General features: G+C 38.3%; 4 protein-coding genes and 1 long non-coding RNA gene across 6 annotated transcripts in view; all 5 read left to right on the top strand.

Annotated features, from left to right (window-relative positions):
* Window positions 1-5354, top strand: part of LOC124150139 — a 10279-nt gene extending 4925 nt beyond the window's left edge. The window contains exons 4-7 of the mRNA XM_048386977.1: window positions 318-623; window positions 1151-1276; window positions 4194-4358; window positions 5236-5354. Of these exons, the coding sequence (XP_048242934.1) occupies window positions 318-623; window positions 1151-1276; window positions 4194-4358; window positions 5236-5354 (716 nt within the window). The remainder of the gene's footprint in view (window positions 1-317; window positions 624-1150; window positions 1277-4193; window positions 4359-5235) is intronic.
* Window positions 5355-21877: 16523 nt separating this feature from the next.
* Window positions 21878-25459, top strand: LOC125375953. The gene is made up of 3 exons (XR_007218857.1): window positions 21878-22057; window positions 24937-25009; window positions 25447-25459. It is a non-coding gene; the product is annotated as an uncharacterized LOC125375953 (long non-coding RNA).
* Window positions 25460-25622: 163 nt separating this feature from the next.
* On the top strand, window positions 25623-36966 carry LOC124150168. The gene is made up of 5 exons (XM_046522092.2): window positions 25623-25726; window positions 26204-26533; window positions 29161-29321; window positions 32411-32525; window positions 33282-36966. Exons 2-5 carry the CDS (start codon window positions 26356-26358, stop codon window positions 33398-33400), a joined length of 573 nt encoding a protein of 190 aa, XP_046378048.2. The 5' UTR covers window positions 25623-25726; window positions 26204-26355; the 3' UTR covers window positions 33401-36966.
* Window positions 36967-46934: 9968 nt separating this feature from the next.
* On the top strand, window positions 46935-100662 carry LOC124150159. The gene is made up of 9 exons (XM_048386976.1): window positions 46935-47037; window positions 48592-48664; window positions 49101-49385; window positions 49865-50188; window positions 50523-50843; window positions 51358-51497; window positions 99503-99575; window positions 100014-100298; window positions 100496-100662. Exons 2-9 carry the CDS (start codon window positions 48598-48600, stop codon window positions 100660-100662), a joined length of 1662 nt encoding a protein of 553 aa, XP_048242933.1. The 5' UTR covers window positions 46935-47037; window positions 48592-48597.
* A 4394-nt stretch (window positions 100663-105056) lies between these two features.
* Window positions 105057-121562, top strand: LOC124129494. 2 transcript variants are annotated; one of them, XM_048387009.1, is made up of 13 exons: window positions 105057-105155; window positions 105713-105782; window positions 106291-106575; window positions 108111-108416; window positions 108903-109024; window positions 109398-109421; window positions 109513-109566; window positions 109856-109894; window positions 113697-113738; window positions 116301-116342; window positions 116795-116836; window positions 117098-117139; window positions 120277-121562. In XM_048387009.1, the coding sequence occupies exons 2-13, from the start codon at window positions 105716-105718 to the stop codon at window positions 120319-120321; spliced, it is 1110 nt and encodes a 369-aa protein (XP_048242966.1). In that variant the 5' UTR covers window positions 105057-105155; window positions 105713-105715; the 3' UTR covers window positions 120322-121562. The 2 variants fall into 2 exon arrangements, with proteins under 2 accessions (XP_048242966.1, XP_048242968.1); XM_048387011.1 differs by having other exon boundaries at window positions 105102-105137.
* The last annotated feature ends 22617 nt before the right edge of the window (window positions 121563-144179 follow it).

The raw sequence follows: 144179 nt of genomic DNA, 5'->3' as shown, positions 1-144179 counted from the left end.
GAACGTTGTATTGAACGTTTGACACGTTACGACTGGCGGTTGACTACACAGAGTGTGTAGCATATGCACGATAAATGTTTAGTCACAGTTATGACATTTTAGTTAAGACGACCCTCTTCATTGATCACCGATCTCACGAAGCGACATGGACATAATGTTTTTGATATAATATTAGTCTCTGGTGACTTCCTGTGTCTGTGCCTTTTTGTAAAAAAAACACCACGCCTGGCTCTTTAGCCTTTACAAAAATAAGCTATTGGTGTTGCAAAATGAATGCCGTTAAATATGTATCAGAATAGTATCCCATTTAATTACAGGTATACCAGCATGCCAAATAACAAGTCCACGGGACACTAGTTCCCTGCGCATTGGCGAGGATCTGTTACTGAATATTTCAACTCCAAGATATTACTGCTCTGATGCCGTCCCGCTTCTGTTAATGATGGGGAAGAATGATATAACACTCTTCAATGAAACCGTTAATGATACTACAAAGGAATATTTTGTCGTCAAACAACGTATGACAGCTTCACATTTCGGGATTGTAAAGCTATTCTTCGAATGTGGAAACTTTCGTCAGGCACTTTTGTGTGAAGGTGTTCAACTACTAAGTCTTGAATACGGTACGTGGTGCATATGTACGATAACCATTTATGTTAAACATATTAGGTTATGGAAACCAGCATATTTATTCGTGTTAGGAACCAACCATTTGATATTCTGAGAAGGGTTGGGGCGGGGCTAAGAGTTTGTATCGAGGTTAATTTTATTTCAGTTACAGCTACAAATGGTCGGTCCCTGAAGACTGAATAATTGATGGATGTTATAGTGTCTTAGGCAATTGGAAGAACATTCCACCAGTTACAGACAGATCAGTACCATATTGTTGATCTCTCTGTCCAAGACGAAAGCTTATGCCATTGTGGTAGGAATATATACGAATATAATTTTTGACTCCGACATGCCCCCAAATATCTTTTACATTAGACGCATTATACCAGGTTATGTTTTAGAGACGAATAGTATGCTGTCATTCTGCTTGTGCACGTAATAGGTTTAGATTTGTTTCAAAGATAGAAAACAATGTCAGAATATCTACGTACCTTTTTCAATGTATTAAGACAATGATAAACTTATATTACTCTTTTAGATAACAGTTTTTGCAGTGACGAAACGGGCTCCAGAGCTGCGATAGTCATGGGGATATTCATCATTATCATCGTTGTCATCGGCATCCTCATATTAGTCAAGAATCTCAGAAGCAAAAACGATGGATGTAAGGTAGAAATGAATAAACACTCTCCATTAAACCAATCTCCTAATACAATTAAAGTTGTGCTTCTTTCATTAGATCAAAGCTTGTGACCGATAAAGGATTAAAATAAACCAAATTCTTATATATCACCATCCTACTTTCTTGCACATATAAACGAAGGCACAAGATTTTTTAAACCCTTCTTAATTTGAACAGCTCACTCCTCCGTTCTAAAATGGACAATGGTTCCATCAAATAGGTTGGTGCTTGCAAAAATTACCTTAAATACCTGGAATCAATTCATCATCAATACCGGACACTCTGCATTGGATTTTTCTGAACATTTCCTTTTCACAGTCTTTCCATTAAGGCTTATGAGACTTTTCAAAAACAACCCCCTGTGTAATTTAATAACACTAATATATTCTAATATACTTACAGGAGAATCCAAGGATAACGACAAAGGTGACAATGCCAGTCGATCGAGAAGTATATCATACTCTACGTTAGCAATCAAAGGCTATTTTAACAGCTCTAGAAAAAAACATAACCAACTCATTATATTTAAAACTCCCTGTCCTGACTTCGGCCAATGTAAGATGGTTCTTGTGAGCAGTACATTTTACCGGACATCATTCAATTAAATAATAATGTTGCTACTGGCCAATGAGACATCATTTTGTGTTGGTTACCGAGCCATGTAGACAGCTTTGGTAAGACGATGGCTAAAGCTGCACCAAACGCTACATTCAACAAATCTGGGACAACCTTTCTTATGCCATACAATGATTGAAAGTATGTTACGTTGAAACGTTTTTGACGTCAAATGGTTCTCTGTATTCCAAATCAATGTTTCGTTTTATAATGTTTGTCCACGTGTTGTTTTGATCGTCATGTCGTGATTATACTAGCCTTGGGATCGCATCCGTTTGCTGTGGGACAGATGTTATGCCAGATGTGCACAGTATCCACGAGTACTGATGATTTAGAAATAAAGTCATGGTTATAAGTTCGAATGTGCATTTACAAAATACTTCATTGTCGGCTGATGTCTTAACTTCGCTTAACGTCAAGCATAGTTTGCTGAAGATATATTCCAACCCGGATCTTCACAGGTTCTATATGTGGCATATGAAGTGACGGCCATTCGATAGACAAACAGTTGGTATAGATATAGGTAACATAATCATATTTACACTGCAGAGACTCTAATCAGGTCAAATGCACAATTATCTGTAAATATGCATAGACGTCTTCCTGAACATAAACTGATTTAAACTTAAGAGGGTGTTCAGGGTGTGCAATACAGCTTCTTGTTCTATACATCTTCTTCAATCAGGTTTAGTATATGAGATATCCTATCCTTCCTGACGACTGCTTACTACATAGAACTTCATTCCAAAACACAGTGCAATGAGCGTCTGGAGAATTTCAGCAGAAACAATGAAACGGGTGGCCCAGTCGTCTAAGGCGCCGCGTTTCACTGTGCAGAGTTGCGCCCCTTGGGCATGCCAGAAACCTATGATTGTGGCCTCGAATCACGTTTCGCCTCGATTATGTTTCTAGGTTTGTCAGTGATATACTTGAATAATATTAAAAGCGACGTTGAACCCAACTCACTCACTCACTGCCAAAAAGTTGTACTTTATTGACCAGTGGTTTCTAGTGTACTCACTAATGAGACTGACCAAGGACACGTGCCGTCACACCTACATGTAGTACTAAACAAAGGAGACCCTATTATGCGATATTTTTGCATCAGAAGTTATACAATATTAGCAGTAGATCTCACTTTAATGAAATTGTGATGCTTTACAACTAACAATGTACGGAGCCATTATTCATGCACACAAACAGATAATCAGAACTAGATTATAATTGAACTGGTTCGGTATATCCGATTATTCGTTACATCCGACGTCGTCATATCAAGGGTATGCTGTATAGTTCTTGAAAAATACAACCCATTGTCAGCCATCATATCCAGAAGTATGCTAGCCTCTTGAAAGTGGTAACTGTGTCATTGTAACAGATCTATTCCACTGTTCATACATTTGAACTATTGTTCGTTGCTTGCCATAGATGATTCAAGGTCAGGATAGGTGACCAGCATCCCCGTGTTGTGGTAGGAGTTAACGGCATTAAAGATCAAGAGGCTGCAACATAGCTGTGCATGTTTAATTCTACCCCGAACCCTTGCAGATCCGGGTTAGAAGAATAGGTCTTCAGTAACCCATGCTTGCCGTAAAAGGCGACTATGATTGTCAGAAGAGGCGACTGGGTCGTAGAATGGTTAGCGATCACTCAAAGGCCTGATGAACATTGTCAAGAAAGGGTGAATGCTGACGGTGGCTACACCAGTTACTGAAGCTTATGCGACTTATATGAACGTCATTTTAAGGGGTTCAAGAATGTTTTCATCGGGGTAATAAACTAGTGTATAATGTAATATAAAGTTTGTTCGTTTTGCGTTATCTGTTCTTGACACATCAAAGAAATATTTTGTCAGTAGTCGTCAACATGTTAGCTAGTTAGCTAATATTTATATGCAAAAAATGTTTTTGACCCTTGACTTCTTTTGAATAGCATATATAGGATAAATGGCGTTCGCAAAAAAAGTCGGAATCAAGCTTTTCACTTCACCTGACCTTTGAAGTGGAGGACATGATTTCAAGAATATTTATTCAAAGATACATAATATACTTTGAAAATGAATTTTGTCATTCAATTATATATTTTTAAGCATGGGTACCATTTGCTATTACCCGGCTTTTCAGCGAATTCCTAAACCACTAAGCTGTCCACTGCCCTAAATGTCTCAAAGCTAAACTAGCGTATCAGTAGAGGGGGTATATCATTTTTTGTCGTTGGTCAAAACAGGTGACAAGATCAGCAGACAATCATGCACATGATGACGTGGTTGTAACTCTGTCACAAGGGAATCGAAACCAGACTGAGGACAATGTTGTAGTCGGCCCTGGAGGATCTGCTTCTGGTACTGATCAACAAGGACCTGGACTCCGTATTAATCCAGCGTACGTCCCTACTACTGCAGATGACAGAATAGTCACAACAGGGACATCCACAGAGACAGGTGTGATGGGTAAGTCCACTCCTTTACATGACACTAGTTTGGCATTTTGAGAAAGTTGAGAAAAGTGACATTTCCATTGCAGTGAACATAACACTTGACATTTCACTCCAGGTAACATAAAACTTGATATGTCACTTGATTTAGTATTTTCGTGACCCTTAATATTTTTTTGATACTTTTGTATATATCTTGTGAGATTTTGTAAACACAAAACCACTTTTTTAAGTCGCAAATACAAGGGTTGGTGAACAGCCTCTGAATGTTAGGCAGGGATAATATATATATATATCTCCTTTGCCCCAGTCATTCGATGAGAGAAACATGGTATTTCACTCGACACATAAAATATCATGTACATATTTCATTCTTCATATGCACTAGTTTCTGTATAACGTTTTGCTGTTTTCAATGTCATAATTGTTCCGGAAAGTGGTTGTACTGGTATTATTCACAATGGCATTATTTGTTTGTTATTTAAAGCTTTACGTAGCAATATTCCAGCTGTATGGTGTTTACCAGTAGCCGAGTCTGGAGCTGACAATCCGGCGATAGACATGAAGATCGTCAATCCACACATTTGTGATTCGATGACACACAAGCAGCCACGTGATGGAGACTGACCACCTACTCCATTTAGTCGCCTCTTATGACAAGCATATGTTGCTGGGGACCATTGCTAACCACCAATCCTCACGGATGACAATGCAATAAACATAATAATCCATTACTCTTGGGTCTACATAATGATTTATAAACATAGTGCGGTTGAAACGTGGATTGTTTTAATTCCTTGTCTGCCGTTCTCACGTCTAATTTTTATGAATCAATTTGTTGACTAAAATACTAGTTGTCCCAAAGTATGATTAAATGTTGGCATTTGTTTCAGGTGGCGAAAACCTTCATCCTGAAACGAGAGGAGAATATGTTGCCCTTGATAGAAATGCTGTCCAACCATCAAACATCTATGAACATCTGGGAACATATGAAGAAATTGGCAGCGCGTGAAGTTCTGCTATCCTAAAAATTAACGGGAGACTACACTAAACATGTATGTCGACTGACATCAATAGACTATTGCCTTGTTTAAACTAATAATTAACTGGAGTGTACATGTCCACTGTGGGCACTGGTGGCCCAATCGTCAAGGGCGCCGCGATTCCAATGTATGGAATACATGATCAAAGTTTGAAATAAATAATATTTATATCTAGCACAAATGTTTCACATTACATTTTATAATTAATCTTCAGGATAGTGTGTCAGAACTTCACACTTATTATAAACTTAATCACATCAATGTTAAAAAAGAACTATCACTGTGTTTGGATAATAGTATTACTGTCTTGGTCCAACGCAGTAGTTTTGGAATCCTAGCCTAGCAAACAGGACGTTTATTTCGAGCGCCTGTCCTGGTGCAATCTGCAATTGTTACTGGTCTTACCTATTAATTAACGAATGACATACCTGTATGAGTGCATGCGATATGTATTTGTCAAGGCAATGCAAAGGGATAGCAAATTTAGAAATTAACGAATGGAGACAAGAAGTTGTAGCATCTGTAGGAGATGACATGTACACAGCTTTTACCAATCAAAACTGGCTTTCAGAGAAAATATTTATCGATGGATACTACACGAGTGTCTGTCAGATACCATTTCGGTTACAACAAGTTGTTTCAAAACGTATCTAACGAGTTGTAGGATAAATGATATCTGTCAGGCGCGAGTGCAGTAAACTGTTTCTTACATACCCTTAAATCCCACCTTTTTATGCATATTCATGTTGTTGTTTTTGGCGCATTAATACAAAAACAACCCGACGTACTGATTACTTCGCATAACTAATGTGACCCAACACAAAAAGGTTTACGCCATATCTAATATTATCTATAGATTATCAAGGCGATGATGATAATGCAAACTAAATAAAACAACAAAACCCGCTGGATTCCGACTTAAAAGTTTTCACCTCAAAGAAATGACCAAATATGAGCAACAATGTTCACTTCCGTATGACATCATTACCGCTGACCGACTTTCACAAAATGGCGTGTTCCCAGAAAACAGTACGACAAACTGTGTAGTGTAATTTGCTGATTGTTTTCAAATGATGTCAAGAGAATTAGTAAGAAATAGAGATAACTACCGTCGTCGTTGTGCATGACTTTCCGTCAGTCATGACGTCATTCGCAGGACGGAAAGTTTAAGAATTCTCTTGTATTTACTTGATCATTGTCTTTATATATTTTATTATTCGACAATTTTGGTTACGATACTCGTCCCATGAATAGTCTTAAACGCGTGAGCCAATGTATACAACAATTAGATGAAGGGATAGCTGAAAAAAAGGACACAATGCCACATAGTGTAATATCTAAAATGTTGCTTTCCTAACATTTCAACAAGTACAGTTTAAGGTCACACTCGATAATAGTCCAGCTATATGACGGTGGTCTGTAAATAAGCGATCCTGGCCCAGACAATCCAGTGATTGATGCCATGAGATTGGGATACGATGACATGCATCAACCAAGTCAGGGAGCCTGACCCCCCGATCCCGTTAGTCGCAAGCATTGTCGCCTTTTACCGCAAGCATGGTTTGCTGAAGACCTAGTTTGTCGCGGATCCGAAAACAAGTAGGCGGCTGGCTTGTTGCTCGAATGTTGCTAAGTGAGTCCTTAAACAATCATACAAAAAACAAATGTGATATTGAATGAAACAGGATATGTGACACTACATTTCACTTCTTTCATTTTTTTTTATTCACTTTTGTTTATATCGCACTTTTCTTTAAACTTTACTGGTTACATTAGAAGGTACAAAAATGTTTTGAAGATCAGACCGTCCCCGTGGTCTAGTGAATAGACCGTCTGCTCGGAAACAGGAAGGGCGGTAGTTCTATCTACAAAAGATGGAACATGCAGTTAATCTGCCTGGCGCTCAGCATTAAGGGATACGTCAAGGACTGTTTTTGAGGATGCTTGCACATTTTGCATATAATATGGCCAATGATTACATCATATGAAAAAAGTTGATCGGTCAACATTGTAAGTGATCATTCATCAGGAATATTAACTTTTAAATCAGGACTGATAATATGTAAAGGTATTTTCAAGCACGGAAATCAATGTTAGTTGAGAGTTATTAAGACATCAATAATTGAACGTCGTTATATTCCTGTTTTTAAAACGTTGAAATAATCATATATCATTCAATCAGTCAAAGACAAAATTTAGACTGAAATAATAAAATCATAAAAAAATAAGTAGTATTAGAACAGAAGTTCTAATGCTGGGGTTGGGAATGGCAACTGGGTGAGTGCGTATTTCTATTGGAGGGATTGGGTGCCTTCCTTGCCAAGTATGAAGTTCAATTCAATGAGGTAGTTTATACCTGAATGTGTTCGCTGAGGATGATACCAGAGGTGAATTTATTTCTTGCCATCACCAGCCCTAATAATATATCCTTCAATCAGTCATAGATATAATTAAGACTGAAATATTAGAATCATAAAACAATATGTCGTATTAGAACAGAAGTTCTAATGCTGGGGTTGGTAATGGCAGCTAGGTGACTGTATATTTCTACTGGGGGGATTGGTGTCTTCCTTGCTAAGTATAAAGTTTAATTCAATGAGGCGGTTTGTGCCCGTATGTGTTCGCTGAGGAGGATACCAGGGATGAATTTAGTTCTTGCCATCCCCACCCCTCGAGTGCAATATGGATTTATAATATTTGCATACACATATAGTATATCATCACTACATGAATAATCACTTTTGCTTTGTTCTGTTATGTTGTTGTTCCTATGCACATGCATAGTTCAACCTTGTGTTCACGTCAGCTTACGGGTTTACAATCATAGTGAACATCTGTTGAAAGATGCTAGATGGTTTTATTCCTGCAACTTAATAGGAATTGAATAGCAAATTTTCGTTTCTAATGTGCTTCATTGATTCGTGTCCTGTTTCCCTTATCATCAACCAAGCTATTCTTTAAACCATACTTTGAGTGTTGTGTGGAATTGAATCATGTCGTTGTTGTTAGGATACGATACACTTTCTTAGAAAACATGTTAATAAAGTAAGAAATTGATTTGATTATTTCTTAAACACATAATGTTGTTATGTGAATCCAAGCAAACTTCGTCATAAACATAACTGTATCAGAATGCATTGCTATATTCTTGCTTTAAATGTTAAGTATAAAGATGTGTTGATATCAGTAAATTGTTCATGATTTTGCAAATGCCATATTTACTTTTTTGCATCAAATAGATTGATGTTCTTTGGTTTTATGTCTTACTTCTTTTTTTGAGTTAACGTTAGTATAATGTTCTCGCTTTTGACATGTTTGGTTCTTTGAGTATCCGTAAATGGTAACGGAAATAGTTCAAGTAATATTAAAACCGAGTTTGGTGTACTTCCTCGTTCTCGATATAGCAGCTCACACATAGAAAAAACGAAACATTTATTAAACACGCAGGATAAAGGACACGTCCATATGAATACATTTTCGCCACGCCTTTGCGTTAATTCTAAGACAAATGTTTAATAAATAGAGCTGACCTTTCTCGTAAGCAAGTGCTCTTGTTACTAATATCACGGATGAATAGTGTTACGCCGAATGTTATCGTAGTACTCGACTGAAAAGGTCAACATTACTGATGTACCTGTTAAATATACGGCTCATGTTGATCTGGCGTTATCAATGTTCAGTTCTAGGGCTACTTTTGCATGCATGAGTAGGAAGGCAATTGTTAAAGTTACAGTTTTGAAAATATTATACTTTGTGCCTTGAGTTTAGAGTTAAGCATACATGTATAAGTTGTTTCTATCCGTTAGCTCAGTTGGTCAGTTCAGACTAATACAACTACGAACTTTATTTCACTTGTAACAAAATAAAATGATTTTCTGTTTGGAATTGTGGAAGTATACAGCAGCTCATTGATAAGTGTGTTTGTTTGTTTTTACCTACTTAAATGGACTTGTCCACACGATCACTGGATTCAAAACACACCTGATTTATAGTTAGGCTAGATGAATATTGTTTGTTGTATTGATATATTGCACAAACTTGCTAAAAGTGCCACGGTACTCTGGTTTCCCAATAAAAAGATGAACTCATTGAGAATATAGTCTCCCAACAAACTATGCTGGTTGTAAGAGACGACTAAAAAGCATCGCGGGTTTAGACTCTGTGTCTTGGTTGTCTTGGCTTAGTATGGACATTACCCTCCTTTGACGAAACATCCTGTCACGTAAAATCGATTTCACACAAAGACAAAGTATTTGTTGTTTTGTTTCTTTCATGACTTGTAAGCTAATTTATAGAAACATTCGTCGACACGTTTTGAAGAGTTATTGCATGTAGTTGAAAACATGCCTCACGTTCCATGTGTCACGTATGAAATACTGTAAGGGACATTCTCGAGATCTCGCATTCTCGTCATCTCGACCTTTGGAAACGAGCTAAATTTGCCCAAAACACGAGAATGCGAGAATCTTGCGTTCTCGCGATCTCGCATTCTCTTGTTTTTGGAACAAAGCACTTTCTGTCAAAAGCAGACAACGCGAGAATGTGACATTTGGATATGATGCAAAATCTCGCAATCTCGCAATCTCGTCTTGTCAAATTAGGCCACAAAAACACGAAATTGCGAGAACGCATGAATGTGACATTTCATTTTCTCGCGATCTCGCGTTTTAGACGCTGTACGTGCACATGCGTAATATCATAGGTTAAGGCGCATGCGCACGTCGTTAGTAGTCCTTTGGTCATGCTTCTTTCATGCTCTTCAATCTCCAAGTAGCATTTAACAAAATTATGACTAGAGCTTCTAAATGCTATGTAATTTACAAACACAAAGTCCTATGTGGAATAGAGCAGGGTCCTCACCCGTTGTAACACTTTCCTATGTACTGAATATTAAAACCCTCGACTTGCTCAATATAATATAACAAAAGAAATTGTGTACATGAATGTCCAAAGATAGTTTTGTGTCCAATAGTTGGAAATGAAACTATCACCGTCAGTGAGTGAGTGATTAATATTGCATAAAGCTGCATCAGCAGTATTGCAGCTATTGGCGGCTACACTACCAGTTATAGAAATAATCAAAAGCCAGTGAGTTTCTCAATAAGATAATTTGATACACGGCTATAATATTCATTAAAATAAAATTCTCACTGACCAATTTGTAGCATTCGGTTAAAATGATATTTTCCGATGTTTTTTTGGTTTTTTTATACAATACCATATTCGCTACTTTAATTAATAGATTTTCATCCGCTCCCTCCTGACAACAAAACATCCAGGCCTTACAAAATTCTAATGCCTAGAAAAAGAAGTATCGTTAATATGAGCGTTCCTAGTTTTCTACGTTCCTACCTGATAAAATACTCCGTACACGTACTGAACACACATGATGCATGTGAAATGCACCCGTCCACAGCAATTGTAAACATATGCCTTAAGTAGGTCGATAAGAACAAACTAAAACGTTAAAAATATAATGCCTCCTGTCGCCCATGTTTTTAAAAAATCAATCAAACTGTAACTATAAATTTATTGCGGCAATAAACATCCAAATGACAGGCATCCTTATACTGGAAAAGTACTCCAAATATCGAGCGTGAGGGACCTTCATCATCTTGTTATCACTCTCCCTTCATCATCCTGTTATCACTTTCCATTCATCATCCTGTTATCTCTTTCCCATCATAATCCTGTTATCTCTTTCCCTTCATCATCCTGTTATCCATTTCCCTTCATCATCCTGTTATCTCTTTCCCTTTATCTTCCTGTTATCGCCTTCCCTTCATCATCCGGTTATCTATTTCCCTTCATCATCATGTTATCCCTTTCACTTCATCATCATGTTATCTATTTCCCTTCATCATCATGTTATCTCTTTCCCTTTATCTTCCTGTCATCCCTTTCCCTTCATCATCCGGTTATCGCTTTCCCTTCACCATCATGTTATCCCTTTCCCTTCATCATCATGCTATCTATTTCCCTTCATCACCCTGTTATCTATTTCCATTCATCATCATGATATCCCTTTCCCTTCATCATCATGTTATCTATTTCCCTTCATCATCATGTTATCTCTTTCCCTTTATCTTCCTATTATCCCTTTCCCTTCATAATCCTGTTATATATTTCCCTTCATGATCATGTTATCTATTTTCCATCATCACCCTGTTATCTATTTCCCTGCATCATCCTGTTACGCCTTCCGTTCAACATCATGGTATCTATTTCCCATCATCATCATGTTATCTCTTTCCCTTTATCTTCCTGTTATCCCTTTCCCTCCATCATCCTGTTATCTATTTCCCTTCATCATCCTGTTATCGCCTTCCCTTCATCATCATGTTATCTATTTCCCTTCATCATCATATTATCACTTTCCCTTCATCATCATGTTATCTATTTCCCATCATAATCCTGTTATCTCTTTCCCATCATAATCCTGTTATCTCTTTCCCTTCATCATCCTGTTATCCCTTTCCCTCCATCATCCTGTTATCCATTTCACTTCATCATCCTGTTATCGCCTTCCCTTCATCATCCTGTTATCTATTTCCCTTCATTATCATGTTATCCCTTTCCCTTCATCATCATGATATCTATTTCCCTTCATCATCCTGTTATATATTTCCCTTCATCATCGTGTTATCCCTTTCCCTTCAAAATCATGTTATCTCTTTCCCTTTATCTACCTGTCACCCCTTTCCATTCATCATCCTGTTATCTATTTCCCTTCATCATCATGTTATCCCTTTCCCTTCATCATCATGTTATCTATTTCCCTTCATCATCATGTTATCTCTTTCCCTTTATCTTCCTGTTATCCCTTTCCCTTCATAATCCTGTTATATATTTCCCTTCATCATCATGTTATCTATTTTCCATCATCACCCTGTTATCTATTTCCCTGCATCATCCTGTTACGCCTTCCCTTCACCATCCCGTGATCTATTTCCCATCATCATTATGTTATCTCTTTCCCTTTATCTTCCTGTTATCCCCTTCCCTTCATAATCCTGTTATATATTTCCCTTCATCATCATGTTATCTATTTCCCATCATCATCCTGTTATCTCTTTCCCTTTATTTTCCTGTGATCAATTTCCCTCCATCATCCTCTTATATATTTCCCTTCATCATCATGTTATCCATTTCCCTTCATCATCCTGTTATCCATTTCCCTTCATCATCCTGTTATCTCTTTCACTTCATCATCCTGTTATCTCTTTCCCTACATCCTGTTATGCCTTTCCCTTCTTCATCCCATCATATTTTTCCCTTCATCATCATGTTATCTCTTTTTTTCATCATCATGTTATCTATTTCCCATCATCACCCTGTTATCTCTTTCCCATCATCACCCTGTTATCTATTTCCCTTCATCATCCTATTATCTCTTTCCCTTCACCACCCTGTTATCTCTTTCCCTTCACCACCCTGTTATCTCTTTCCCTTCATCCTGTTATGTCTCTCCCTTCTTCATCCTATCATCTCTTTCTCTTCATCATCATGTTATCTCATTCTTTTCATCATCCTGTTATCTCTTTCCCTTCACCACCCTGTTATCTCTTTCCCTTCATCATCCTGTGATCTCTTTCCCTTCACCACCCTGTTATCTCTTTCCCTTCACCACCCTGTTATCTCTTTCCCTTCATTATGTTATGTCTCTCCCTTCTTCATCCTATCATCTCTTTCTTTTCATCATCCTGTTATCTATTTCCCATCATCACCCTCTTATCTATTTCCCTTCATCATCCTGTTATCTCTTTCACTTCATCATCCTGTTATCGCTTTCCCTACATCATGTTATGCCTTTCCCTTCTTCATCCCATCATATTTTTCCCTTCATCATCATGTTATCTCTTTCTTTTCATCATCCTGTTATCTATATCCCATCATCACCCTGTTATCTCTTTCCCATCATCACCCTGTTATCTATTTCCCTTCATCATCCTATTATCTCTTTCCCTTCACCAACCTGTTATCTCTTTCCCTTCACCACCCTGTAATCTCTTTCCCTTCATCCTGTTATGTCTCTCCCTTCTTCATCCTATCATCTCTTTCTCTTCATCATCATGTTATCTCTTTCTTTTCATCATCCTGTTATCTCTTTCCCTTCACCACCCTGTTATCTCTTTCCCTTCATCATCCTGTTATCTCTTTCCCTTCACCACCCTGTTATCTCTTTCCCTTCACCACCCTGTTATCTCTTTCCCTTCATCCTCTTATGTCTCTCCCTTCTTCATCCTATCATCTCTTTCTTTTCATCATCCTGTTATCTATTTCCCATCATCACCCTCTTATCTATTTCCCTTCATCATCCTGTTATCTATTTCCCTTCATCATCCTATTATCTGTTTCCCTTCACCACCCTGTTGTCTCTTTCCCTTCACCACCCTGTTATCTCTTTCCCTTCATCCTGTTATCCCTTTCCCTTCTTCATCCCATCATCTCTTTCTTTTCATCATCATGTTATCTCTTTCCCTTCACCACCCTGTTATCTCTTTCCCTTCATCCTGTTATGTCTCTCCCTTCTTCATCCTATCATCTCTTTCTTTTCATCATCATGTTATCTCTTTCCCTTCGTCTTCCTGTCATGGTCGCAATGTCGTATGACTGACGTGAAATAGCGACGGATTGGTCACATGGTAACATATGTGAGTACCTCCGATTCGCACACACATGGTGTTTACGCCTGGTTGACAGCGCATTCTTTCCCCCTAACTGATATACATTCAAACTCCGTTCAGCCGCACGGTAGCGTCCCAAGTACAATCATCCGGAATACTTTCTTTAATGTCATTTGTTTGTTTGGCTTGTTGTTTGTTTGTTGTTTAACGCCGCACTCAGCTATAATCCAAACTATATGACGGCGGCCTGTAAATAACCCTGTCTCGACAAGACAATCCAGTGATTGACATCATGAGCATCGATTCACGCAATTCGGATCGATGACAGGCATCAACCAAGTCACAGAGCCTGTCAACCCGATCCATTTAGTCGCATCTTCCAACAAGCATTGTCGCCTCATACTTCAAGCATTGGGTGCTGAAGACCTATTCTACAATGGTCGTAGGTTATTTCATGCAAATAAGTACACACATAAAATGTTATAAACAGTTATTCGATATGACAAAAATATACATATATTACAAGTCATTCCATAGCATTTAATTGGCTAACTGTTTTTTAGTTTAAATGTGCTCGCTTCTAAAAAATGACCAAAGAAAGAAAACGTTTCTTCCTGAGTAAATAGTGTATGTAGCTAAAACACGGATAAGACGTATCTATGTACGTATCCATAGTCAGTCAGTCACACAATTCCGTGTTGGCATGTGGACGTAGCAGGCTGCTTATATCGCAAAACTAATCATTAACAGTTTAATACCATTAAACCGAACAGTACAGATTATCAAATGTCCGGATTAACGGTTGATTTAACTAAATTCTTCCGGGATTTTGACTAAGTGGTAATTACATGCCTGAAAACGATGTTATAATCTACACTAAAGGATCTACAATGATAATGAGAAGGAAGTTGATCATCTTCTATCCTGTCATCAGTTTGCTATCCGACTTTTAAATGCCAGTCAAACATCTTAATCGCCGTCTTTATACCTTAAGTATTGCTGACTGCGACGCAGAAAAATCAAATATAAAATTCTCGCAAAGCATTTAAAATATATTTATCTGAAATCACTGTAAGGTAGGGAGAGATACCTCCCTTGCACCATTTCCCAGTTGTGTTCTGAAACGTCACTCCTTAATTCAATCGCAGTTACCGATTACACGGTTACACAAATACACATTAACGTCCGACAAAATACACAAACACGAACATAACAGCAGAAGTTGCTGCTACGGAAGCAACAACTGATTGTAATGGCAGCAATATATTAATTTGGTATAATAGTCGCCACTGTTATGAGGTCCTTCACTATCATTCAGCGGGTGACCACCTGGATTGGCAATGCTACGCGCATACAAGGATACGACGTTGATCTGTGATAAACTCGTTGACACATATGCTTCCATCAACAGTAGACAGGGAGTCCTTTCCTGTCTGCAGCGAAACTCTGAAAGTTGATTGATTAGTTGATGGATTTAGTATGACGTAATGAGAGATTGCCTTCACTTATAGCCACGTTCATGCGCGTGTGTGTGTGGTTGTTTGTGCCACTCCAAACTTGGTTGATAGAGCCCACTAATTATAAGATACGATGCCACAGTATCCACACTCAGAAACAGTATAATAACTCAAGTCGTTTTCGTATCTCCTTAGAGCTCAAAGCCGGGAAAGAAAACAAGTACCATATTTTTAACAAATATATTTTGCATTAAGCGGCCACGGGATCGAACCACGACCTACGGCGCTCGGGACAGACGCTCTATCCAATTAACCATGGACATACGATGAAAATAATGCTTGATATATTGAAATTCACATCACACAAACTATTGATTGGTTTGACTTTGACAATGACTCAACGTTTGCAAGATTACTGTTTAGTTATATATTGTACATTAATTAATACTTTTTTCAAGTTTTTAAATATAAACAGTCGACTCTCTTGTGCAGGGTGTGGTCAATGTATTAATTAAACCTTATAAGGAATACCTACAGATAAATATATAACACAGATAAGAATTTTGGTCCACAGAAGCCTATGCTTGTGATCAGGGACGACTTAATGCGTGCTATTATATCCTATTTGAGTGAATGGGTGCTCAATTGATTGCCTACTCCAGAAACGACGTGTACAGAGTGCCGTCATACAACACTCGATTCATGTCCAAATCGTGGCCTTTCAGTTCAAATGAAAAGCCTCAGAGAAGATCTTACAATTGAAATGCATAGACTCTCACAGTGTAACTGTGGTATAGCACAATAGCTACAATACAAAAGGCAAAAGTGGCACAAGGATTAGAAAACGGGCGTAAGCCTGATTCTACACCGTACAAAGCCCCCGCCATTTAAGTATCCAAGTTTAATCCCAGGGAACGGGTACAAGGTATTAAACTGCGTGTTGACAGAGGAATAGTGTGTTCGGTTGATTAATCGGAAATCTGTCAATTCAGTCACAGTGATCAAAAGCTATACTCAATGTGGTTACCCACAAATATTTCCTCACAAATCATGTACACCAGCCGGCCAGGGTTTGGCCATTCACAACAGTGTATCTTAATGGACGCTTTACCGTAGACTACATTATGTTAATTCACAAAATTGAAGCCTAGTTGAAACAGTAGATTATAGCAATAGATTAGTATAATTATGAATAAAAGCACATGGTTTGATCATTCACATTCGTTGAATACAACAGCGTAGCCTCATGTAGTATAAAGTAAGTTGAATCTTAATGAACTGTATACCAGATAACATTATGTTATTTCATTAAATCGAAGCCGAGCATGAAAAGCAGATTACCACCAATATGTTAGTACAGTGGATATCAATAATAGCATTAACACTAACAGAAGGAAGAGAGGAATGTAATGATTAGGTCAGAATATTTCCTGCAAAGAAAGCGCCACACAACACACATACACCCTCGATAGTTCACCCTTCTTTGTGTGGATGCCATGGACCTTAGAAACATTTTAGAGCGGCTTTATGTTTATGCAATCAGAATTCCCCGAATATTTTCCTTTTCAAGACGCAGAAAACATATATTCTGGTCTGAATTCTCCTTTTTCATACCGAGTACATAATAGAAGCTTCGACACAGATTGGCTCAGTCGGAAGTCCACTGACGCGGCGCCCAGTGTCCCAAGATATTCACACAAAAGAGGTATTGATTGTAATGAGATTGCAAACAAACACACATGGGTAATAAGAGCATGTGTGGAGCACTCGACAGTCAGCCTGACCTGTGTGCATGAACTACACGTGACTGAGGGCAGCAGCAACTCCCATGCGGGCTACACACGCACGTACGCACGCACGCACGCATACACATACATACACACACACGCACGCACGCACGCACGCACATACATACATACACACATACATACATACATACATACATACATACATACATACATGCACACAACCATAGATTCACACATACACGCACATACATACATACACACAAACATACATACACACATACACACACATAATATATACATACACACATACATACACACATACATGCATACATACATACACACATACATACACACATACAGCCATACCTACCTACCTACCTGCATACACACAAACATACATTCACACATACACACACACAATATATACATACATACATGCATACACACAAACATACATTCACACATACACACACATACATACATACATACATACATACATACATACATACATACATACATACATACATACATACATACATACACAAACATACATACACACATACACACACATACTATATACATACACACATACATACACACATACATACACAAATACATACACACATACATACACACATACAGCCATACCTACCTACCTACCTACCTACCTACCTACCAACCTACCTACCTACCTACCTACCTACATACCTACATACCTACATACATACATGCATGCATGCACACATACATACATACATACATACATACATACATACATACATACATACATACATACATACATACATACATACATACATACATACATGATCGCAACTGTAGCGCCATAGCCATTTACAGGCGAGACGAGGGAACAGTAAATATTTTGTAACAATTCAAAATAGGCTATGTGAGAATGTCGATTGTAGATCTCACCCTGATATGAACTACGTTAAAATGTGTACGTTAAATGTTATACAAAGTGCGCGTGTCCGTTCACATTCACAATAATATTACACACACCCAGACACCAATCTTACGTTAAACACAATGACAATTGTGGTTTGATCAAAGTATGTCGTGTTGGCATTTGGAACGCGCCATTATGTGCAGTATGGGCGAGTTATGACTAGTTTTGAAACTAGTCAAAATGGTAGATCTTTAGAACTTGTTCACAAATCTTGACACCGTCCGAGTCACAATAAAGGTAAGGTTCATTGCATGTGACAAGAAGGTTTGTCCTGAATATAAACTCTGTGCATATGATAATTCTGGTATTTGTCTATTCTACTATACTGATGCATTACTATACTCGTTATTATTATCAGCAATTATTTCTTTAGAACGTCAGCACATTTGCATATTAGCAGGACAGTTCTGACTGTTTATGCACATGTGTTGCTCATTGTAGTTACACAAAGCAGAGTACTATCAAAACATGTAAACAATTGTGACAACTTGAAATTCAATTACATTGTACAACAGCCACACATTAGTGAATATTAACAGAAAGGCATTCACAAACATCTGTCCACTGCTACAGGCAGAGAGGCCAGCGCAGTTTATATCATCCAGGACAGATTCTAATAAATAAGAATAACAACATTTCAACAACATTTCAAGATACAATGATCTAGCTAACTTATGATGTGATCCACATTCATAGATTCTAGTCGATGGTTCCTTACGTCATTGTCATTGCTTCTCATCCCCAAAAAGGTCATCAAGGTATCTATATGTGTCAGGTGGGTGTCTTATACATCAGATGATTTTGGTTTCTTACTGGTGTTGTTGGTGAAATCACAGCTGAAATGAAAAGTGACATTTTGCCAGGGTTTCCAGGAATCGGTTGATTTCGACTACACAATGCCATTTTGAAAATGGTCAAATGTAACAAAGGTTATATTTGGAATAACACTTTATTAGTAAAGTACAGATTCTCGTACTTTTTTGCGATTGAGTGGAAGCCTCGGTGGCTGAGTGGCTTATGTGGCTGACTTTGTGTACTGGCGATTAGGTGCCTCACTCTGCCAGTGTGGGTTCGAATCCCGAACGGGACTCAACCCAAAACAGTACGAGAGTCTTATCCCAAATATATCATTTGTTACAATCGGTTAATTTGTTATTTAGTGAAATTTAACATAGGGATGGGTTTTCAATTATATAAACGTGAATACGTAAGAATAACCAGTCTCGATTATATTGGGCTTAAGAGGCTAAATAGGAGACAAAATAATAGGAATAATAGGTTCACTAAACATCAGTTGTGACAGTAGATGTTCCCGCAAAAGGTGAACACGCCCTGCCCTGCCGGTGACATTCAGCCACTTACACATTTTTGCAGAATAAATATGTGTCTGTTACTAGAAATCAACATATACATGTCTGGTTATTACTCATCGTTTGCTCCATGACCTCAGAGTAGCCGGACACACGGTAACTTAAACTTCCAGGATGTATTTATCGCTTTTGAAAATGTAACAGATAAGTTACTTCGGACTTCTGTATAAATATTATACTTCTGTTTGATATAATAATACCTCCACAAACGCCTTCAAAGTTATACATTGAAAACTTGAATATATATATCTTTTTTTACAGATACCCCAATACATGGGCATTTACCCCCCCCCCCCCAAAAAAAAAGAAGCCCCCAAACTTCTGTTTTGAAAATTATCACTTGGTCACATGCACGAGAGAAATGATTCCCCTGTCGATGTATTCAAACATTTGCTGCATTGCCCGAGACAAGGAAACTCGAATCATTTTGATTGTTTGTTGTTTAACGCCACACGTAATATTCCCGCTTGATGGCCGCGGTCTGCAAATAATCGAGTCTGGACAAGACAATCCAGTGATTGACATCATGAAAACTCGAATCGTATGCATGATAAGGATATTAGAAGATTGATGATCAGCTCTGAGAAGAAACACTTTTCTCGTTGGGCGCTATAGTCGTTGTCTCACTTATTGCGGTTCCAGTTTTAACAGATTTTCTCTGAATCACACCGTGAACTCGATCCTCCATATGTGCCAATGTTCTCTGCAAAAAAACAGGGCAGTTAATATTTAATGGCACATTCAAAAACATATTGTTCATGAAATATATTTCAGCTAACTATTAACACTACGTCGAGTTTAAGGTGGTATGCTCATTGTTTTGTGTGAGGAAATTGTTCAGTTATTTCACTGGTCGTTTGTAAATAGAACCAAACAACTCGGATGAAGTAAACACTAGCTCCGGTCTGATATGTTCAAAGTAGACAAAATAGAAGTAAAACAGGATAGATCATTCCATATATTAAATTGAAACCAACTTAAAAAGATAAATACTTTTACTTTTAATTGCTTTCATCTAAAACGGGCAGTTGGTGGTTTCATTTGATGGAGAATATAGAATACCATATTTGGGGCACGATCATATTCCCCCTTCATGAACATTTTCTGAATGAAATGTAGTGGGGGAAAAAACATATGAATATAATATATACCTCATGACTGTGGATTACCAGCGACCTGTGACCTGCGCGTTCGGCAATGACTTGTTCGTTCAAGAATCGTATGTCCTAGGTCCTGCAGTTGCTCGCTGCGAATGGTGACTGGAGAATTATTCGAATTATTGCAAAGTCTCAAAGTCTTCAGACAAGTGACTAGTAACAGATTCCTCTGCTTCCTGAGATTCCTCCCAGAGAACTGATAATCACAATTCAACAAATCGTTTGTCTCAAAATCACAATCTGGCAAGTCGATTTCAGTGGAAACATCAGGATTAATTAAGTCTTCAGATCGGTATTGATATGTTTTTGACAAACGCTTGTAAAGCAACTTTCCGTTATGAAAATTTAGTTGTCGAAGACGTATTCTGCTATTTTGATTATTCCAAAATCGTTCTTATTTGACGAGACCTTCAATAGATTGTCTCGAACATTAGCGCGTTCTAACGCAGTTCATATGGATTCAGCGTAAACAAGAACGACCCGTGCATATTCGGTTGACATTATTTTACCCTATATTTTGAATGGGACTTTGTTTTATTAAGATGCATATATGGATATGGCCTGAGGTCCTGGAACTAGTTACAAGTGCTAAAATCCTAAAATTTCCTACACATTGGGGCCGCCTCAGTGGTCTACCGGACAGAGCATCTGCCCAGGGACGGACAGGTGAGTGGTTCAATCCCCTGTCGCGTTTTGCAAAATACGTAAAAATATTACACTTGATGTTACCCTGCCTGGCTCTCAGCATCAAGAGGATAACACAAGGACTTGACGGCTATGCTGTGCCTGCGCAAGGTACCTATGTGACAACTGTACGTAGTTTAGTATGATCTTAAATTTCTTAATTTCACATCACCTAACTGTTTCATATTTAAATATATGCTTAAAATGCTACCTGACAAAATATATCTACAAGAATAATAATCATAAGGGCTAACAACTTTCCAATAGATAACGATTCCTTTATGTCAAGCAATATTACAGCAGCTCCAGGCTTTAAACAAGTTTTATGGAAGACATGTGGAGTTCCTTTATATACTTACGAGAATCACAGCACAATTGGAAAGTAAATGAAAAATATCTGAAAGATAGGTTTATACTTTATCAACTACCTGCATAAAAGAAATTGTGAAATATATTATGGTTGATATAATGGGGAAAGCAGGTTAACAATGTTTGTGATAACTGTTTCATGTAGCTTACGTCAGATTATCCTCACAGTTTGTTGATTGACCTCAAAGTAACCGGACGCATGGTAACACCAGCGACCAGGATGTAAACATCGTCACTGAAACTGTAACAGGTGCGTCACTTGAATCTCAGCATACGGTCTCTACTGAACTGCGGTAAGTAAGAAATATATGGCGAAAATCAAAACAAACAAAGTATAAATTAAATTTTAGCAGTTGTAGATCAGACCATATTGTTTATTCACGTTGATGTCGAACTTGTCTATTCATCTAAATTATCGAGCATGTAATAGCCAGTACATGGATGATAACAAGCGTTTTGTAGCCTACACAATGGATTGAATGATCATTTGCTATGTATGTATGTATGTATGTATGTATGTATGTATGTATGTATGTATGTATGTATGTATGTATGCATGCATGCATGCGTGCATGCATGTATGTATATATGTATGTATTTTATAAAACTGCTGAACCGACATCAAAGGAGCACAACACCAAAAAGCACACCAAAACAAAATAGCACCTTTAATTGAGATAGAGAGGGGGGACCCTTTACAGGGAGCGATGCACGCTGCCATTGCCAGAACGTTTCAATGCGCCCGTATAACCGTTTCCAGGTTGATGCAACGACTACGTCGAAGAAGCCGAAGACCACGGGTTGCCACGCCCATTCAAGATCGCTACATCCGGACAATTCACATCAGTCGACAAACCGTGTACAGAAGATAACGAGCTCATGGCACATCGACCCTACCCGGGAGTGTTGTTGACATCTCCTCGACGGACTGGTACGGGTCAAGAGACTTCGACGTTGGCAACTGCGTGACTGAGCACGTGCTCTCCGATGAAAGCAGATTCTGTCTCTTCAGTAACGATTGTCGGCAGAAGAGCTGTGAACGTTTATCGCCGAATTGTATTCATCAAGTCCGGGCATTTGAGTGAGTGTGAGTGAGTTTGGTTTTACACCGCTTTTAGCACTATTCCAGCAATATCACGGCGGGGGACACATTGCACCCATGTCGGGATTCGTACCTGGGTCTTCGGCGTGACGAGCGAACGCTTTAACCACTAGGCTACCCGACCGCCCCAGGCATTTGAAGGCGGAAAAAACACACGATTTTTACGTGTCATTATGATGAGTATTCTTACATTTTACACACTTGCTTCGTCATGTGTTAGGACTGGGACATCCATTTTTAACCCCACGCGTATTTATGGGCCTGTCCGTCTGCATGTCAAAGTTTGATTGAAATATTGTTTTGTAAACATGATTTTTAATTATTGTTCTCAGGAAATATACTAAAATGGGTAGGATATATGATTTTCTTTTTCTTCCAAAACCTTTCAAACACTTGGCCTCGTTTCTTGTGATCATTAGTGTATGTTTCCTGCAAGTAAAATTGTGTTTCATATGGTTTCGATAAGAGACACACGAACGTCATTCTGTGATAACTGGGTAAATGGCTTGCTGTCGATAGATCTATAGAAAAGTAAATAAAACACGCAATTTACAACTTACCTTTGTTGACGGATTCTCGTTGGATGCGCACATGTGCGTCCATGGTGCGTCCATGGTGTTTTCATAAAATAATCAAAATGTGACTCCAAAGTATGGTTTTATGATGATGAACACAAAGGGAGACAAAGATTGGATTTGATCAATAACAATAACAGTCCCTCACCCATGGGGATTCCGGGTGAGAATATGGTTCCCCAGCGACCAATGATAGCGTAGGAAACAACAAAATGCATCGGTAGAATTGGTAGATGCATCTCAGCATATCCCTTTTGCGTGGAACGATGTGCATCATTCCAATAACTGGATTGTCTGGTGCAGATTCGATTATTTTGTTTGTTTGTTTGTTGTTTAACCCCGCACTCAGCAATATCCCAGTTATATGACGGCGGTCTGTAGTCTGTAAATAATCCTGTCTGGGCCAGACAATCCAGTGATTGACATCATGAGCATCGATCGTGTAGGGTCACGATGACATTCGCGAACAAAGTCAGCGAGCCTGACCACCACAAGCATAGTCGCCTTTTACGGCACGCATTGGTTGCTGAAGACCTATTCTACCTCGGATCTACTTTTTACGGTTATATAGTGGGAATATGCAGAGTTAAACAACAAACAAACTATTCTTTTGGACTGTTACAATGCAACGATTTCAGCACGTTTATTTTATATTTCATTTATCTAAAATACCTGCTTTAATATGTTTTAGTATGTTTTCAAAGTGCACCGAAATTCGAATGCTTTTGTTTATACAGACATCAAACATTTGACGTTTCCCTATGAATCAAAAGCCCCATAAGGCATAACTCTATATATCCTGTTGTATCTATAAATATCATTTAACATGTATAAATATCATTTAACACTAAGTCTTCCTTTCGTCACAAAATCTGACGTGTGTTCATGAACGTGGGTCAATGACATTGTCTCTGCACCGGAACAATAGCCATTTGGCGTTCTGTCAGGTGATTACCATTAATCGTATTATTTCGACCTATGTACTATCAACATGGCTGTTATCATCTAAACTTCAACCCTAATATTTGTCTTACGCCGTCCGAGGGAGAAATTTAGGCTCTTGGACAAGAGAATGAATCGGTCGTTATCATGACGTAACAAATGATTATGAAAATGTTGACAAATGAAAAAAATGTATCAGTGTTCCCGTCCACCAAACACGCGCGAAAATCCATCCGTACAAAAATCAGCACTTATATAGTGGTAAGTGCCCTGGCACCAACGGATTAATGCTTGACGTAAAAGGCGATTATGCTTATGCGAGTGGTCAGGCTCTGTGACTGGGTTGATGCATGTCATCGTGTCCCAACTGCGTGGATCGATGCTCATGATGTCAATCACTGGATTGTCTGGTCTAGATTCGAATTTATATGACCGTCATATAGCTGGACAATTGCTGAGTGGGGCGTTAAACAACACACAAACAAACTAAGAAACAAATATAACATCCTATCATTTGATAAACTACAAATAGCATATGACGTTATATTTAAAGGTTTCCATGATGACAAACATGACCCAATACGGAGTTCATATTCTGATTCTTCTGGTCGAATCACTCTTATTAGGTAAGTCTTTTGGTATTTGTTTGTACTTTGCCTCAGCCTTGCTTCTAAATAAGTATTGCGAAGAGTTTTAAACCAGTATGTTGACAACATGAGTCGTGTCAGTAAAATTTATACCTGGGGGAAAAAAAGGTAAAAATACGTATTACTTGAGCAAAATGTGGATTACGATTTGCCAAAAACTGCTGGATGCAGAAAAATCATGTTTCAAAAGCAGAGATCATATCTTCTACGACAGTGGTTGTTTTGCCTGATTGTTAAAGCTATCACTCATCAAGACGATAGTGAGACAAAGAACGAAACCCAATTCTGGGTCCTTCCCCTTCTGTGATATGTGTCGTAGGCACGTTTGTTCTCTCTGCAACCAAGTGATCTAGTAGATTGTTTTATTATGAATATGTCCTCTGATGATCATTAACTTATCATACTTAATGTTCCAGTTTCCCCCGGTCTCATCTGTCCAGAAATCAGTTACCTTGGCGGTCCTGCCCAGCTGATCTGCACTGGCGGGACACTTGTACACACATATTACAACACGGGTGGTAAGGTGGCTACGTGTGGATTGACCCTTAATTCATCGTGTGATTCCACTGACATGTTGGCGTATAGACTCAAATCAGACGGCACTAAGTATAACAAGTGTACAGATATCAGATGCGGGAACATGGGTCTGCAAGAATGCACGCAATTCAAACACGTCATGTCATCTGACTATTGCAAGTAGGTAGTATCAAAGTCAATAGCATGTTAATGGTTGTGCGTAAAATCACACGCGAAGCATGTTCATAACACATATGTAAAAGGAACAAGGGTTTCATAACATACCTACAACATCTCATCAAAGTATTACGCCTAGCTTACATAGAACTGAAATGTTGATGTGATGTTCAATCTTTCTTACGACATTCCCCGTGAATTTCTTTTCTCGAGGTCGGTTATTTGTAGAAGGTCACATCCCGATATGTCAACCAACCCCTCCATAGCAGCAACGTACTCGTATTCCTAGTCCTCATTCAATAATAGTATCTGCCCATTCAAGAGTTATTTTCAAAAGTAAAAACAGATTGCAGTGACTAGGGGTGGTAGTACTGGTATCTGAAACATGATGTTGTATGTATTATCAGACAGGGTCAGAAACTAATTTTAGTCATGTGCTTAAATATTGGTAAAACGTCATGCCTACACTCTGTGTTACAGATATCCCAACCTACAACATAACCAGTGACAGGGCTGCAGACGCCGTGGATGTATATGATGGGATATCCCTCACAGTGGACATCCGGGGCTTCTACTGTTCTGCAGCTCACAACTTGACGCTGCAGGTCGGGAGTGTGACACAGCCACTGAACATGTACTTACCCGAGGCTGTGACCGAACCAACAAACAGAAACTTCACCATCTCCATTAATGTCACAGAGTCACACTTTGGAGATGTAGAACTGATCTTTCTATGTAACGGCCAGCAGTTGAATGTTAGTCATCGAAGTGTTACACAACTACAACAAAGTACTTCGACCACGGTTTCAGGTAGGTTTATATCATTGCATGGCGCCTGTCCACCCGCCCATACACCCGACAGTCTGTCATAAATTTGAAATGGTTCTTATCATCCACAATGCATTTTGGAGTAACATCTCAGAAAAAAATATGTCAGCACAACGTTACGGTTCACCTACTTACAGAATATCAAATGATTCGTCTCCAAGTAATCCTAACCAAAGAGACTTTCAACTGAGTAGATGTATCAATTTAATTTAGTACACTGTGCAGCTTCTTGAGAACATCGCAATATGTAACACAAGGGCAAAGCCATTGACGCCACCCGCTTGTCGTGAATACATATATCAAAACTTGTTGCCATTACAACTCGAAACAATATTTGATTAACAAATCCCGAACTTTCAAAGGGAACCAGGTTACCACTAGACCTATCTTTGGGCCTAGTGTGGTGAAGTTATAATGCTCTGTTTTCGAGATCTGCTCATGAAGCGACCCCATTTTTAGCGTAAGTCAAAGTCATGGGAACCGGAACAAATACTTGTAAAAACTACAAAACTTTCAAAAGTCACCGGATCACCGCCAGAGCTATCTATGTACCAAGTTTGTGGAGAAATATTGTACATTTGTTCAAGATCTGGTACTGCAATAACATCTTACACAGACAAACGGACTGATGGTGTCCATGTTAACAGCCCCACAAAACGCGTTGCGGGGATAATTATCAAACGTAGTGTTGTGTATTGATTATCCGAACATTTCGAGTGGTCAGCAGTAGACCAAGAATTATTCACACATGATGAAATAACTGTAGGAAGCTGATTACAACTAAATTGAATATTTTAGTGTTGTGCAAAAATGCGTTCCCTTAATCTCATTGCATTGCCCTTATCACTGAAATAACGTTCGAAACAGCTCTTTTCTGAGGGAATACTGATAATTTGGCCAAAAATATACAATGTAAAACGATAATCGGTAGTGAAAATAGATAAATAATGTAATACTACGCTTACAGAGATAGAATTTGTTGATTTGTGTTGCACTGAAGATTTCGTATGGGTGTCGACAAGTTTCTGTGTATCCATGAATAAATAAACAGTCTGGGAAGTCATAACTGTTGACGTATTTATCTAAAAGAATTGACTTCAATATATTTAAGAGGTTATGGAGATATATATGTAAAAACAGGTGTGCGTAAACCCGCTATGCTAGCACACCAGTTTTTACAATTATACATCCATGAACACAGAAAATATGGAAGTTAATTGTTAATTAAACTGTAACTGAAAAAAAGATGTCAAGATGAGAGTAAACATTATGAGTATTTATTGAACAGATCGTTGAGACACAACATTAAGCAAACATTGTCCGGATAAAGTAAATGCACCGTTGTGTCAGACTTACTCTAATGGTGTTACGCCGATTCCCGTGTTGACAGGCGGTTCAGGACGGTTTGAGTTGATTCTCCATTTCCCAAACATGTGGCAGTGTGTGCGTGTGCGTGTGCGTGTGCGTGTGTGTCCGTGCGTGCGTGCGTGCGCGCACGCGTACGCGTGTGTGTGTGTGTGCGTGTGCGTGTGTGAGACTGCGTGTGTGGCTGTCTGTACAAGTCCGGTCTTTTTTATCCGATTATATAGTGCTAGCTCACTTGAGATTCCATACCGCAGTTTTACATCAACACAACACGGATACACAGTACACTGACTCAGAGCCCCTCTGTATCTCCTTACTGCCGAGCGACAGGCATGAGTGTGAGTAGGTTACACATAACTATTGTGAGTTTTGGTATTGATAAGGTTCTTGGTTATGTATTGACAAGAGATATATGTTTGTATTGATATGATTTCTTTTTTTTTTTTTTAGAAATTGAGAGAATTTCTTTGGCTGTTCTGTTTATATACGTTTGAGTAGCTGATCATCTCTCAGAAATAGAGAAGCTTGGCATTCGCTATTGTAATCTTACCTAACTTTGACTACATGAAATTTGGAGAAGTTAATCTTTTTAATATGTTCTTGCATATATGGTATTCAATAAACACATTGTAGATTGATTTATTTTGGAGAGACACAATCGAAATCATCGACACTGTTCCGCCAGCATAGATCGGGCATAAACAGAAATGTTTCCAATTGTGTCTGCAAACATTTGAAACTTGAAAATCCCTAAAAAATCAACCTTATTGAATGTCCAGAAACAAAATCACTGTATTTGTCTGATGTGTACAGTAATGCCAGATGGTTGTAATGACACAATTAAAGACGTTGGTAATATTTCTAACCAACAAACTGCTGTTCAATGTTAATTCAACAAACACTGTTATATTTATTTCTAATACAGGACATTTACCATCCCCATTCACACTCGCGTGATAACCGTATTGAGGGTACACCTGCAATTAACGAAGCAGCTTGTGCAGTTGACACTTTACCTTAACCAACCAACACTTACGTATACTGATAAAATTGTCCGAGTGAGTGTCATGTAATTGTCGAGAAGTGATACATGGCCCATCTAATACTTCACGTCATCCTTAAAACAGTACAGCTAGAAACACCTTACACTTATTTGGTCCAAAACAATGTTGTCTTGCGCATGTAAGAAACGCAAAGTATTGACTGAAAACGGTTGTTTTTAAGAGACGACTATTCTGTTGCAGGAACTAATGTACCAACTACTCAATCCGTAGGAGCTCCGTCAACAGAAATCCCTCCAAAGGATGTTTCAACTCTATTGATAGTTGCAGCAGGAGTTACTTCGGCAGTCATCATCATCCTAATTATCACCATCGCCTGCTGCTGTTGCAGTTGTAGAAAAAAGGTAAATCCAACTGAAACACGCCAATGCAGTATTCCCTCTGAGTCAAATACGGCTTATTCTGAAGCGGGTGTTAGTTTTCAGGACGCTAGTGAAAGCAACGGCATAAACGGCAGTTCAGAGAGCCGTGCCACCCACTGTTTGGTCGTGACACTAAGAGATACTGAAGATCTGCATGACAGCATTGGGAACGGGGGATCAATATACGACAGATTGTACATCAACTAGACAGACTGTCTGCCTCTGCTAATAAAACCAAGCAGAACGTAACCGTACCACTGTATGGCGATGCCCAGAGCAGTATAGTTAGGGTTATACAATAAGTATTGATTGATTGATTGATCAAAAGCAGCAAATTAATTCTAATTTTCGAGATAGATTTAACATGTTCATAACCTGCTGGTTTTGTTTTTACTTTGTAAGCTCATGCATGTATTTACCAAGAGAAAATACCCTAGCAGTACACAAGAGTGGGAACGCCAGAAACCTATGATTGAGGGTTCGAATCCCGGTTCGCCTCGATTATGTTTCTAGGTTTGTCAGCACCATACCAGTGCTCGTGGGTTTCACCTAAGTGGTAAACGTCTGAGACCTGCTTCACTTCGGGCTTTCTTCCCACATCAAGCTGACACGCAGTGATATAACTGGAATACTGTTAATAGCGGCGTTAAACCCAACTCACTCACTCACTGTCAAAAAGCTATAGTTTGTATTTTTTTTACCAGTGGTTTCTTGTGTGCTCACATGAGACAGATCAAGGACACGTGCCGTCACACCTACATGGTGTATTACACCAAGAAGACCCTTTTATGCGATATTTTTTATTTGCATCAAAAGTTATACAATATTAGTGATAGATCTGATTTGAATGAAATTGTGATGATTTCCAACTAACAATGTACGGAACCATTATTCATGCACACAAACAGATAATCAGAACTAGATTATGATTGAACGATTATTCGTTTTATCCGACCTCGTCATATCAAGGTATGCTGTATAGTCCTTGAAAAATAAGACCCATTGTCAGCCATCATATCCAGAAGAATGCTAGCCTCTTGAAAGTTGTAACAGTGTCATTGTAACGGATCCATTCCACTTTTGGTACACGATATGTTCGTTGCTTGCCATAGAAGATTCAATGTCAGGATAGGTGACCAGCATCCCCGTGTTGTGGTAGGAGTTAACGGCATTGAAGATCACGAGGCTGCAACATAGCTGTGCATGTTTAATTCTACCCCGGACCCGTGAAGATCCGGGTTAGAATAGGTCTTCAGCAACCCATGCTTGCCGTAAAAGGCGACTATGCTTGTCATCAGAGGCGACTTAGTCGCACAATGGCGATCACTCAACGCCTGATGAACATTGTCAAGAAAGGGTGAATGCTGACGGTGGCTACACCAGTTACTGACGCTTATGCGACTTATATGAACGTCATTTTAAGGGGTTCAAGAATGTTTTCATCAGGGTAATAAACAAGTGTATAATTAGGAGATGTTTTCTATGTAACCCCGCTAAATTAGCCTCTAGCCCAATCAGAATCGAGTAAATTCCAAATTTATGGTAGAATGTAATATAAAGTTTGTTCGTTTTGCGTTATCTGTTCTTGAGACATCAAAGAGATATTTTGTCAGTAGTCGTCACAATGTTAGCTAGTAAGCTCATATTTATATGCAAAAATGTTTTTGACCATTGACTACTTTTGAATAGGATATATAAGACAAATGACGTTCGCAAAAAAATTGGAATCAAGTTTTTCACTTCACCTGACCTTTAATGTGGAGGAGATGTTTTCAAGACTATGTATTCAAAGATGCATAACATATTTTCAAAATGAATTTTGTCATTTAATTATATATTTTTTAGCAAGGGTACTTTTTGCTGGTACATATATATATATTTATATATATAAATTGAATATTCATGGAAAAGGTTTTTAGACGACTGTTTTATCATATTAAAAAGCAGTAAAAGTCAACTTACAGCTGTTCATGAAATTTTAAATTCACTTAATGCGACACTCAATTTCACTATGGAAAAAAGCGAATCCAGTTTAACTTTTCTCGATTTTAGAATCAATTTAATATCTGGGAGATTTGTACAAACTGATATATTTTATAAAAATACTGATATGCACCAATATTTGGATTTTGGATCATGTCACCCGTATCATACAAAACGAAATATCACTTACTGTCTCGCAAGACGTATTTGTACCATTATTTCCGGGAATGATGTTAAAACTACCCGCCTTGCTTAACTTAAGAGTTTCCTACTGCATCAAAATTATCCCGCAAAGCTTATTGAAGATAGCATACGGAAGGCGCTAAGTTTTAAGCAACTAAAACTGAGAGAAAAGTCTGAAGAAAACAATATGGGGAATAAGTTAACTCTAGTATCTACCTTCAACCCTAATCATGAAAAGACATTATCCATGGTTCAACGATACCTGCCTATTTTGAATCAAAGTATTAAAATGGAGAAGATATTGAGCAAATACAAAATTATCAACAGCCAAAGACAACCCAAAATTTTTAGAAAGATTTTGACAAGTTCTAAATTTGATTCTGTTGTCATCACTCCACAGGTTTCTAAGTGCGGTGACAAACGTTGCCTAACTTGCAGCAATATAATTGAAGTCTGTTCAGTCCAAATTACAAAGGACACTTAATTTACTGTAAAACAAAATATGACTTGTGATACTAGAAATGTTATTTACTTGATTGTTTGCAGTGGATGCAATGAAAAGTATATCGGAAAGACAGAACTTAAATTAAAAAGAAGAATGAATATTCACCGTTCACAAATAAAGCAGCCACACAACCGCACGATTCAACTCAGTGAACATTTAGAAGCATGTGGAAACGGCAACGTTTTAGTTTTCCCGCTATATAAGCTAACTTTTGATCATGAACCTACATTGTTTCAAAAAAGAGCAACATTTCATTCATAAATACGCGCCTAAGTTAAATGTAAAGGCGATTGCCTAAACCACTAAGCTATCCACTGCCCTAAATGGCTCAAAGCTAAACTAGCGTATCAGTAGAGGGGGTATATCATTTTTCTGTCTTTTTTGTCGTTGGTAAAAACAGGTGACAAGATCAGCAGACAAACATGCACATGATGACGTGGTTGTAACTCTGTCACAAGGGAAACGGAACCAGGCTGAGGACAATGTTGTAATCGGCCCTGGAGGATCTGCTTCTGGTAATGATCATCAAGGACCCCGACTGCATATTAATCTTGTATTAATCAAGGTTCTTCATTTGTATTAACATAATGTAATTTTCTGGTAGACAGCTAAACAAAAAGTATATGATAAATTGGATATTCAATGTGTCGAGTGACGGGGAAAGAGGAGATACATATATATCTCCTTTGCCCCCGTCATTCAATGAGAGATATTTCACTCGACACATAAAATATCCTCTACAAATTTCATTCTTCATATTCACTAGTTTATGTATAACGTTTCGTTGTTTTCAATTTTATTATTGTCCCGGAAAGTGGTTTTACTGCTATTATTCACAATGCTATAATTTGTTTGTTATTTAAAGCTTTACGTAGCAATATTCCACCTATATGACGTTTACCCATAGCCGAGTCTGGAGCTGACAATCCGTCCATAGGCATCAAGATCGTCAATCCAAACATGTGTGACTCGATGACACGCATGCAACCCCGTAATGGAGACTGACTACCTACTCCATTTAGTCGCCTCTTATGACAAGCATATGTTGCTGGGGACCATTGCTAACCACCAATCCTCACGGATGACAATGCAATAAACATAATAATCCATTACTCTTGGGTCTACACTATGTTTTATAAACATAGTGCGGTTGAAGCGTACATTGTTTTAATTCCTTGTCTGCCATTCTCACGTCAATTTTTTATGAATCAATTTGTTGTCTAAAATACTAGTTGTCCCAAAGTATGATACAATTTTGGCATTTGTTTCAGGTGGCGATAACCTACATCCTGAAACGAGAGGAGAATATGTGGCCCTTGATAGAAATGCTGTCCAACCCTCAAACATCTATGAACAACTGGGAACATATGAAGAAATTGGCAACATGTGAAGTACTGCTATCCTGATAAGTAACGGGAGACTACACTAAACATATCAATATACTCTCGCCTTGTTTAAACTGATATTTAAATGGAGTGTACATGTCCACTATGGAATACAAGATCAAAGTTCGAAATAGATAACATTTATATCTAGCACAAAGGTTTCACATTACATTTTAGAATTAATCTTCAGGATAGTGTGTCAGAACGTCACACTTATTATAAACCTAAACACATCAATGTAAAGGACTATCACCGTGTTTGGATAATAGTGTGTCTGTCTTGGTCTAATGTAGTAGTTTGGGAATCCTAGCCTAGCAAACAGGACGTTTATTTTGTCGAGTTGTAGGATAAATGGTATCTGACAGGCACGAGTGCAGTAATCTATTTCTTACACACCCTTAAATCGCACCTTTTTTATGAATTTTAATTTTGTTCTTATTATGGTGATCGCAGTGGCGCATTAATACAAAGACAACGGTCATGAGTGACGTCACCCGACGCCTGATTGCTTCGCATAACTAATGTGACCCTACACAAAAAGGTTTACGTCATATCTAAAATTATCTATGGATTATCAAGGCGATGATGTTAATGCAAACTAAATAAAATAACAAAACCCGCTTCAAACTTAAAAGTTTTCACCTCAAAGAAAAGACCAAATATGAACAACAATGTTCACTTACGTATGACATCACTACCGCTGACCGACTTTCACAAAATGGCCTGTTCCCAGACAACACTATGACAAACTGCGAAGTGTAATTTGCTGATTTTTTTCAAATGAAATCAAGAGAATTAGTAAGAAATAGAGATAACTACCGTCGTCGTTGTGCATGACTTTCCGTCAGTCATAGCGTCATTCGCAGGACGGAAAGTTTTACTTTATCATTGTCTATATATTTTTAATTCAATAATTTTGATTATGATACTCGTCCCATGAATAATCTTAAACGCGTGAGCAAATGTATACAACAATGAGATGAACGGATAGCTGAAAAAAATAAGGAGAAAATGCCACACAGTGTAATATCTGAATTTTGTTTTGTTAACTTTACAACAAGTACAGTTTTCCGAGCACATTGTTCGTTTTCACGCCAAATTTATTTTGCTTAATTTCATCTAGATAACTTGTATTGGTGACAAAGACGATTTGTCATTTGATTATAAAGTGCATTAGGGTTGCGGGGATGCGTGTATCGCAGCTGCGTATGAAATATACATCTAATAGGCGTCTCATAATCGACACCTGAAACGTGATTTGTTAAACACTATCCCATATGCAGGCACACTTCGGAGTTTGTGTTTGTAAAAGTACACCCCAACTGTCACACACAGAGGTACACGAGACGGAACCTCGAGTTATGATAGGTGCGATTTCACAGTGGACACGTACACAATATACACATCTGGCAGCCACGATTCGCGAGAACGCCAGAGGTGACAGTGCCATTGCCACTCCCAACACTACATTTATTTGGACAGTCCCGCTCATTCATAAACACAGCTGTCGCTGCATAGGTCTGGTCATCACTTCTAAGTTCGACAGTAACATAAACCTTTGCAGCAGCCTGACATTAAGAAACTTATCAGTTAGAGTGTCAGATGGGATATTTACAAATTGATAATAATTTATGTAACCAAATGGGCTAAACAAATTCCGCAAATAATCTGAACATTAAAACGCTCTCACACCAGTTTGTTTAATTCTCTGTGCTCTACAACCCCTTACGATCCTGAATGGGGCGTTAAGCTAATCATACAAAAGCAAATATGAGATATTAAATGAAACAAGACACTTTTTCATTTATTATTTATTCACCTTTTTATGTCGCACTTTACGTTAAGCTTTAATGTTTACATTAGAAGGTCAAAAAATGTTTTGAAGATCAGACCGTCTCCGTGGTCTAGTGAATAGACCGTCTGCTCGGAAACCGGAAGGGCGGTAGTTCTATCTACAAAAGATGGAACATGCATTTACCCTGCCTGGCGCTCAGCATTAAGGCAATCAAGGACTGTTCGGTTCAACCACCTTTCACCTCACCTCACTCTTTTTTAGATTATATTTTATCATTTTTAGGACACTTTCACATATTGCATATAATATGACCATATTACACCATATAGCCGATTAAAGGTAAAAGGAATTTGCAATGAATATAGTTGATCAGTCGACATTGTAAGTCATCATTTATCAGGAATATAAGGTTTCAGATCAGGATTGATAACATGTAAAGTTATTTTCAAGCTGTGAATGCAATGTTACTTGACAGTTGTGAAGAAACCAATAATTGGAAGTTGTTATATTCCAGTTTTTAAAACGTTGAAATAATTGTATATACTTTAATCAGTCATAGACATAATTCAGACCGAAATAATATAATCATATATGTCAAATAGAACAGAAGTTCTAATGCTGGAGTTCGGAGTGGCAGCTGGATGAGTGTGTATTTCTGCTGGAGAGAGTGGGTGCCTTCCTTGCCAAGTATAAAGTTTAATTCAATGAGGCGGTTTGTGCCTGTATGTGTTCGCTGAGGAGGATACAGGGGTCGAATTTAGTTCTTGCCATCCCCACCCCTCGATTGCAATATGGATTTATAATAGTTTCATATACATATAGTATATCATCACTACACGAATAATCACTTTTGCTTTGTTCTGTTATGTTGTTGTTCCTATTCACATGCATGGTTCAACCTTTTGTTCACGTTAGCTTACGGGTTTACAATTATAGTGAACACCTTTTGAAAATAACATGCTGGGTAGTTTTATTCCTGCAACTTAATAACAATTGAATAACCAATTCTCGTTTCGAATATGCTTCATGGATTCCTGTGCTATTTCCCTGATCATCAACCAAGCTATTCTTTAAACCATACTTTGAGTGATGTGTTGAGCTGAATCATGTCGTTGTTGTTAGGATACACCCTGTTAGACAACATGTATAGAAAGAAAGAAACTGATTTGATCATTTCTTAAACACATAATGTTGTTATGTGAATCAAAGCAAACTTCGTAATAAACATAACTTTATCAGAATGCATTGCCATAATGTTTCTTCAAATGTTAAGCATAAAGATGTGTTGATATCAGTAAATTGTACATGATTTTGCAAATGCCATATTTACATTTTTGTATCAAATAAATTGATGTTCTTTGGTTTTATGTCCCACTTCCTTTTTTGAGTTAACGTTAGTAAAATGTTCTCGCTTATGACATGTTTGGGTGTTTGATAATCGATGAAGTCGGTAAATGGCATGGGAAAGAGTTAAAGTAATATTAAAACTGAGTTTGGTGTACTTCCTCGTTCTCGATATAGCAGCTCACACATAGAGATAACGAAACATTTATTAAACACGCAGGATAAAGGACACGTCCATATAAATACATTTTCGCCACGCCTTTGCGTTGATTCTATGACAAATGTTTAATAAATAGAGCTGACTTTCCTCGTAAGCAAGTGTTGTTGTTACTAATATAACGGATGAATAGTGTTAGCTGAACGTTATCGTGGTACTCCACTGAAAAGGTCAACATTATTGATGTACTTCCTGTTAAATATACGGTTCATGTTGATCTGACGTTATCAATGTTCAGTACTAGCACTACTTTTGCATGCATGAGAAGGACGGCAATTGTTAAAAAAACAGTTTAGAAAATATTCTTCTTTGTCCCTTGTTAAGCATACACGCATATGTTGTTTCTATCCGTTATGTCATTTGGTCAGTTGAGACTAATACAACTACAAACTTTATTTTATTTGTAACAAAATAAAATGATTTTCTGTTTGGAATCTGGAAGTATGTAGCAGCCCATTGAGAAGAGTGTTTGTTTGTTTTTACCTACTTTAGGGACTTTACATTGTAACTTGTCTACACAATACTGGACTCAAAACACACCTGATTAATAGTTACAGTCCGTTTGACTCCAAATGAGAACGATGAATTGCAAAATAACTCGAAATCCAGAAAAGTGTATGAAACATCAATACGGTACTTGACAAAGAATACCCTGTACCCAACAAAATCTGAATTTTGTTTTATTTAAGACCCATGACGGATAAAGTTCTTTAAGAAACTATCATGTAATTTTGTATAGAAATGTGTACATTACACGTAGGGGGGGACAAACCGTGGAAGGAACAGCGCAAGAACGCATGTACTGCACCTTCTGTGGTAGGGGAAATAACAGATGCCATAGATCTCGTCGTCGGAACTTTGATATGTACTTTATATTAAAACCCTCGACATGCTCAATATAATTTAACAAAAGAAATTGTGTACATGAATGTCCTATGAGAGTGATGTGTCCGAAAGCTGGAAACGAAACTATCACCGTCAGTGAGTGAGTGAGTAATATTGCATTAAGGCGCATCAGCAGTCTTGCAGCTATTGGGGGCTACACTGTCAGTTACAGAAATAATCACAAGCGAGTGAGTTTATCAATGAGGCAATTTATACACGGCTATAATATTCATTAAAATAAAATTCTCACAGACCAATTTGTAGCATTCGCTTAAAATGATATTTTCCGATGTCTTTTTTGTTATACAATACCATATTCGCTACTTTAATTGATAGATTTTCATCCGCTCCCGCCTGACAACAAAACATTCGGCCTTACATAATTCTAATGCCCTCCAATTCCTAGAAATAGAAGTATCGTTAATATGAGCGTTCCTAGTTTCCTACGTTCCTACCTGATAAAATACTCCGTACACGTACTGAACACACATGATGTGAATCGCACCCGTCGACAGCAATTGTAAACAGATGCCTAAAGTAGGTCGATAAGAACAAAATAAAACGTTACAAATATAATGCCTCCTGTCTCCTATGTTTTTAAAAAATCAATCAAACCGTAACTATTAATTTATTGCGGTATTAACATCCAAATGACAGGCATGCATATACTGGAAAAGTACCCCAAATATCCATAAGGGACCTTCATCATCTTGTCATCTCTTTCCCTTTATCATCCTGTTATCTCTTTCCCTTCATCATCCTGTTATCTCTTTCCTTTCATGATCCTGTTATTCCTTTCCCTTCATCTTCCTGTTATCTATTTCCCTTCATCACCCTGTTATCTATTTCCCTTCATCATCCTGTTATCTCTTTCCTTTCATCACCCTGTTATCTCTTTCCCTTCTTCACCCTGTTGTCACTTTCCCTTCACCATCCTGATATTTCTTCCCCTTCATCATCTTGTTATCTATTTCCCCTCATCCCTCTGTTATCTCTTTCCCTTCATCATCCTGTTATCTCTTTCCTTTCACCATCCTGTTATCTCTTCCCTTGATCATCTTGTTATCTCTTTCCCTCATCATTCCATTATCTCTTCCCTTTATCATCCTGTTATCACTTTCCCTTCATCATCCTGTTATCTCTTCCCTTAATCATTCTGTTATCTTTTCCCCTTCATCACCTTGTTTACCCCTTTCCGTTCATCTTCCTGTTATCTCTTTCCCTTCATCATCCTGTTATCTCTTTCTTTTCATCATCCTCCTATCTCTTCCCTTCATCATCATGTTACCTCTTCTCTGCGCCATCCTAGTATCACTTTCTCTTCATCATGCTGTTGTCTCTTTCCTTTCATCATCCTGTTAACTCTTTCTCTTCATCCTCCTGTTATATTTTTCCCTTCATCATCCTGTTATCTCGTTCTCTTCGTCATCCTATTATCTCTTTCCCTTAAACATACTGTTATCTCTTTCCCTTCATCATCCTGTTATCTCTTTCCCTTCATCATCCTGTTATATTTTTCCCTTCATCACCCTGTTATCTCTTTTCCTTCATCACCCTGTTATCTCTTTCTTTTCATCATCCTGTTATCTCTTTCCCTTCATCTTCTTGTTATCTCTTTCTCTTTACCATCATGTGAAGGAATGTCACATGGTAACAAATGTGAGTACCTCCGATTCGCACACACATGGTGTTTGCGCTTTTTTCTCAGCGCATTATTTCACTCTAACTGAAATACAGTCAAACTCCGTTCAGCCGCACGGTATCGTCCCGAGTACAATCATTCGGAATACTTCCTTTCATGTCAGTCAGGAAACGTAAATGAAATTTCATTTGTTTGGCTGGCTGTTTGTTTGTTGTTTAACGCCGCACTCAGCAATAACCCAAGTCATATGACGGCGGCCTACACAAAAACCAGTCGGATCGATGTGGACATAGCAGGCTAACGCAAAACCAATCATGTATAGTTCAACCCTAATCCGAACAGTACATATTATCACATGCCCGGATTAACGATTCATTTAACTAAATTCTTCTTGGATTTGGACTAAGTGGTAATTTCATGACTGATAACGAGTTATAATCTACACTTAAGCATCTACAATGATAATGAGAAGGAAGTTTATCATCTTTCATCCTGTCATCAGGTTGCTGTCCGAACATCTTGATCGCCGTCTATATAGCTTAAGTATTGCTGACTGCGACGCAGAAAAATCATATATATAGTTCTTGTAAAGCGTTTACAATATATTCATCTGAGATCACTGTAAGGTAGAGAGAGTTACCTCCCTTGCATCATCTCCCAATTGTGTTCTGAAAAGAGGTCCTTCACTATCATTCAGCGGGTGACCACCTGGATTGGCAGTGATACACACATATAAGGATACGACGTTGATCTGTGATAAACTCGTTAACACATCTGCTTCCATCAACAGTAGACAGGGATTCCTTTCCTGTCTGCAGAGAGACTCTGAAAGTTGATTGATTAGTTGATGGATTTAGTATGAGGCCTACACTTCTATAGCCACGTTCATGCGCGCGTGTGTGTGGTTGTTTTTGTAACTCCAGCTAACTAAGATACGATGCCACAGTATCCACACTCGAAAAACAGAAAATAACTCAAGTCGTTGCTGTACCATATTTTTAACAAATATATTTTGTATTAAGCGGCCAGGGGATCGAACGACGACCTACCGCGTTCGGGGCACTTAACCATGGACATACGATGAAAAAAATGCTCAATATATTTAAATTCACATCACACAAACTATTGATTGCTTTGACTTTGACAATGATTCAACGTTTGCAAGATTACTGCGTAGATCACAGTCATATTTTAGTTTTTCTTGTACATTAATTATTACTTTTTCAAGCTTATAAACATAAACAGTCAACTCTCTGGTGCAGGGTGTGGTCAATGTATTAATTAAACCTTATAAGGAATACCTTCAGATAAATATATAACACAGATAAGATTTTTGGTCCACAGAAGCCCATGCTTGTGATCAGGGACGACTTAATGCGTGTTATTATATCCTATTTGAGTGAACGTGTGCTCAATTGATTGCCTGCTCCAGAAACGACATGTACAGAGCGCCGTCATACAACACTCGATTCATGTCCAAATCGAGGTCTTCAAGTTCAAATGAAAAGCCTTAAAGTAGATCCTACAATTGAAATGCAAAGGCTTTCACAGATTTATTGTGGTACAGCAAAATAGTTACAATACAAAGGCAAAAGTGGCACAAAGATTAGGAAACGGGCGTCAGCCAAATTCAACACAGTACGAAGACCCCGCCATTTAAGTATCCCAGTTAATTCCCAGGGAACGGGTACGAGGTAGTAAACTACGGTTTGACAGAGGAATAGTGCGTTCGGTTGATTAATCAGAAATCTTTCCATTCAGTCACAGTGATCAATAGCTATACTCAATGTGGTTATCTGCAACTATGTCCTCACAACTCATTATCAGTAGCCGGACCGGGTTTGACTATTCACATTCGTTGAATACAACAGCGTGGTCTCATTTATTATAGAGTAATTTGAATCTTAATGGACTCTTTACCAGGTAACCTTCACAATGTAAATTCACAACATTAGATTATACCAATACATTAGTATAATTAGGTGATAAACATACTGTGTTTTCAATGTAGAGGTAGGTTACCAGTAGATTTAACCGCGCTAAATTGAACTTGGAACCGAACGCAATGTTTATCCCAATTCTACCATGACTAATTGAAACGCGGACTCTTTGGTGTTAGCAAATATACTGAGTGAAGCGGCATGGGTTGAGTCCAGTGTTGTGAGTGGGTTATCGATCTGAATTACGGAATCACCGAACAAAATATGGCGCTGTATATACTCAAGTAGTTTGTTTACATAGTAAAACTTCACTCGAACATGTGACAAGCACTGAAAGCAAATAAGCACGGCAACTTGGTAAGCTAACATGAGCTGGGAATCCCTAAAACCAGCTGGTTCAATCAGAAGGGGTTTATTGTGATTTAATAGCCTCTGATTGACCAATCAGAATCGAGTCAATTCCGAATTCATGGTAGAATTATGAATAACAGAATAGGGTTTGAACATTCACACACGTTGGATACAACATTTATTATAAAGTAAGTTGAATCTTAATGGACTGTATACCAGATAACATTATGCTATTTCACAACAACGAAGCCGAGCATCAAAAGCAGATTGCCACCAATATGTTAGTACAATGTATATCAATAATATCATTAACACTAACAGAAGGAAAAGAGGAATGTGATGATTAGGTTAGAATATTTTCCAAATGAACAACCTCTGCTTTCCGTGCAACCCTCGATAGTTCACCCTTCTCTATGTGGATGCCATGGCCCTTAGACACATTTTAGAGCGGCTTTATGTTTATGCAATCAGAATTCCCCGATTATATTCGTTTTCAAGACGCAGAAAACATATATTCTGGTGTACACACTTATGAGCATACATACACACACACACACACATACATACATACACACACACACACACACACACACACACACACACACACACACACACACACACACACACACACACACACACACACACACACACACACACACACACATACATACATACATACATACATACACACACATAAATACATCCATCCATCCATCCATCAATCCATCCATCCATGCATGCATGCATACATGCATACATACATACATACATACATACATACATACATACATACATACATACATACATACATAGTATTGTAGTCTAAAAGAACATTTTCTTAAGATCCATCCATTCACTAACTAGAACATGCTGGAATTGTTAATTGAATAGCAAATACGAGCAAACATACGAGCATACATACCTACATACATATTTACTTACACACGTATGTATGTACGTACGCACGCATCACGCACGCACGCACGCAAGCGCCATAGGCATTCGAAGTCGAGACGAGGAAACAGAAATCCATTGTCACAATTCAAAATAGGCTATGTGAGAATGTCGCATGTGAATCGCAACCTGATATGAAATACGTTAATATGTGTACGCTCAATGTTATACAACGTATTATGTGTACACGTTATGTGTACGATTTGTGCACACACACCCAGACACAATCTTACTTTAAACACAGTGACACGTGTGACACATGAGCAAAGTATGTCGTGTTGGCATTTAGAGCGCGACATTATGCCCAGTATGGCCGTGTTATGAATAGTTTTGAAGCTAGTCAAATTGGTGGATCTTTAGAACTTGTTCACAAATGTTAACACCGTCCTAGTCACAGTTAAGTTAACACGGAAACGCAGACTTCAGGACGGACATCGATGCGAATTATATACATGTATGCATATGCAATGGGACAATACACTCTAACCATGATAAGAAAATGTAATCTTGAAGAGTTCACTTTGGTGGGGATGACTTACATTTCGTAGCATTTATAGAGTAAAGAGAGGATTTATCTAAAACGGCTCTGCTCAAACGTCGTTAAAGTACACATGGGCGATTTCCATAGACAATGTTATATCTCGCTACCCCTGGAATTTGTTAAATTGTTAAGACACGAGAGGTCCAAGCCATGAAATGGATCACCATCATTGACATGGAAACACTATGGCGACCTTTGCGGTTGATCAATTCCGCTTATAAGTTTATGCAGTTCACAATTTGCATTTATTCATTTGACTATGTGTCCAGTGTATGGTAAATTGGATAATGAACACCACCCGCTTGCAGTCCACCTGTTCGGATTTCAATGATCGTATTCATGCAGAGGCAAACGAAAAAAGGGAAACGGATACTCTGTCCAGGGGCGTTCTTCATTACATGTGATAAGAAGGTATGTCCTGAACATAAACTCTGTTATATGATAATTCTGGTATTAGTTTATTTGATGCATTACAATACTCGTTACGAGTATCAGCAATCCTGTCTAAAGAACGTCAGCACATTTGTATATTAGCAGGAAAGTTCTGACAGTTTATGCACATGTGTTGCTGATTGTAGTTACACGTACAGAACACTATCAGAACATGTAAATAATTGTGACTACTTGAAATGTAATTACGTTGTACCACAGCCAAACATTAGTGAATATGAACAGAAAGGCATTCACAGTCTTTTGTCCACTGCTACAAGCAGAGAGGCCAGGGAAGTTTATATCAACCGGGACAGATTCTAATAAATAAGAATAACAACATTTCAAGAACATGTAAATGTACAATGATCTAGCTAACATATGATGTGATCCACACTCGTAGATTCTAGTCGATGGTTCCTTACGTCATTGTCATTGCTTCTCACACGCAAAAAAGGCATAAGGTATCCACATGTGTCAGGTCTGTGTCCTATACATCAGATGATTTTGGTTTCCTACTGGTATTGTTGATGAAATCACAGCTGAAATCAAAAGTAACATTTTGCCAGGGTTTCCAGGAATCGGTTGATTTTGAATACACAATGCAATTTTGAAAATGGTCAAATGTAACAAAGGTTATATTTGGAATAACTTTCTTAGTAAAGTACAGATTCTCATACTTTTAGGGGATTGAGTGGAAGCCTCGGTGGCTGAGTGGGTTATATCGCTGACTTTGAGTCCTGGCGATTAGGTGCCTCACTCTGCCAGTGTGGGTTCGAATCCCGAACCGGACTCAACCCCAAAACAGTACGAGAGCTTTATCCCAAATATATAATTTGTTACAATCGGTTGATTTGTTTTTGAGTGAAATTTAACATAGGGATGGGTTATCAATTATATAAACGCGAATTCTTGAGAATAGCCAGTCTTAATTCTATTGGGTGTAAAAGGCTAACTAGGAGACAAAATAATAGGAATAATAGGTTCACTAAACATCAGTGGTGACAATAGATGTTCTCGCAAAAGGTGCCGGTGCCGGTGACATTCCGCCACTTACACATTTTGCTCAAAGAATATGTGTTTGTTACTAGAAATCAACACATACATGTCTGGTTACATACCTCCACAAACGCCGTTTAAGTTATACATTGAAAACTTGAATATATATCATTTTTACAGATACATGGGCATTTACCAAAAAAAGGAAGCCCAAAAACTTTTTTCTGATTTGAAAATTATCACTTGGTCGTTTTGAAACGAAAACATGCACGAGAGAAAAAAATTCCCTGTCGCTGTGTTCGCACATTTGCTGCATTGCCCGTGACAAGGAAACTCGAATCATTTTGTCGGTCTGTAAATAATCGAGTCTGGACCAGATAATCCAGTGACTGACATCATGAAAACTCGTATGCATGATAAGGATATTAGAAGTTTGATGATCAGCTCTGAGAAGAAACCCTTTTCTCGTTGGACGCCATAGTCGTTGTCTCACTTATTGCGGTTCCAGGTTTAACATATTTTCTCTGAATCACACTGTGAACTCGATCCTCCATATGTGCCAATGTTCTCTGTAAAAAAACAGGGCAGTTAATATTTAATGGCACATTCACAAACATATTGTTCATGAAATATATATCAGCTAACTATTAACACTACGTCGAGTTTAAGGTGGTATGCTCATTGCTTTGTGTGAGGTAATTGTTCAGTTATTTCACTGGTCGTTTGTAAATAGTACCAAACAACTCGGATGAAGTAAACACTAGCTCCGGTCTGATATGTTCAAAGTAGACAAAATAGAAGTAAAACAGGATAGATCATTCCATATTAAATTGAAACCAACTTTAAAAAATAATTACTTTTACTTTTAATTGCTTTCATCTAAAACCGGCAGTGGTGGTTTCATTTGATGGACAACAGAGCATACCATATTTGGGGCACGATCATATTCCCCCTTCATGAACATTTTCCGAATGAAATGTAGTGGGGAAAAAAACATATGAATATAAAATATACCTCATGACTGTGGATTACCAGCTGTAACCTGTGACCTGCGCGTTCGGCAATGAGTTGTTCGTTCAGTCCAGAATCGTATGGCCTAGGTGTTGCAGTTGCTCGCTGCGAATGGTTACTGGAGAGTTATTCGAAACCACAAGTGTTGCAAAGTCTCAAAGTCTTCAGACAAGTGACTAGTAACAGATTCCTCTGCTTCCTGAGATTCCTCCCAGGGTACTGATAATCACTATTCAACAAATCGTTTGTCTCCAAATCACAATCTGGCAAGTCGATCTCAGTGGAAATATCAGGATTAATTAAGTCTTCGAAATCGGTATTTATATGTTCTTGACAAGAGCTTGTAAAGCAATTTGCGTTATGAAAATTTAGTTGTTGAAGACGTATTCTGCTATTTTGATTATTCCAATAGCAGTTTTGCACGTGATCTTCCGCGTTCTTATTTGACGAGACCTTCAATAGATTTTCTCGAACATTAGCGCGTTCAAGCGCAGTTCACATGCATTCAGCATAAACAAGAACGACACGTGCATATTCGGTTGACATTATTTTACCCTATATTTTGAATGGGACTTTGTTTTATTAAGATGCATATATGGATATGGCCTGAGGTCCTCGAACTAGTTACAAGTGCTAAAATCCTAAAATTTCCTACACATTGGGGCCGCCTCAGTGGTCTACTGGACAGAACATCTGCCCAGGGACGGACAGGCGAGTGGTTCAATCCCCTGCCGCGTTATGCAAAATACGTAAAAATATGACACTTGTTGTTACCCAGCCTGGCTCTCGGCATCAAGAGGATAACACAAGAACTCCAGGGCTATGCTGTGCCTGTGCAAGGTACGTATGTGAAAGTATGGGGAAAGCAGGTTAACAATGTTTGTGATAACTGTTTCATGTAGCTTACGTCAGATTATCCTCATAATTTGCTGAATGGCCTCAAAGTAACCGGACCTATGTGACAATTGTAGTTTGGTATGATTTTAAAGACGTAAAACCCCATTTCACATCACCTAACTGTTTAATATTTAAATATGTGCTTAAGATGCTGACTGACAAAATATATCCACAAGAAAAATAATCACAAGGGATGACATCAACTTTCCAATAGATAACGTTTCCTTTATGGCAAGCAATATTACAGCAGCTCCAGGCTTTAAACCAAGCAATATTACAGCAGCTCCAGGCTTTAAACAAGTTTTATGGAAGACATGTGGAGGTCCTTTATATACTTGCGATAATCAGTGCACAATTGCTATGAAAAATATTTTGAAAAATATGTTTGTAGTTTATCAACTACCTGCATAAAATAAATTGTGAAATATAGTACGGTTGATATAATGGGGAAAGCTGGTTAACAATGTTTGTGATAACTGTTTTATTTAGCTTACGTCAGATTATCCTCATAGTTTGTTGATTGACCTCAAAGTAACCGGACGTATGGTAACCCCAGCGACCAGGATGTAAACATCGTCACTGAAACTGTAACAGGTGCGTCACTTGAATCACAGCATACGGTCTCTACTGAACTGCAGTAAGTAAGAAATATATGGCGAAAATCAAAACAAACAAAGTATAAATTGAATTTTAGCAGTTGTAGATCAGACCACATTGTTTATTCACGTTGATGTCGAACTTGTCTATTTAACTAATATATCAAGCATGTAATAGCCAGTACATGGATGATAACAAGCGTTTTGTAGCCTACACTATAGGTTGACTGATCATTTGCTATTCAATTTACAATTCTAGCATGTTCTAGCTAGTGAATTGATGGATCCTAAGAAATTGTTTTTTAGACTACAATATTATGTTTCTATGTATACAGTATGTTGTTTAACCCCGTACTCAGCAATATCCCAGTTCTATGACGGCGGTCTGTAAATAATCCTGTCTGGACCAGGCAATCCAGTGATTGACATCATGAGCATCGATCCACCCAATTGGGTTACGATGACATTCACAAACAAAGTCAGCGAGCCTGACCACCCGATCCCGTTAGTCACCTCTTACGACAAGCATAGACGCCTTTTATGGCACGCATTGGTTGCTGAAGACCTATTCTACTCCGGATTTACTTTATTTACAGACCACGGTTATGTAGTGGGAATATGAAGAGTTAAACAGCAAACAAACAAATTTTCGTGACTGTTACAATGCAACCATTTAAGCACGTTTATTTTATATTTCGTTTATGTAAAATACCTACTTTAATATGTTTTAATATGTTTTCAAAGTGCACCGAAATTCGAATGCTTTTGACTATACAGGCATCAAACATTTGACGTATCCCTATGAATCAAAAGCCCCATAAGGCATACCTCTATATATCCTGTGGTATCTATAAATATCATTTAACACCTATAAAATATCATTTAACATTAAGTCTTCCTTGCGTCACAAAATCTGACGTGTGTTCATGAACGTGGGTCAATGACCTTGTCTCCGCACCGGAACAATAGCCATTTGGCGTTCTGTCAGGTGATTACCATTAATCGTACCATTTCGACCTATCTACTATCAACATGGCTGTTATCATCTAAACTTCATCCCGAATATTTGTCTCACGCCGTCCCATTGAACTACCATACGAGGGGGGAAATTAGGCTCTTGGACAAGAAGTGAATCGGTCGTTATCATGACGTAACAAATGATTATGAAAATGTTGACACATGACAAAAATGTATCAGTGTTCCCGTCCACCAAACACGCGCAAAAATACATCCGTACAAAAGTCAGCACTTATATAGTGGTAAGTGCCCTGGCACCAACGGAATAAGATACCCGTGAAGTTCCGCGGTAGAATAGGTCTTCAGCAACCTATGCTTGACGTAAAAGGCGATAATGCTTATGCGAGTGGTCAGGCTCTGTGACTGGGTTGATGCATGTCATCATGTCCCAACTGCGTGTATCGATGCTCATGATGTCAATCACTGGATTGTCTGGTCTAGACTCGAGTTTATATGACCGTCATATAGCTGGACTATTGCTGAGTGGGGCGTTAAACAACACACTAACAAACTAAGAAACAAATATAACATCCTATCATTTGATAAACTACAAATAGCATATGACGTTATATTTAAAGGTTTCCATGATGACAAACATGACCCAATACGGAGTTAATATTCTGATTCTTCTGGTCGAATCACTCTTATTAGGTAAGTCTTTTGATATTTGTTTGTACTTTGCCTCAGCCTTGCTTCTAAATATGTATTGCAAAGAGTTTTAAACCAGTATGTTGACAACATGAGTCGTGTCAGTAAAATTTATACCTGGGGAAAAAAAGGTAAAAATACGTATTACTTGAGCAAAATGTGGATTACGATTTGCCAACAACTGCTGGATGGAGAAAAATCATGTTTCAAAAGCAGAGATCATATCTTCTACGACGGTGCTTGTTTTTCCTGATTGTTAAAGCTATCACTCATCAAGACGATAGTGAGACAAAGAATGAAACCCAATTCTGGGTCCTTCCCCTTCTGTGATATGTGTCGTAGTCACGTTTGTTCTCTCTGCAACCAAGTGATCTAGTAGATTGTTTTATTATGATTATTTCCTCTGATGATCATTAACTTATCATACTTAAATTTCCAGTTTCCCCCGGTCTCATCTGTCCAGAAATCAGTTACCTTGGCGGTCCTGCCCAGCTGATCTGCACTGGCGGGACACTTGTACACACATATTACAACACGGGTGGTAAGGTGGCTACGTGTGGATTGACCCTTAATTCATCGTGTGATTCCACTGACATGTCGGCGTATAGACTCAGCTCAAATCAGACGGCACTAAACATAACAAGTGTACAGATATCAGATGCGGGAACATGGGTCTGCAAGAATGCACGCAATTCAAACACGTCATGTCATCTGACTATTGCAAGTAGGTAGTCTCAAAGTCAATATCATGTTAATGGTTGTGCATAAAATCACACGCGAAGCATGTTTCACAACACATATGTAATAGGAACAAGGGTTTCATAACATACCTACAACATCTCAACAAAGTATTACGCCTAGCTTACATAGAACTGAAACGTTGATGTGAGGTTCAATCTTTCTTACGACATTCCCCGTGAATTTCTTTTCTCGAGGTCGGTTATTTGTAGAAGGTCACATCCCGATATGTCAACCAACCCCTCCATAGCAGCAACGTACTCGTATTCCTGTTTCTCATTAAATACTAGTATATGTCCATTCAAGAGTTTTTTTTCAAAAGTAAAAACAGATTGCAGTGACTAGGGGTTGTAGTACTGGTATCTGAAACATAATGTTGTATGTATTATCAGACAGGGGCAGAAACGTATTTTAGTTATGTGCTTATATATTGGTAATACGTCATGCCTACACTCTGTGTTACAGATATCCCCACCTACAGCATAACCAGTGACAACGCTACAGACGCCGTGGATGTGTATGATTGGGTATCCCTCACAGTGGACATCTGGGACTTCTACTGTTCTGCAGCTCACAACTTGACTCTGCAGGTCGGGAGTGTCACACAGCCACTGAACATGTACCTACCCGAGGCTGTGACCGAACCAACAAACTTCACCATCTCCATTAATATCACAGAGTCACACTTTGGGGATGTAGAACTGATCTTTCTTTGTAACGGCCAGCAGTTGAATGTTAGTCATCGAAGCGTTACACAGCTACAACAAAATATCTCGACCAAAGTGTCAGGTAGGTTTATGTCAGTGCATTGCGTCTGTCCACCCGCACATATATATGACATACATAATGTCCTGCGACATTTTGGCCTAAAACTTTAGAACATATTAGTTTCATCACCGACTCCTGTCACCCCTATTCCCATAACATGAAATGATCAGTCCCCTTGAAAACCTAGTCATCACATATAGTGTTTTGTTGCCACTTGAAATCAATATATTCCCACGCATGCATTTCTCAAAAGGACGTTATCGTTCTCCCCACAGAAAAGTGGTGTGGTAGTACTTGTGTACACATACTCTATAATACAATCATCGTGTCTAAATGTACTCCTTTCGTCTAACAGTTCCAAAGACCCCGACATGCAACATCACCAGTGACAAGGACACAGAGACGCTGACCCTGTATGAGGAAGTGACACTAACAGTGGACATTGCTGCCTACTACGACATACGAGGTTCCTTCTGTTCTGTAGATTCCAACTTCACACTACAGACCGGGGATGTCACACAATTACTGAATGTTGCTGGAACCGGGGCTGATCATGATTTTTCACCGATAACCTTCGATGTGACTGAAACACACTTGGGTGGTGTGAGGCTGATATTCTACTGTCAACACAAACACTGGAATTTCACTTGCGATGGTGTAACCGAACTCAATTACAGTGAGTGTTTAATAATTATCGAGTGGATACTACCAACATCACATGCACATATGTGTAGTGTAAATGGCTATCCTCCCTACAAAGAAATATTGATTAAAGGTCGGAATACCCATGGACTGCCAACGAATATGCCAAATGGTTTGTCTGAAGTGGTATACATCTTCCAATGTTCTTACTTGAAATACTGGATAATATATGCATTCATATTTAGTGGTATTTATTTGTTTGTTGGTCGGTTGTCCAGAAGACAGTATCCCAGTGTCTCCACAGAACACACAGTGTGTGTTAGTAAGTTATGTGTAGGAGATGTGATTATCTTTGTTTGTTTGCTGTTTAACGTCACACTCAGCAGCATTCCAGGTGGGATTTATTTTCTCCATGTGAACATTATGTAACAGTCATTATGAGCCGATATTATGCCAATACATGTTGGCTTTGTTTCTGTTCTTAACAAATGAAACTTGTGTTCTGTTTTTTAAGGAACTTTGACTTAAACGCCTTTATAACGTTGCAGAAACCAAAACAGCTGCTGTCCCAGGAAACGCTGGACTATACACAGCCTTCACTCCAATTATTGCTGCCAGCGTTGTTGGTGCGATAGTGTGTTTCATCAACGCCGTCATCGTCATCGTCTTTCTCGTCAAAAGAAAACAGGTAAATCAAATAAAACCACAGGCATCTCTTCAGCCTTCTTCCCCTCAGTACCTAACTGCAGGGGCACCCGGAAGTTCAGCTTATGCTACCGTGGAGCTGAATGATGCTCCAAGTGGATCAAATAACATAACTGTAATAGATGCAGAAGGTTATGCATGCGCAGGGGATTTCAAAGCTGAAAACAGATCAAGTTCGCTGACGAAGGTTGCTACAACCTCCACGGACAATCCTAAGAATGACCTCGGTGTAATTGTACAGCACATTATTCCCGAAGATACAAGTCATGTCAATGAACTCTATGCTTGTATTAACAAAACGAAAGACATGACAGTGCATAATGATGACACAGCAATCTGATAAGTTGTTATATATTTGGCAAATATTTGAATAACCTTGTCATATTTGTTTTCGTTTCAAGTTTCATTTGTACTTAAACCGATTTTCCATTAACATGTTCGAAATCACCAAAAGAGATCATTCAGTTTCTGGCTTACGAATCACAGTCATGGAACAATTTGCGTCCATGAGAATGCAGAGTTACTAGACTGGGGGGATAAGCATTATCGAAGATTCGAATGTATCACCTTCTCAGGTATAAGTTGCAAAGAAATGTGTTGTGATTTCTTTAAGAAATCCAAGGAAGCATCAATCGATGCGTAAGTCTATGAACGTATCCTAAAAATAATTATGGCTTACTGATTAAGATATGCCTTCAATAAGTTGCAATCATGACCTGGGTATGCCATTAATGACATTTCTGATCTTTGTAATACAAGATAGCCTGTGTCATTAATAGGTAGTTACTCTGTGCACACTATACCATTATCCGTTAATAATATTTTTGTTTGGATGTTTATATTAATATCTATATCTGAGATGACACAGCCACAATCACTGTCTGCTGGTAGCCCGCAAGCAATGGCTGGTTTACCTGATTAAGAGCGGGAGTGTGGTTAAAGCGACTGATTTGTCTTGTGAAGTTCATGGCTAAAAATTGGCGTAAATGGAAATTCACTGATTAATTCACTCAACCATGTCACTACATCTATATTTCAACGTACCAGTAAGCAGGTTGATAGACATACAAACAGTTCTCAAACTCTTACCCCAGCATGTTATCTTAGACGGAGATTGATAAGTTATATTTTATATTTTATTATGTTTAGTACATTTGTTCAGCAACTACCCAAAAGCGGTAACCATCACACTCATTAAAATACTTCAGTCCTGAATGTTACTTAGAACGGTTATTGCCCAATGTACAATTAGCAATACCGATCCCGATATGAAAGAAGAAAAAAGAATAACGTTTTCATAACATCAATAATTTACCATCATGAGTTGTAGGAAGGAGATGTGTTAGATATAGGATTGTTTTTCTATAAAATGGGGAGCTGAACACTTAAATGTCTCTTCAAAACACATTTCATTCATTTTATCAAACATGTCCAGCAAGCAATGAATCATTGTATGTCAATATTGAGCACTATTATTGGACATCCCTGATAGCATGACAATAACATACTGTTATCAGAGGATCTACATGTTTCTCTTGATAAAATAACACATCATATCCTCATCATATATTTTGGCTTATATGACTGTGCCACATTAATGCATTATATCGCTCATGTTGTGTACAGATGTACGTGTATGGACTTTGATATCCTGTGTTGTCAAGGTATATAATACAGGCTAGAGATACATTTGTCATACATCCGTGTGAGAATTACGAGATCGGGATCCTGATAAAATACTGTGCATCCCGATTTGGAGGGACATATATTTCTCAGCGGGATAATAAATGAGCGGGGTGAAATGAGGTTTAACATCGCCTTCGCCTTTGTGGTGCTAGCTGGCTTCGATACCCAGCCGCAGTTTGACATGAAAACCCAAACCAGATGCAATATACTGACCCCGATCCGATCCCGGGCTTCTTTTAGGCCGCGTTCCAGGTAGCATAACAACAAGTACTATATTTGGCGTATTTTGGTAAGGCATGAAGGGACTGAATCAAGGATTGGCTGACTCGGAGTCAGTATGCTGTGTCTTTGTTGGGTATTCATGTAAACTGCGGCATGGCATGTCAGTGTGCTATTATTATAAATCGGCATCAGTCGGGACTAGCACAAGCAGCACACACACATACACACCACACACACACATGTACATGTACGTTACTATTTAAATGCAATACTTTTGGACACAACGTTAAATCCCATTTCACCTCACCTCACTTTTGGGTATGTCGTGACCGGTGATCCACGAACTTCCGCCCTCAAGGCTGACACTCCATCCACTACACCACCGAGGCGGTCGTGTTGTGTAAGGAGGAACCAAACAATTATTATTCGTTTTTTTCATGTTTGTTCATTCTATTTTCTGGAACAATTTATGTGTAGCAAAATCGCCCCTAAAGAGACATTATTATTTCCACATATTGGCTCTCCTTGTGTAGTTTTGTGTAGAATAGCCTCGTGGCAATCTACAGCTTGTCTATAGAGTCGACTAAATAGGTCGGTGGTCAGCTTCTTCCTATTAAGTACCTCGATTATGATGGACGATGTCCTTTTATTTCTGTATTGGGTTGACTTGGCCAATACTTGATAATTTTACCCCCGTAGTTTTGCTGTAATATTACCGAATATGGCGTAAAATAGGAAATAGTCACAATATATTGCTTCACTAAGCACTTACTACTGTAAACAATTTAATTCCAGAAAGACACGAAAGAATCAGAAAACTGTGTCTGGATGTCAAACAGACGCTACTTACCTAAGTATCACTGTTTCCGTATAACTGCCTCGCCTGTGCTGCAAATAGCTGTTTTCTCTTTGCAGATTTCTAAGAGAGATAGGACATGAAATTGCATATAGAGGCAGTTTGGTAAATTTTCTTGTGTGTGTTTGCATTCTATAGGTTTAGGAAGTGTGTAATTATATACATAACTGATCATTTGTTTGGGGTGCACCCCTTCTCCGCAATAGCACTTTTTCAGCCTCTGTATACAAACTGACGTTCAAAAGAAACTATACCAAGAAACATCATCTTATATTCCTTTATAATTCGGAGAATGGAAATTACATGCTGCTTAGTGTAAATTACCAACAAATAAAACCGGAATTGTTCTATATGATGTATCCAGATGTAGCACGGGATGCACGTGCTAACTGGTATACAAAAATACATTGTATGCAGTAACCAAAAACGAAAAGAAAACAGTGCCTCATGTGCCTGTGTGCCTTGGTATGGCCAAGATTCAGACTACGAATGACAAGATTGCAAGGACTTTCGGTTGTACCAGTGCTTCAATGCAGGTTGATGAAACGTTCCCCGCACTGTTTACAAATGGAGATCAAGAGAGCAGACACGCATATGAGTGGAAGAGCACATGTTAACAAGCCAACTCAACGCCGTCACTTGCGTGTTGTACATCTCGGAAACAGTTTCATTCTCCGACGACATCTGCATCGACGAGTATCGGACATTGTTTCAGTCGACAGTGTCTTCCCCAACACTGACGTTGGCAGTTTTGGGACTGTGGGCGATGCTTACTTTCTGATGAGGGCAGATTTGCATTGATCTTAGTGACAGGCACATCTTAAGGTCCGTCTAGCGTCCAGACGTGGAGCGATTTCTTCTTTGTGAATTGCAACGGAGACCCGCGACGTCTCATTGTGCCGTGCATTGATGCACGATGTGGACATAAGCGCTGATATATATTTTATTAAAATCCAAAGTATACTGCCTTTGCAGCGACATAATATACTGTCGGTGGACATTGGGTCACTGTGACTTGAAGTGGTTCGGCGTATTTGTTTTGTTTTTTTCACAACATGAAAAACATCACTGTTATCAATATGTTGATATTTTTTTAACATGCAGCATGTTTTGGATTTTTGTCAATGGTTAATCAAGTTAATGGTATAGATTATTGTGGACGTCAGTGTTTACAGAGTCTGTAATCTAATGCTTTCTCTGTTCGTGATGATTAATGTTTCCCTGCCTTTGACTTACCTGATCTCTGAAATGCGCATTCTACTTGTTTTGGTTATCGACTGCAGGTTCTTTGCTGTTTTAAATATTTAAATTGGAATCAGATCTAAATTCGTTTGTTGTAAGGGTAACTGGTAAAAAAGGAATATCAGTGTAGGTAAAACACACTTGGAATTTTATGGGGTATAATATTTATAATCTTCAACATCAGTTGTTGGTCGAAAGTGTAAATGATGTCGGGTTTACAGAATCGATATGTGCACTTTTAAATTCCATTTATGGAGGTTGGTCGAAAACTGCCTGATAGAATGTAAGTTCTTTCAGCTATGGATCTGCATTTTCCTCCAGGTACGATAACATATCATATCCGGCCCATAGCTTCCGGCTAACTTGGCTTTGCCATATAAATATTTTATTTCTTCTGTTGTGTATAGACGTACATGCGTGTAAATGTTTAAATAGTGGAATTAGTTTTGCAAACTGAAACCCCTTTGGAATTCAGCTTTAAAGTTAGTTCCAAGTAACCTATATTGGAGGAAGGAGGCTACTTTATTAATCGTGTGGTCAGGCTCGTTGACTGAGTTGATTATTAACCTGGAAGGTGTTAATTGTCCAGTCTTATGTCAGTCAATGAATTAACCGTTCCAGACTCTGTTATAAGTTGTGTTTGTTTGTTGTTTAACGTCACACTCAGTAATATTCCAGCTATATGACGGTAGTCGGTAAATAAGCGAGCCTGGACCAGACAATCATGTGATTAATACCATGAGCATCGATCTATGCAATTGTGGATACGATGACATGCATCAACCAAGTCATGCAGCCTTTGACCACCCGATCTCGTTAGTCGCCTCTTACGACCAGCATGGGTGCTGAAGATCTATTTTAACCCTAATCGTCACGGGTCCGGTGACAAGTAGGGCGGCTGTCCCCTTGCCGGAATGTTGCTGAGTGGGGCGTTAAACTAATCATATAAAAACAAATATGAGATAATAAATGAAACACGACATGTGACACTGCACTTCACTTCTTTCATTTATTGTTTATTCACTTTTTTTATATCGCACTTAATGTCAAACTTTAATGGTTACATTAGAAGGTCAAAATATGTTTTGAAGTATAGACTGTCTCCGTGGTCTAGGCAATAGAGCGTCTGCTCGGAAACCGGAAGAGCTGTAGTTCGATCTATAAAGGATTGAACATGGAGTTACCCTGCCTGGCGCTCAGCATCATGGGGATACAGCAAACACATTTCACCCCACCTCACCGTTTTTTTAAGATTATATTTATTTTATTTTTTCTGACACATATTGCATATAACATGACCCATGATTACATCAAATAGTGGATTAAAGGTAAAAGACATTTTCAATGAATATAGTTGATCGGTCAATATTGTAAGTGGTCATTTATCAGGAATATTAAGTTTTAAATCAGGACCAATAATATGTAAAGTCATGTTCAAGCATCGAATGCAATGTTACTTGACAGTTGTAAAGAAATCAGTAATTGAACGTTGATATATTCTGTTTCTAAAACGTTGAAATAATTATGTATCCTTCAATAAATCACAGACATATTTAAGACTGAAATAATAGAATCATAAATCAATATGTCGTGTTAAACAGGAATTCTAATGCTTGGGATTTGGGCGGCAGCTAGGTGAGTGAGTATTTCTACTGGAGAGATTGGGTGTCTTCCTTGCCAAGTATGAAATTCAGTTCAATGAGGCGGTTTATACCGTATGTGTTCGCTGAGGAGGATACCAGAGCTGAATTTATTTCTTGCAATCCCCACCCCTCGAGTGCCATATGGATTTATATTATTTTCATATACATATGGTTAAGCATCACTACATGAATAATCACTTTTGCTTTGTACTGTTATGTTGTTCCTTTGCACATGCATTGTTCAACCTTTTGTTCACGTCAGCTTACGGGTTTACAATCACAGAACATCTGTTAAAAATAACATGCTAGATTGTTTTATTCCTGCATATTACTTAATAACAATTCTCGTTCTAATGTGCTTCATGGGTTCGTGTGATATTTCCCTGATCATCAACCAAGCTATTCTTTAAACCATATGTTGAGTGTTGTGTTGAACTGAATCATGTCGTTGTTGTTAGGATACGATAAACTTTGTTAAAAGAAAAACATGCAAAGAAAGAAATAAACTGATTTGATCATTTCTTAAACACATAATGTTGTTATGTGAATCCACGCAAACTTCGTAAAAAACATAACCTTATCAGAATGCATTGCCATATTGTTTCTTCAAATGTTAAGCATTAAGATGTGTTGATATCAGTAAATTGTACATGATTTTGCAAATGCCATATTTACATTTTTGTATCCAATAAATTCATGTATTTTTGTTTTATGTCTCACTTCTCTTTTTGAGTTAACGTTAGTAAACTCTTCTCGCTTATGACATGTTTGTGTGTATGAGTATCGTTGAAGAACGTGAATGGCATGGGAAAGAGTTCAAATTATATTAAAACCGAGTTTGATGCACTTCCTCGTTCACGATATAGCAGCTCACACATAGAAATAACAAACAAAATATGTATTAAACACGCAGGATAAAGAACACGTCAATATGCATTCTGTGACAAATATTTAATACATAGAGCTGACTTTCCTCGTAAGCAAGTGCTGTTGTTACTAATATCACGGATGAATAGCGTTAGCTGAACGTTATCGTGGTACTCCACTGAAAAGGCCAACATTATTGATCTACTTCCTGGTGTACACACGGCTCATGTTGACCTGCTCTTATCAATGCTTAGTTATTGTGCTACTTTTGCATGCATGAGTAGGACGGCACATGTTAAAGTTACAGTTTTGAAAATATTGAATAAGCCTACATACAGAAGTCGTTTGTGTCCGTCTGATATGACTACAAACTTTATCTCATTTGTAACAAAATAAATTGATTTTGTGTTTGGAATTGAGGAAGTATGCGTAGTGTGTTTGTTTGTTTTTACCTACTTTTGGACTTTACATTGCGACTTGTTTTCACAAACAATGGAATCAAGACACATGGTTAAGGGTTAGACAAAATTAATATTTACTCTGAGTTGTATAGATATATTGCTAACAGATGCCAAAAGTGCCAGGGGACTCTGGTTTCTCGATACATTTAAACTTGTTGAGGATTCAGGAATAAAATGTAGTTTCCGAACAACCTATGCTGGTTGTAAGAGGCAACTAAAAAACATCGGGTGATTAGACTCTGTGTCTTGGTTGTCTTGGCTTAGTACGGACATTACCCTCCTTTGACGAAACATCCTGTCACGTAAAATCGATTTCATACAAAGACAAATTATTGGTTGTTTTGTTTCTTTTATGAATTGTGAGCTAATTTATAGAAACATTCGCCTACACGATTTGAAGATCTATTGCATGTAGTTGAAGGCATGCCTCACTTTCCGTGTGTCAAGCAATTATAACCACACCTGTCACATGAATGATACATTTTCAATTGACAAAATACTTTCCTGTGCATCATTGTGAAATGGTTGCACCTAACAATGCAATGTCATACAACAACTACGTAACATTGTAAATGTCTCAGGAACCTAACTGTACATTTAATGATAACATTTACGACCCTGCAAGGGATATTACATCCTTGAATGTGCGTAGCAAGTACCTATAGCAGCAATACAAAGGAAATAAATTGTAAGGGTATTATACCAGCTAATATAATTTCATCGAACATAAAAATAAGTGGACAAACCACAGTCGATTGTACGATTCCGACTGTGTCATGAGCATGTGTTTATGAATCACTATCAACTAGATGACACCAGATGTTCGCGAAAATGTGAGCATATTATGCCCACCGGTGTCACCCATCATAAAACACATGCAAAGAGAAGGCAACTATTTACCTGACAAAACACGGGAACACAAAATGGAACAAATCAATATAGGTCAAAGGAGGCGAAGGTTGAACACTAATCATACGACATTACACTTCTCATGTAGTCAATTGAATGAACATTTATGTTCTGTTCATAGTGAGTGAGTATGGTTTTACGCCGCTTGTTGCAATATTCCAGCAATATCACACCGGGGGACACCAGAAATGGTCCTCACACATTGTACCCATGTCGGGAGGCGAACCCGGGTCTTCGGCGTCAAGAGCGAACGCTTTTACCACTAGGCTACCACTAGGCTAGGCTCCCGTGATATGATGATAACATTATTCTGTCTTGGCCTATGCGGATCATCCAGCGGAAACTGATTTAATCATGTTTCATCATATGTTGTTGTTTTTTTATGAACCACTTCAGCTTATGTTCCCAACACGGTCAAATATACTGGTAATGGGACACTTTCCTGTTCATCCTTTCTTGTGGAGCTTCAATATGTTTAGTACCGTACATTTTAACTTAACAAAGATGTTACCAACCCTGTTCACTGTATGTGAATTAACAGGTGTTCATGTTCACGAAGGTACATATCTATTCATGAAAATTCAGTACTCGATCCCTGAAAATAAGTGTTGGAAAAGAAGGAGGAAGTTAATTATATTTATCCATCTAGTAGTTATAAGGAGAAAACAATATCAAACAGACAAATAGAGAAACGAAAATTATATATAAATATTGACACAAAGTAAGAGGAAAACCTGTCGTTGTAGAGCACAGGCGAGTTTAGTGGTTGTGAAGGTATTTACTTCAGCAACCACTTATTGAATCGACACCTGCTTCGTGTCACTCTGATCCTAAACTTCACCATGCAAACCACGCATATAAACCACTTGAAAAGATAAGGGAATTCAAGGCAGTTACGGGTGTGACGCATGAGTAGTATAGGTAATGGGGGTTCTGGCTCACTTCCACTGGAGCAGGATTCATATACCTATACCACCACTACAGAGGGAATTTTGTATGCCAAAATGACTATGTGATTCAATGATAGTCATGAGATTCAGCTAAATTGACTCTAGCTCACCACCACCTGGAGTCTATGATACAATTTTATTTATAGGTAATGATAGTTCGGGCTCACTTCCACTGGAGCCAGATTCATATACCAATACCGCTACAACACGGTGGCATTTTTTATGCCAAAATGACTATGTGATTCAATGATAGTCATGAGTTGTATTAAACGAAACATCAATATTAATTAATAATAGATAAAATTTACTTTAGCCCACGAGGATATTGGAAAGGTGTAGGAGCAATAAAAAAATTAGCCACCACGGCTAAGGTATCTAAAAATGTGGCCAAGGATTGGTTAAAGAAACAAGCGATGTGGCAAATATACTTACCGGCACCGCGTTATATACCGAGGAAGAAATTTGATATTTTTACGACGAATGAAGTTCATCAGGCTGACCTCTTGTTTCTTCCCCACGATAAGGTAAAACGCAAAACGTATAAATACGCTTTAACAGTAGTGGATGTGGCTAGTCGATACAAAAAGGGTGAGCCATTAACCTCGAAAGAATCAACAGAAGTAGCTAATGCACTGAGTCACATATATAAACGCGGACCACTAAAATGGCCTAAGCTATTTCAAGTAGATCCCGGTCGCGAGTTTATGGGATCGGTAACTAAACTGTTAACAAAGCCTGATGTCAAAATCGTCCGTGGTGAAAGAGAGGCCCACCGAAGTCAAGCTATCTTCGAAAGATTTAACAGGACATTAGCGAACGAAATGGGATTGAAATGAAATCGGAACGATTGAGATCAACCGAATGGGTGACACGATTATCAGCCGTTGTATCAGCGCTGAATAATGAAGTGACGATATTAATAGGGAAGAAACCATCCGATGCTATTAAAATGAAATCCGTGACTTCCGAATCTTCAGCACCGAGGAGAGGCAAAGAACGAAAACTTCCGGATAGAGTAAGAGTAAGATATTTATACCAGCCTGGTGAACTCGAAGGAGGCCTACGTTGCGCAACCGATCCCATATGGTCCCTTAAGACGTATAACATTAGTCGATTGGTTATGAAAGAAGGAGAGCCTATTCTTTATTATCTTCAAGATGGACCGGGTAGGGCATTTGTATGAGAAGAGTTGTTCATAGTTCCCGACGGTACGGTATTACCACCAAAACCATAAGCATAGGTAGTTACACCATCATTATCAATCCATCTCTTTGTATCTAAGGGGGATAATGATGTCTTGTTCATTCTTAATCCATATATCCTATGATCGTAACTTCTTAAAGAGTTCATCTCGTGTTTGAACGTTCTACCGTTGAATAATGATTCTTTATACTGTTCGTGTTTGATATGCTTTTTTACAAAATCCCGCATACAGAACACGTATAGTTTATGTTTCCGCGCTTGATGTAATAATTGTGTATACCACAGTAAATTTCAACACAGCGTCTGTTACATAGAGTAGTCTTACCCATGAGTGTAAATTTGCAATTATTCATGGTTTATACATCTATCATATCATTTGCCTAAATGCAAATCACATCTACACTGGTGAGATATTGATTAGGCTATTTATAGATCATGGTTTATGCATAGCCACAGCTGTGGTTATTTATGAGCAGCTATTGTATAGCTGAAAATCAATAGAGCAGATAACCCCATAATCACAAATGCGACCTCGCGGTTTTTCTGAGCGTCTGACGGTGTATAAAACTGACTCATTGTTGGTCTCGGTATTGGGTTGAGTTTTTTTACCATAAAACGAGGTAGTATTCGTGCATGGCAGATTCAACATCCTTAAACGTTTGAATTGAATGTCCTTCCTTAATCAGTTTTTCACGAATAAAGTCTAATCTCTTCATTCTCTGCTGTGTATATTGTAACTGGACTGCTTGGTATTGTTCTAAAGCTTCGTTATGTCGTTTACGCTCCTCTTCAACTTCTTTAGCATTTGATTCTCTCATACTGGAAAATAAATAATTACTCCCCGAAAAAGCTAGAGCATTAACAACAGCTCCACCCGACCATCATCGCAATTGTTGCCATATAAAGTATTCAAATGTTTAATAATATAAAATATTCAAATGTTTAATTACTTCATTATGTCTTCCGGGATAAGTCCTTGTTTGATGAGCATATCCTTCGTTGCCATTGCTAATCCAATATCCAGAACCATCATACCTATATCAAATCCATTAAAATCTAGCTTGGGAGGTGTGGCTTTAGTAATCATTTTAGCCATACGGGCATAGCCAATGGCCAAGCCGGTGACCACCGCTGAATGATACATCGTGTTTACCAACATTTCACGGTCTGTAACTGGAGTAGTCATGCTTCTTATAGCATTATATGAGGACTAACCTCTAATTGAACTTGTTGTTGCGGCGGGGGTGACGTTTTCTCTTCTCCGGTCTTATAAAAGAACCATACAGCCGCTATACCAGCAACTCCTACTAGTGCCCATGTTTTAATCGGATTAATATTTGAATTATTTATTAATTTCGCTTTCCTCGCCAGCCCAACCTTTCTTCCTGCGGCTATTTTTTGGGGGTTCTTAGTAACTCTGGGTTGTTTTTGTGTTTGTGGTGCAATCGCTGGTGGTATTTTCTCATTCACATGTGGTGGTTCCTCATTCACTCGTTGTTCTGCAATCTGTTGTGGTTCATCTTTCACAATCTGTTGTGGTGTCATCTGTTGTGTCTCCATTATTATTAAGTGGGCACGTATGTTTAAATTGACAATACCTAGCCGTTATTAAAGCTGTGGTGAACGGAGCAAAGAACATTCCGTATCTATGATAAAACTCACAGCTCACTGAGCTTATAGCGTGTTCGATGAATGGGTCTTTCTCGAGAGATTCGCATAAATACAGGCGATGTTCTCCTGGGATAGGGAGAAACGTACTAGCTACGGCTGTGTATAGTTGTAATATAGCCGAACCTATCGTTTTAGTCATGGTAGCTCCAAGTCTAGACTCATAACGAGCGTACAGTTTTTTAATTTCTTCGTCGGTCATGTTATCAATTTTTTCGATGGCATAATTTTCCCCCAAATATTGGGAACATTTTCCACCGGCTACCAAAGCGGCGAGTCTTTCTCTATGTTTATCTAAAGATTTATCTGTAACTACTTCAGCATTTTGATCTGCATCAGATTCTTTGAGCATTTGTTCGATGAGTTCGTTGCATTCCATAATGTAATACCTAAGGAGATATTTAAGTCTAACATAATATAATATTGCATATCCAATACATCCCGTAATAATGAACTGTTGCGAAAGAATGAGGATTTCGAACCACATTTTATGTAATATTAACCGCTAATGTTCAATTTGCTACATTTTTGCTATTTTTGCTACATTTTGCTATAATTTTGCCACATTTTGCTACATTTTTCTACAATTTGCTACATTTTTGCTACATTTTTGCTAAGCAATTGCATAAGCAGCTGGTTGATCGGTTTTGAATACGAGTTTACAGTGCTTCCTTGCTGCTAACACTTTTCTGACTTTATCTCGTTCGCCCTTGGTATAAATGACGTCATTTTCGCGTAAACATTCCTCGCATGAATCTCGATCTTTGCAATGAAACAGCGCTACCCATTTGGTCTGCTCTCTGAGATCTTTCAGGACAGAGTTGTATTTTTGAGTAAGTACCCAAACGCTATGTTAAGTATGCCGATCGGAGAATGCTAAATACGAAAGCATATCTTTCTTTTTTGGGAGTTCTTTACTCGCGCTGCAATCGTCTATTACGAAAAGAGTTGATTCTCCTTTGTATTTTTCGTGACATACTCGGAGACAGTCTTGTAAACGATCGCCCGGATCGACTCTGTGTACCCCGTCGTCATTCATTACCCAATCTCTCGATAAGTATGTTTTATTAACGCTTATAGTCGGGCACAGAATAATAATATGATCGAAAACGTCCCGATAATGACTTTCTAAAATATCTAGAATAAAAGCTGTTTTTCCACAGCCCGTTTGACCGCATATGATAGCGCAGTGCGGATCTTTAGGTAAAAGATTATCAATAGATTGCTTGCACGAATCTCCAATTCTGTATATTAAGTTGCGCATCCATAATCACGTACAAATATATGTTTAATTTACCAGCCGATTCCTGAAGCTTCGTTATCTGTTTGGTGGCACCCTCGCTAGCATTTTCCGCGCTTGATGTAATAATTGTGTATACCACAGTAAATTTCAACACAGCGTCTGTTACATAGAGTAGTCTTACCCATGAGTGTAAATTTGCAATTATTCATGGTTTATACATCTATCATATCATTTGCCTAAATGCAAATCACATCTACACTGGTGAGATATTGATTAGGCTATTTATAGATCATGGTTTATGCATAGCCACAGCTGTGGTTATTTATGAGCAGCTATTGTATAGCTGAAAATCAATAGAGCAGATAACCCCATAATCACAAATGCGACCTCGCGGTTTTTCTGAGCGTCTGACGGTGTATAAAACTGACTCATTGTTGGTCTCGGTATTGGGTTGAGTTTTTTCCCATAAAACGAGGTAGTATTCGTGCATGGCAGATTCAACATCCTTAAACGTTTGAATTGAATGTCCTTCCTTAATCAGTTTTTCACGAATAAAGTCTAATCTCTTCATTCTCTGCTGTGTATATTGTAACTGGGCTGCTTGGTATTGTTCTAAAGCTTCGTTATGTCGTTTACGCTCCTCTTCAACTTCTTTAGCATTTGATTCTCTCATACTGGAAAATAAATAATTACTCCCCGAAAAAGCTAGAGCATTAACAACAGCTCCACCCGACCATCATCGCAATTGTTGCCATATAAAGTATTCAAATGTTTAATAATATAAAATATTCAAATGTTTAATTACTTCATTATGTCTTCCGGGATAAGTCCTTGTTTGATGAGCATATCCTTCGTTGCCATTGCTAATCCAATATCCAGAACCATCATACCTATATCAAATCCATTAAAATCTAGCTTGGGAGGTGTGGCTTTAGTAATCATTTTAGCCATACGGGCATAGCCAATGGCCAAGCCGGTGACCACCGCTGAATGATACATCGTGTTTACCAACATTTTACGGTCTGTAACTGGAGTAGTCATGCTTCTTATAGCATTATATGAGGACTAACCTCTAATTGAACTTGTTGTTGCGGCGGGGGTGACGTTTTCTCTTCTCCGGTCTTATAAAAGAACCATACAGCCGCTATACCAGCAACTCCTACTAGTGCCCATGTTTTAATCGGATTAATATTTGAATTATTTATTAATTTCGCTTTCCTCGCCAGCCCAACCTTTCTTCCTGCGGCTATTTTTTGGGGGTTCTTAGTAACTCTGGGTTGTTTTTGTGTTTGTGGTGCAATCGCTGGTGGTATTTTCTCATTCACATGTGGTGGTTCCTCATTCACTCGTTGTTCTGCAATCTGTTGTGGTTCATCTTTCACAATCTGTTGTGGTGTCATCTGTTGTGTCTCCATTATTATTAAGTGGGCACGTATGTTTAAATTGACAATACCTAGCCGTTATTAAAGCTGTGGTGAACGGAGCAAAGAACATTCCGTATCTATGATAAAACTCACAGCTCACTGAGCTTATAGCGTGTTCGATGAATGGGTCTTTCTCGAGAGATTCGCATAAATACAGGCGATGTTCTCCTGGGATAGGGAGAAACGTACTAGCTACGGCTGTGTATAGTTGTAATATAGCCGAACCTATCGTTTTAGTCATGGTAGCTCCAAGTCTAGACTCATAACGAGCGTACAGTTTTTTAATTTCTTCGTCGGTCATGTTATCAATTTTTTCGATGGCATAATTTTCCCCCAAATATTGGGAACATTTTCCACCGGCTACCAAAGCGGCGAGTCTTTCTCTATGTTTATCTAAAGATTTATCTGTAACTACTTCAGCATTTTGATCTGCATCAGATTCTTTGAGCATTTGTTCGATGAGTTCGTTGCATTCCATAATGTAATACCTAAGGAGATATTTAAGTCTAACATAATATAATATTGCATATCCAATACATCCCGTAATAATGAACTGTTGCGAAAGAATGAGGATTTCGAACCACATTTTATGTAATATTAACCGCTAATGTTCAATTTGCTACATTTTTGCTATTTTTGCTACATTTTGCTATAATTTTGCCACATTTTGCTACATTTTTCTACAATTTGCTACATTTTTGCTACATTTTTGCTAAGCAATTGCATAAGCAGCTGGTTGATCGGTTTTGAATACGAGTTTACAGTGCTTCCTTGCCGCTAACACTTTTCTGACTTTATCTCGTTCGCCCTTGGTATAAATGACGTCATTTTCGCGTAAACATTCCTCGCATGAATCTCGATCTTTGCAATGAAACAGCGCTACCCATTTGGTCTGCTCTCTGAGATCTTTCAGGACAGAGTTGTATTTTTGAGTAAGTACCCAAACGCTATGTTAAGTATGCCGATCGGAGAATGCTAAATACGAAAGCATATCTTTCTTTTTTGGGAGTTCTTTACTCGCGCTGCAATCGTCTATTACGAAAAGAGTTGATTCTCCTTTGTATTTTTCGTGACATACTCGGAGACAGTCTTGTAAACGATCGCCCGGATCGACTCTGTGTACCCCGTCGTCATTCATTACCCAATCTCTCGATAAGTATGTTTTATTAACGCTTATAGTCGGGCACAGAATAATAATATGATCGAAAACGTCCCGATAATGACTTTCTAAAATATCTAGAATAAAAGCTGTTTTTCCACAGCCCGTTTGACCGCATATGATAGCGCAGTGCGGATCTTTAGGTAAAAGATTATCAATAGATTGCTTGCACGAATCTCCAATTCTGTATATTAAGTTGCGCATCCATAATCACGTACAAATATATGTTTAATTTACCAGCCGATTCCTGAAGCTTCGTTATCTGTTTGGTGGCACCCTCGCTAGCATTTTCTATTCTCCTCCCACTGCCGTGTAGTTGATCATTGTCCGTTGCTCGCTTGTCGAGCCATAGCGCGTACTTCGTGGTGAGGTATTCACCCATCGATTCACTCCCTAGAGACAGATCTTTCACGACCGCGTTAACTTCTCGGGAGCGTTTTATAGAAGGAAGTTTTTTAATCTCATCCAACTGGTGATACGCTAGCATTCCTTGGCTATATAGTTGATTAGGAACGCCCTCGATAGTCAATTCTACTTTTGTAATCTTGGGATTGTAGAACTTCTCGGTATTTCTTTTAAACGCATCGGAGGGGTTCTCGAACAACATTAAAATACCCTTCAACGACCTCGTGGGAACGTTTAGATTGATATTCCACATCGTATCTTTTTTGTCCCTCATGATCTTTCGAAGTCGCAGCACGCGATCGTACAAAATGGCTAAACTTCCCGAATAATGGATACGAATTTGTCTGGCTAATTCGGGATCAGTTATCATATCGTACTCCAGCGAGATATTGTCAATGGAATAGCTAGCATCTTCAGTAGCTCTGATTACTCTACCGTAGTCATTAAAAGTGAGTTCGTATTCTAACCTATCGCCTAGGGATGCTTGATAAAAAGGCATGTGGGAATCTAGTAATTCAAAGTCTAGGGGAATATAGAATCGGTTACCTAATGCGTCGGCAATGGCCTTATCTTTTACGTCGGTACCATCACCACTTTCAGCACCCACGCGCAGTCTCAATGTGTTCCGATTACAAATACCTTGGTACTGTAAGTTTTCCCGCTCTTTATCCGTTCTCCATAGATCCATGTAGCAATAGTTTACATCGCTATCGTCGATACTCAAAACCTCATTACCGCTAATTTTAATCGTGATTTTCTTGACGATAGCACGACCTATGTTCTGAACGGGCTCTCTGCCAACGTCGGCAGAAGTCAAACTAATCGTAAATGCTAGTCGGACAGTTCCCGGAACTAACACATCGTGTGCGCCGAGATTAGGAAAGCGAACCAGAAGCGTTTGATTCTGATCGATGGTACTAGGGTTATTAGTTATAGTTACAGACTGACGAATTGCTTTGACCCCTAATGGATCTCGAAGTCTACATTGTGGGTTTAACTTGCGTCCGTATTGCGAAGACATTGTTATATTGAAAACATGTACCCTATGTTTAATATATAGAAATGACTGATTTTGATATTAATGACTTTGATCTAAATACCTTTGATGATCCGAATCGAACCGAAGAGGGTACTGATGAAACCAGGTTTAGTAGTCTTAACGATGAACTTTTACAATCAAACGTCAATGATTATTACGATGCCTTAAAAGAAGATAAAAATTATGTTAACCCAATAGGCCGTGAATATTCAAAGTTTACAATAGATAGTAAAGGAATATTGCGACTGCGTGACTCTCCGAATATTGATCTTATGAATTCTCATACTCGTAAGCCCCTAGCCTTGTCTACTATAGCCGGTAAACACGGCACCGTGTTTGTTCATGATAAATTAGGTTTTGTAGACTACTCGCGGCTTTCCGCGAAGACTACTAAGGTTCTTCGAAGCGTGCGTACTGAACTCGGTAATACAGATGATTTGGAAGCAGCCTCAATAGTGGCCTCGAACAGACTCGGAGAAATCTTAGATACCTATTACGATAATTCCACGTTACAGGTACCATCCTCGGAGTTTAGTATTAGGGAATTACGAGGTCTTGACAAGGCAATGCGAACAATGCGGGGAGAACTCATCAATAATATAGCCAAGATATCCGAAATCGACAAGCATATAGCTCAAGAGAAAACAAAACTTGAACAGGCGGGCGATGAGTTCAGTAGACGCCGCGTAGCGGAAAGATTGCGTAACTTAGAAGACGAAAGATCGGCCCGCCTCGAAGCAGCTTCCACTAATAGAGAGGCACTTCGTTCGCAAATCAGTCGTATTCGAGAAACTATCGATCAAGTCCTCAACGATGATACTACACTGTCCGATAAAATTAAAACATTGTTCATAGAACAGGGAATAACAATTGCCAGTATTTTAACCGCGTTGGGATTTATTATATCGACTTTGACTCTCGCGTTAACAGGTGGCACAGGTGGTACAGGTGGTGGTACACCACCTAACGATAAAAACGGGATAAAAGAGTGGATAAAAAAGCATTTAAAAGCATTAGGTTCAGCACTGGGAAAGCTCGCTGAGAAAGCCGCGGGCGCACTTCCCGGTATAATAGGGAGTATAGTTTCCTGGCTATTGAATTTATTAGCTAAGACCACCACTTGGCTTAATCAAAACTTGTGGGGGTTGATCGTAGCAATTGCAGGGCTGTTGTACGTATTCGCTAAGAACTATTTAACCAAATCAGTTCGCTAAGAACTATTTAACCACCAAATCATGAGTAAACCAACCGAGACTCCACCCACTACAAGCGCTGTTTTTTCATCGATATGTTGTTGATTTTTAGCTGCAATATGCGGTGGCACTTGTGCGTCAGTAGATGTTTTATTGATAGTTGGTGTTTGCGGCTTGACTATTCCCTTTTCGCCCGTGATTGTTCGCGTTATTAATTCGACGTTAATATCTGAATTTATACCTGGTTTTTGTTGATCGGTAGCGAGAACAATTTTATTATTATAACCTATCACTTGACCGATCATAAGTTCCATATTACTCGGAGACATGTATAGTCCCGGTGCATAAACAAAGTCCACTTTGGATTGAGCGTACTGTAATGCATCTTGAAAACGCTTTATAGACGATGGTATGTCAACTGTTGAATTAATGGCGTCCTCCACGTTTGCGAAAAACTGTTTTTGCGCACCGAACGCCGTCCCAGTACCGATAATGGACGTTCGTGTTTGCGATTGTGCACCGAGAATTGCCCATACATAAGTTCTTATCGATTCATTAACTCTTTCAAATCCTGGGTTAGTAAAATTATTTTCCGTTTTATCATTAAGAAATTCATTCCAAGCGTCTGTTGTATCGTTTGGATGCACAAACTGTGTTATAATATAAGGAATGCCACTCTCAAAGTTCATACGATCTGCTCTAAACTGTCTACTCGAGAGAGCAAAGCCTGAAGGGATCACACCCTCTTTAATTAAATAATCGCTTTTATCTTTAATAGTTCTTTGTCCATTGTACGGAATACCTAGACCAAGGCTAGGTCCTTTAATGCGCCAATCTTTACTCGTAGAAACATTAAATTCATTACAAATACGTTCGAAGGCCCTCTTATTATAATGATTATTTGCGTGATTCCATGCTGGATCCATCGGTAATGGAGCACTAATTTCTTTAAGTATACGTCTAATCTGATAGTACACGTGAAATAATTTAACAGACTTATATAGTTTAAATCCTGGGGCATTAACAGATATGCCACATCCCGTTGTGGCACACCATACGGCAAAGTTTAACTGATTCTGCCAAAATTGCATCGGACGGTTAAACCAATCGTCCACCATTGTATCGTTAGTTGCCGTGAAACTGTATTTTTCAAAGATATCGTGGAATTTAACGGTAAACTCAGCACCGGAGGCAGTTACTATAATCGATTGATTAGTAATGTGAGTCGATTTCATATTTAAGTTATGATATAGTATCATTGTATATTTAATATGTATGTTACACTCCCTGGAATAACAAATGGTCAGTCTATTGAACTGCTTCATACTATCGATAACTCGGATGGACAACTCGAAGTCGCCCTATGCGATGTAACGTATTACCCACTGTGGAGCAATATAAGTACTGTGAGAAGAAATAATGAGATAGAAATAAATAGTAAAAAACACATTATACCTGATGGGTATTACAGCGTAAGCTCACTCAACGATGAAATTTTTAAGCCTTATGGAATTAGTCTCACACAAAATGAGTCGAATGGGATGCTGATTTTAAACGCTGCAGAAAAGGACATACAGCTTTACAATAACATATCAGTTACACTTGGATTGGGGCCAGGAACAGCCAGATTTATCAATGCAATATTACTGGGAATTAAATTACCCAATCTAGTTCCCTATAAAGAGTTGTGTATCCATCTAGATCAAATAAGCACGACGGATAATATTCAACTAGAAAGTCCTTCAACTCTGCTCAGATGTGTTCCAGTTAAACATGAAAAATATAATAGTGGTAGAACGGAATCTTTCTCACCACTACAATATAAAAAATTGAAGCGGGGTATTATTTCAGACCTCAAAATTTCTGTATTAGATGTAAAACACCAACCAGTACATATAGGATACTTAAGTGTAACACTCAATATTAAAAATAATGGTTGATTCCATATTTAAGTTATGATATAGTATCATTGTATATTTGATATGTATCTTACACTCCTGGGAATAACAAATAGTCAGTCTATTCAACTGCTTCGTACTATCGATAACTCGGATGGACAACTCGAAGTCGCTCTATGCGATGTAATGTATTACCCGAGGTGGACCAATATAAATGCTGCAAAAGATAATAATAGGATAATGATATTATCCGCACTTGGTACTGTCAAATACATTACCATACCTGATGGGTATTACAGCGTAAGCTCACTCAATGATGAAATTTTTAAGCCTAATAGAATTAGTCTCACACAAAATGAGGCGACTGGGACAGTGAAATTCGTCCATAGTCCAAATATAATTTTATTGGACCAATCACCTACACTTGAATTTACACGCTTAGTTGGTACAATTAACAAGTTATCAGATCAGGAGGTTAAATTACCTGATTTAGTTCCCTATAAAGAGTTGTTCATCCATCTTGATCAAATAAGCACGACGGATAATATTCAACTAGAAAGTCCTTCAACTCTACTCAGATCAGTTCCAGTGAAAAATGAAAAATATAATAGCGGTAGAACGGAATCTTTCTCATCATTACAATATACAAAATTAAAGCCTGGTATTATTTCAGACCTCAAAATTTCTATATTAGATGTAAAACACCAACCTGTACATATAGGATACTTAAGTCTAACACTCCATATTATTAATAATGGTTGATGCATCAGGCCCTGGAACGCTCAGACAATGTAATACAATTGCGCTTTCCGATCTCGGAGACACAGAAGGATTTGATAAACCCGGTTACAATGGTAAGTTATACGCTTTACACTTACACGATAATGTATACAAGAGGAAAGAAGTCACATTCACGGGTAATCTAGAAGATTTAAGCGATGTCGACGTTAGTAGACTCATTAAAAACACCTTGTACAATATTACTTGCAACGACGATAATAAATGGACTATGATCGAAGCAAACATCGAGTGGCTACTGAATATCGTCATTACCCCACCTTATGTGATGATGGGTAAGGGACATAATTTAACTAAGATAATAAATAGTTGCATCGTACTCGCGGCTTATATCCCGTCAAAACGAAAAAGTGTGTTGGTCACTCCCCTGCCAGAAAACCCAGGTCATATGTTATATAGTCGTCCGGCCTTAAAAAATATTACTTTAAATTTGGTTACTGAATTCGAAGATATTAAAGATAACTTGAGTGCAATACATAATCTTTCTACGCTTATTATTGAAGTCTTGTTCGGAGATGCACCGGTAGATGCCTTCGAAATATTAATAGGTCTATCGATTAAATGGCTCAAGAAATACGAGCGTCAACGTTGCAGTATTACACTGCAAACACGAAAACGTCGTTTTTTTCCGTATATGGTCATTGGACGGAAAAACGACTAAAAATTCATTAAAATTGATTAATTGGTCAGCGTCTAGAAAGTGTCCAGAAAAGGGTCGAGTTTTTCAAGCGTAAAATGGACGGAAAAACCATGCTTTTTGCTCCGCCTTGTACAACTGTTAACGCCCAATCAGATGGCGCTGGTCCCCCGACGCACGTGATGTCCAAGGCTTCCTTTCGGAAGCTTTAGGTTTCGTATTTCTGGCATGCCTTGCTCTAGTATCTGTCGCGCGCAGTGCAGCGAGATTTGCTGATAAGCTAGTTTTAGGATATGTTACATGTTAATGGAATTAAGACACGCGCCAAGAAGTCAAACCAAACAATGTTACTAAGTTTATTGTGGTAACGGCTATGTACAGTTACCCCTATCGGATAATGGGTTGTGTTTCATTTGGTTATAACAATAACTAATTTTTTAATGTGAAGTTTACAAGATATACGACTTGGACGCGAGGTCGGTCACATGACGTTCTTCACGTGACTGTATTCTTGAAAAGGCGTAAACACTGACTACTTCCACATTCCTGGGGAAAACCCTTGGAATTCCCTGGTACGAATTCATACAGTAGCGTGGTTGCAAGCCCATTTAAGGATACCCTCGCTACAACCCATCCCAGAGAGAAAAAACACGAACAAAAATCCAAACTGTTGCAGTGACAATTTACAGAAATCTATGAATTTACCTTAGTATTTATTTGACGCATCTTCACAATCACCTTTCAATGATCGGCCAATTGAACAGTGATGCCAAAGGCTTAAAATAGCCACAGGTTAATTAACAACTTCGAAAATATCTCCCGTCACGTTTATCGTGTCGGACATTTTGACGTATTGTACTTGATGTAAATGTATTACGACGCTCTGTCGTTGTAATTGACTTACTGATGTAATTCTGTAAAGATCTTCTCATCTCATGAGGATATTGTTTGGAAGATATTTCTTGTAAACATACTAAAACATATGTTCCTCGCTTTGGGGGGAACTATTTTATTCCGGGGTGGCCCATTAAATCTAGTAGTTAGTCAAGGCACCATGCGTGATTTGTTATTTTATGTGTTTAAATTACGATTTGGGGCGTTAATAAAATACACTGACGCAAGTATATTCTATTCAAATCAATTGGATAATTGAATATGCTTTCTTTTACATATTACATAACATCACTGCACAAAATATGAACAGTTGCAGTAACACACTACGGTAATCGCATTAAACATCATTTTCAACTGTACAGTATTTCAGTATTTCAGTTATATCATGGTGTATCAGACTGATGTGGGATAACAATCCGAAGTGGTTCGGGTCATCCAATGGGTGTTCGGGAAAAGGTGAGCGTATCCTGCCACACAAGTGGCACCCGTCACAAACACATGCATGGACAAGTCAATTGTTCACCCGAACAAAGCACGGAAACACACAATGATGCCCGTCCTCAGTTTTACCGAGCATGTAAATTATTTTCTCCGTCAAAAACATGGACGAGTATAAACAATATGTTCATTCACGTAATACATGTCATACATTTGACAAAATGTATTGACTCGGAGCATTATTGTTAATCACAGCGTATGCAGTTGAACTCATCACCCATCCCATTATTGATAACCCTTCTTGAAGATCTATGAAATCAGAAGCTGCAACACTCTATCTTTTAACTGGCATGTCAGACTTCTATTTCATTACTCAGTTTTATTTGCACGGATTACTATGGAAGGGACATTGTCTCGTTGTCGCATTGTCGCATTGACGCCTTTACAAAAACAAGCAAAACGTGTCAAAATTAACAAAAGCGCGACAATTGGCCATTTGTCGCATTGTCGCGTGTTCGCATTGTTGCTCTTTGATAATCCTTTTCTTTATTTTACAAAAGGGCGACGATGCCGTAACGCGACATTTTCAAGGTCAAAATATGTCTCGTTGTCGCGTTGTCGTATTGTCGCCCCTTCACAAATGTGTATAAAAGGCGTAAAAGTTCAGTTATTGTTACAGTTAGGAAGTTCAACCTGATAAATGTACGTCTTGAATTGAAAACACAAGTCCGTCCGCGAGTCCATAACGTTTTATTGTGAGCTCTTCTCTAAAAGTGCTTAGTGTTCAACTCCCAGTTCCAAACACGTAGTACCTCCTCAATAATCCACATACCTCCAGTGCAGTGGTCTTCCGGAAGATCTTACTCTTGACCCTATTAGACAACTGAGGAGTGCACGCCTGACCTGTGACCTCGTTGCAACCCTCATGATGTGTTTGCCGAAGGGAGAGGTGTAGGAAATGTGTGCTCCAGGCCAGCGCAGAGCTCGCGACATACTGTATACTGATGTATACAGTATATTGCAGTTGATATACTGTATACTGCATGTGATACTTATCTGCGGAAATGTTACAACTTTCAAGATTCAAGATTCAATTTGCATATATTTCATATACAACAGACCGCCGTCATATATCACTGGAATACTGCTGAGAGCGGCGTTAAAACAAATTGTTTTCATAATGGAGCGCTGCAGTCATTTAAAATAGAACCGTATACATATATACATGTAGTACCAACTCACTCTATTTGTTTCGAATATTCAGCAGAAAATATATTATTAACCAGGTCTTTGGGAAAAGATATCAGATTTTTATAAGCAGCCACACAAGGATGATAAAGGACCCCTCGCTGATTAGGTTCTTGTTTACTTAAGAGCAGAGTTGGCCATGTTAGATGATATAACCAAAATCCGGGAGCTCCGGCGGGGGGCAAGCTGGTCTTGTTAGTGTATGGTATGAGCTGTGACGTTGACCCAAGAGAATAATGTAAAACATGAGACCAACTCAAGTCTATAATGATTGGGAAAGTCTAGATTTCCACAGCTCTAGCCTGAAATTAAGAATAGTTCTATGCTCCATTTTAATTGTATTATTTTCATTTTGTAGACATGGATGGACCAACCAGGAAGAAATTGATGAAATATTAATATCACATGTAACCCTGATCCAGTTAAATTCATCACACAATAATAAATTAGTATTTTACATTACGGCATTTGATTATTAGGGCATGATCATGTACATGTTCACTGTAGTAATGTACACACCAGTCAACTTGATTATAATTTTTATCAAAGTGTAGCGCGGCATCAACGATTACTTTATGATATCCTCACTTGTCATCGATGTATTGACATCGAACAATGGACGGCAATTCGAAATTCGTATGGATAGCTTCAATAGGGACAGCGCCGGTGTCAGTACAATTTTCCTAGTTAAAATAAGTATCTACAAAATATAATCTGAAGCAGACAAGAACAATATTTTTTTATTAATGCTTACTTTCATGGATAGAATTAAGGCAATCTAGGCTTGCCAAATCGTTCTAGACTTGAGCTGGATTCCTTTTAAATTTATTCTGTATGGTCTGGGAGACGAACGGGCGTCAGTATCACATGGAGAACTGGGACAGCCTTAATCAGTGTAATCGGATATGTTGTTTTGGGCTGTTTGCTGAATATATAGAATTGCGAGTTATGAATACTCTGTATTCTTTCGTCATGGTAGCATATATATTTTCTATGTTGCTTTTTGAATTATCCACAAATAATGAGAACTACAATGTAAACCTCTCTCTGGAGATATGCAATAATACTACTGAAGGGCATATCTGAAAAATGGGATTTCTTGACAAATATTTCTTTCTTAAATACTACCCGTTACAGGCATTCTGATCATTATATCATACTTTGTACAGTTTAAAAGTCAAATAATGGCAAATTGTGTATCTTTCTACATTTTGAATTAATTATATTTTCTGAAATAAAACCTTAGCATCAGATAGTGATATACACGAATATGATCTATACTATTATAAATGAATTATCAGTTTCGTATTATGAATTAGATAAACAGAAATATGATAGTAAAACAAATTATTTTAATCTATTCTTGTGAGTAGGTAACGAGAGATCTAGGCAACGCACTAACGTAGCCATTTATGAAAAATGAAATATTAAAAGTTTAGGGGTTTGAACATGCACATTGAATGACAGGGAAGAAAGCAACGCAGTAATTAAATTATGAATCCAATTATGTTATAAATATAACAGAATATTATGAAAATATCAGTTTAATTTCTCATTGTTGGAAGGTGTTTAATAATAATATAGATTTTGTTTGATTGTTTGTTGTTTAACGCCGCACTCAGCAATATACCAGCTATATGACGGTGGTTCGTAAATAATCCAGTCTGGACCAAACAATTTAGTCATTATCATCAAGAGCACCGATCTACGCATTTGGGATACGATGACATGCATCAACCAAGTCAGCGACCCAAGTCGCCTTCGTACAAGCATGGGTTGTTGAATGCCTATTCTAACCCGGATCTTCACGGGTATTTTTTTAAATAATAAGGTACAATGAAATTCTGTATTTGTCCATAATAAGTGTGTATAAGTAGATGGATAATATGTCCATACACGCCAAGTAAATGGTATATGCATTAATTTAGATGCATATGGTTCAATGATGAGTTCTTTCACAAGTCCATATTTCAAGGCATGTATTTGATATTCATAATAACTCCACAAAAGCTACACAATGGCAACAAAACGGTACCATCATCACAGATACCAATAATACATGAGATACATATAATTACTTTAAAGTTAAAACATGTATCTAAATAGAAAATTAGAAGGATACACTTCCGACATTTTTCGTATTTTGTTTTCGTTTGGAGAAAGAAGTTGTGATTGGTATCTGATGGGTGCAAACAGGTATTCCCTTCCGCCCAGGCCTTGCGGCAATGCTATAGCCCAAAATGAAACAAGCCTTGTTCAGCAGGTTCAGACTCAAATTTCTATCCCACTTGGTAACTATTTATGCCATTATTTCAAATTAGAATGAGAGCACATCAGGAAAGCATGGTACTTTAATATACGTATCTTGTTAACCCAATATTCTTTTTTAAGTAAGAGCAGCATGTATATCGAGAGTATAGATTTGGTGCGTGACTTATCACACAGTACTTGTGTGCATATTCTGTTTATCGGCAATAAATAACATAAGACGATTCATACGGGTAAATACGATTTACTTCAGAACTAGTATAGATTATTTAAGGTTAGGGGGAAATGTATGTAATTAACAGAACTTTGAAGGATTAACAGCCGGGTTTGAAGGATTTGGGTCCTGGCTTGGGCTTTGTGTTGGACGTGTAAACGGCATTTCCAGGTTTGACGTATCAATGACAAAAATGATGTCAGATGCAAATCTCTGCCTTTTCGGGTGAACAATTGGCTTGCCTTTGGATGTGTTTGTGGCGGGTGCCACTAGTGGATCGGAATGAGCTCGCGTTTTTGCGAGCATCCAATGTCATCATTTATTATGATGAATCATGAAACATGCTCCTGATGTTGTCGCAATGGTGCAGTTGGCGAGGGTTTCTCATGATAATGGAAATGCTTATGTTGCTTTTGTTGACAGATAAACATGCAAAGATATAATGTTAGTGTATATGGTCATGTAATTAAGAAACAAACGACGAGTAGGAGTTGTTTATTGTACGATAAACAACGACCGAGACTCGTTTATTTCTATATGAGATATCAACATTACGTACAGCCTCTTTTAGGGTGTTAAATTAGGAAAAAATACATGCTTTACAATATTTACCCGTACTTAAATAATGATGATTCCTTGAATAGAATCCGACAGCGGCCATGCTAGATAAATCCATTTTAGGATTTGAGTTTGGTCCCGCATATTCTCACAATTTTCTCGTCAATCATCTGCACCTTTTCTCCCAATACCGATTGTCATATCATTCCCACTTTCGGATTTTCCAGCAACATTTATTGGGAACAACTCACTAGACACATACCTCTCAAAAATAAGGTCAAATTTACAAATGTTACTTTTCAAATTGCGAGTGCATGTTCGAATCTCAATAAATGCCGTCATGATAGAACAATGTTTTATCGTGAAATAAATATCGCTTCCTTCTTTGTTCTTTGTGATTTATCGCGTAGCTATCTTATATCATCAAATGCTAATTTCTAATTGCTTTATCATGACGTATCCGTGTCATGTAGCAATAACATACACAAATATCGTTGACTTCGACGTTGAATAGTGTCATGAAATATGATTATCCTCTTGTGTGCAATATTTCTGGTTGATAAATCTAACATATTCTTACTTTAAGAATAGCGACTATACATTATTATATATCCCTTATCAGGTCTCTGTAACATTTGCAAAATGATACAAATATAAAAATACAACTGAACCTAAATGTAATGTGTTAATATCCTTACGTTGCTGAGTGCAGCATTTAACAACAAGCAAACAAAACATAATATCTTTAAGAATTATGTTAACAATTCCGATGCTAAAAATAATCTCACAATCTCCATACCTCTTTCTCTCTATGACAACATAATAACTTTTTTTTAATAATCTGAAGGAATAATAATGGCAATACTATCATAATTATCATCATTATTTATGTTACTTATCCTCAAGTGAAGTAGTCCTCCACACTATACATTCAGTGAAGAAGCCCATGAACATATGAACTATGTAACATACATTCATGGAAATTAGATGAACAGTTGAAGTTAGCAAATGATATTATTCGGTCGAACGTCTATCAGCCATCTATTCTATTCATGAAGAACATTTCACGTGGGACCAACAGAGGGAATTATGACTGTCGACTTGCTAATTATTTTATATATTCATGCCAGCTCAAACGATCTATTGGCTTGATTTATTGTTATGGTATCCACAAAATAAGTAGGATCCGATTTTTTTCCGTTTTTGTTGAAATAAAACTGAATAATATTTGCTGTTTACTTATCAAAGTTTGCCAAATTGTTACAAAATGTTTGCCCACAGCAAGGCTACGTATCCCCAACATATTGTGCTAGGCACAGTATCACTGGACTGAGGGAGGGCGGTATTCCTCCTTGTGGGTCACCTGCTTGGCAATATGGGACGGGAAAACTGCAGGGGGTGAGGGCAGTAAAGTTGATGGTACAGACAGATAAGAGAGATCATTTTACAAATGTGAAACCTCAATCCACAAAGGAAGAGGCGAAAGCTGAAACTTGGTGAGGTTTACAGAACAAAGGCAGTTATTTCTAGTTTCTTACTGACTCTCGAAGAGACATTTAATAAAACAATTAATGCGTGTGTGTGTGTGTGTGTGTGTGTGTGTGTGTGTGTGTGTGTGTGTGTGTGTGTGTGTGTGTGTGTGTGTGTGTGTGTGTGTGTGTGTGTGTGTGTGGCTACGTATGTAGTTGGGGTAGATATGTTGAATGCACGGCCAGTAAGACCTTTGAGTCACTACAGTTTCAGTCATTAAAATGCGTAAGACAGTTTTTGAGTGAAAGAAAACACTATAAGTGAGTGAAACAAAAGACCTCAGTACAGGCACACCCAGTCCCCCAACCCCAAGTCTTCATGTATCAATACTCATACCTGCCACATCCTCAACCACTTAACTTACTCACACAATCATCTGACAACATGTTCGCCAACCCTCGTATCACAACGCATGCACGCACGCACGCACGCACGCACGCACGCACGCGCACACACACACACACACACACACACACACACACACACACACACACACACACACACACATTCTTCTTTCCCCACCATTATGTCTACGTCAGCGATCATGGATCCATGCGCATGCTTTCATACATAATCCATCCTCCCACCATTCCCCAACATCCATCGAACTATAACTATATCCGCCCTCATGTATCGGAATTCGTGCTTTCATACATACATACACCCCCCTACCATTCCCCTACATCCATCGCAGTATAACTATGACTATAACCGCCTTCGTGCATCCGCACTTATGTTCACATTGCATTGCATATGTATCGAATTACACGTTTAAAATATCGTAAATATTTTACAACATGTACATATTATATATCAGCAAACAGAGATTATTATAACGCAATAGATTTCATCCGTGAAAACATCACAGAAAGAGGGGCAGCCTGGAATTTTACAATGGCATCTGAATGCACTAAGACGTTCAACTGGTCAGGAGGTGAGAGTTGCGGAAGATTACGGTAAACTTCAGTTACAGATCTCCATTACGAATATCTAAAGTATGAATAAAGATCACAGCTTGCTATGACGTGTACTTCATGCCTGCAGAATTAGCAATGTCCTTAGCTCTAACTTGTATGTCTAAATGCTTATGTAGACAAAGACCCAAATGTATATAGGCATGACCATATTATATTCTACGCAAATATCACCACATTTAAAAACAAAGCTAGATTGAGTCTTTGAAGGGCATTAAGAACTGATACACACAAGGAAAAATAGTTATGGATGTCAACGGAGGAACACTGCGTTTCAGAATATATACTTTCTCCTTCATCAGGTGCATTTTATTAATTGCTATGAGGCAGAGAACATACATTTGCACCTGTAAGAACAACAAAAGTAAAAAGATAGCAAAGAAGGGAACGCAACAAGGGAAGCCAACAGATAACTGGCATGGCGCTGATTACCCCGCCTCCCGTTTGCCCATTGTCCATTTCCAATTACCAATCATTCATAAGTTAAGTTTTGGCTTTGATTTGTCCATTGATAATCAACCATCAACGTCTATTATCTTCACCCTAAAATTATGTAGTTTACTGAGAAAGTGGTATCCAAATATAATGTGTGTTACTGTTGACCACTTTCTTTAAGGCATTGTTGGTTCAAAGCTTTCGGTCATAGAAGCCGTGCCATTTTTCTCTTGTCAGAGGAGTACACTAAGTATACGTCATCTGGGCTAACATTTTTGGTTCGGTGGCTGGGTTAGATCGCCAACTTTGTGTTCTGGCGATTGGGTGCCTCACTCACAGTGTGGGTTCAAATCCCGGACGGGACTCAACCCAAGAAAGTACGAGAATCTGTACTTTACTCAGAAAGTGTTATCCCAATTATAACATTTGTTGTCAAGAAAACACAATAAATGTATATTCGGCTTTGGATGGGTAATGATATCACAGACATATACGGATATTGATGATGACTTGGAGAAGCTTCGTAACGCACGTTTTCTCAATTCAGGGATTGGTAAATCCAAATATGTGTGTGCGCGTGCGTGCGTGAGTGCGTGCGTGCGTAAATCTGGGCCTGTTGGATGTTACATAAAACATTCATCTTGAGCGGGATGGTAGTTCGAGTTGGATTAGCACGTTAACTATATGATCTTCTTTAGGCAGAGAATGCCGCGCATGAATGTATTGATGAAATTCCTAGGTACATGGGGCCTTTTCGTCACCAGGAATACCCACAGTGGAGACTTCAATGGGGATAGGGTGTACACAATGTGCTACCTGGTAGATTGTGTGTCATCAGACCGGACAACGTTGGACATTGACTGATTGTGGCGTAAAACACACTTATTCATTTACTTATATCGGAAATTGAATGTTCATTTTAATTGTTATTGTTGAACATGTAATATATTTTTAAAGAAATAAAACAGTGACATAATAACTACTATTTTGGAATGAGATGAATAAGTCTTATAAAGTTGTAAGCTTCTTCACAACCGTGTAACTATGAATTGACTTTATTGGGTAATCAAAAAAGAGATAGGACCTAAAATAGCCAAATTTCATACGATTTCACTTGTCCACCATCTTGGATGCAAGGCGAAAACATTTCAGCGCGTTCGAAGCCACTGAGAATGCCCCCTGCAGAGTTGGACGAACATTCTGCGGTGGCGCGGCTGAGTTGACCAGAGGCTATCAGCAGTATTTCCTGTCCAGGTTATTTAGGTCAGTTGTTTGTGTGTGTGTGTGTGTGTGTGTGTGTGTGTGCGTGCGTGCGTGTGTGCGTGCGTGCGTGCGTGCGTGCGTGCGTGCGTGCGTGCGTGTGGGGGTGGGGGCGGGGGGGGGGTGAGATTGGGGGGATAGATGATAGATTTAGCAACAAGTAAGGTCATCTTGAGTGGGAGGGTATTCGCAGATGGATTAGCATATGAACTATGATTCTCTTTAGGCAGAAAATGAGGATCCACGATGTTCGACCTGGTAGAAGTGTGTTATCAAACCCACAGCATTGGTTTTTTGACTGACTGTAGCGTAAAAAAAAACTCATTCATTTACTTGAACTGAATGTTCATCTTAATTGTTATGGATAGTCACGGAGCCATGATCCAGAGAACAGGGTGTCTATAGATAGAAATAAACTAAGTAATAATAGGATTACCAGAAAAACGGGGTTTTACACACAAGCAAATAAACTTCGCTCATTAACACCAGAGTAAGTCAGTACAAGATTGAAAACTGCCCCATAATAAAGTATAACATGCTTGTCGGGTATTGCAACATGTATATGTGAAAACAAAGTTATTAAAATGAAGAGCAAAACTGATAAAAGTTAACAATAAACGTGTATACGTGTTATATCGTCACTGCAAAAATAATGATTGTTTTTCCTTAGTATTACCATTCAAATACGTTATATCTGTATTAGCGATATTGTCTTTGTTCCACCGGTGAGTCAGCGTTAGCCGTACTATCTCGTAGTATAATTGTATTTCTGAAGACATCACGATACAGTTTTTACGATGCATCACGTCTGCACTAGCGCTTGATAACAGCCTTATGTTTGGGTGTTTCAGTGGTTTAAATCGCTGCTCTTGATATTGTTGATTAAACTTTGATACTATGAACAATATAATGTTATGTGAGAGGTTGACTTTAGAACGGTAACATACTAATAGTATATAGGATGACATAAACAGAACAATGAGAAGTTCGTCCAGATTAGTGTACAGGCAACATTTAATAATTAAAATAATTACATTCAACAACTCCCCTTTTAAGTCCATTTTCCTGACTTATAAGTAAATGCAAGAACAATCGGCCGGAATACAATGTATAGTTCTTGTCCACTTCCATATGACTATAAAGCATACAATAAGCTATCGGGTCCCGTTTAGATCGGTTTGGGTGGCAGCCTAGATAGCCATAGAATAGTTTCATCTTGGAATCTCCCATATCACAAATGGAGTTACTCGTTACGATTCCGAACCTTCACGTGACTGTGTTTATGAACGGTCAACCGTTCATAAATACAGTCACGTGAAGGTTCGGAATCGTAATATACCATTGTCAAATAGTAGTGACATTAAATCTAGGAACAATACGCGAAATCGCGCATGCACAGAACGGAAAATTTGGTCAAGGCATTAAGTAATCCGCATGCGCAGAACGATTGATTTCAGTACTTCCGCTAAGCGCTTCGAGTGCAGCGTCAAACGCGGGCCTGTAATCTAACACGCAGGGACTGACCAATGAAATCAGAGAAGTAGAAATACCGGTAGACGCTGTTGCTTGATTGACAATGTCAATCAAGAAAGGGAGGAGCTTAACGCTATATTTCTCTCCCAGTAAATTCCGATGTCAAATAACAACGTTATTTGGACGGAAAAACGATGGTTTGAAAACGTCCAAATAACGTCGTTTTTCCGTCCAATGACCATATACGGAAAAAAACGACGTTTTCGTGTTTGCAGTGTTATTCATATCGGAGAATCGCCGGTTGCAACCCTCGAGGGGGTTCAAGTTATTAAAAGTGACAGCATTTCTCTTTCTAAGATATTCTTACTGTATAATATACATTTGATAAGATTGATGTATAGTCTCAAAACATTTAAGCAAGACCAATTAAAGACTATTATATGATCGTAATATACACTATGAGTTTATATCCAGCGCTCGATGAAGCATTTGAAAAGATGGAAACTGTTGATGGATTTCGATTACATCAAATAAGCGACATAAAACATCGAATAGAGAAGGATAGGGAGTTGAGACTTGGATTGTATAAAAAGTATCGCAGAGCCGTGAATGCTCTGGACGGAGTTGACACCGCGCTTGTAGTATCTGGCATGGGACTCGGTGTAGTGGGTATCGGTTTACTATCAACTATAAACGCCGCGCCTATCGTGCTCGGCATGGAAATAACCGCTGGAGTCTCGGGACTGGCAGGAATAGCGATAAAATTCATTTCTCGTAGGTTGCAAAAGAAAGCATTAAAACACGATAGTATTCGGATACTCACCGAAGCAAAGTTGAACAGCATTGAGGATCATATTTCGACAGCAATGGCCGATTGTAAGATATCCGAGGATGAGTTTAATTTAGTGCTGTCGGAACTCACCAAATACAATGAAATGAAGCAGGAGATTCGATCAAAATCTCATAAGACAAGTGGTATTAGCGAAGACGAGAAAAAAAAGTTCATAGAACAGGGGAGGCAACAAGCGTGTCAATTATTCCGTGCCAAAACCAAAGAACTGGTTGGAGATTAAAAATAGATTGCTTACTATCGTTTGATCACGTTTAGACAAATGCTTACATAAATATATAATAATGGAGAAAGCTATTAAATGGAGAGAATTACCACAAGGTTTTTATTATATCAGTGATGTCAAACCAACCAAATACGGTTATCAATTGTTTCTTATCAATTTATAAAAAGAGTGTAGTTATATAGTCTGGTCTCCTAGTAAAATGAACGAAGAACTTAATAAAAATGTTGAATATCGCTTTATCGATAAAAATAATAAAGAATATTTTTATTACCATTTAGACTCATCTAAAGCAATGATTGGCCCCAGGTATTGGTGAGCTAGAGTCGATTTAACTTAATCTCATGACTATCAATTGCATAATTATTTTGACATAAAAAATCCCCCCTGTAGTAGCAGTATAGTTAATAAATCTGGCTCCAGTGGAAGTGAGCCAGAACCCCCATTACCTATACTACTGCATGTTTGAGGGTGTCAAGATCACAGATAATCTTGTATATATTAATTATATATTAGAACTTTAGATAGATGTAATATGGTATGGTTACATTAGTATATTAAGCTTAGCGGGTTGTTTTTAGAAATTGTCAGGTAATACTATGGGAACAGGTTAGGTTCCGTGAAGCGTGACTGGGTACGGCTGATAGCTGGGGAGTTAATTGGTTTTAAAATAGGGAGGTCAGGGGTAGCTTGGGCTTTGGGGTCAGTTAAAATAGCGGGGCTGGGTAATAATTTGGACAGTCAGCCAGAATCAGTATAAGTCAAGAGTTTTACTTACATAATAATAACTAGTTATGTGTAGTGTAGAGAAATACTTATTCATAAATAACGGGAGGCACTGGTGGCCCAGTCGTCTGAGGCGCCGCGATTCGTTGTGCAGAGTTGCGTCTCTTGGGGAACCTATGGTAATGGGTTCGAATCCCTGTTCGCCACGATTATGTTTCTAGGTTTGTCAGCACCATACCCGTGCTCGTGGGTTTCACCGAAGTCGTAAACGTCTGAGAACTGCATCACTTGGGGCTTTCCTCCCACATTAAGCTGACGCATCGTGATATAACTGGAGTGCTGTTAAAATCGGCGTTTAACCCAACTCACTCACTCATAGTGTCTGTGTATAGTGTAGAGAAGTAGTATAGGTAATGAGGATTCTGCCGCAACCCCACTGGAGCAAGATTTATATACCTATACTGCTACTACAGGGTTTGTTTTTTTATGCAAAAACGATGATGCGATTTAACGATCGTCATGGGACGTATTAAAAGATACATCAATATTAATTAATAATGAATAACATTTACTCTAGCCCACGAAAATATTTGAAAGGTATAGGAGCAATACAAAAATTAGCCTCCAACCAGTCCAAAAACCATATCCCCCAGTATCTATAAAATAGGCAGCAGTGTATAACGAAAAACAGATTACAACCCCAATGCTACAAAGAAAAAGCTAGAACAGGTAGCGAATAATTTCCATATAGACATTTGGTAGCCCAAAGAATATAGAGCAAAAAATTTCGAGCACACACACAATTGAGCAAAAGACAATGGAGACAACATACCAAAGTATGGGCCTACGAGCCGCAAAATCTGTAGAATCCCACCTATTGCTAAAAAATGCGTACCAGAGCAATCTAGTGCCAAATATCGCCAATGTCGACTATTTGGCAGAAGGCCTACCACAATTTGTATACGATTTGTATGCGCTTGGCTATCTATATCGCAAGGAATGTGTATACAACAGGGGAAAATTGCTATGTACAACAGAAGAAGACAGTTCTGCACAATATATTGTATCGAGTATATCTACAGCAGTAGAACAAGTATGGGAGAAACTCCAGAAAAAAGAGGACATATCCATACAACAATTTTGCATACTATTTCTGCACATACCGAAACCAAAGATAGTGCCATACGGAGCACAATTGCAGGAATAGAGCAAGATACAGAGCAATAAGCGAAAAAGAAGTGGAAATAACTATATCCAGAAGAAGAGATACATGGCTTGTTTGTAGCAAAGATAGATGTTTCCAAAATACTTATAGACGAATTGCACACTGCTTTGCCAGATTTTGAAAGACAACTACTAGCACACGGCTATGGTTTGTATTCTATAGACTACACTAGGGACGTTTCGGGTACACTAGATAGAGAAGCACCTGTCAAATATAACTGTAAAGAACATGGTTTCCGAGAAGAAGTCGACCTCTCAGCAGCTATGCAAGAAAATACTCCAAAAATCTCGCAAATACAGATAGCGTTGGAAAACACGTGTGTACATGGGTACACACCTACAATGGCTATACAACAAGAACAAAGTTGTACAACAAAATCATGTCCAATTTCGAAGCAGGAGAAATACGAGAACAACTTGGCGGACATCTTGCAGACTATGTAGATTGTCCACACAAACATTTGGGCAAGACAGTTCTACACCTACAAGTACAAGCTAGAGGCTGCACACGTATAGAAGTTTCTTTGTATGCTTGCAACGATGAATTGCGAGATACAGAAACAGCAGACTATTTGGTAGAAGATGCTCTACAGATAGCTTCCCAAGCAAACAACCCTTTGTTTGTAGTACAACCACCCGCAAAACAATGGGAAAATCTTGCTAGTCGCCTAGATCGTTGCTTTGTGCTATCAGATCGCCCACAAGGAACTATATATGTTGCTTGGTGTGTGCATACAACGACTGGAAGAATAGCTGGAGTACAAATTTGTCCAACAACAATGTCCGTAGAAGACGACAGAAAATGGAATAGAGCTATACGAGGGGCTTCAGGAGATTTTGGTTTCCGAAGCTGCCCAATATTCCAGGTAGAAATTCTATCAACAAACGGAGAAAGTGTAGAACTAGGATCTCTATGATGTTACACAAAAATAAAAGATACAAAAACGATCTCGTGCACAAGCAAAAAGCACAACTACACAAAAACTTGTGTCTCCAAGCATTCTATTGCGACCTACTGAAAAAGTAGAGGGGGAATGGAGAACAGCAAAATGACACACTATAGGTACAGACGTGTCCAAATACAATCGTCAATAAGTACCAGAAATAGCAAAAGGAAGACAAATGTACACCATGCCTACGAAAGATAGAGGAAAATATCTGCAAGACATACGATAATGTCTACATACAGAAGAATGGAAAAGACACGCATGGGACTATCTAGAAGAAAAACAAAAGCAAAAAGAAGCTTGTAGAGAACAAAGCCAAAAAGAACTAGATCTTCTATCATCCCTATTGCGCCAAAAGGAAGAATATACACAAATTTTGGACAATGCACGAACATTGGTAGAAGATATATAATACGAATTCCAAAAACAGAAAATAGCAGAAATAGCAGACAACATATATCTTTCTTTTCATCATCATGTTATTTCTTTTTTTTCATGAGTCTGTAATCTCTTTTCCTTCATCATTCTGTTATCACTTTCCTTTCATCTTCCTGTTATCTCTTTCCCTTCATCTTCCTGTTATCTCTTTCCCTTCATCTTCCTTTTACCTCTTCTCCTCCATCATCCTGTTATCTCTTCTCCTCCATCATCATGTTATATCTTTCTCTTCGCGATCATGTTATCACTTTCCCTTCATCATCCTATTATCTCTTTCCCTTCATCATACTGTTATCTCTTTCCCTTCATCATACTGTTATCTCTTTCAATTATTTTTGCGAATATCGCTTTTCCTTTATCTTCCTCTTATCTCTTTCCCTTTCTCATCCTGTTATCTCTTTCCCTTCATTCTCCTGTTATCTCTTCTCCTTCCGCATCCTGTTATCTCTTTCTCTTCATCCTGTTATGTCTTTCCCTTCTTCATCTTATCATCTCTTTCCTTTCATCATCTCCTTCCCTTCATCATCCTGTTATTTCTTTCCCTTCATCATGTTATGCGTTTCCCTTCTTCATCCCATCCTCTCTTTACTTTCATTTACCTGTTATCGCTTTCCCTTCATCATCCTGTTATTTCTTTTCTCTTCATGATACTGTTATCTCTTTCCCTTCATCATCATGTTATCACTTTCCCTTCATCATCCTGTTATCTCTTTCCTTTCATTTACCTGTTATCTCATTCTCTTCGTCATCCTGTTATCTCTTTCCATTCATCATCCTGTTATCTCTTTCCATTATTTTGCGAATATCGCTTTTCTCTATCTTCCTGTTATCTCTTTCACTTGATCATCCTGTTATCTCTTTCCCTTCATTCTCCTGTTATATCTTTCCCTTCTTCATCCTAACATCTCTTTGTTTTCATCATCTCTTTGTTTTCATCATCTCTTTCCCTTCATCATCGTGTTATCTCTTTCCCTTCATCATGTTATGCCTTTCCCTTCTTCATCCCATCCTCTCTTTCTTTTCATCATCCTGTTGTCTCTTTCTTTTCATCATCATGTTATTTCTTTCTTTTCATGAACCTGTTATCTCTTTCCCTTCATCACCCTGTTATTTCTTTTCTCTTCATCATCCTGTTATCTCTTTCCCTTCATCATCCAGTTATCTAAGACCTGCATCACTTTGGGCTTTCCTTCCACATTAAGCTGACATGCCGTGATACAAGTGGAATAACGTTAAAAGCGGCGTTAAACAAAACTCACTCACTCACTCACTCATCCAGTTATCTCTTTCCATTTCTTTTGTGAATATCGCTTTTCCTTTATCTTCCTGTTAGCTATTTCCCTTTATCATCATATTATTTCTTTCTCTTCATCCTCCTGTTATCTGTTTCCCTTCGTGATCCCGTTATTTCCTTCTCTTCATCATTCAGGTATTTCTTTTCCTTTCTTTTCACTTTATCCGGATTAACAATTCATTTAACTAAATTCTCCTGGGATTTTGACTAAGTGGTAATTTCATGACTGATAACGACGTCATAATCTACACTAAAGCATCAACAATGATAATGAGAAGGAAGTTTATCATCTTCTATTCTGTCATCAGTTTGCTATCCGATTATTAAATGCCAGTCAAACATCTTGATTGCCGTCTTTATAGCTTAAGTATTGATGACTGCGACGCAGAAAAATCAAATATACAGTTCTCGCAAGGTGTTTAAAATATATTCATCTGAGATCACTGTAAGAGATAGTTACCTCCCTTGCATTATCTCCCAATTGTGTTCTGAAAAGTCGCTCATTTATTTCATCGCCTATGCGCAGTTGTCGATTACACGGTTACACAAATGCACATAAACGTCCGACAAAATACACAAACACGAACATAACAGCAGACAGGGAGTCCTTTCCTGTCTGCAGCGAGAAAGTTGATTGATTAGTTGATGGATTTAGTATGAGGTGATGTGAAATTACCTACGCTTCTGTGGCCACGTTCATTAATGTGTTTGTGTGGTTGCTTGTACTACTCCAAACTTGTTTTATAGAGCCCACTAAAATATCATGCCTCAGTTTAACATACCACACTCAGAAACACTACACTGACTCGAGACGGTGCTGCATCTCATCAATGCTCAAAGCCAGGAAAAGAAAACAAGTACCATGCACGTGTGTGCCATGGGCTCGACCCACCACCTACAGTGCACGAGCCTGGCGCTCTAACCACAAAACCATGGACGAATAATGAAAAGAATGCTTGATATATTGAAATTCACATCACGCAAACTATTGACTGTTTTTTTTCTTTGACAATGAATCAACGTTTGCAAGATTACTGCGTAGATCACAATAATATTTTACTTATATATTGTACATCAATTATGACCTGTTTAAGCTTTTAATTATAAACAGTCGACAATCTACAACTCTAATACTAGTTAGGCGATGATACACCACATCATTACCATACTGGTGCAGGTGTGATCAATGTATTAACTAAACCTTACAAGCAACACCTTCAGATAATTATATAACACAGATAATAATTTTGGTCCACAGAAGCCTATGCTTGTGATCAGGGTCGACTTAATGCGTGTTATAATATCCTATTTGAGAAAATGGGTGTTCAATAGCTTGCCTGGTCCAGAAACGACATGTACAGAGCGCCCTCATACAACACTCGATTCATGTCCAAATCGTGATCTTTCAGTTCAAATGAAAAGCCTCAAAGTAGATCTTACAATTGAAATGCAAAGACTCTCACAGGGTAACTGTGGTATAGCAAAATAGCTACAATACAAAAGGCAAAAGTGGCACGAGGATTATAAAACCGGCGTCGCTGATTCTACACAGTACGAAGCCCTCGCAATTTAAGTATCCCAGTTTATTCCCAGGGAACGGGTACGAGGTAGTAAACTGCGTGTTGACAGAGGAAAAGTGTGATTAATCGGAAATCTGTCCATTCAGTCACAGTGATCAATAGCTATCCTCAATGTGGTTACCCACAAATATTTCCTCACAAATATTGTACACTAGCCGGCCAGGGTTTGACATTCTTTGAAAACAACAGCGTAACCTCATTTATTACAAAGTAAGTTGAATCTTAATGGACTCTTTACCAGGTGACATTATGCTACATACACGCACGCACGCACGCACGCACGCACGCACGCTGGTTTCTGTTTGTGTCATTCTCTGGTTTCCGTTAAAGTAATGACGATGTGTTTTTGTAAATATTTCCATCGCACATGTAGCGCCATATCATTTACAGGCGAGACGAGGAAACAGTAAATCTATTGTCACAATTCAAAATAGGCTATGTGAGAATGTCAATTGTGAATCGCAAACTGATATGAACTACGTTAATATGTGTACGTTAAATGTTATACAAAGTGCGCGTATCCGTTCACATTCACAATAATATTACACACACCCAGACACCAATATACCTTTAAACACAATGACACCTACGGATTGATCAAAGTATGTCGTGTTGGCATTTGGAATGCGACATTATGTGCAGTATGGCCGTGTTATGACTAGTTTTGAAGCTAGTCAAATTGTTAGATCTTTAGAACTTGTTCACAAATGTTGACACCACCGAGTCACAATTAAGTTAACACGGAAACGCGGACTTCAGGACGGAAATCGACGCGAAATATATACAAGTATGCATATACAATGGGACAATACACTCTAACCATGATAAGAAAATTAAATCTTGAAGAGTTCACTTTGGTGGGGATGACTTACATTTCGTAGCATTTAAAGCGTTAAGACAGGATTCCTCTAAAACGGCTCTGCTCAAACGTCGTCAAAGTACACATGGACGATTTCCATAGACAATGTTATACATCATACTCAAAATTTGTTAAGACACGAGAGGTCCAAGCCATGAAATGAATCACCATCATTACCATGGAAACACTATGACGACCTTTGTTGTTGATCAATTCTGCTCATTAGCATATGCAGTTCACAATTTGCATTTATTCATTTGACTATGTGTCCAGTGTATGGTAAATCGTATAATGAACTCCACCCGCTTGCAGCACACCTGCTCTGATTTCCATGATCGTATTCATGCAGAGGAAAACGAAACAAGGTAAACGGATACTCTGCCCAGGGGCGTTCTTCATTACATGTGACAAGAAGGTGTGTCCTGAACATAAACTCTGTTCATATGATAATTCTGGTATTAGTTTATTCGACCATATTGATCCATTACAATATTCGTTATGATTATCAGCAATTCTTTCGTAAGAACGTCAGCACTTTTACATATAAGCAGGAAAGTTCTGACTGTTTATGCACATGTGTTGCTCATTATAGTTACACAAAGCAGAGTACTATCAGAATGTGTAAACAATTGTTACTACTTAAAATCAAATTACATTGTACCACAGCCAAACATTAGTGAATATCAATAGAAAGGCATTCACAGACGTATGTCCACTGCTACAAGCAGAGAGGCCAGGGAAGTTTATGTCAACCGGGACAGATTCTAATAAATAAGAATAACAATATTTCAACAACATGTCAAGATACAATGATCTAGCTAACATATGACGTGATGGTTCCTTACGCCCAATTGTCATTGCTTCTCACACGCAAATAAGTCATCAAGGTATCCATATGTGTCAGGTCCGTGTCTTATACATCAGATGATTTTGGTTTCCTACTGGTACTGTTGAGTAAAACACAGCTGGAATGAAAAGTGACATTTTGCCAGGGTTTCCAGCAATCAGTTGATTTTGAATACACAATGCCATTTAGAAAATGATCAAATGTAACAAAGGTTATATTTGGAATAACACTTTCTTAGTAAAGTAAAGATTCTCGTATTTTTTTTGGATTGAGTGGAAGCCTCGGTGGCTGAGTGGGTTATATAGCTGACTTTGTGTACTGGCGATTAGGTGCCTCACTCTGCCAGTGTGGGTTCGAATCCCGAACAGTACGAGAGTTTTATCCCAAATATAACATTTGTTACAAACGGTTGAGTTGTTGTTGAGTGAAATTTAACATAGGGATGGGTTATCAAACGTTATAAACGTGAATACTTGAGAACAACCAGTTTCGATTCTATTGGGCATAAGAGGCTAAATAGGAGAAAAAATAATAGGAATAATAGGTTCACTAAACATCAGTGGTGACAGTTGATGTTCTCGCAAAAGGTGAACACGCCCTGCCCTGCCGGTGACTTTCCGGCACTTACACACTTTGCAGAATAAATATGTGTCTGTTACTAGAAATCAACATAGATATGTCTGGTTATTACTCATCGTTTGTTCCATGACCTCAGAGTAGCCGGACACACGCTAACTTAAACGTCCAGGATGTATTTATCGCTTTTGAAAATGTAACAGATAAGTTACTTCAGACTTCTGTATTTAGGTTTGCTATAATAATACCTCCACAAACGCCGTCAAAGTTATACATTGAAAACTTGAATATATATCCCTTTTACAGATACCCCCATATACACTGGCATTTATCAAAAAAACAAAGAAGCCCAAAAACTTCTGTTTTGAAAATTATCACTTGTTTTTTCAGTCCAGAATCGTATGCAGTTCCTCGCTGCGAATGGTTACTGGAGATTGATTCGAATCCCCCAGTGTTGGAAAGTCTCAAAATCGTCAGACAAGTGACAGATTCTTCTCCTGAGATTCCTCCCAGGGAACTGAGAATCACAATTCATCAAATCGTTTGTCTCCAAATCACAATCTGGCAAGTCAATCTCAGTGGAAACATCAGGATTAATTAAGTCTTCGAAATCGGTATTTATATGTTCTAGAAAAGGGCTTGTAAAGCAACTTTGCGTTATGAAAATTTAGTTGTCGAACACGTATTCTGCTATTTTGATTATTCCAAAAGCAGTTTTGCACGTGATCTTCCGAGTTCTTATTTGACGAGATCTTCAATAGTTTTTTTTTCTCGAACATCAGCGCGTTCAAGCGCAGTCCATATGGATACAGCGTAAACAAGAACGACCCGTGCATATGAGGTTGACATTATTTTACCATATATTTTGAATTAGACTTCGTTTTATTGAGGTGCATATATCGATATGGCCTGAGGTCCTCGAACTAGTTACACATGCTAAAATCGGACCATTTCCTACACATTGGGGCCGCCTCAGTGGTCTACCAGACAGAGCATCAGCCCAGGGACGGACAGGCGAGTGGCTCAATCCCCTGCCGCGTTATGCAAAATACGTAAAAATATGACGCTTGTTGTTACCCTGCCTGGCTCTCGGCATCAAGAGGATAACACAAGAACTCGACGGCTATGCTGTGCCTGTGCAAGGTACGTATGTGAAAGTATTGGGAAAGCAGGTTAACAATGTTTGTGATAACTGTTTCATGTAGCTTACGTCAGATTATCCTCATAGTTTGCTGATTGGCCTCAAAGTAACATGACCTATGTGACAACTGTAGTTTGGTATGATCTTAAAGACGTAAAATACCATTGCACATCACCTAACTGTTTAATATTTAAATATATGCTTGAGAATGCTGACTGACAAAATACATGTATATCCACAAGAAAAATAATCACAAGGGATGACATCAACTGTCCAATAGATAACGTTTCCTTTGTGTCAAGCAATATTACAGCAGCTCCAGCCTTTAAACAAGTTTTATGGAAGATATTTTGAGGCCCTTTTATATACTTACGATAATCAGTGCACAATTGGAAAGTAAATGAAAAATATTCTGAAAAATATGTTTATACTTAATCAACTACCTGCATAAAAGAAATTGTGAAATATATTTCGTTTGAAGGTATTGGGAAAGCTGGTTAACAATGTTTGTGATAACTGTTTCATTAACTTACGTCAGATTATCCTCATAGTTTGTTGATTGGCCTCAAAGTAACCGGACGTATGGTAACACCAGCGACCAGGATGTAAACATCGTCATTGATGTAACAGGTGCGTCACTTGAATCACAGCATACGGTCTCTACTGAACTGCGGTAAGTAAGAAATATATGGCGAAGATCAAAACAAACAAAGTATAAATTGAATTTTAGCAGTTGTAGATCAGACCACATTGTTTATTCACGTTGATGTCGAACTTGTCTATTTATGTAATATATCAAGCATGTAATAGCCAGTACATGGATGATAACAAGCGTTTTGTAGCCCACACTAATGATTGAATGAGCATTTGCTATTCAATTAACATTTCCAGCATCCTCCAGCATGTATGTATGTATGTATGTATGTATGTATGTATGTATGCGTGCGTGCGTGCGTGCGTGCGTGCGTGTGTGTGTGTGTATGTATGTATGTATGTATGTATGTATGTATGTATGTGTCTGCGTGTATGTATGTGTCTGTATGTGTATGTGTGTCTGTGTATGTATGTATGTATGTATGTATGTATGTATGTATGTATATATGTATGTATGTAGGTATGTGTGTATGTATGAATGTATGTATGTATGTATGTATGTATGTATGTATGTATGTATGTATGTATGTATGTATGTGTCTGTGGGTATGTATGTGTCTGTGTGTATGTTTGTGTATGCGTGTCTGTGTATGTAGGTTTGTATGTATGTATATATGTATATATGTATGTATGTATGTATGTATGTATGTATGCATGTATGTATACATGTATGTGTGTGTATGCATTTATGTGTGTGTGTGTCTGTGTGTTTGTATGTCTGTCTGTCTGTATGTCTGTCTGTATGTATGCATGTATGTGTATGTGTTTATGTGTGTCTGTATGTTTGTATGTATGTCTGCATGTATGTATGTATGCATGTGTCTGTGTGTATGTATGTATGTATGTTTGTATGTATGTATGTGTGTGTGTCTGCATGCATGTATGTGTCTGTGTGTATGTATGTGTCTGTGTGTCTGTATGTATGTATGCATGTGTGTATGTGTATGTGTTTATGTTTGTATGTATGTATGTATGTATGTATGTATTTTATCGCACGTACCAAGCCAAATGTTTTCGGTGGGAAAAAGCGGGAAATTTGTCAATTTTGTGTAAAAAACGTGCACTTTACAAAAACGATGTAAGGTGCCGTAGCACGTAATACACGTGCAGGTCTACTGTATATAACTGCTGATCCGACACCAAAGGAACACAGCACCAAAACAAAATTGCACCTTTAATTGAGATAGAGCGGGGGGACCCTTTACAGGGAGCGATGCACGCCGCCATTGCCAGAACGTTTCGATGCGCCCGTATAACCGTTACCAGGGTGATGCAACGGCAACGTCGAAGAAGCCGAAGACCACGGGTTGCCACGCCCATTCAAGATCGCTACGTCCGGACAATTCACATCAGTCGACAACCAGTGTACAGGCAATTACGAGCCCTACCGAGGAGTGTTGTTGACACCTGAACATCTCCTCGACAGGAGACTTCGACGTTGCCAGCTTCGGGACTCAGCACGTGTCCTTCCGATGAGAGCAGATCTGTCTCTTCAGAAACGATGGTCGGCAAAAAATCTGTGAACGTTTATCGCCAAATTGCATTCATCAAGTCCGGGCATTTGGAGGTGGAGGCGTAATGGTCTGGGATGAGTCTGCGGTAACTTGATGGTTATTCACGGTAGCATGAATGCGCAACAATATATATCGAGATAAAGTTTTGCGACTGGTTGTGGAGCCATTCATCCGGCAACTGCACCATGGAATCATTTTCCAGCACAACACTCCGACGCCGCATACGGCATTGTTGACCCAGAACCTCCCCAACAACGCGAACATTCAGGTTTTACCATGGCCGCCATGCCGGACATGAATCCCATTGAACATGTGTGGACCATCTCGATCGCCGGATCAGAAGTCGCCCAGTGGCTCCATTGGAACAATGACTCCTTGACGAATGGCAACTCATTCCCCCCAATGTCATCCGACGATTGACGTCATCGGCCCGTCAACGTGTTCTAGCGTGCATTAATGCTCAAGCTGGACAAACCCGATTTTAACGTGACATTATGATGAGTATTCTTACATTTTACACACTTGCCTCGTCATGTGTTAGGACTGGTACACCCCTTGTTGACCCCACGCGTATTTATGGGCCTGTCCGTCTGCATGTCAAAGTTTAATTGAAATATTGTTTTGTAAACATGATGTTAAATGATTGTACTTAGGAAATATACCAATATGAGTATGATAGATGATTTTATTTTTCTTCCAAAAACTTTCAAACACTTGGCATCGTTTCTTGTAATCATATTTTTCCTGCAAATAAAATTGTGTTTCATATGGTTTCGATAAGAGACACAAGAACGTCATTCTGTGATAACTGGGTAAATGGTTTGCTGTCGATAGATCTATAGAAAAGTATATAAAACACGCATTTTACAACTTAACTTTGTTGACGGATTCTCGTTGGATGCGCACAGTCGTATGCATGCGTTCATTGTGTTTTCATAAAAGAATCAAAATGTGACTTGAAAGGATAGTTATTTGATGACGAACACAAAGGGAGACAAAAATTGGATTTGATCAATCACAATAACAGTCCCTCACCTATGGGGATTCCGGGTGAGAATATGGTTCCCCAGCGACCAATGATAGCGTAGGAAACAACAAAATGGATCGGTAGACTTGGTAGATGCATGTCACCATATCCCTTTTGCGTGGAACGATGTGCATCATTTCAATAACTGGATTGTCTGGTGCAGAGTCGATTATTTTTTGTTTTTTGTTTGTTGTTTAACCCCGCACTCAGCAATATCCCAGTTCTATGACGCCGGTCTGTAAAAAAACCTATCTGGACCAGACAATCCAGTGAAAGACATCATGAGCATCAATCCATCCAATTGGGTTACGATGACATTCACGAACCAAGTCAGCGAGCCTGACCACCCGATCCCGTTAGTCGCCTCTTACAACAAGCATAGTCGCCTTTGACGGCAAGCATTGGTTGCCTCGGATCTACTTTTATTACAGGCCAAGGCAGAGTTAAACAACAAACAAACTAATTTTGGGGACTGTTACAATGCAACCATTTCAGCACGTTTATTTTATATTTCATTTATCTAAAATACCTGCTTTAATATGTTTTGATATGTTTTCAAAGTGCACCGAAACTCGAATGCTTTTGTTTACACAGACATCAAACATTTGACGTATCCCTATGAATCAAAAGCCCCATAAGGCAATACTCTATATATCCTGTTGTATCTATAAATATCATTTAACACTAAGTCTTCCTTGCGACACCAAATCTCACGTGTGTTCATGAACGTGGGTCAATGACCTTGTCTCCGCAACAGAACAAATAGCCACTTGGCCTTCTGTCACGTGATTACCATTAATCGTACCATTTCGACCTATCTACTATCAACATGGCTGTTATCGTCTAAACTTCATCCCGAATATTTGCCTTAAGCCGTCCCATTGAACTACCATCCGAGGGCGAAATTTAGGCTCTTGGACAAGGCAAAGAATCGGTCGTTATCATGAAAATGTTGACAAATGAAAAAAATGTATCAGTGTTCCCGTCCACAAAACACGCGCGAAAATACATCCGTACTAAAGTCAGCACTTATATAGTGGATAGTGCCCTGGCACCAACGGATTAAGATGCCCGTGAAGATCCGGGGTAGAACAGGTCTCCAGCAACCTATGCTTCACGTAAGGGGCGACTGAAGGGATCTAGTGGTCAGGCTCACTGACTTGGTTGATGCATGTCATCGTGTCCCAACTGCGTGGATCGATGCTCATGATGTCAATCACTGGATTGTCTGGTCTAAACTCGATCTTTTTCAGACCGCTCTCATATAGCTGGAATATGACGTTATATTTCAAGGTTTCCATGATGACAAACATGACCCAATACGGAGTTCATATTCTGATTCTTCTGGTCGAATCACTCTTATTAGGTAAGTCTTTTGGTATTTGTTTGTACTTTGCCTAAGCCTTGCTTCTGAATATGTATTGCGAAGAGTATAAAACCAGTATGTTGACATCATCAGTCGTGTGAGTAAAATTTATACCTGGGAAAAAGGTAAAAATACGTATCACTCGAGCAAAATGTGGATTACGATTTGCCAAAAATTGCTGGATGCAGAAAAATCCTGTTTCAAAAGCAGAGATCAAATTTGCTATGAAGGCGGATGTATGGCCTGATTGTTAAAGCTATCGCTCATCAAGACGATAGTGAGATTAAGAATGAAACCCAATTCTGTGTCCTTCCCCTTCTGTGATATGTGTCGTAGTCACGTATGTTCTCTCTGCAACCAAATGATCTAGCAGATCTAGTTCTTTCATTATGATTATTTCCTCTGATGATCATAAAATTATCATACCTAAATTTCCAGTTTCCCCCGGTCTCATCTGTCCAGAAATCAGTTACCTTGGCGGTCCTGTCCAGCTGTTCTGCACTGGCGGGACACTTGCACACACATATTACAACACGGGTGGTAAGGTGGCTACGTGTGGATTAACGGCTAAGTCATCGTGTACATCCTCTAAAATGTCGGCGTATAGACTCAGCTCAAATCAGACGGGACTAAACATAACAAGAGCACAGAAGTCCGATGCTGGAAAATGGACCTGCAGCTCTGAACGTAATTCCAACACGTCATGTAATCTGACCATAGCAAGTAAGTATTATTATCACAGTCAATATAACTAATAGGAAAAAGGATTTCACAACATACCCACCACATCTAAGTACCAGGGATATAAACGGGGATATTTTACTTAGCCTAGCATACATAGAACTGAAATGTTACTGTGAGGTTCAATCTTTTTTCCTATGAATTTCTTTTACCTAGATCAGAAATTATCTATTTTGTAGAAGGTCAAATCCTGATCTGTCAACCAGCCCTCAACATCAGCAAGTTAATTTTAGTCATCATTACATATCTGACCATTCAAGTGGTATTTTCAAATGTAGAGATAGGTAGTAGTCAGTTGGCGTTAGATTCGGAGGATGGGGCACCAGCTCGTAACCACATTCGGTAGATGTGAATTAGAGCATTACACTAATGGAGGAGAACAGCGCGTCTCTTTTGGATCGCGCAATATCTGAATAAGTTTGCAAAATATTCACCACACCTAATAGCAAATATTTTCAGTGTAAGTATAAATAATCAATGTATGTTATATTTTTGTTGTCAAAAACAGGAGACGGTCAAAACTTACATTGTGGATCTGGTTGCTTTTAACTTCTTGGTTTGAACCGAATTGTTTCCACTCCATGGTTTATTGTTTGCTCGTGTCATGAATCCAGCCATCGTTTGCGATTATATCTGGCTAACAGGGCACAGGTGTTGACACGTGTAGTATTCTGGGAATCCATGGGTTTAAACCGTTGACACATGTAAATGTTCATGTAGGATGTTTGTCTATTTCAGAATACAAAAAGCCTAAGGTCATACAGTGTAAAGTGCATATTGTTCAGTTCCAGGTTTTCGATGTATTCGTTTGTGGTGCTAGAGATCGACCAGAGCGGGTGTCATGTTCGAAAATCTCTCTCCCACATGCTGTAATACATTAAGCCAACATGGGCAGGCTCAACATGTTCTGATATCCCATCATTTGCATCTACTATCCGAAACATTTTATATCCTAGACATGTTTCCAAATGTGCGTTATTTATGTGTTCAGACATTATACATGTTCACAAAATATAGGAACATAATAGTGCCTTCCGTAAGTTACCTCCCTGTCGCAAGTCAACAGGGTGCATGTAACAATGATTCATAAGCAGATACTGCGATATAGTCGGAATCGTACAATTGACTCTGCTTTTAGCATACATATCTTATGATCATGGAAAGGTTTTTGTCGCTTTTACTTCCGCAGTGTTCAAGTCTTAGATTTTGTTTTGTCAGCATCACATCCGTGCACCAAGGTTGCACTAACGTGGAAAACATCAAAATGAACTCAGACAGGGGCAGAAAGTTATTTTAGTCATGTGCTTATATATTGGTAATACGTCATGCCTACACTCTGTGTTACAGATATCCCCACCTACAAAATCACCAGTGACAGGGCTACAGGCGCCGTGGATGTTTATGATGGAATATCCCTCACAGTGGACATCCGGGGCTTCTACTGTTCTGCAGCTCACAACTTGACTCTGCAGGTCGGGAGTGCCACACTGCCACTGAACATGTACTTAACCGAGGCTGTGACCGAACCAACAAACAGAACCTTCACCATCTCCATTAACGTCACGGAGTCACACTTTGGGGATGTAGAACTGATATTTCTCTGCAACGACCATCAGTTAAATGTTAGTCATCGAAGTGTTACACAACTACAACATAATACCAAGGATTCAGGTAGGTTAATGTCATTGTTTGGCTTCTGTCCACCCGCCCATACAGTCTATCATAAATTAGAAATTATTCAGCATGTTCGGCGGACAATAATCAATATGAATATATATGAAAATATTTATGAAACATTTTGCCATTGAAACTCGAAAAGAATTTTAGTTTAACAAGTCCTAAACTTTCAAATGGAACAAGGTTACCACAAGACTTATCTTTGGGCCAAGTTTGGTGAAGAAATAATGATGTGTGACTGGTATTGATTGCGTGTTTACATGCTTATAACATCCTGGTTGATATACACACTGACTTGATATAGCTGGAATATTATATAACAATAATAAATATAAGCATGTATATTTATGACTATGTTTGCTCCATGTGATATGATTTCGTTAATTAACATGACATTGTTTTTACTTGATTATCCGGGGACCTGTGAATATCCGGGGTATAATAGGTCTTTACCAAACCATTCTTTATTCAAACCAAAGGCGATTATGCCTGTCGTAAGAGGCGACTGGTCTAGGTAGCTGACGTGGTTGATGCATGTCATCGTATCGCAAAAGCGTGGATCGATGCGCATGATGTCAATCAGTAGAGTGTCTGGTCCAGACTCGATTATTTACAGACCGCCGTCTTATAGCTGGAATATCGCTGAGTGCTGCATTAAATAACAAATAAGCGAATATAATTAAAGGAATGATTGAAATGAACGTGTCAAAGTAAAACATCCCCTGATTTCTTAATAAAAGGCACAACGTTATGTTTCAGATACCAGTACCACTTCCAACACCGGCGTAAGACAACCAACTATTAATACCACTGACACTCATGAAGAATTGATTCACGTACTAATTGCACTAGGTGTCTGCGATATTATGATCATCGCCTTCGTTGTCTTGCGTTGCTGGCGCAACAGACATAACTTAAGTACAGTTAATTCAATAAACCAGGTTGATGACTCTCTTCACATACAAAGTTCATCTTCCACCGACATGAACATGAATGAACCGGGTACAGTGACAAGAGGAGCGACCCGTGAAGAATAGGTCTTCAGCAACCCATGCTTGCCGTAAAAGGCGACTAATGGGATCAGGTGGTCAGGCTCGCTGACTTCGTTGATGCATGTCATGGTATCCCAATTTCATGGATCGATGCTCATGATGTCAATCACTGGATTGTTTGGTCCAGATTCGACGATTATTTACAGACCGCCGTCATATAGATCGAATAATGCTGAGTGCGGCGTTAAACAACAACATTCAAACAAATCAAAGAGCACATATAACGGCGTTATTTTGTTTTCTGTATGCGTCTTAATACATTTTATACTATTTAAGTCGCTGCGGGTATTTATTGCACTTTTGTAATCGTTTCATGAGGACTTGTGTTGAATGGAAATGTAGTGAAACATGCGAACATGTACATTGTTTTCATGTTTCATAGTTTTCAAAGTTAATTTCATCTGTTGTTTAAGGTTTTTAGTTTCTTATTTTTGTAGACGCATGTACATGTTATTCATCTTGTTACACGTGTAAGTGGGGTATGGTTTATATGTTCCATGAGAACATATAAAGAAATGATTGTTTTGATCGTTCTTTTGAATTGCTTTCATCTTTTGCTTTTTTTCTTATATTCATTTTGTTGTTTGAATGTTCGAGGATCCTGCACATTATTTGTAAATTACGTCGCCCCTGTAAACAAATGTATGTTTATTGTTCAGATTGTTTGTGTCTTTTTGTGTGTTTTATAAATTTGGTACAGGGGACACACGATCTCTTGACGCTTTGTATTTGCCATTCTGTATGAAGATGTTACAGCTTAGACATAACATGGGGGAAAAGTGTGTGTAAACTTGCTTGCGGCTTTCCTCTCCTCCTGTTAAGATTTACCTATGTTGAGAATGGGCATCAAGCCATCTATTTCCCGTCTTTTGCGGTACCTGTTCATGAATTTTAAATCAAAATCAAGAAAGTATGACACATTCGGAAATAAGAAACAATATAAATGTGTTATATGTTGGCCATATTTTTGCTATTTGTACTTATATACGGTTGCAATAAAACTTCTTTGCTTTGATGTTGTTGAATCATTCATGACAAATCAATTTCAGAAGGTCTTGTAGTTCATGTGAAAAGACGGTGTCTGTGAAAAAGCATATATTATAACATGCATTTAACAGTATCCGGTATACTACACAGGAAGATGGAAAGGAGTGATTGTTTGTTTGTTTGACTGTTGTTTAACGCCGCATTCAGCAATGCTCCAGCTATATGACGGTGGTCTCTAAATAGTCGAGTCTGGGGCAGACAATCCAGTGATTATCATCATGAACATCGATCCACGCATTCGGGATACGATGACAGGCATCAAACCAAGTCAGCGAGCCTGACCACCCGATCCCGTTAGTCGCCTCTTACGACAAGCATAGCCGCCTTTGACGGCAAGCATTGGTTGCTGAATACCTATTCTACTCCGGATCTTCACGGGTCGAAACAGAACCGTCAAAATAAAGTTTGAAAGCACTATGTTTTTCCATCACCCGGGACTGCATACTGTTGCCTGCATAGTATTATATGTAACGAGCCCTTCTCCGTGCATGGACTTTATGCGAACCCTACCGTTTACTGATGTTGAAGCAATGTGCGGAGGAGATGACAGATTTGAAGTACTGACGATGCTTATAACACCACGTTCCATATAACTGCGTGTTGTTTGTTTGTTTGTTTGTTCTTTAAAGCCACACTCACCCATATAAAGGCTATATGACGGCGTTCTGTAAATAATCGATTCTGGACCAGACAATCCAGTGATTGACATCATGGGCATCGATCCACGCAGTTGGTCCGACTTGCGTGTTCACACGATGCAATTGGTTGCATACAACAAATTATATACAACTAGTTGTACCGTGTAGGCCTCATTTTAAAAAAAAAACCGTTGAGTAAGAGGCACCAACATTTGAATGCAGTATTCACTCAGGAATGTTAATCCGACCGTGCACATTAGAATGGCAATACAAATGGCCATATAGACGTTTGCTGTCGTTTTATGATTAGTCCGCGACCTGTTGTTGAATAGGAGGACATGCATACGTTGTACAAGCACATTACATGTTCAAGCTGTGGAGCAAGTGGAACAGCGAGAGAGACATAGTTTGATTTATGGACAGTGGTAAGATTCTACAGTGATAGATGCGAATTCACTGAATTAGTTTAGATAAGTGTCGATGGTCAAATTTTATCCGAAGTTGTAAGCTGTGTAGGGAGGGTTGGGTGTGAAACCTTGGACAGCAGTAACGAATGAATCTTACATTACATATTGCTGTTTAGATACACTTTTCGGATTACAACCGTCTCTGAGGACCAATTGGAATATAAATTATTTGGAATGGGTTTGTTGTGCATGTTGGTTTGAATGTGCACTGGTTCAGTCTTTCTTCATTTTATTTTGTCATAAAATTCATGTATTTTTATTTATGTGATCATATAACAAAATAATGTGTATAGTAAAAGTTTTTACCACCTGAGCCAGTTAAGTGGAATCCCGATGACCATACACCTGTGGGGCAGTTTCATGTTTTGTAATTTTCTCCGAGTATTCATAAAATTGTAACGTTATAACAACATCCTAGCCATGGTAGTTTATATATGCATTTCGATTGTGTAATATCCTTTGCAACATTTTAACAGTTCCTTGATTCTAATAAAGTCATGAACGTTTGTTTTCAGTTGATGATTTCGATGATGACAAATGAAAGCAGTGGACAGATTTTGCTTCTGTTAACATGTCTCCTATCTGGTAAGTTGTATTGTTGACAAAATGACAAACATTCACCAATTGCATGATTTTCAGACTTTTATAATAATTTGATTTGCATTTTTTCAGTGTAGTTTAGGCGAATGTACGTGCACGTGTAAGACCCATTCTAGTGAACAAAACGAAGACATACACACCCAAACTATATCGACTATATATCCGGACCTAGACTGACAGTAACAGTCTATAGCAATCTTTGAATTTACCTTTCTGGTCCAGTCTCGATTATTGACAGATCGCCGTCATATAGCTGCACATTGCTTAGTGCGCCGTTAAACAACACACAAACAAACAAAACAAACACTTGTTTTAAGGGATCCTTTACACTGTATTTTACGGCCTATTGGTCGGACTGTGGTTCAACAGATGTTCCAGACTGATTTTTCCACAACGTTGAAGCTTCGAAAGTATAGTCACAAACGCCTTGTTAAATGAATTAAAATGATATTAAAATAACAACTTTCATTTACACACATGTATTTCTTCACAGTTTCCACTGAACTCATCTGCCCTGACGCCGGTTTCATTGGCTCTTCAGCAGAGATGTCCTGCTCCGGGGGAACTATATCACACGACTACATCAACCCAAGCGGTCGTAATGTTGCCCAATGCCTACTGACTGGTGAACGGTGTGACGTAGATCCGTCCATGTTTACGTCTGTCCTTAACGCCACTCACACTACACTCACCATAGGACGTGTACAGTTATCCGATGCGGGGACATGGAAATGCGTTACTGGATCCGGAGAGGCGACTTGCCACCTGTCAGTTGCAAGTAGGTATTTATTTCTTTAGGTGATGCTTTCGTACAACCACCAACACTATATTGTGTTCTTTTCGAGAGGTTCCATTGGTATATTTCGCAAGTGTTATAATAGTGCTATAATAAAGTATACATGTTCACAAAAAAAAATTGTGCAAAACCTTTATGTATGTTAACCTTTACACCAAAACACATCCTATAGTTGCACGTGCCTCAAACGCAGTAGCGCTACACACGTGCGTAGGTTGTCATTCCTGATTTAGACACATTCAAGAATGATCGATTTATGACTGTAGAGCAATATTTCTGTCAATCAGTCAATTGTTTCTGCTCATCATACAGCTGTGATTTACATGAGTTCATTTATTGTTTGTGGATTACCTATTGCTGTGGCTTCTGCAACGCACGGAGCATCTACGGACTATAGGCATGCTGGGAACATGGCCAATGTGTTTAATGCTTCACGGTAAAAGATTATCCGTCTCTGGGGCAGGTACTAACAAATAATGACGATCAAAAAGGAATTGCTGCAAACTTCCATCAGGCTACTCGAGTAGTACGATAAATCGTCTACATTCAGGCAAACTAACATAGCGATATTTCGGATGAATGAATTAAAAACGTGATGGTACAGCTAAAAAATTTCAGCAAACTCAGAATCATTGATAGCTTTACGAACCACATTTCTCTTTTTCTGTTTCTGTTTTGACCACCATTACTGAATGTAATGTGTATGTAATAGATCTGTTTATCGTCGTCTAAGTCACAGCAATTTGCTGTGCAGGTTGGGAGCATTAGGTGTGCCAGGAACCTATGATCGTTGCTTTGAATCCTTAGACTTGTGGTCCCCGTGCGTGGTGAAAGCGCCTATGAACTGCATCACGTTGGGCTTTCCTCATACACTAAACTCATACGCTGCGATAACAATGAAATACAAATCAAAGCGATGTGACACCAACCTCACTCACTCAATATTGGGAATGTTCATGTGCAAATACATTGGTTGTTGACTATTCTGTGGATGGTGGAGGTTTGGAAATGGATTATAGTTTGGGCCACATACTCCAAGACAAATATTTTGTATCTTCGTTCTTGTCAGAACACGTGTGTGTTTCCTTGACATTAAGCATATCAGCGAACCATTATTAGTTGTAAAACCAGAGGCCAAACTTTTTTCCCGGCGCTGTAATATTCCACAATTCCAAAAGAAATCTTCCCATGCCTGACTTTCCAGTCGTTGGCACTTGATTGCTTGACACGCTACGACTGACAGTTGACTACACATATGTAGGATATACACGATGAATGTTAAGTCACAGTTATGACATTTTATTTAAGACGACCCTCTTCATTGATCACCGATCACCGATCACGAAGCGACATGGACATAATGTTTTTGATATAATATTAGTCTCTGGTGACTTCTTGTGTCTGTGCCTTTTTGTAAAAAAGCAAACCACACTTTAGCCTTTACAAAAGTAAGTTACTGGTGTTGCTAAAAGGATGCCGTTTAATGTGTATCTGAATAGTATCCCATTTAATTACAGGTATACCAGCACGCCAAATAACGTGTCCACGGGACACTAGTTCCCTGCGCATTGGCGAGGATCTGTTACTGAATATTTCAATTTCAAGATATTACTGCTCTGATACCGCCCGGCTTCGGTTACTGATGGGGAAGAATGATATAACACTCCTCAATGAAACCGTTAATGGTACTACAAAGGAATATTTTGTCGTCAAACAACGTATGACAGCTTCACATTTCGGGATTGTGAAGCTATTCTTCGAATGTGGAAACTTTCGTGAGGCGCTATTGTGTGAAGGTGTTCAACTACTAAGTCTTAAGTACGGTACGTGGTGCATATGTACGATGACCATTTATGTTAAACATATTAGGTTATTAAAACCAGCATATTTATATTTTTTTTCATGTTAGGTACCAACCATTTGATATTCTGAGAAGGGTTGGGGCGGGGCTAAGAGTTTGTATCGAGGTTAATTTTATTTCAGTTACAGCTGCAAATGGTCGGTTGTTGATCTCTCTGTCGGAAACGAAAGCTTGTGACATTGTGACATTGTGGTAGGAATATATAATAAATAATGTAATTGTTGATTCCAGCATGCCCCCAAATATGTTTTACATTTAACGCATTATACCAGGTTACGTTTCAGATACGAATAGTATGCTGTCATTCTGCATGTGCACGTAATAACTTAAGATTTGTTTCAAACGTAGAAAACAATGTCACAATAACTGCATACTTTTTCAAAACCAATTAAAGCAACCTTTCTAATACCTTATGTAAGTCAATGATAAAATTATATTACTCTTTTAGATGACAGTTGTCGCTGTGACGAAACGGGCTCCACACTTGCAATAGTCATGGGGATCGTAATCATCGTTATCATCGTCCTCCTATTAGTCAAGAATCTCAGAAACAAAAACGATGGATGTAAGGTAGAAATAAATAAACACTAAACCAATCTCGTAACACAACTAAAGTTGTGATTCGTACATTGCATCAATCGTGGTTGTTTCACGTGAACTAAATTTGTAAATATTTGTCATACGGATTTATGCAGGAGCCAACACCTCAGCCAATGCTTTTGATCAATATCAAATTCCCCTATTTGTCTATTTGAGAATGCCAGGTATAATATGTCTGATTAATGTTGATAATATCTAATAATACATAGTCGCCAGTGTCATGCCGACCTTGGGTTTGGATCCCATTGCTTTCAAACTGCAAAATGTATATTATTTGGAATGTAAATGCTATACGATGGATCAATTTTAATATCGAATTACACAATAAAAGTTCTCTTTTCAGGGGTGCAGCATCTTACAAGTAGAGGTAATTGTATGAATTTCTTCTTTCGTCTGTGCTTTTAATATATGTTTTGCTGTCAGCAAATGCCTCATCTGCATTTTTGTTCTCATTACAGATGTGCAGTATAATTAGGTGTCTTCCTTGGTTCAAACGGAATCCCAACAATCAGGTAAACATTTGTGATACGAGTAAATGCGGAATTCCATACCTAAGCGAATGCTTGTGACCGATAAAGGTGTAAAGTACATCAAATTCTTACCAAGCTATGTAGGCATCCTTGATAATACAATAGCCCATGCTGCAGCAAACCCTTCACTCAACCAATCTGTGACACCACTTCTTTTGCCATACAATTATTATGAGCCTGTTATTAGAAGTTATATCCGAGATCAAATGCAAACCCCATACGATGCATCAATTTTTATATTGAATTTATGCAAAATCAATTCTCTTTCCAGGTTCAAAAACACATGGAGGCTGACGATTTACAAATACAGGTAAATCTTATAGATTCATTCCTCCGTCCGTGCACTTAATAACTATTTGGCTATCTTAGCTACTCTTACTATTCTTTGAGTTGTGATTGTGTGGTCTTGAGTGTTCAGTTGCATTTGTCTTTTGACTGGTTAGTACTTCCGAGACATGTGTTTGCTTAATAACAATGCATGCACATACGTTTATTGCCGGTAAATTCAGGAATCCCTATGTTTTAAGAACATCAGAATATGGAAACATATCTAGTTAAATCCTTATTTATATCAAGTGTATCTCCGAATTCCAAATCAGTGTTTCGCTTCGATGTAATTGCAAATACCAGGTTCGATCGTTTTCATGGGTATTGATAATGTTTCGCAGGTGTTGTCTTGATCGTCATGGCAAACAATGCCTTAACTAATTCGCACAACATAAATAATATTAGTACGTATTAGTCTTGCTTGTTTCAATTGGAAGAAAAACTATGAGGTAAGCATCCGTGATAAATGTATAGGCTAAAGGTCACACCTCTGCAACTGCTTGTGAACGAGATGAGCACATTGTGACCCAGCAATATATCTTGTTGGCATCCCCAATAAAGGAAGACACATTCTTTGGTATATATTTCGCCACCTTCTTACTTTCTTGCCACGTATAAAATACTTTAAAGCAAACTGTCTGAGGGTACTGTGATTCTTAAAATTTGTTTCTAATTCATAGTACGTAGGATATCAGTCAACCCCACATATCCACGTATCCTCTCCAAACTTAGCAATGGCTTCATCATTTATTGTGGGGCTTGCAAAAGCAACCTTCAAATACCCAATTGAATCCTTTATCAAGGTCTTAGACTCTCTTGGCTCTTCCAGAACGGTGATCTTGATAAGACATATCTTAAACAACACAACCCTGCTTACAGCTTTGTGTTTAGTCACCCTCATGGAAATCTTCACAATAAGATGTCATCTCTTATTCCACCTCTTGGAAAAACTAATTTAACCTGTTTTTCTTGAACATATATAAACGCCACTCCTTCTGTCTTCTCTGCCTTGGCAATTGGTTAAGTCAAAGAAAGACCTGGCATTGATCAAACTGATTATACCAAAAACAACCCCATACATCATCAACACTAATATATCAATTTAAGAAGCACATACGTGTCGTATGGAGCGACTAGCGGGATCGGTCGGTCAGACTTCACTGAAGTTTTGAATTTCTATTTACTTGGATTAAGCTTTTGACTGTATAGCTCAGATAAAGGAAACTTGCTTGTGTCTCAGTATACATGTATGTATTAAAGACAATACTTCATTATTACTTCAGGCATTTTTAATGTCTCGCGAGGATGCACAATATACCATTTCAATAGAAACGAAAAATATTAATTCCACAATAGCAAGAAATATATCCAGAACTATTTTCTGATATTTCACTGGTTGTGACTAGTATCTGGTGCTGAAATGGACCTTTTGTTACATTTGTTTCAATACTTTGGGCCTAAGACGTTATGCATCAAAACATTTCGAAAAATCCGGGGAAGTTGATCAAGTGTAAAAGGTTTTAATAAGGAATATTCATCTACAATTTTTCAAAGCATTAGTTGTTAATGTTATGGTGACAAGCTGATTAAGGATAAAGCCTAAAGGGATTACACAGTTTCGACAAGCCTCATCATTAAATTAATAAGATATTTACAGATAAAATTATTTGAGAACAATATAAAACTCCTTACAATAATGCACATTTTAATATATTTGCGATCACTGTAAAACAAAACAATACACTGCCATATTACAATACGGTGACTGCATCAACCACGTCACCGAGCCTCAGAACCCGATACTTTTAGTCGCCTCTTACGACAAGCCTTGGTTGGTGAAGATTAATTATAACCCGATAGTCATGGGTTGAAGTTAGTGATAAATGTGCCTATTCACGTTTAATGTATCCATGATACTTAGCCGGGGGCACTCTAGATATGCTAGTATAGCATTGTGGCCGTCCATTATGAAGTATCTATTCACATCAATTTGTCATTAAATGTGTGGGAATCTGGATGATGTCCAATCAACTATTATTAATCTATAAAACTCATCTCTAAATCTAGAAGGTGCAATCATGGAGTCACCTTCTTAAACATCAGAGTAGTCGTATGGATTCGATCCGCCAGAAATAGATTATGCTCGCATTGATTCAAAAGCCCTGATCCAATGTGATTCAATTTCGTCAAGAGACCATTCACTACTTCATAGGCAAGATGTTTGGACGTCAATATTATAATCCATTGTGAGAGTATGAACAGAATTTAGAGTGTGCATAATATCATTTTCCTAAAGTGGATGACGTTTCTCCGAGAATGTATTGTCAAAATCTATTGAGCCCCATGGTAAAGAGCTATACCATTGATCAAAGTGTTTATTCAGTAAACCTAGATAAAAGCAGAGAAGACATGCATGTTATGCACTGAGCTCAAGCTGCGCTGTTGACTTTCTAATATCTGTTTAATAATTCAGTGATAAAGCAACTAGAACTTGTTTATTAGAAAGGGTATGTTAAGAGTTTTGTTTTAGCGATGTTGTAATAAATGTCACCCGTATGTGAGCGCTGTTATTTAAACACGAGGACATGTCCATGTTTATTCAATGATGAAATAATACCCGTCTCATAATGAATCTACTCCTGAAGATGCGGGTTAGAATAAGTCTACAACAACCCATGCTTAACGTAAAAGGCGACTTTGCTTGTCGTAAGAGGAGACTAACGCGATCGGGTGATTCGGGTCGTTGACTTGGTTGATACATGTCATCGTATCCCAATTGCCTGGATCTATGCCCATGATGTAAATCACTGGACTTTCTTGTCCAGGCTCGATTATTCACAAAATGCCGCCATACAGCTGAAATATTGCTGAGTGCGGCGTTAAACAACACACACACAAACAAACAAACATAATGAATCCTCCCTTGCGTCAGGTTAATGCGTTCATCCTATGTTAATATCATAAGTCATATCAGCAAAATATGGCTGTATTAATACTGGCGCCGATGCAACACGTATTTGTGACTGTGACAGATGCCATATCAAACCCAAAGCAACCCAAAGCAAATGTCTGTTCTGTTCTGACGGTCATTCAAACATAATATTAATAAACATTTAATATTTCAAGTGTGAAAATTTGTCATTCCAAGTTGATGCCTATCGTCGTTTCTACAGATGAACTGGTTCATATTTAATTCATTGTTGAACATCATTCATTGTCATTATACATATGATGTGCTATACTCCAAGTTTTCACAGACGGAGCGTTATTCGTTAGAGTGTCAAGTTGTACACTGCTTATACTGTTTATGCAGCATCATGAGAAAATGTGTCCCTGAGCGGTTGCCACCTAATATACGAATACCTAATACGTGTTTATTTAGCTCTATTCTACATACATCAACGTTACATGAGGAGAACAACTTGTGCTGAGCTTGTGTCGCTCAATCAATGTATTTGTCACGCATGAAAGAAAACATCATTGCCATCGTACGTGTATTCTAGAATTCCATTCTTTTAAGAAGGCCGTAACATAGAAACAAATCGAGGTCAGGGATTATGTAAGACATGCATTTCAGCGCATTCCAGATCAGTGTCCCTCTTGGATGTACTTGGAAATGCCAGGTATACTATTTTTGTATAACATATTGCAGAAACCGTCAGCAGCTTGACATATACCCACATTGAGATTGGATCAGCAACACTTACGTACATTATGGGGGACTTACAAGCTATATGATGGTTCAATTGCAACATTAAATCTATGCAATAAATTTCTCTTTTCAGGTTTCCGAAAAAACAATGCCTGCTGAAGATCCAAAACCAGAGGTACGTTTATACATGGCTTCTTTCGTATGTGCTTTGAATAGATATTTTGCTGTCAGCTAATGCCTCGTCTGCTTTTACTATCATTTGAGTTTCTACCTGATTGTGATTGTGGGGTCATAAGTATTTGGTAACTATATATTTGCGTATTCACATATTATAACTTACCAGCATAACGTAGCGTTCCTTTCTTTTAAGAAGGCCATAACTGGCATTTGCATGTACATTATGGGGGACTTACAAGCTATATGATGGTTCAATTGCAACATTAAATCGGTAAGACAAGTATTTCGCTATAATCAAAATCAGTGTCCCTCATGGATGTACATGAAAATGCCAGTTATAATAATGTTGATAACATGTTCACAAGTGTTGCAGAAACGTCACTGGCTTGACACTCACAATTGGATTCAATACTTTTGCTTTCGAGCAGCAATACTTACATTATGGGGAACTTACAAGCCATATTATGCATCAACTGCAATGTTAAATTTATGCAATACATTTCTCTTTTCAGGTTTCTCCCAAAAAGGTGCCTGCTGAAGAAACAAAACCAGAGGTACGTTTATACATTGCTTCTTTCGCATGTGCTTTGAATAGATATTTTGCTGTCAGCTAATGCCTCGTCTGCTTTTAATATTATTTGAGTTTCTGCCTGATTGTGATTGTGTGGTCATAAGTATTTGTTTACTCTATATTTGTGTATTCACATATAATAACTTTCCAGGATAATCTGGCATTCCTTTCTTTTAAGAAGGCCATACCATAGAAACAAATCGAGTTCAAGGATTATGTAAGACATGTATTTGATTATATTTCAAATCAGTGTCACTCCTGGATGTCCATGAAAATGCCAGTTATAATAATGTTGATAACATGTTCACAAGTGTTGCAGAAACGTCACTGGCTTGACACTCACAATTGGATTCAATACTTTTGCTTTCGAGCAGCAATACTTACATTATGGGGAACTTACAAGCCATATTATGCATCAACTGCAATGTTAAATTTATGCAATACATTTCTCTTTTCAGGTTTCTCCCAAAAAGGTGCCTGCTGAAGAAACAAAACCAGAGGTACGTTTATACATTGCTTCTTTCGCATGTGCTTTGAATAGATATTTTGCTGTCAGCTAATGCCTCGTCTGCTCTTAATATTATTTGAGTTTCTACCTGATTGTGATTGTGTGGTCATAAGTATTTGGTTACTATATATTTGTGTATTCACATATTATAACTTTCCAGCATAATCTGGCATTCCTTTCTTTTAAGAAGGCCATAACATAGAAACAAATCGAGTTCAAGGGTTATTTAAGACATGTTTTTCACTATATTCCCAATCAGTGTCACTCCTGGATGTACATGCAAATGCCAGTTATAATAATTTTGATAACATGTTCACAAGTGTGACACAAACCGTCAGTTGCTTGACACCAACCTTTGGATCCATTTGTTTTGAACAGCAATACTTAAAAATAATTATGGGGAACTTTACAGCTACACGATGCAATAATTGCAATATCAAATTTATGCACTATTTTTGTTCTTTTCAGGTTCCCCCCAAACCATTGCCTGCTGAAGATCAAATACCAGAGGTACGTTGATACATTGCTTCTTTCGTATCTGCTTTGAATAGAAATTCTGTTCACTATTATTGGAGTTCCTACCTGATTGTGATTGTAGGCTCATACGCTTTTGGTTACGTTATATTTGTGTATTCACATATTATAAATTGCCAGCATAATCTGGCATTCCTTTCTTTTAGGAAGGTCATAAGATAGAAACAAATCGAGTTCAAGGATTATGTAAGACATGTATTTCACTTAGTCCAAATCAGTGTCACTCCTGGATGTACATGCAAATGCCAGTTATAATAATGTTGATAACATGTTCACAAGTGTTGCAGAAACCGTCACTGGCTTGACACCCACAATTGGATTCAATCCATTTGCTTTCGTGCAGCAATACTTACATTATGGGGAACTTACAAGCCATATGATGCATCAACTGCAATATCAAATTTATGCAATAAATGTCTCTTTTCAGGTTCCCCAAAAACCAATGCCTGCTGAAGATCAAATACCAGAGGTACGTTTATACATTGCTTCTTCCGTATGTGCTTTGAATAGATATTTTGCTGTCAGCTAATGCCTCGTCTGCTTTTAATATTATTTGAGTTTCTGCCTGATTGTGATTGTGTGGTCATAAGTATTTGTTTACTCTATATTTGTGTATTCACATATAATAACTTTCCAGGATAATCTGGCATTCCTTTCTTTTAAGAAGGCCATACCATAGAAACAAATCGAGTTCAAGGATTATGTAAGACATGTATTTGATTATATTTCAAATCAGTGTCACTCCTGGATGTCCATGCAAATGCCAGTTATAATAATTTTGATAACATGTTCACAAGTGTGACACAAACCGTCAGTTGCTTGACACCAACCTTTGGATTGGATCCATTTTTTTTAACAGCGATACTTAAATATCATTATGGGGAACTTACAGCTACACGATGCATAAATTGCAATATTAAACTTATGCAATACATTTGTCTTTTCAGGTTCCCCCAAAACCAATGCCTGCTGAAGATCAAATACCAGAGGTACGTTCATACATTGCTTCTGTCGTATCTGCTTTGAATAGAAATTATGTTCACTATTATTGGAGTTTCTACCTGAATGTGATTGAAGGCTCATACGCTTTTGGTTACGTTATATTTGTGTATTCACATATTATAAGTTTCCAGCATAATCTGGGATTCCTTTCTTTTAGGAAGGCCATAATATATAAACAAATCGAGTTCAAGGATTATGTAAGACATGTATTTCACTATATTCCATATCAGTGTCACTCCTTGATGTACATGCAAATGCCAGTTATAATAATGTTGATAACATGTTCACAAGTGTTGCAGAAACCGTCACTGGCTTGACACCCTCAATTGGATTCAATCCACTTGCTTTCGAGCAGCAATACTTACATTATGGGGAACTTACAAGCCATATAATGCATCAACTGCAAAATCAAATTTATGCAATACATTTCTCTTTTCAGGTTTCCAAAAAAACAGTGCCTGCTGAAGAAACAAAACCCGAGGTACGTTTATACATTGCTTCTTCCGTATGTGCTTTGAATAGATATTTTGCTATATTCCAAATCAGTGTCACTGCTGGATGTACATGCAAATGCCAGTTATAATAATTTTGATAACATGTTCACAAGTGTGACACAAACCGTCAGTTGCTTGACACCAACCTTTGGATTGGATCCATTTGTTTTGAACAGCAATACTTAAATATAATTATGGGGAACTTACATTTACACAATGCATCAACTGCAATAAATGTCTCTTTTCAGGTTGCCCCCAAACCAATGTCCGCTGAAGATCAAATACCAGAGGTACGCTTATACATTGCTTCTTTCGTATGTGCTTTGAATAAAAATTCTGTTCACTGTTATTGGAATTTCTACCTGATTGTGATTGTAGGCTCATACGCTTTTGGTTAGAAGTGATTAAAAAGTGAAAGTATTTCCCATGTTCTATGTGAGCTCGCAGGGCTCTGTATTTGTCATGTTTAGTTAATTCCAGTGGATCATCCATATTGTCATTAGCTGGTAAACTCTCCAGTGAAATATAAGTAAATATCAAAACACAGTCAGAGTCACAGTCAGAGTCCAACTTAAGCATTACGTTTGAAAGTGAAATTATGATGGTGACGGAGAGTGAATATCTACATAAAATGTTGACTAGGGGGTGGTGAGAGGCTGGCACTTATATCACTCAGTCAGTCAGTAACGCGAAACCACCACATGTGCTTCCCTTGTTAGATTATTGTATTTGCACAAGCCCATCATCAGATTATCACACATTTTGTCAGTTAAACGTTGTTGTTTTTTTGTAATAACACGGACCGTTATAGTTCGGACGCTAGGGTATTACGTAGGGTATTAGATAGTAACATATTTTTGGAGGAAACATAAAAGTAACAATACCGATATTTGTGGCAATGCGTTCCCAACACATTGAATAATGCATAGTGCACGGTTAAGCATCAGTGAGAGACGCTATTATAACTAGATGATCCCGGAGCGGTTACAGTTACACTGACTGATCATCGAAATTAATTGGTTTTCCCTTTATTTCGGTTTTTCAATGCAAAGTCATCAACTCTAGATCACATTAAACTAAAGCAAACACAAACAACTTACTGCAACACTTCGATTGCCAAACAAGACACTGGCTTCACTCTGTCTAAAGTTTGTCTCATTTGGTTCTCCGAATACAGCGTTCTCTGATTGCATGATCGTTCACGAATATCCTCGCTATGACCCATCCTAATGTACAAAACGAAGAAACGCAGATCTATTTGTAGTATCGACTCGATCCGTGTCTAGACCGACCGTGACAGTAAAGCAATCTATTATGTTACAAATGCCTTTCAATGATCGGCCAAACACATGTTATCGCCACAGGTTCATTAACAACTTCCGAAATATCTCCCGTCACGTTTATCGTCGACGTCTTGTACTTGATGTAAATGTGTTACGACGCAATGTCATTGTAACTGACGAACTGAGGTAGTTCTTAACAGACAATTTACATTTGAGGATGATAATGTGTTGTAAACATACTACAACAGATGTCACTGAAGAACAACGTGAGAATACATTCGCTTACGTCACCTCTCCTGTTAATGAACTACCTCATTCCGCGATATAGCTGGTAGGTGTATTGCTGTCAGTGTAAAAATAGTAATACATTAGTTTATATATCTGCATCCATCGAGGTAAAGAAATAGTTACCATTATAAGAATTAACTTTCACTTTCTTCGAGTTTTCTGGAACTTGCTTTGAGCCAACCCCACACGTAATTTTGTTACAGCCTATTTAAAACCAAAAGCAACGTGTATCTATTTAGTCTAATCTTAACAAATGAAATAGTTTGCCTTGCACCTGTTTATCGTAATTGATAGTTCCAATCTTCCCGACATCCACAATTGACATCGAAGTGGACTACCATTTTGGCAAACTTTATGTTTCACTATTCGACTCATATGTTATATTTTTAAATAGTTATTATGATGTCTTAATTCCTGTACAGATTTAAGATAAAAATCTCGCCTTTAATGCCAAGTCAAACCAGAGGGACCACGAATCGGTTCTTACGACCTGTATGTATGCTCATGTTGATTCTGGCTCAAGTGTGTTATGCCGGGATAAATGCTGTAAGTTACAATGAAACTATACCATCAATGGGACTACTATTAATAATCTGTATACTGTACATTCAACGATTGGCATAAAAGCATGCATATGTACTTTCAGGTGTGATTTTGAATAGGAGATCATTTTATTAACAGAAGGCGCATTTGCTTGAAACCTTCCCGATGTATGGACATGGTGACGTCTTTAGTAAAGGGGAATGTAATAGTTGTTTCTCATCTGCTTTCCTGTAAAGCACAGATACCCGACCGAGACAGTTGGCCCGGATCCTTCAGTGAATGTGCCGTTGAGATAATATGTATGCGCTATTGGGTACATTGGTAAATGTTATGGAAAGGTTTTCAAAAGCGTCAGTCGCCAAAGACATGAATACATGCCAGACCGATAACAACCAACCCATGTCAACACTGTTGAGACTCAGTCATATAAGATTTTAGTTTTGTGTATGGTTTTATACCATGTTAAGCAAGAGTGTTAGACATGACAATGAACTCATTTTCCCTTTTTCAAAGTCTAGACTATCAAACCAATTGATCAGAAAATGCACTTAGTCCATTTGAACTGAATACATTTCCCTTTCAACTACCGCAGTGTCCGTATTGATATAGAGCTGATTGTTTACGTAAACCGTGACAGGCTGTAAAATGCATGTTGGGAATGTTGGCTAAGGAGAACGACCCTGGGTTTAATGCACCGTTCGGGGCATTATTATGGCGAAGAACAGTTTCATAATGCGCTTGTCAGTATTGACCGTTATCCATTATTCAAAAGTATAGGCTTCATATATTTGAAAGTTTGAACAGGTGAAATTGTCATTCCAAGTCGGTATGAAGCGTAGTTTGTACGTCGTTTTTTTTTTATATTTCTCAGTTTGGAGCTTTATACATGATCAAAATATACATGATGTGTTATATTCCAGTCTTCCATAGATAGTCATTTGTAGTCGGTATGGAGCCTTATTTGTGATAGAACAGTATGTAAAGTGGAGTAATTATGGAGCAGATGAACTTACATTGCTTATACGTTTTTTTGCAATAGCATGAAAAAACGCGGCCATGAGCCAATGCCGCATACATGCATACCTGTCACACTATTTAGGAATATTTGTCATGCACCAAAGACTACATTTATTAACAGTACCAAACACTGTAGCCTTGCGTACATTCCTCAACTAACATATAGTCTGTATCTGTAATCTAACGCAGTAAATATGCCTGGAAAGATGTTTACACAGACGAAATATCTAGACGATGTGTGGTTGCTTGGCTTTTCCATATATACCTGATAACTATTTAGACATATTTTGTTTCAGGAAATTCACAGCAAGACGTCCAGTTCCACAGAAAGTACAATCTGATCGTGCACAATGAAACCTGGAAATTATATCTGGGTGTCTTTGCTTTCTGCAAGGTACCATACATAATTTTGTAAATGCTGACACGCTCGATCGAGCTAGAAGGCTCAGTGGGTAACTCGGCGGTGTTGTTGTAACTAGCCGAGTAATTACAGTGGTCGCTCGACAGGCCGAATGCCTGAGTTCAATTCCCGACAAGAATTAAATGTATGAATGTATGTATGATGTATTGATGGAGTATTGGTAACAGCGGCCTGACTCCAAACTGACGCACCTTTGCAAGATTCGTGTGACGCTCTTTGAAATCCTTGCTATATAGCATGCAAAGAATACTATTGAGGAAATTCAACATACGGAAATATGATCCAGCATTAGTCCGAAAAGAACTGTCATGTGTTGTGTGATATGATTTAACTACTTCATGATCAAAAACATATTTTGATAGCAACGTCCAATCGAATTACAATTAGACATTAACTACATGGTCCTTTGAATATTGTTTAAATTAGTTTGATAAACAAAGCAGCATGCACGAAGTTTACAAATGTGTTTATCTGAAACTGACATGCATAGTTTGGAAGCCTTTCGGACTGATGTGGCCCTATTGGACCCATCGTTGAACATGATACACCAGGTAAATCTCCCGACTTCTTAAATATAGCAGTTGTGAATATTGATATATATCTATATCTCTTTTCAAACATGTTTGAATTATGATTCTAAACTGTTCAAATACGTATAGTTACCTATAGTCTAGTTACCTATTACGTTTGTTATATATGTACCTACTACTATTATAAAGACAGCGACGATGTTAATTATTAACAGAGATAATGATTAGGATTGAAATCACAGTCTTGTATTGGGACTTTCCAAATAGTCATTATAGTCAAATGCGCGAAGTCTTGCCTTTGATATAGGCGTTTTTTAACTTTGTAATAATTGTTTAGTACCAATCATATGCTTCTTTTGCAGTATCTTTAGTCAACATTTCATGAAAAGATAATGTCCCAACATATGATATTTATGCATCTATTAGCAATGGCAAATTTGACAAAAGTATACTGAGCAACAAAAGTTCCTGTGACATTGAATAAGATTTCATGCAAAGTAATGTTTTTTACCAAATCTGAAACAATTTCGGTTTGCAGCAGGTAAAAGACACCTGTTAGTGTTCAAATGGTTTATTTTGCCCTACGAACTTCAGAAAATGCGTGATTTCATCCGAAAAAAACATGAACATGCCAAAATTTACAAATCAATAGCATGTGTCTCATGGAATGGACCAGGCGTCGCACAAAGTCCTGTGGGATATCTGTCCATATCTACTAGAGCATGTTTGGAAGTTCCTAGAGTGTCTGTGGAACACGTGGTTGATCCCTCTCATCCCATATGTGCTCGATTGGTGAGAGATCAGGGGAGCAAGCTGACCAGGGGATGCCATTTACGTTGTTTTGTTGAAGGGAATCCTGAACAAATCGAGCAATATGAGGCCGGACGTTGTCATGTTGAAAGGTAATGCCTGGGCCATGACGACGCAAAAACGGTAGAACAACAGGGCCGATGATCTCGTAGCGGTAGCGCTGCCCATTGATACTTCCATCTACCCCTATCAAACGGGTCCTCTGTCTTGCTGTAATCCCAACCCATACCCTAACGTTGTCGCCCCCGATCCCATACTCTTCCATGACACAATGATTGACGTAAAGTTCACCCCAACATCGGTACACTCGAATCCGTCCATCGCTGTGGCTGAGGTGAAAACGAGACTCGGTGAGTCAGTGAATAGAATTTGTCTGCACCACTGTAGCCGTACTTGACGCTGGTTTCCTGTCACAATGGGACGTCTGGCGGGTCTTCTGGCGACAATCCCTGCACATCTAAGGCGTCGACGTACGGTTTGTGAAGATATTCGCCGAAGGCGAGGGATGCTTCTTGCAGTCACTGTTGCTGGCTGGAATCGATTTCGTAGGTGTGTTGTTCGAATCCAGTTGTCTTGTCGATTATTGGTTACGCGGGGCCTGCCACTCCGAGGATGGTCTCCGACTGCATTCGTCTGTTGCCAACGTTGCCATAAACACCAAATGGTGTTTCTGTTGACGTTAAATTGTCTCGCAACATCACGTTGAACCGATCCTGCTTCAAGCATACCAATGGCTCACAGACGTTCGGACAGGCGTGGCATTTCGTAATGTTGAATAATTGCGTAATGTTGTTGTTTTTCTGAGTGGTTGTTGTCAGCACGATGCTAAACAATGCATATGGAATCCCGTTAACGCACATGTTTTTATACCCATTCTTGGGTAGTGAAATGCACGGGGCTTGCATAAAAGTCAATTTTTGCATGGAATGCATGCTTTTCTGCAGCAATTGCGTTTTTGTGACTTAATTCCATACATGTAGTACAATACTGAAAACCAAACTTAACTTGTTTGAAAAATACACTTAAATATTTGTGTCACGGGAACTTTTGTTGTTGAGTATAATTAAAACGATACATGCAATATGTTAGTGATTGGGTGTGGTGATAAGTTACATACATTTTAATTATGAAATAAAGGACATATCAAACATGCTAACAGTCAAAATGATATTTTAATTACAAGATAGTCCATGGCCAGTATAACTATCAAATTATGCAAATGCATACACCTACTGTCTGTTTTCCCATCATGAAATTACAGTACCAGATATTCTTACACTCATGCATTCGTGTCAAACAAGCAACTGGAAACTTAGCCTTATCCATACAGGACTTCAATCACAAGCCCTTTTATAACAAATGTCGTCTCAATGCATTTTGTCAGGATAGGCTAAGTAACTAATAATAGGCAATAATAACAAATCAATATTTGATCAGAACATGACATTATCTGTAACAGCCAGAATAGGTATAAATAGTGACGACAGTCAGTCACAAATCAACTTGTGGCTGACTAACAAACTTATTTTACTTCACTCATGTAAGTAACATAATCATGTGCTAATATTTATGTCGATGCTTGCAATGCTGTTGTGGGTAGATATTTAATTTCCTTGTGTTGCTTTACGTTTCAATATGTATTATGATGAACATTATATTTTTTTAGAGCCAACTCTGGTAATGTATCTAGAAAGATTGTGTCAATGTATTATTTGCAATTACTATACTCATATGCAATTTGTCGTGTTCAGATTATGTTCGTCATATATATATAATCAGTCATTGTCAATCATCGTCTGTCATGTTTGAGGTAGATGTTCTTCTAACGTAAACATATTCGGTAGCTTATTAATAAACACCTGATTATTCCCTCTGTGTCCAATGTTCTTCAGCGAGATGACGCCCCCCCCCCCCCCCCCCTCTAAATTTGCAGGATAAAACATCATTTTCGATAACGAGTCAGGGAAGATTAGACACGACTATCAAGATGCGACATGAAAACATTGAGTAAGTGAGTGAGTGTATCCCCGAATACCATGTTGTTGACAACGGAAATTGGACAATTGGTGATTCGACCCTGTTCTTCAGTGTTGTGATCATATTATTTAGCCACATAACACAACCGACAATACACAACAAGGAAGCCAAAATAGTCCGTTACATTCGGAACGTTCTACAAAACCTTAACGAGGCCTACTGAATGGGTCATTGGGTGATTATACTGCGTGTTGCATTGCCGAGTGTATTGTGAAGGAACGAGAAGGCGACAGCTAGTACACGCTGACCTAGATCCATACGTGCAGTGTCCGTGTAAGAGGCGTCGCGCTCAATACAGATATGTGACAAGTGTAGCGCCGGGTACGTTGATAAAACGAAGGTGGTATGCACCTACGAGTAACTTCCCTTATTGAAACGGTTTGGCCACGTACAGTTTGTAAATCTACCGCTGCTTTGGTCAACCGCTGTTTTCCAAATAATGCTTTCAATGATGTATCAAAAGAACTTTCTGCGAACATTTTGGGCATAAAGCATACCGATTAAGCTATGCACTGAGCTTTCATTTTATCAGGATTCGTCACTTCTAATCCACGTGTTGCGTTAGTTATAGTAGCAGTAGCAACATCTGGGTTTTGAACTTAAAATGACATCTACACCACAAATTGTTTATGTATCATACTTTTATACACAGTGAAACAAAGCAGGTCGTGTTCATATATGAATAGGAAATGTATCAATTCGACCATAGTGATACATCAATAACAATACTCAATGTTGTTATCCGCAAACATTTCAATACACATTTTGTGCAATCGCAGGATAGATTTAACGTTTCACACACACACGTTCGATGAAGTACAAAAGCATAGATTAATGTATTGTGATCAATACAAATCTCAACAACAGAACGTCCTCACTTTCCCCCGCTACGGGGTACATTAGAACTGTGTTTGTTCATGTAGTAGTGTGTGAGTTGGGTTTAACGCCGCTTTTAAAAGTATTCCAGTTATATCACGGCGTGTCAGCTTAATGTGGGAGGACAGCCCGAAGTGATGCAGGTCTCAGACGTTTATCATTTTGGTGAAACCCACGAGCACGGGTATGGTGCTGACAAACCTAGAAACATAATCGGGGCGAACCAGGATTCGAACCCACAATCATAGGTTCTGGCGTGCCTGAGGGACGCAACTCTGCACAGCGAATCGCGGCGCCTTAGACAACTGGGCCACCCGTGCCTCCTCATGTAGTAGTGAATATATTCTATAAAAAGCCCTACAAACCTTTAAACATCCATAGCCATTCAGGCCGCTTTTTTTCATCAGAAAACTTTTATCATATGTGAAATAAATTCACGCAAAAGGCCCCTTCTCTGGATAAATAACTCAGTTGAAAAGCACGAAGCAAAAGCCTAACACTCTCAAAAAATGAGGGGACACATTTTGCAATTTTCTTCTTATCCAATCACGTGTGGTAGAGTATCACGTTTAAATGTCTTAAAGTGCTTTCATGACATCATCTGATGTTATATTTCGAGGTGGCTCCACACTTACATGTAGGTTTCTTGCAAAAATGTGATTGTTATAAATAGATACTTGAAACCGTGGTCATCTGAAGCCATGTTAGAGACGTAGCCCACTGGTCATTAAGGCCGGTCGCATCCACCCCTTTCTTTTAAACTTGTAAGACCGTTGTAGTGGCTAGGCGTATACTAAGGCGAACCTTTTTCTTAATCTGATGTAATCTGAAATCTAATTTGCCTTCTTTTTTAACCATATAACAGTTTTGATGGCCCCGAAACTTAAGCTACATGTTTAGGATTACAATAAATACTGGACAAATGTTCTTTCCAGCCTAGAAAGGGCATGACAAACATAGAACTGACAAGAAAATAAATAAAATAAATAAATAAATAGTACATGGCTTTTTATAAGCATACTAACATCAGTCAGGAGTGTTTACACACGCGATTGCTATCAGCGTACAGACAAATAGTATTCTGACCTCTGACCTCTGACCTCATTTCGTGGTGTATAGACACTCACAGAGTCGACCACAATGTCGAATGGGATCAAACTCGGAACTAACAGATCAATGAATGTAAATATATTTAAATACGTAGTCTTATTTAAACTACCATATATAAAGTAACTATAATATACCTTCCAACCTTATACAGTTATTTGGTACTGATAAACAGCTATTTGGTACTGGTGAAGTCACATTTAAATTGGTAAGGATGAACTGATAATAGTATGGGTTTTCCCGGTTTTTGCACCACGCCTGGTTACACCCTGTTCTCACCAAAGGTTTGGGAGCAATTCTAGACGCGGCGATCAGTATCCAATCAAAACATTGGCACCACCCATTGGTGGTCTTTTTTTTTCACCATACCCACACATCGTTATGAAAAGGAAATTAAAGTTAATGCTGAAGCTCAAATTCAGAATGCATATTTGTTAATATATGTTGACGAGGAAGGTCGTTAATTCAATAATGTTCATGAACAACAATTTTATCAATCAAGAAAGTTTTCCTTGTACTTTTGTTTGCACCTGTTATGGTTATGAGCATAAACTGTTCCAGTAGCTTTTGACGAGATTGAAATAACATTTACAAGTTTTTGTGTGCTGTGAAAGTTGAGAATAGAATGACATATTAATAGCATATGTTTGCAATATTAGTTAGGATCTGCTGTTTTCTATTTTAGGGTTTGCAAAATATCACATGTGAGAGGTTGTGTAATTATCTAATAATCAATGCATATCTCATATTTACATAGAACGATTATTTGACTACCTTTTCTTCAACTCATGTTCTGGCAATAAAGCTAATCAGCATTGATCACATCAATATTAAGGGTGTGCCTTTTATCCGAACAAAACTAATGTGACCCTACACAAAAAGGTTTACGCAATATCAAATGTTATCTATGGATTATCAAGGCGATGATGATAACACAAACTAAATAAAATAACAAAACCCGATGGATGCCGGCTTAAAAGTTTTCGCCTCAAAGAAATGCCCAAATATGAACAACAATGTTCACTTCTGTATGACATCACTGCCGCTGACCGACTTTCACAAAATGGCATGTTCCCAGACAACACTACGACAAACTGCGTAGTGTAATTTGTTGATTGTTTTCAAATTAAATCAAGAGAATTAGTATGAAATAGAGATAAACACCGTCGTCTTTGTGCATGACTTTCCGTCAGCCATGGCGTCATTCGCAGGACGAAAGTTTTACGATTTCTATTGAATTTACTTGAACATTCATTGTCTGTATATATTTTTAATTCCATAATTTGGGCTACGATGCTCGTCCCATGACGCGTGAGCAAACGTATACAATAATGAGATGAATGGATAGCTGAAAAGGAGGAGAAAATGTCACACAGTGTAATATCTGAATTTTGCTTTGTTAACATTTCAACAAGTACAGTTTTCCGAGCACATTGTTTGTTTCCACGCCAAATTTATTTCGCTTTATTTCATCTAGATAACTTGTATTGGTTACAAAGACGATATGTCATTTGATTCTAAAGTGTATGAGGATTTCAGGGATGCATGTATCGCAGCTGAGTTTAAAATATACGTTATCTAATAGGCGTCTCATAATCGACACCTGAAACGTGCTTTGTTTAAACACTATCCAATATGCATGCACATTTCGGAATTTGTGTTTGCGTATTTTCCAAAACATTCTAAACGATTCCAGGCAATGTTTCAAAATTATCATTTGTGATAAGATAAAAAAACCAGATACCCATGATTACTAATATGCTATTTTTTGTAAATTCAGTTCTTCCATTTAATATCCAATCTTTAAATTTCTAAACATAGAGTAAATAACGCTGTGAATGGTAATTTAGTAATGTCACCGTGTCAAAATAGAGACATTTACGATGTAGCGAATTTTCATAAGCCACGTTCAGTAATTTTGCCTCACCTATATTACAGTGGATGATATCACGGAAGAGGGAATTTCCCACTGAATTCAAAACCGTAAAGTGTATTAGTGTGCATAGTGTATTTTGAATTATATTTGACTTTGAAGTGAAGGTTGGAGAGGAGCGACATATATGTCGGTGTGGCCTCAAGGGGGTTTAGATCTACACATAACATAATGTTCAACACAAACGTAGGTGAACATTCGACCAGCAATTTATCAATGACTTACAATCAGGAAAGTAGTCCTTCATAATCCGACCTCAGTGCATCACAATGGTTTAGCCAACCACGGGCCTGGACTTCGATCACACATATGTGTTATCTCAAAGGGGTCTCTCACCCACAGGTGTGGACGAAATAATTGTTTGACATTGCAGACCATTATGACGGCATCGGTTACCATGACGTCACAATCAATTGACAACACTGATCTATCTGCCATTGAAGCTGATTAGATGTAAACTCATGCCGCCAGTTAAACTAAAAACTGTTCTTTCAAAATTTCGATTACGCTGTCATTGTCTAGAAATCAAAAGTGTCTGGAATGCAAATATTCCACGAAATCTACGTAAATGTAAGTGATGCAGCTTAAACTGTGTTGAAACGGAATACCACTTTATACTTATCTGCCCCATGTTTGATAACTTAAGACAAACATATATCAAAATCAAGTCCATCCAAACTATTACAAATTCAACCTCCTTAACCATCGCGCAATTCTTACACTGTAGTTTATTTAGCTAAATACATTTATAATGCTCATGTTGAAAGATACGTATTATCAAATGTTTAAAAGCCTATCGGTATTGTTATATCCTGTACACAAAAGCCTGTGGCTTATACCTATTGAATAAAACAAATTGAAACGCAATAATTGGTCTTCAGCAACCTATGATTGTCCAAAGAGGCCACTAACGGGATCGGGTATCCAGGTTCTTAACCTGCTTGGTGTATGTCATCGTATCCCAATCACGAAGATCGATGCCCATGATGTCAGTCACGGGATTGTTTGCTCGAGATTGGGTTATTTATACTTTGAATAATCCCCGTCAGCATACAGCAAAAGTGTTTATACATACTAATCACAATAGTTAGAGGAAGAAGGAAAATGTCGTGTGTTTGAAGAGTTAATAGGGTATTATATTTGAAGTTAATTTATATGCATAACAATTTGTAATGAAGATAGAAACGAGGAAAGTGCCGAGTGTTTGAATATCCAGTGGACACGGCGCTTTCCTTGTTTCTCTTTCCATTACAAATTGTCATGTATATACACTTCCTTCATACATAACAATTATAATAGTTAGAGAAACAAGGGAAAAGGCGTGTGTTTGAAGAGTAAATTGGATGTTATATTTAAAGGAAAGTTATATACATAACAATGTGTGAAGGAAAGAGAAACAAGGAAAAGGCCGTGTGTTTGAATATTCAATTGAAAGTTTATACATAACAAGTGAAACAGTAAGAGAAATAACGACATTGTTGTGTGGGGATATTTAATTGAACATTATATCAAGCGAGATAGTATATTCATAACAATGGCAATAGAAAGAGAAATGAGGAAAGTATCGTTATCTTTAATGACTTAATATCAATGTTAATTGATAAATACGTGCAAATTTGACACAAGTAGTGAAGCTTTTAAGTCTGTAAAACCTCTCAAATAATGGTTGATGCTAATATAGTTTTGCTTCTATGTTTGTTTTTAATGTAGTTTGAGTAGGTTGTCACTAGTTAGAATAACGTAAGGATGTTAAACCTTTCAGCAATATGCCACCCATATGACAAATAAGTTTTAACCACACATCCGTTGATTTTAATTCACATTAATATAACAAACAGGTAGTTTACGCATCGGAATGTTCGGATTTCAGGGCAATACTGACACAAACCATCATGCCCGAACAGCCTCGCGATATCAGTGAAGCAAGAGCCACGCCCGGTTGACAGAGCCAGTTAGCTCTGCAGTTGCGTCCGGTAAACTACAGTGCTGCCGACAAACAGCGTATGGCGACATACAATCACATCGAAATTCATGTTTTCTGATTGAACTGTATTCATCATCAAGTGTCTTTGTAATAATTAAACAAAATGATTGCTATTCATTTGTTTGACTTTGACAATGACTCAACATTTGCAGGATTATTGCGTAGTTCACGACTACCCTTTAGTCATATATTGTTCACTGACAGTTCGGTGAAATATTGAAATTGTCGACAATTTGAAAATTGTTACATGGCAAGATATATGACAAGATGTTTTCAACCATCACTCATGCCGCAGGGTTATCCCACACATATTCAAACCGTTGTGTCCGTGCTACAGCAGGCACAAAGTTGTCCGAGGCGGGCTCTGGATCTCTAGGAATAACCAGAGATATGCCATACAAATAATTTCATAACCATATATACTCCTGTTGCTCAGCGTATGACATTAAGTAACAAACTGCAGTCAAACAAAACGACCACTGTCGCTGTTCCATGTTCGTTCCACGGCGACGCCATATATCACATCCCAAGCCGTCGATTAACGTCGGTTACTGTATCATGACTGATGTGTAAACAACTCGGTACGCATATCTTGTCACTGCTTGAAATTGCTGCAGTCTGTTAGCATAAGTGCTGGAAACAATGGCGACAGTGACACAGAACACATGTTAGCATCGCCAAGCAAATTTATATAAATTACTAAATTTAAATCTTACTTACTGCTGCCCGGGGTTACACAATGTAACTTATGTCAGTAAAAGCTACCCATTGTTTTACCATGTTAAACACATATACTGTGTCTCTTAACGATGGGGTGTTCCAGAGGTTAAGATTTGGTTGTATAGCTGTAGTATTACTTTTTCAATTTTGACAGGTAGATGGTTTATATTAAGTAACTTATTTTATCTGATCCTGTGGCTGGGGCTGTGTTCTTGTTTTTTTAATGAGGTTTGTAATCTTGTCACTGCTTGTAGTTGATGCATAAGTGCTGGAAACACAGAACTTTTTTTTTAAATAGTATTTTAGTGTTTTGCCCATTTTCAAACTTATATTACAAGTTTGCCAGTGTTTCTTTTTGGCTGCCCTTACTAGTTCCTTTGTTGAATTTCTTAGTTTGTTTGCCAAAAGGAGCTTTGTAATGTCATGTTTTGCTTTATTTAGTCTTTTTTTCTGAGTTTCAAAGATTTGATCATTTCCGAGCTCAACCATGGGAAGGGTGTATGTGTCGGGTTTATTTTTGTTGTGGGAAGTGCTATGTTATATATAGTGTTTGTGAAGTTTGTATTGAAGATGTCGTTAGCTAGGTTGTGAATGTTATGTATGTCTGTTTGGTTGCAGAGTTTTGTAAATGACTGCCAGTCTGCCTTTTGAAAGTTGAATTTTATTTTCTGGATGTTGTCTGAAGAGGGGTTTGGGTTTGGTGAGTTTGAATGTGGAATAGATTGTGGTATTGATAGATACATTTTGATGGGGTAGTGTTCGCTACCCCAGGTAACTGAATGGGTTTCCCAGCTAAGTTTTTTAAATAGGTTGGGATTAGACATAGATGGGTCAACTGCTGTTGGGGTTTTGAGATGGCTGGTAGGAAATCTAGTGGGTTGGTTGTTATTTAGACAAATGAGGTTGTTGGCGTCAACCCAGTCCATAGTAAGTTTGCCGTGCTTGTCTGTATAATGTTTGGTGCCCCACGGTGTGTGGTGAGCGTTGAAATTACCTAGAAATAGGGTGTTTGGGCATATACATTTTGATAGTGTTTCGAGATCTTCCAGCTTAGTTTTAGTATGGTAACTGTTAATAATAGTTATTTTTGTTGTATTAGTTGTTGTTTTAATTGGAAGGACTTCTAAGTTTTGCGTGGGTCAAATAATTTCTTCGTAATTTAATTCTGATTTAAAGGGGAGGCCCCAAGCCTCTATGTCGGGTTCATGGTATATTCGGTGGTCGGCGTCTATCTTGCCAAAGGAAATGGTAGCCTGGTAGTTTGAAGGTTTGTTTTGGTGAAATTTTGGTTCCTTGTACTGCTATTATAAGTGGGTTGATTTTTTTAAGGGCAATGAGTCCATTGCAGCTCCACTGTAAGAACACCATGATACAAAAGTGGGAATTTTAATGGTGTTTGGCGCTTAATTTGGAAAAGATGTGTTGGTGATATTCATGTTAGTGCTTTTAGGGCTGTCTGAAAGTTTGGAAAAGATTTATGGTGTAGAGTGCAAGGGCAAGGGTGTGGATTTTCCAAGGTGTGTCTTTTTTTATCAGGAAGGCAGCTGACAGAAATTCGATGAGCTTGTTTGTGTTAGAATGCATTTTTTTGGGAGTGACTGGATCGTAATTGTGACTGATTGTGAGGCTGTTTGGAGTAATTGTATTTTTTGTGTGATGAGTTGTTTCCTGGTGGAGTTTGTTTTGAATGCAGGGTGTCAGGTTTTCCTGTGTGTTTGAGAAGATGGGATAGGGATTGCTGATTTGATGAGGTATCTGAGATGTCCTTATATTTGGGGAGGTGAGGTGAAATGAAATGGGGTTTAACGTCACGTTCTAGAGTATTGCACTTATATGGCAACATGCATGCACATGTGTGTGTGTGTGGTTGCTTGTACTAGTCCGGACTGATGCCGATTTATAGTGCTAGCTAACTCAGATACCATGCCCAGTTTAACATGAATACCTCACTCAGACACAGTTAACTGACTCCGACCCGACCAGTCCTTGTTTTAGCTGGATGACGAGCGTCAGACAGGGTAACAACAAGTATCATCTTTTAACGTCTTTTGCTTTGACGCGGCCGGGGTTCGAACCCCGGGCCTTCCGCTCTCCTGGCGGACGCTCTACCACCAGACCATGGAGGCGGTCCTATTCGGGGAGGCAATTGTGAGGATTCTGGCCGGTTTAGGAAGGTGTTCTTGTTTTATCTGTTTGTTGAGTCGGAGAATGTGTTTCTGTTTCTATAAGAAATAACAGACTAAAATTCCAAATTAACACCAATTACCTTCTTAAAGCGGACCAGAGTGGTTTTAGGGCCAATAGGCAAACTCTAGACCACATTTTACATTTAGAACATGATGTCAAAACAGCAGTAGCACATAAACAATACACAGTGGCCATTTTCATAGATTTTTCAAAAGCATTTCGACATGGTTTGGCACAACGGCCTTATCCAAAAAGTATTAGACAAAGCCATTGATGGTAGAATATTAAACTTCTTTCACTCTTTTTTATCAGACAGAAACATAACAGTAAATCAAAACACACACTATCAGACCATTACCGTCTTGAAAATGGCAACCCACAAGGAAGCATCCTTTCCCCAACACTATTTAACTTTATGATTGATGGCATTTCCCCCAGATTACCCACAAATATATTAACAGACAAATTCGCCAACGACGAAAGAAATCAAACAAATAATTAAACCCATCCCTTCTGACATTGAATATTTGGCTTCCCAGTGGGGCTTCAAAATTACCACTAAACACAATTGGCTTACTTTTCAAAAAAATCTTGTATGCCAAATTTAACACCCAAACTGTCACGTAATGATGACATTATCATATTTCAAAAGGGAGCAAAATGTTTAGGTATAACCTTTGACCAACACCTCACATGGGCACCCTGTATTGCTAATTTGGTACATTCCTGTGAAAACTATATAAATCTCCTGAGAGCCATCAGCGGCTCTAACTGGGAAGCTGACAAACAAACACTTCTCAACATCTATAAAACACTAATACTAGCAGCAATAGACTATGCTGCTTTCGGTCCTTCATTCCATAACTGAAAAACTAGAAAAAAAACTAAATTCAATTCAATATGAAGCACTAAAAATAGCCCTGGGAACCAAAGCCGGTACTTCACTAAACACATAACAAATACTAAAAGGCACAACACCAATACAACTTAGACGCAATCAAACAATACTCAATTATTGGGGCCCAACACAACCCAATTTTCAAACTAAGTACCCTGAAATACCAAAATGCTCACCCTGCAACACTCAAACAATTAAAACATAGCAACCCTATGGCACCTCTCCTTACCCACCTACACAAACTCATCAAACCCACAAACTGGAACACATCAACCGCAAACCTCCATCTGATACCTAAAAACATGCCCCCCCCCCCCCCCCCCCCCACACACACACACACAAACACACCCCAACAACCAACTCTCCCACCCGACACAGACAAACCCCTTCACACACTGTTCTAAAACCACGCCAAACTCACCAATACAGAAAAAGCAGCATTATCGAACACAGCAGAACTATTAGCCTTTTTATGTGCATATTTCCAAATAAAAGTATCTAACAATAGAAATGTCATCATTATCTCAGACTCATTAAGCTCGATACAACAAATCTCAAAAAACACTCAAACACGCAACAGGACATAATAAACAACATCATAAACCTACATTCCACTCTAATAACAATTGCTCTACTATACGTACACAGCCATACAGGCATACAGTGGAATGACCTAGCAGAACAAGCAGCAAAACTAGCAACTTCTCACCAATCACCTATCATTAACTTCAATTCAAGTAATACCGAAACAAAATCAATAATAAACAGTGTATAAAAGCACAACATTTCCAAATTAACATTCAAAATTGAAAATTCACATTGATAAAGTCTCTTTTTAATAACCCCATCACTAAATGCCGCAACTTTACTAACTCGGACCTTTTGGATAAGTAAATAGATAGAAGACATAGCGACCAAGTCAGCTAATATGAGATACTACACAAACAGAACAGACATCCTAACCCAAACTGTACACATTGCAACACCATGGAAGATATCAACAACATATTCAACCACTGCCCACAGTATAATCAACAACAACAATAACTATTCAACTCCCCCCCCCCCCCCCCACCCCCCCAACGCCCCCATATAAAAATAATTACACTACTACTACAACCATGAAATACTAACAGCAGCTATATACTCCCAAAAAGCTACTTTTTTTTTTTAAAGAAGCACTAACTTTCAAACAATACTTTAGAAAAATCCCAAACAAAACACCAGCCTAAACTCACCACATAAACCTGACCCCTCCCGCAACTGGGCCCAACGTTGTAGACAACCTCTCGTCTTTCTAAACCCTCTACCGTTCTTATTTCCTAACTTACCCCCCTTCTCTTATACTTTTTGGGGGCCAGACGTTAATTATTACTATTACCCACTATTTATTATTACTTAAAACCCGGCTGGCCCCGACTGCGACATAGCCAGAGCCTGAAGCGGTCGTTAAACTCTAAAATACTGTACTGATGGGGTGCTGGCAGTTAGGTGGAACAGACCGTCAGTTAGCCCTGTTGTCCAATTTACGGCGTCACGTATTGCAGTTTTTATTTTAAAACCACCTCCGATAAAACATAACAGTAGTCTTAAATTGGGCATATTAGAAACGTAATACATTTTGTTCTACCCCAATGTGTATTGAATAAATAGAGGTTATCACGCGAGTGTGTTTGGGGATGGTAAATATCCTGCATTAGGAATAAACATTGTATTTAGCGAGCCTTGGCGAGCTAAATACATAGTGTTTATTCCTAATTCAGGATATTTACCATCCCCAAACACACAAGCGTGATAACCTCTTTATCATATAATGTCATTCTTTAATTCTGTGCTTAAAAAATCGCTTTCCCTCTCTCACAAATAATACCGAAACATTGCGAGTTTTCCTGGAATGCGCGCATTAATATTTATTACGTCACAGGGTAAGTGATGTGTCAGTCGGACAGTGACAGTAGCCAATATAGTTCCAACTGAAATCTGTTTCTTATACAGTGGCGAAGCAACATATACGCAAAACAACAATTGTTTTTAATTGCCTTTCGCGGCAATCCATCAGTCTGTCCGCTAGAGTAACTGCCCTTTGTCAAAGGGAAGCTACTCTAACCCTAGTCTATGAGACGTCACGGCCACGGTCAGACGTTGTGTACAGTCGGTCTGTCCTGTCATAACGATAAGAAGTGTACTCAGATGTACACACAGCGACAAAACGAAACAAGGTAACAATTCAAACATATTCCCGTCAAATCCAACTGTTTAATTTGTGGAGAAGGTTTCAAGCCGCAGAGGTCTACAAGCACAGATATGGCTACTGATCTCGCTTGGCAAGGCCTCGTGCCCTCGCCAAATTGTTTCGAAATTTTTATCTCGAATGTTGCCAAAACTTATAAAATGCCTTAGCTGCGTCACAGTGAGACACAGATTTTCAGTATATTAGACTGTTCTTTTGATAATGATAGCAATTATCGCTGTAGTTAATCCAGATTCCCGATGGTTAATTCTGACTCGATCGCCGAATGACGAGTGCGACGCCATGTTTGTTTATAAACAGTGAAAGTAGTCCCTACTTGACCTTTGATATTTGCGTCTCTATCCGCATATGACCCCAACGAATATCGTTTTTATCCGTTGGCTTTATCCTGCCGAGAAACCTACCCATTATATGATAAAGTATAATATTGCCTGAACTGTTAAAACGTAAAACACGGATGCATGCGTCTTCGTGCTTTAACTAAAATAGTTCAGGGCACATTTGGGGGTAGAGCCCCAGTCGCGTCATACCAAGAGACATATAATGATGGTACTTGTTATTAACTTGCACTCGGCATTAAAGGACTAAAACAAGTAATGGTCGGCTGCGCCATGGTACCTCGCTTAGCCAGCTTTAAAATGTATATATAAGACTAGAACCAGCAGACACATACACACATACACACGCGCACACGCACACACACACACGTGAAGGCACGTTGCAGTATACGTGCAATAATCATGAACTCGACGTTAAACCCACTTCACCTTATCTCATATTTAGTTCAAGAAAACATTCCAAACGCTTTGTAATAAACGTTAGATATTGGTTTATCATAACAAACAAGGATATCCTAGAAGGGACAATTAAGCAGTCGCATTGTCGCCCTTACAAAAATAAGCAAAATGTGTCGAAATTAACCAAAGCACAAGGATACGACATTTTGTCAGTATGTCGCATTATCGCATTGTCTTCTCTTCTAAAATGTAAAAAACATGACTAAAAATGCGCGACAAAGCGACAACGTCGCTCTTTCCTATGGATTGTTCGCATTTATAGCAAAAAAAACATTCTACGCATGAACACACATGGTTATGTTCCCTTTCACACTCTTTCGTCAGCTACAATAATTCTTAAACCAAAGTATGAATGGCTGTTTTCTCATGTGCTTTTCTCAAAATAAAATAAATGTTCCATTGTTGTTTTACCAATTATTTCAAATATCGTTATTGTCGGTAACGTTTTTAAATGTGTTTGCACAGCAAGAAACAAACTCTTTGCATTTCTATTACATATAAATCTGGTTTCCAACAATTTTTCAAATGGTTGATGGACATGGTTGGCTCTGTCCTTTTTTAGCCGGCGTAAATCGCCGTGCATTGTTTGGGCTTTCAAGGCGGAAGTGAAATTATGATTTTGGTTTGAAATTCCAGCATCATACACCCGCATCACTTAAGGCCTTCCTCTCAACTTACACGGAAATAACGGAATTATTGCTCAACGCAGTGTAAAAAAACGAACTCGATCACTCACTCAAATCAAGGAATTTCGAATGACTCTATGATCAAGTGATCAAATGCCGATTCGTCCTGATTATGTTTTTTTGTTTGTCAGTGCTGTACCAACGCTATGTCTAAGGCCTGCACCACATTGGGTAACCTCAACTGATATGCATTTAAATCCTTTTTCACACATTTAATAAACTGCACTTGAAACATGTAGTTGTCGCATTGTCGCCCTTTTGTAAACGTCTAAAGTATAATTTCAAGCGCGACAAGGAAACAACGTTACAATGGTAAAAATATTGTTGTTGCATTGTCGCACTGTGGTTAATGTTGACAGCTTTTGGTTATTTTTGTAAAAGCGACAATGCCGCAATCCAAACAATGGACACTGACCCTTCTACGATTCTTTGCGTGATCATGATCTTCATAGCTGTACCGGTTATAATTGAAATGTTGTAGTTTGATGAATTAACTTGATATATTTATTAATACAATGATAAACATGTAGATTGTTATGTTCAGGAGATTACGCCAATTGAGACATGTATACGGTTATGCAATAATTCATGTTTTAGAGATTCCCTCGGTCAACATAACCAGTGATGTGGATGCTGATTCAGTGAATCTGGGTGACAGAATATCACTCACAGTGGACATCGGAGACTACCACTGCTCTGACGCTTACAGCTTAACACTACAGATCGGGAGTGCCACTTATACATGTGAGACTGGGAGGAACGCTACCATCGAAAACCTGTCCATCAATGTGACACAAGCACACTGCGGGGACGTTACGCTTGTGTTTGTCTGTGGTAAGCACCAGTGGAATATTACCCCTGAAGGTGTAAACGAGCTACAGCCAAACAGTAAGTATTATTCATGTCGGGATTCAGCTACACATCAAATGTTTTAACATAATTAGGTCAGGGGACTCGGACATGTTTATCCATTGCATACATGCTAAGTGCTAAATGTAACCCTTAACACCATTTACAGGGGGTCATGTTACTTTATGTTGCTGTGTATTGCTAGTTGAAGTCAAAAGTGCTGTGTTTTACGGAAATGTTTATATGTGCGTAAAATAAGTACAATACTGGCTCTTATCGTAAATCATGTTTCTTAACATCTGATTGTTTATTTGACACCAAAGCACGTTTCCTTAAAATGAAGTGTTGTTTGAAATATTTGTATGGAGGTTGCAAATTTGCAACTAGGTGTTATGTTAACACGAACCGAGCCACGTCAGCTGGTTGTCAAGCATATTTAACTGACAAAATGTACGCCTGACAGTTAGCGTAAGTTAACAACACAAAATCGTTTTCATAATGATAAGAAATCTCTACCCAAAGCTGAGTCCTATTCATGATTCCGACAATATCACAAGAATGTATTTATCAAACAGTGATGAACCAGTGGTTCGGGAAAAAGTGAGCGTTTTCTGCCAGACTGGTTGCATCCATTACAAAGACATGCAATAAAAGTCAAGCTTTCGCCTGAAAAAAAGTGAATACATGGTAAAAGTCAAAATAGGATATTGCCTCCCATTGACGCGCCTAATATGATAATGTTTTCCACGTGTCAACCATGAATATCATTTGAAAGCCTACTGAGGCCCTTGATTTTGTAACCCTGACCAAAGTAAGATACACTAAGATATTTTAACACATCTTACAATCCTTCAGATACCACATTTTGTCAGTTAACGATAAATGAAAGTATAAACAGTTCAAAGGCAATCACTGCAGACATTATTTCTACAACACACATACTAAGTTCTAATCTTTTCCGTGTGTAAAATCATCGGGGTGTCATATACGGAAATCTAATCGTGTCATACAATGTTATCTTTTGTTGAATGTTAAACATAGATGAATAAACATAATACGTGTTTGTGTGTGATAGGAGCAATGGAGAAAAGAGACTCTCAATGTTGCTGCATGTGCATCCCAAAACACCCTCGTGATAACCTTTTTCTCTGTTCTCATTCTCACAAACGTTACCTAAGCATTGCAGGTCTTCCTGGATTTGTTGCATGCATATACATCACGTAAGAATTTCAGTGATTTGTCAGCCGGACAATGACCACATTTAATGTAGTTCCATTTGTCATATGTTTCTATTAGTGTGGCGTAACTACATACAAGTTAAGTAACAACTGCCGAGACAACTTGTTTCTGCTTGCCTTTCGCGGCAATCCATCGTTCCGCCCGCTGGAGTAACTGCCCTTTAACAAAGGGAAGTTACTCTTATCCCAGCCTATATGCCGTCACGCTTGTTTAACTGGAGCCTGTCCTTCACATACGTGTGTGTGAGTGTGGCTGCTTTTCTAGTCTCGGCTAATGCCGATTTTATAGTGCTAGGCAACTTGAGATCCCTTGCCGCAGTTTAACAGTACACTGACTCCGAACCGACCTGTCTTGTTTTGGACTCTTACTGCCGAGCGAGTTTTAGTTTTGATAAACTTTCTTCGATTTTTTATTGATCAGATTTATATGTCTGTATTGATATGATCATTTCATTCTGGATTTTTAGAAATTGATAGAATCTCTTTGTCCGTTCTTTTTATATGCATTTCAGTCGCTGATCATCTCTCAGAAATAGTCAAACCTTGACTTTACGAGTTTTGGAGACATTAATCTTTTTGAAACGTTCTGGCGCATACGGTGTTAAATGTACACTTTGTGGATTGATTTATGTTGGAGAGGCCGAACAGGAATTATCGGCAAAAGTCAGCATACATCGGGCACCAACAGAAATGTTTCCAATTGTGTCTACCAACATTTACATTCTGATAATCCCAAAAAAAGAAAATCACTGGATTCGACTGATGTGTACAGAAAGGCCATATGCTGTAATGACAAAATTAAAGACGCTGTCTCAGAAATAGAGAAGCTTGGTGTTCACTATTGTAATCTTACCTAACTTTGACTTCATGAAAGTTAACCTTTTTAAAATGTTCTGGAATATATGGTATTCAATATACACTTTGTAGATTGATTTATGTTGGAGAGACACAACCGAAATCATCGACACTGTTCCGCCAGCATAGATCGCGCATGAACTGAAATGTTTCCAATTGTGTCTGCACACATTTCAAATCTGAAAAACCCTAAAAAATCCTTAAATGCAGTCGACCTTTTTGAATGCCCAGAAAAAAAATCCATGTATTTGTCTGATATGTAAATTAATGTCTGATGGTTGTAATGACACAATTAAAGACGTTGGTAATATTTCTAACCAACAAACACTGTTATGTTAATTTCTAATACAGGATATTTACCATCCCCATCCACACTCAGATGATAACCTTTATCTATGTACAGTATTGAGGGTACACCTGCAATCAACGAAGCAGCATGAGCAGTTGACACTTTACTTATACCAACTAACATGTACGTATACTGATACAATTGTCAGAGTGAGTGTCATGTAATTGTTGAGAAGTGATACACGGCCCATCTAATATCTCCCGTCATCCTTAAAACAGTACAGGTAGAAACACTTTACACTTATTTGGTCCAAAACAATGTTGTCTTTGAGCATGTAAGAAACGCAAATTATTTAGTGAAAACGGTTGTTTTCAAGAGACAACTATTCTGTTGCAGGAACTAATGTACCAACCACTCTCTCCGTAGGAGATCCGTCAACAGGAATCCCTCCAAAGGATGTTTCAACTCTATTGATAGTTGTAGCAGGAGTTACTTCTGCAGTCATCATCATCCTAATTATCACCATCGCCTGCTGCTGTTGCTGTTGTAGAAAAAAGGTAAATCCAGCTGAAACACGCCAATCCAGTCTTCCCTCTGAGTCAAATACGGCTTATTCTCAAGCGGGTATAAGTTTTCAGGAAGTTTGTAAGAGCGACGGCATAAACGGCAGTTCAGAGAGCCGTGCCAAACACTGTTCGGTCGTGACACTAAGAGATACTGAAGATCTGCATGACAGTATGGGGAACGGGGGATCAATATACGACAGATTGTACATGAACTAGATATACTGTCTGCCTCTGCTAATAAAACCAAGCAGAACGTAACCGAACCACTGTATGGCGATGCGCAGAGCAGTATAGTTAGGGTTATACAATAATTATGATTGATCAAAACAAATTAAATCTAATTTTGAAGATAGATGTAACATGTTCATAACCTGCTGGTTTTTGGTTTTACTTTGTAAGCTCATTCATGTATTTACCAAGAAAATATACCCCAGTAGCACAAGAGGGGTTAACATTAGTGTAGCAAACACGTCAATGATTGTTGTTCATTCTGATTGAAATCTGAACAGAGCAACGCTTGTGATTTCGTTTTCCTTTTTGTGGAAACAGGTAGTTGTAAATTCGTTAGCTCGTCACCTGGAGTCCAGATTGCAAGCAACCACGTTATAGCTCATTCTTAGCTCATTCGCGACCAAAATAATTATACAGCCTCTATCATTAAGTTACTCACCAATTGTGTTTTAAAATCACTTGCAATGGATACATTATGTTGTTGTTGTTATGTTGATTACTTTCTTTTCATTATTGTTTTGTTGTTTGTATTATTATTGATGTATATTGATGTGTTTCATGTGTTTGTGGTTTAACGCATCACACAGCAATATATCAGCTATATGATGGCGATGTGTAAATAATCGAGGCTGGACAGGAAAATCCAGCGACTGACATAATTCGGGATACGATTACATGCATCAACCAAGTCAGCGAGGCTGACCACCCAATTCTGTTACATATTCATGTGCCATCGAAACATGTTTAAGTGATAATGGCTTTAATAAACAAACATAAAAGTTGAACTAATATAGATTAAAATGATAAACACTAAGGTGGTCATGCAATCGACAATGTAAAGTTCATGACTCAATTAATAGCATATGTCTATACTTAACTGGAATGTTGTATTTTTGGAGAGTGTTATTTGAATGAGTTTAAACAGCAAACTAAGGTTTGACAACGGTTTTCCGATTGGTTACTGATACAACACATATGTTCGGTATGCTAAATTTGCCAACTTCAATTGTAGGCTACTGCCATGGACACACTAATTATGCATTTCTATTTCCTTTTTAATTTTTCATTATTGTTGTACATGCTTTGCTGAATCTGCTGTGAATAGATGTAACTCATAAGTATTTGCTTTTGGAAAATAAAACTATATCAAAACTCTCAATGTTGTCGAGAAGAGATGTTTAGAGATACTTGGCTTCTTCCCAAATCGTCGAATAGACTGAGCTGGTTGTGAAAGTTTGGACACATAATGGAGGAGTTACCAACCACTTCATGACATTCTATGTATGTGTGTTGGATCTGATGGGTAGAGATGTAGGCTTAAGACCATTTTGGGGGAATGGAGTAGGATGTGTTATTGGATAACTATAATATACTGACATTTTCATTCATTCATTCATGTCACTTCTGGCAAATCTATAAATTTACCCGAAGTGCCTGTAAAAAATAACTCCAATTACCCTGTGGTTTTCTATAAAAACACCGAGATGAAGTGCTGGTAAAATATGATCTTCAACCAGTACATACTCATGTCACTGCCGTCATGTCCATTATCAGAAATTGGGTAACAGCTCACAACTGAAATTTCACGGTCCGAATCATATAGTACTTACTATCCTATCGCAGTTATCGTGCTAATAACATAATTCCAAATAAGGCAAAAATATCATAAATTTATGTCAACTCGAATACGCAAACAGGATCCCGTGCAAACTCCCCAACATACTTTGCAATAATGAACTCGTTTGCATCTTACAACGTTAATACAATAACATGAACATTCAGCACAAAATATATATAGACTAACAAATACTATACTATTCTTCTACGCATGATACATGTAACTGAGAATGATGTACCTGATCAACTGGAACAGATGTCTAATTCCTTTTGATATGTTCACTCTGTCCTCACTGGTAAACATTTGCACATGTCCCTGTATAATTTCGTGAACTTGAGTAGAATAATGAAGACTCGAAAAATAGAGATAAATAATTACTTCTAAATGCTACTGGCATCAGGTTAATCATATAATAATAGAGCATTGTGACTAATGAAATTAGTCAATCGGGATTGTAAATTCAACAAAGGCCTTCTTCGCATACTGGTAGAGCGTCTGCCAAAGGAAAGTCGGGGGCTTGATCTCCAGCTGCGTCATACCAAAACACTTTAAAATATTGTGCTGGTAAGGAAGATAATTTATGGATGTCACCTTCTTTATTGTGATGAACATAACGTTTTGGAGTATATACTTACTCCTTTATCAGGTGAATGGATTCTATGAGGAAGAGAGCACATGCATGTACACGTAAGAACAATAAACGTAATAAGATAGCAAAAGGTGGAAACTTAACTGGGGAAGCCGACAGATAGTTGGTGATAATTTAAGTCCTGGCTTCCAGTTGCCCTTCATGAAAACCTATAAGCCCTAATTACTGTAAAGTGTTGGCTTCCATTGCCGATTGCTTGTAACCTATCAGCTTCAATTAGCCTTCCCTTGCTAAGTTTAAAGGAGTCAGTATATACTCCGAAAAATGTTCCTCATAATAAAGAAGTTGACATCTTTAAATTATCTTCCTTATGTGTATCTCATCTAGATGCCGATTCAAGAACTGTACTTGTAGTTACCCTGCCTAGTGCTCTGCTTTTATGGGCTAAACAAGGACTGGTCGGACAGTGTACTGTGTCTGAGTGGGGTATTCATGTTAACGTGCGGCATGGTATCTCTGTGGGCTAGCACTATTAAATCGGCTTTAGTCCGGACGAGTACAAGCCGCAAAACAAACACTGGTGCATGCGTGTTGCTTTGTATGCGACGTTAAATTCCATCTCACCTCACCTTGCCTAAAAGCATTAACTTTAATCTTGTTAAAATTTTCAGAGTTCTCCCATTAGAAAACCACAATGTTCTGAAATATAAGATTATATTTCAATATA

Source organism: Haliotis rufescens, unplaced genomic scaffold (assembly GCF_023055435.1).
Source record: "Haliotis rufescens isolate VD_foot unplaced genomic scaffold, xgHalRufe1.0.p SCAF_63, whole genome shotgun sequence".
Classification (NCBI taxonomy): Eukaryota; Metazoa; Mollusca; class Gastropoda; order Lepetellida; family Haliotidae; genus Haliotis; species Haliotis rufescens.
The sequence above is the reverse complement of the archived record's forward strand: the minus strand, read 5'-3'. Positions and strand labels throughout refer to the sequence as shown.

Bases quoted from the DNA above. Each gene is read 5' to 3' on its own strand.
- LOC124150168 (XM_046522092.2), top strand. From the start codon at position 26,356: ATGTACTTACCCGAGGCTGTGACCGAACCAACAAACAGAAACTTCACC. The intron at 29,322-32,410 runs GTAAATCCAACT...TGGTAAAAACAG, and splicing joins GTTGCAGTTGTAGAAAAAAG to GTGACAAGATCAGCAGACAA. The intron at 32,526-33,281 runs GTAATGATCATC...CATTTGTTTCAG, and splicing joins CCCTGGAGGATCTGCTTCTG to GTGGCGATAACCTACATCCT.
- LOC124150159 (XM_048386976.1), top strand. From the start codon at position 48,598: ATGATGACAAACATGACCCAATACGGAGTTAATATTCTGATTCTTCTG. The intron at 49,386-49,864 runs GTAGGTAGTCTC...TCTGTGTTACAG, and splicing joins ATGTCATCTGACTATTGCAA to ATATCCCCACCTACAGCATA. The intron at 51,498-99,502 runs GTAAATCAAATA...TTATATTTCAAG, and splicing joins TTCTCGTCAAAAGAAAACAG to GTTTCCATGATGACAAACAT.
- LOC124129494 (XM_048387009.1), top strand. From the start codon at position 105,716: ATGATTTCGATGATGACAAATGAAAGCAGTGGACAGATTTTGCTTCTG. The intron at 109,895-113,696 runs GTAAATCTTATA...TTCTCTTTTCAG, and splicing joins CTGACGATTTACAAATACAG to GTTTCCGAAAAAACAATGCC. The intron at 116,837-117,097 runs GTACGTTTATAC...GTCTCTTTTCAG, and splicing joins CTGAAGAAACAAAACCCGAG to GTTGCCCCCAAACCAATGTC.